General features: G+C 46.5%; 1 long non-coding RNA gene across 1 annotated transcript; it reads left to right on the forward strand.

The window, feature by feature from the left end:
- Positions 1-20,513: 20,513 nt before the first annotated feature.
- On the forward strand, positions 20,514-55,608 carry LOC133045672 (uncharacterized). The gene is made up of 12 exons (XR_009690307.1): positions 20,514-21,539; positions 22,058-22,288; positions 26,078-26,187; positions 27,197-28,702; positions 30,236-30,480; positions 37,580-37,835; positions 38,594-38,792; positions 43,988-44,083; positions 49,956-50,183; positions 50,330-50,708; positions 52,251-52,331; positions 54,208-55,608. It is a non-coding gene; the product is annotated as an uncharacterized LOC133045672 (long non-coding RNA).
- Positions 55,609-111,394: the final 55,786 nt, after the last annotated feature.

Genomic DNA, 111,394 nt, shown 5'->3' on the forward strand with positions numbered 1-111,394 from the left:
ACCCATGGACTGCAGCCCACTAGGCTCCTCCGTCTATGGGATTTTCCAGGCAAGAGTACTGGAGTGGGTTGCCATTGCCTGCCCCGGAGGGACCTCCATACTGTTCTCCATAGTGATGTTACCAGTTTACATTCCCATGAACAGTATAGGAGGGCTCCCTTTTCTCTATGCCTTCTCTAGCATTTGTTATTTGCAGATTTTTTAATGACTGATGTGAGGTGGTACCTCATTGTAGTAAAACATATTCAATTTTTTGTTGAAAAACTTTTAAGTATGCTTGGGTTAACAAGTATGTGACTTGACCATTTCAACTGTAAATTTTATGAAATCTCAGTGTAGATCAAGTATTTTCAATCAGAATTTAGCATCTGAATTGAGAAATACTTTAAGGGTAAAATTACACACCAGAATTCAAGGATTTAGTATCAAAAAAACTGTATAAAAATCCCATTAATTTCTATATTAGTTACATGTTGAAATGGTATTTTTGGATACAGTGGGTTAAGTTTAAATTATTAAAATTAAGTTTACCTGTTTCTTGTAACATTTTAAAAACGTGACTACTAGAAAATGTGAACTGACATGTGTGGATCACATTCATGGCTTGCGTTATGTTTCTGTTAGGTAGCACTGCCAAAGATGAAGGGAGATATGCTCCTTACCTTTCATCTAAGGGGAATTCCTGGGAGTGGCTCATGGCTTCTCCATCAGAGAGTTGCTCACGCAATGCTTCTCCTGTTCCCAGTGCATGAGCAGGTGAAGGTGTGGGGAATTTGTGGGGTGTCCTGGGACCCCACTCAGGCTGCTGGAGGAGAATGTTTATTTGAATAGCCTGTGGTTCCACCTTTCCCTGGCCTGCATCAGTCCGCAGGCTGGGCCTTGCCAAGAAATGGCACACGTTCTCATTACTTTTCTAGCCTGGACCAGGAGGCAAATGGATGTCTCTTTAAGACATGGGGCTCCAAGAGCCCAGAGCCCGGGCTCACTGTCACAGCTCACATTCAGGTTCACCTGTAACCATGACAACGCCATTGATGCAAGTTGCCATGGAGCGTAATTTAACCTGGATCAGATTTTAAAAAAAGAATGGAAAAACAAACACTCAGCTTTGTCTCAGGGGACTATCAGAAATGGGCTCACCGGTGATTCCTTCTTAACTACCCTTCTCATTTAATTACTTTTGCTTTTCATGTCCCTGGGGAAGTGTTTCTGCCAGGAGCGATTTCCTGGGCAGGCTGGGAGTGTTTGCAGGGAATGGTTGGCATTATGGAGTCCAATGGCTCGATGACCTTAAGCTGGTCCTGGGTAGGGAGATTTTCACCACATCCCCTCAAGTCCATCGTGTTTCTGCATGTTAGCTTTAGCAGGGGAAATATCAGACTTGTCGTTACATTTCAGAGCTGGAAGGTGCCTGGATGGGAACATAAGATGAGCAGAGTAAGGGATCTATCTGAACCCACTTGAGTTGGGGTGTTAAGCTGATTCAACCCAAATCAGGGAGACCTAAAAAAGCAGAGGGTGGGGAGCAAGAAAGAGATGCACCCAAAGAAATAATGGAGAAGCATTGTGATCTTAAATTTAAATAGAAAATATCAGGAACTCATTATTTCCTTTGTTTCTTTTGAAGAAGAAGGATGTGTTTCCCTAGCCTTGTTTGCTGTTAAGGTTGATGTGTGCGCTCAGCCCTGTCTGACTCTTTGCGACCCCATGGACTGTATCCCACCAGGCTCCTCTTGTCCATGGGCCTTCATGCCTGAGCTGTTGTTTCCAGATACTATTTCACACTTTAAGGAGTCCAGGCTCCTTGAGAAGGTTGATTCCACACCTGAGGCAGAAACTGTCCCAGATGTCCTGGGGCATGTGGTTATGCTGGAAAAGGAAGAAGCCATCAAATACCAATGGAATTACATCAAAGGCATCCAGGGGTCAACTCGAAGGTCTCCCACTGGCTGAAAATGGAACAGTCTTAAATAAGAAATCAATGCGATAGGCTGAAATTACAGTGGACTGGATTAAAATTCATCCATTTATAATGATACATAAAAGAAAAAACTTTACTGGTCAGCCTTTGAACGTTGCTAGGGATCGCCACAAAGAAAGGGGAAGAATCAAAACCTTTGTCCTGTCTCTCCTGCATGGACTGTTCCTCAGGGTAACCAAATAGTACTGATGAAAGTTCTTTTTAGAGAATTCCAGCTAATGGATGCAGGTGGAAGGATGCACTTAGTTAAAGTGATGTACTTAGGTACCAATCATTAACAGATGCTGAAACCATTGGGTGAAATGTTGGCAAGGAACTTTCTAAGATACAGATCGAGTTGCTAACACCTGAATCCACTGATTTTAGCATTAGTAAAAATGGAACAACCAGACATATGAGCCAGAAAGAAATCTTTGTCCCTGCAGGCTGGAGAAACCCTTCCCCTGACTAGAGGCAGCAGGTGGCTGAGCCCGAGATAGCTCCTCCAGTCCCTCAGACAGCATCAGTGGGAGCCCCCTGCCCCCCCCCCCGCCCCCTGCCAATGTCACCAGATATACCGAACTGGCCAAATTGTACCACAGAGGGGTCTGAATATGAAATGGTCATTGGACCCACAGCCCACAAAGTAGGCCAAGGTCTAGTGTTATTATAAGACAACAGAGAGAGAGAGGTTTAGATACACAGACATGGAGGGGAGAAGTCTAAGTGAAGACAGAGGCAGCGACTGGAGTGATGTGTCCACAAGCCAAGGATTGCCAGCAACCACCAGAAGCTGGGAGGGAGGCACGGACTCACTCTCAGAGCCTTCAGAAGGAATGAACCCTATTGATACTTTGAATTTGGAATTCCAGCTTCCAGAACTTTGAATTGCTGTTGTTTTAAGGCACCTGGTTTGAGGCACATTTTTACGGTAGCCCAAAGGAACAGAATAAAAGATGAATGGTCCAGTAATCATGCCTGCCTAAGCCTGTTGTCCTACTTCTCATGCCAACTTGCCCACAGAAGTGATGAGAGGAGGCTGAATGACCATTGCTACAGAAGGAGACTACATAAATCCCCAAGGGATGGAGTGATGGCTGGTAGCAAAGACTGAAAAAGCAGGATATGCCCCTGGGCCCAGGTGTACAGGAGAATTCCAGGAGCTGTGCTGAATCTGAGAAGGGGCCTCTCAGCCTTGGAAAGTGACAGGGACATAGTGGGATTCTGTGGACCACGTGTTCTCAAGGCAGCACCTGCCCACTCACCCACTCATCTGCAAACCACATGCCAGGCAGAGGCAGAGGCACTGGTGCTGAAAAGGTGGGCAGGACAGCCTCCCTGCCCTCAGGACACTCACAGTCCAGTGGAGGAGAGAGCCAGGACCCAGTGTGTTACAGGGAACAGAAGGCAGGGAGCCCCCGAGGAGAAAGGTGAGCATGTGCAGCGGGTTGTAGATGAGCAGGACCCTGGCCCTGTTAGGAAGTGCAGGCAAGGGATACGAGCAAAGATTTTAATGTTTGTAACGCTGCCCCCAGGGTCTGTTTGTTGGAGCCCCAGAGCACAAGGTGTGGGAGGACAGAGCTCTGGGGGTTTATCTGTGAAGTCCCCTCCAGCTTCCAGAAACAACACACTGAGTCGACAGCTGAGGACAAGCCCTGAGGCGCCCTCCTTGAAGCCAGGGGGCACACTGCCTTCCAGGACTGACACAGGCAAGAGGCCTGGAATCCACGTGACCCTACGGGCGGCAAGGACCTGGGACCCTATAGCGATAGGGGACCATCTGGTATCAGAGGACACAGCAGTTTGGGAGACGCGCCAGCTCACATCGTGGCAAGAAGCAGTCAGTTGTGGTAGTCGCAGTCCTACTTCTTTTTCCTCTGGAAATCTTTGTCTGTGTCAATGTCCTTCTTCACCTGAATTCCGTCATTTACTGCCTGCTGCCCTCTCCTGGCATCCCATGGAACTACAACCACTGAAACAGTTTATTCTTTGGACTGCAAGGAGATCAAACCCATCAATCCTAAAGGCAATCAATCCTGAATATTCCTTGGAAGGACTGATGCTGAAGCTGAAGCTCCAATACTTTGGCCACCTGATTCGAAGAGCTGACTCACTGGAAAATACCATGATGCTGGGAAAGATTGAAGGCAGGAGGAGAAGGAGATGATAGAGGATGAGATGGTTGGATGGCATTGCCAACTCAGTGGACATGAATTTGAGCAAACTCTGGGAGATGTCCCTCCCATAGGACAGGGAAGCCTGGCATGCTGCTGTCCATGGGGTCACAAAGAGTCAGACACAACTGAGCGAATGAAAAACAAAAAGACTTGTTCTTCAGAGGATGAGTTGTCTGGGACAGGCTTTTAGTGGGAGGGTATCAGAGCCTGAATGGGTAATTTTGTTCAGATAAGGAAACTGAGGCCCACGGGGGTGGGGCAAGACTTAGGCCATGTTAGCGGACTTGAGCTTCCTTGTCTACAGTCACAGATGATCTCCAGGGCCCATCGTCACCTGCGTATCTGGGAAATGGGCTGCTCCTGAGAAGGCACCCTTAGGGTCTAACTACAGAAACTTGTCCACAGTCAGCCATGTGATTTTGGCTATCACTATTGTAGCTGTTTATCATCCCAGATTCGCTGGATTCTAAGGAGTCTAGGCCGCGGAAGACTGAGACGACAACTGGAGACCTGGTTTCTTACCTCTCAGGACAAGAGTCTAGCCTCAAATGCTTTTAGAGTCAAGAGATAACAGAGAGAATGAATGGGACAGAAGCTGCTGAAGGATGTGTCACTGCTCAGCTCCACATCTTTTAGGAAACCATGCTGACATCCTGAAGGGTGAGATCGGAAGGTCCTTCTCCTTCTCTGAGTGGCCAGAGGTCTCCTCCACTCTCAGTCATGAACCCTGCCTTTCTCCTTTGAAATCCAGCCTCACGGGCAAGTCTCTGACCCTCAGGCCATGCCTGGCTTGTCTTGGAGGTAAAATGAAATCTTCATAGTCTACAGAATGCTGAGGGTGAAATGCAACCTCTGGCCCACCTTCCCTCTAACACCAAAGAGTTAGAGCTGCATCAGGCCAGTTAAGGCTACTTCCTTCTGAAAGGGTGGTTCTAAATTGTGGGCAATAGCAGCCTCAAGATGACAGGACTTGGCAGGAGTAAAAGGGAAAAAAGAAGAGCTTTCTGTCTTTAAATGCTCGTGTGGGGGCCTTGGGTATCACCCACCCAAGATGGGTAGTGAACACCCACACAAGGAGTTTTAAAACTGTGACTATACATCGTTGACCCCATAAAAGGCTGTAGTTAGGTGTGTCTCCCAGGCTGAGACAAAGCAGGGATCCAGGAATAGGTTCACAAGCAGAACGTGGGTGATGTGAGGCGGGAGATCAGTGATTCCCGCAGAGCCTGAGCTCAGCCTGCCCCTGCCTGGCCTCCTGATGCTCATGTACACACGCATCCTGCTGAAATAGCAGGTAAACACTCGATCAACAGGTTTTACCGAGCATTGGTCTGTGCCGCGTGGTGTTCTGGGTGCCAGGGAATCAAGAGGAGCAAGATGATTCACATGTCCACCTCTCTTGAAGAAAAGAGGAAGACAGTATACCACTAGGGAGTGGTCCACGCCAGGAAGAAAAAGAAACAGGGGGTTTTGAGGGTGACAGGAGTCAGGGAGGGCCCATGAAGAGGTGACATCAGAGCACGAGGCAGAGGAAGGCACTTCCTCCCCTAAGCACGTGTTCTCTAGTCCCGTCTCCTGGGACAGAAGGAAGCTATGCTTCAGGCTCAGCTGTGGGCCCAGCATGGCCCTGGTTGGCACTCAGTGGGCACTGGGTGGTGGATGGCTGTCGCTGGGGGGTGGTGCCTGGCGGACTTCTTCCAGGCTGGCGGCCTGTGCAGCGCGGCTGCAGAGCCTAAAGGACTGGCTGGCCCTTGCTCTGAGAGGGCAACGGAGGCAGGCCGTAAGCTGGGGAGCTGTGGCTTCTGAGTGTGCACACGGAGCTTGTACCCCCAGATCAGCCTTCCAGCCACTGAAAGATGGAATCAGAATTGTCCTCAGACTTCCAGACAAACCGTTCTTTTAAAAAGGAGATCTGAAACTTCCCTAGTGGTCCAGTGGTTAAGACTGCACTTTTATTGCAGGGAGCGAGGGTTCGATCGCTGGTCCAGGAACTAAGATCCTGCATGTCGCAGGGTGCTGCCTAGAAATAAAAAGAAAAAGAAATAAAAAGGGGATTCGGAGTTAGACACTCGGTGTCTCCGCATGGCTTCAGATGGCACTTGGCCTTTTGTGTCAAACTTAGAGCAGGGATTTTCTCTTCCCAACGGTAACCACCTGAAACGTGTTGGGAGCTCAGCTTAGGCTTGTCAGACAGGCAGTCAGGCAGACATTGGCTCAAGCCTTGTGCTGTGTGCTCTTGGGTTCCTCACAGACCTTCTCTGAGCTCAGACCTGAAGGATGAGTATCCCAGGCTGAGGGAACAGCCAGTGCAAAGCTCTAGGGTAGAAATGAGCTCACTTGTTCAGGGAGCACTTGTGAGAAGGGGTAATAAAGGTGCTTCTCTCCTAGGGCTGCTCTGCAAGCCGATGCAACCAGCTAGGTCTCTGCTTCATCCAGCATCACCCATAAACTCCAAACATGACTCATTGCATCTGAAAGAAAAGAATCTGATGCCACTTGGAGCAAGCCTGCCACTTCTCAGGTGAGAGAGACACGAGGGCCCCCCACCCCAAGAAATTGCCCCTCCTAGGTAAGGGCCCCCACCAGACTCAGCATCTCCACTCTGTTTTAATCCTCACTGAAAGTGGCCTTGTATGTGCAAGGAGGATACTTTTTTAAAAAAAAAATATTATGTATTTATTTATTTTTGGCTGTGCTGGGTCTTCTTTGCTGTGTAGATTTTTCTCTAGTTGCAGTGAGCCGGGGCTCCTCTTCGTTGTAGTGTGCGGGCTTCTCACTTCGGCGGCTTCTCTTGTGGAGCACAAACTCTGGAGCGCGTGGGCTTCCGTAGTTGTGGCCCATGGGCTCAGCAGTTGTGGTTTCTGGGCTCTAGAGCACAGGCTCAATAGTCGTGACACGGGGATTCAGTTGCTCTACGGCATGTGGGATCTTCCCGGACCAGGGGTCGAACCTGTGTCTCCTCCATTGACAGGTGGATTCTTTACCACTGGCCACCAGGCAAGTCTGGTGGGGTATTTTTAAAGATACTTTAAGTATTGCTTTTACAACAGCAAAGAAAGTAAAAGTCACCTTGGAGTCCATATTCCAGAAATAAACTTCCTTATTCTGGGGTGTATTCTATGAAGGTCTTTATTATCATAAATATTTTTACATAGCTGAGAAATCACTGTATAGCATTTTTTTCCTCTTCCTCCCAATTTGTTGATTTTCTTAGCCTGCCATTCCCCATGAAAGGTGCAACATATGGTAAAGGAATTTTCCTCCACCGGAGGTTTTGGAACTTGTTCGGAATGATTCTGTGGCCATTGTTTTGGCTGAAATATGTGCTTAAAAAAAAAAAATGAAACCTGCTACTTAGAATCAGGAGTCATAGAACTGAACATAGTCCAGGAAATGCAGATTGACTCTTGCTACAACAAAACCCCTTTTCCACAAAGGAACACCCCTGGGGGAGAACCCTGAAGTCCACAGTAATTACACCTCAGTACCTCCCCCTCTCCTTTTTGCTTATTTGCATATTTCCAGTTTTTTATTTTTTACAATGAACATGTACTGCTTGTGTAACAAAAACATTGACAAAATTCAGTAAGATAAAGGAAAAAAGGACACATAAAGGCATTTTATGTGTAACACAACCTAAAGTGCCGGAGGAGGGCAATAGACGTCCCACCAAGAAGAGGTCTAGTGATGAAGTAAGTTGGAAAACGTCGAGTTAAACAAAGCTAATTGGATTTCTTCCCTATAATACTTCTCAGAGTCTTTAAAACACTGGTGGGTAGTTTGACCCTGAAGAGAGGGCTGTTCCCAGCAGTGTAACCGACAGTATCGGATCTCTGAACCCCTCTCATGAGGAGTATCCCTGCCCACTGGCTGTCTGTGGGACGCATTCTGGAAAACCCTTTTCCAAAGCACTGGCTGTCTGCAGAGTGGGGAGATGCCCCGTTCCCTCTGGGCCACATTCTCACGAGGCCTGCACAGCTGACTGTGAGGAAGTTTGCAGCTGTGACAGCTCTCAGACCAGGTGCTCTGCTGCCATCTCGCCAGCTGCTTAAGAAGGGTGGCCAGCTCCATTATGGATTTTATTATCAGTCAAGAGATCTAGAAAGGAGAAAGACATCCAGAGGCATCTGTTTGGTAGGATCACTGAGCCGTCAGCAGAGACTATAGGCTCTGAATAAGCAAAAGACAAATGCCCTTGAATTCCAAGGGCATAAAATATCCCTGCAAATGGGGCAGTCCAAAGGACAATCAAAGGAGCAGAGGGGAGTGGGTGCAGCGGTCAGGTCGGAGGCTGCCCGTATCCACTGGGGCCTCACCATGGCTGGGGCTGCCCTCCAGCTGCCAGGAACTGCATCTGTCCTTGGAAAGGCCAGAAGTACCTAAGAATTGATGGACAGCAGCCTGCAGCCCATGAGGAGCTTGCCTGCGTCGCCAGGGGGATGACTGAGGTGCCCAGTCTACGCTGGCTCCCAGAAGCCCCCAGTGGGCTGACTCTCCAGTTGCTCACAGTGGCCTCTGGTTTGATAACAAACCCTGTATTAGCTGCCTTCCCTTCCCTGCCTCACTTTACCTCAGAAACAAAGTTAAGTCCTGCAGAAATTTCTTTGCTGGTTAAGATTACTAGTAAGAAGTCCTGCTCTTCTGAATTTCCATTAATTCTCCAAGCCAAGATTTGCTGCACTCCAGCGAGTGAAGAACAGTTCCATCTCATTTCTGACAGAGGGCAGCATTTCGTTTTCTACCGCAGGGAGGTGTATTCCTGGAGCTTGCAAATGACGCCAGCTCAAAATAAAGAAAAACAAATTGAAATGAGGATTTTAATCACTGTGAAGGGAATGAAAGGCTGTGTCAGCGTTTCCATGGTAAGTGCCGTCTTTCAGGGATTTAGCATCCCAGCTGTAAAAACACGCTTTATGCTAGGTTTTGGCAAGAGCCAGGCTTCAGTCACTGAAAATCTATACATTATTAAAGATTTCACTTTCAATCAAGTGGGAAACGTGACTCCGTGAAAATGGCGCAGAATTCCCCTCTGCCCCTGGGGCTGCCAGCCGTGCCCACTGCACCTCCTGCCAAGTCCGCTCGGCCCCAGCTTGGAGGGGTGGTGGGGGCATAGCCCCTGGCCCCCTCCAGACTCTGCCTTGCCTCCTGGAGACGCGTGCACTGAGGAAGATGCCTGTTTTTTGTGGAGGCAAAGTGGTGGTCCTTGTGGGGCCCTGTCTCTGGGGCTGCAGGTGGCTCTCCTTTGAGCACTGGCCCTCTTGCCCTCCGTCCCACATCCCCGGTCCCAGGGCCATCGATGGGAGAGAGGGGCGGCAGCACCACCTCACAGCCTGTCGGTCTCTCGGCCCCTGATGGCATCGTAAGTGGCAGAATCACAGACTGAGTTTACTGGAAACCTTAGACTTGTTCTGATTGTAGCTCGCAGCCTGAGCTCCAAGGATGCGAGGGGAATGAAGATCACAGATGTCAGCCAAAGAGGAGGCACTCTGGGTGAAACCAGGTGTGGTCTGAACCTTGGTCACATCACATCCAAGTCACCTCTGCTTGGCTTCAAACAGGACCAGGTTTGTTTTCGTGTGTGTGTGTGTGTGTCTTTTTAAAAATTTCATCTTAATTGGAGGATAGTTACTTTACAATACTGCGACAGCTTTTACCATACACTGGTATGAGTCGGCCATAGGCATACGTGTGTCCCTTCCCTCCCGAGTCCCCCTTCCACCTCTCTCCCTACCCCATCCCTCTGGACTGTCACACAGCACCGGCTTTGAGTGTCCTGCATCATACATCAAACTCCCACTGGCTATCTGTTTTACATATGGCAATGTACATGTTTCAATGCTATTCTCTCAAATCATCCCACCGTCTCCTTCTCCCGCTGAGTCCAAAAGTCTCTTCTTTATGTCTGTATCTCCTTTGCTGCTGTCCACAGGATCGTCAGTACCATCTTTGTAGATACCATATATATGCATTAATATACTCTTTCTCTTTCTGACTTACTCCACTGTGTATGATAGGCTCTAGGTTCGTCCACCTGATTAGAACGGACACAAATGCATTTCTTTTTATAGCTGAGTAATATTCCACTGTGTATATGTACTGCAGCTTCCTTATCCATTCATCTGCCGATGGACATCTAGGTTTCTCCCATGTCCTAGCTGTTGTGAATACCGCTGCAATGAACACTGGGGTACATGTCTTTTTCAATTTCATTTTTCTCAGGGTATATGCCCAGTCGTGGGGTTTCTGGGTCACATGATAGTTTTAGTCCTAGTTTTTAAAGGAATCTCCATACTCTTCTCCATAGTGGCTGTATCAGTCTGCATTCCCACCAGTGATCAGGACCAGATCTAATGACACTTTGGTGTGCCCTTTATTTGAAACAGGCTGATGTGGGTGGAGAGAAAGCTTTTGCAATACAGGAGAAAAGGTACCAGCAGAAGGACAACTTTTTATGTTCTGAAATGAATCCTCAGCAAATGTACCAGCCTGTATCAGGTCTCAGGGATTAGCAGGTGACCCTTCCCCTGGCACAGGGGTAGGTGCAGTTATTCCCACTTAAAAGATGAACAGATTGACATTCAGAGGTTGAGAAACTTGTCTTCATGGAGGCGTCATGTAGAGCAGGTGGCAGGGTGAAGCCTCGGAGCCAGATCTTCCTGACTCCGGTCAGGTCTGAGAACATCTCCCTCAACACAGTTCAGGGGCAGCACTTTCAGATTCCACCAGCCCGTCTCCTCGTTCTGCCCGGGGTGGTGGGCAGCCTGGCACAGAGCAAGCATGGATGGCAGCCAAGCAGAACCCTGCTGCTGGGAGAGATGACAGCTACAGAGGGCAGGCTTGGGAGCCTGGCTAAACTCAAAAGGGGCTGACTTGTTTTTTTAAAGGTTTATTTACTTGTGACTGTGCTGGCTCGGCATTGCTGCACATGGGCTTTCTCTAGTTGTGATAAATGGGAGCTACTTTCTAGTTGCAGTGCACGAGCTTCTCATTGAGGTGACTTCTCTTGTGAAGCACAGGCTCTAGGCACATGGGCTTTAGTAGTTGCAGCTCATGGGCTCAGCTGCTCCGCGGCATGTGGGATCTTCTCAGAGCAGGGATCGAACCCGTGTCTCCTGCATTGGCAGGTGGATTCTCAACCATTGTACCATTAAGGAAGCCCCAGACTTATTCCTAGTGCAGACATTTCTTGAGGGCTTACTCTCTTCCAGGCACAGTTGGAAGGGCTGGCTCTGTGTTATATGTTTCATCTCATCTACAACCACTCCAGCAGCTGCCTGAGCTATGTACTAGTATTATCTCCATTCTACAGATGAGGAAAACGAGGAACAGAGAGACTGAGTAGTTTGCCTAAGGTCACATGGAAGGAGATGAAGGAGATGAAGATGGGATTTCAGCCCAGGCAGCTTGACCCTCAAGACCAAACCAGGGAACACTTGCCTGGGGAAGGTGAGTTTGCCCCAGGCTCAGAGTGCTTTCTGGTAGCCTAGTCAGAAATGTCTGGGACAGGACTTCAGGCCAGCGGGCCCTCCTCTCATCATCCTGCTGACCAGGCAGATTCTGCAAGAGACGAGGTGGCTGCCGCGGGGCGTCCTCTCTTCCTCCAGGGGCAGAGCCAGCTGAAGGTGCAGCATCTTGGTTGTACCAAGATGTTTTGGTTTTGCATTTCTGAGCTGGTCTAAGACAGTTTTCCACTGGCACTTAGCTATATTGGTTTATAAGACACTCGATGCAGTAGAACCTTCTAAAGAGTCCAGGCCTACACCAGGGGTAGGGAGAGAGGAATGGTCAGGGACTATAATAGGAACAAAGGAAGAGCAAAAGTCAGGAATAAAAGTGTGACTTCACTATTGACTTTACAAAAACGGAAGGGTTTTTAAGGGACTGATGTGAATAATCATATGCCATCCAGTTAGATGGCAAAGATGAAGTGAGTAAATTCTTAGACACAAAGCATGAAGACATACTCAGGAAGAAATGGACATTATGAACAGACTTATAAGTAGAGAGATTGAATTAGTGTTTTTAAAACGTCCCTCAAAGAAAAATTCAGGCCCATATGGATTCACTGGTAAATTATACAAATCTCTTAACCAAGCATTTTAGACATGGTTTCTTAGACATGACTCAAAAAGCATAGTTCATAAAAGTGGAGGTAGATCAGTTAGACTTTGTTAATATAAAAACTTTTTTTTGTTGTTGTTTCAAGTGATACTACTAAAATGGAAGACAATCTACAGAATGGGAGAAAATAGTTTCCAATCATATATCTGATAAGTGACTTGTATCCTGAATATAATCAAAGGTATGTTCTTTCCAGTAGTCACGTATGGATGTGAGAGTTGGACAATGAAGAAGGCTGAATGCCAAAGAATTGATGCTTTTGAACTGTGTTGTTGGATAAGACTTTTGAGAGTCTCTTGAAAAGCAAGGAGATAAACCAGTCAATCTTAAAAGAAATCAACCCTGAATACTCTTTAGGACTGGTGCTGAAGCTGAAGCTCCAATACTTTGGCCACATGACGCAAAGAGCCAACTCATTGGAAAAGACCTTGATGCTGGGAAAAAATGAGGGCAGGAGGAGTAGAGCGTGACAGAGGATGAGATGATTGGATGGCATCACTGCTTCAGTGGGCATGAACTTGGGCAAACTCCAGGAGATTAGTGAGGGACAGGGAAGTCTGGTGTGTTGCAGTCCATGGGGTCATGAAGAGTCGCACATGACTTGATGATGAACAACAACAATCCTGAATATATAAGAACTCTTACAACACAGTCATCAAAGGACAATCTAATTTTAAACTGAGTAAAGGATCTGAGTAGATGTTTCTACAGAGAAGATATACAAATGACCATCAAGCACATGAAAAGATGCTCAGCATCTTAGTGGTCATGAGTCATTAGAGAAATATCAATCATAATAATGTACCAATTCACATCCACTAGGAATGGCTATAACCAAAGCCACAGAAAATAGCAAGAGTTGGTGAAGACATGGAGAAATCAAAATGCACATATCTTGCAGGTGAGAATGCAAAGTGGAAGGTTCCCTTTGTACAGCAGTTTGGCAGTTCTTCAGAAAGTTAAATATGCTGTCTCTTATGGCTAGTCATTCCCCTTCTAGGAGAACTGAAAATGATTTCACATGAAAACTTGCACATGAATGTTCATAGTCATATTATTCGTGAGAGCTGAAAAGGGGGAAGAAAACCCGAATATCCATCAACTGATGAATGGACAAACAAAATGTGAAATATCCCTACAATGGAGTATTATTCATCAACAAAAAACCAAAATACTGATTGATACTGCAACAGGGATGTGACTTGAAAAACAGTTTAGTAAATAAAAGAAGCCAGACACAAAAGGCCATCTATTGCGTTGATATGGTCCCATTTGTAAGAAATGTCTAGAACAGGCAAATCCATGGGGCAGCAAGTAGATAAGTGGTTGCCTAGAGTTAGGAGAAGAGGAAGGATGGACATGGGTTTTCTTTTGGGGGTGATGAAAATGTTCTGATGTTAGATTGTAGTGCTGCTTGCTCAATTCTGTGACTATATATTAAAACCAACAGAATGGTACAGTTAAAGTGGATGAATTTTAGAGTATGTGAAAGTCAATAAAGCTGTTAAAAATTGTTAAAAAAAAACACGTTAAAACTGTTAAAAATTACAGGGAACTAGTTAAAAACATAGTAAAAGTATATAAAGAATAACTCTACAGCTGCTTAAATTAACAGTGTGCTTTATATACTCCAATATAAAAGGTTATCCAAACTATAGTAAGTGAGGGGTAAAGCAGATTATAATTCATTATTAGTTCAGCTCAGTCACTCAGTCATGTCTGACTCTTTGCGACCCCATGGACTGCAGGCAGCATGCCAGGCCTCCCTGTCCATCACCAACTCCCGGACCTTGCTCAAACTCATGTCCATTGAGTCAGTGATGCCATCCAACCACCTCATCCTCTGTCGTCCCCTTCTCCTCCCACCTTCAATCTTTCCCAGCATCAGGGTCTTTTCTAGTGAGTTAGTTCTTCGCATCAGGTAGCCAAAGTATTGAAGCTTCAGCTTCAGCATCAGTCCTTCCAGTGAATATTCAGGACTGATTTCCTTTAAGATAGACTGGTTGGATCTCCTTGCAGTCCAAGGGACTCTTTGAGTCTTTTCCAACACCACAGTTCAAAAGCATCCATTCTCTGGCACTCTGCTTTCTTTATAGTCCAACTCTCACATCCATACATGACTACTGGAAAAACCATAGCCTTGGCTAGATGGATTTTGTTGGCAAAGTAATATCTCTGCTTTTTAATATGTTGTCCAGATTGGTCATAGCTTCTCTTCCAAGGAGCAAGCATGATCTCAATATTATAGAAATAAATGAAGTGTGTGTGTGTGTGTGTGTGTGTATGTATGTGTGTGTGTGTGTGTACAGAAAATAAAATTTGGAAAGATATATTTTGAGAAAGTAATTTTCACTGAGTACTGCATAATAAGCTATTCTTCTTCAAATTTGTATTTAATCTTTGAAAAAGTAATACGATCACATGACATAAAAGTCAAAAGCTCTGAAAGACTAGTGAAAAATCTCCTCCAAGTCACCCAGTTCCCCTCCTAGAGAGCAACTCATGTTGGCTGAGCATCCCTTGGGAGAATTTGACACAAGTGGAGGGTGCTCTCATTGTGTCCAGCACCTTAATTTTCTCCTGTAACTATGAATCTTGTCCATACTGAGATGTAACAAAAGTCCCCAATCTTTTTTTAATGGCTAAACAGCTCTTCATTCTCTAGATGTATCATTTGAAAGATGGTTTTTTGTTCATGCACTTCCTCATTCTTTTTTTTTTTTTTTTTTGCATTTAGCAGATATTTGACTTATAATCAGAAAGACATCAAGCTATTTCTCCAAAAGAAGTACCTGTGGTGAGGATTCAGATCTAAGAAGAGTGAGCCCCCAGAAGGGTGGGCAGGTTGCATGAGGAGCCCCGGAAACCCTGGACATGAAAGCAGGTCAGTGAGAGAGAGGGGCATGCCCTGTACCATTGAATGGGGACCTAGGAGAGATGCTCTAACCCAGAAAGGAGTCCAGGCAGCATTTAAGAATAAAATGCCTCATCCTTTTTTCCCTCTTAATCTCTCCAACCCAGACTTCTCAGGTACCGCTTGTGGTAAAGAATCTGCTTGCCCATGCAGGAGACATAAGAAATGTGGGTTTGATCCATGGGTGGGGAAGATCCCCTGGAGGAGGGCAAAGCAACCCACTCCAGTATTCTTGCCTGGGAAATCCCATGGACGGAGGAGCCTGGTGGGCTGTAGTCCGTGGGGCTGCAGAGAGTTGGACATGACTGAGCGACCGAGCAGCAATCTCCCCACATGTGAGGAGAATTTGAGATTTACTGGGGAGGTGGAGCCCAAATTCATTTCCCAAGGGCTGCTCCCGACTTGATGCTCACTCACAATCTTTCCTGCTCTCCAGTCCAGCGGGGACTAACGAGGACTTGCCACCCTGCCAGCAGGGATGGGTGCCCTGGGAGCCTTCTGGGAACCTCACCGTTTAGTCCTTCTAGAGCCCCTCAGGGCATTTAACCTACACTCTGCAGAAGTTCTAGAAACTACTTGCTTTTGATTTTCGCTCCCCAGCCCACGCCTACCCCTGACCTTGCTGTGACCTTGAACACGTTGCTGAAGTCTTTCTGCGCCTTCCGCTGCTTGCTGTCTGGCCAGCAGGAAGTCCAGGGCCACATGCAGCCACCATCGCTGGCATCCTGTTAGTGAGGGACGGCAGCGTGTGTTGGCTGCACACAGCCCTTTGGGGGGCAGAGGGAAGGGCCAGTTGTCTGGGAGCAGGGGACGGGGCAGGAAGGGCCCCTTTGGCGAGTGAACCCTTCTCCTTGAGGGACTCTCCCTTACCCTAGGTCCTTCTTGCCCTCTCTTTATTTGACCTCTGGAAGGCATTCATGCTGGCTCCACCTGCCTCCACCCAGGCGCTTTCCAGCTTGGTGGCCACCAGCCCTTCTGTGCGTGGGGCCAGGAAAGAGGGAGAAAGGGAGAGATTCTTACAGTGACGACCCTCAGTGCAGAGGCCAGCTCCCAGTCAAGTCCATGCCCTGTGCCTTGTTTATTTGCTGCTTACTGAGTCAAAACAAAAACAAAAGCCCAGCAGGCTTCATGGTTGCCCTACAGCTTTCCTGTTATTTCTTCAGATGAACTCTCCCCTGCCCTGCCCCTCCATTCCACCCCACCATTGGCCTCGATTCCAATCTGCCAGACTCCTGCCTCCATGACCTCTCAGGGTGCTGACCCTGGCTGACCTCCGCTCTGGGGCTGCCCTGGTTCTACAGGTGCACACTTCTTTCTTTGCCACTGAACTGGTTTCTTCCTGACACCCCACAACCCCGACCCGGGCCTTTGCACCCCTGGGCCAGTGACTCCAGAGGTTTCTCGCAAGATCCGCCTCCAGCCCTCCATCTGGACTGGGCGCAAACACTCGGTTCCTGGAATCCTGACCTGGACTGGCGTGTGGCCAAGGTTGGGGCTCAGCCTGCCTCCCTGGAGCAGGTTTGCTGGGGATTTCTGATTAATAAGTTGTCAAATAGAAAAGGAGTCATAGGACCCAACGTCCCAGCTGAGGAAGAAATTACATTTCTGGAAGTTGGCCCAGAATAAGGACCAGATATTTTCTTCCGCAGGAGCTTACACTTGACCATGCTCAGAGGAGGAATTGTCTCATAGAGATTTCAGTCTGGAGCTAGAGGCAAGGACTCAGGACCCATCCTGCCAATGAAAACAACCCGACAGATGCACTGGGATTTTCACTGGAGTTGTCTATAAGGGCTTTCTAAACAGCAGTCAATCTTCACAGACCCCTTCACAGGGAGGCAGGTAGGAAGGAGGCTTCTCTCTTTGGAGATGGAGGTACCAAGCTGGGAGGTGATTTATCTGAGAGCGTGAAATGCCAGTGACCAACAAGAGAATGTGTTTTCAAGCATCCAATTGAACCCACAATTCTTTGATGCTAACAGACTACTTATTTGAAACAAGGTTGACTAACAGCATTTATCAAGCACCTTTTATTGGCTGGACTCTGGTGAAGATGTTTTTTGCCATTCATCCTCACAGTGTTCTTAAATGCCAGTACCATGATCATGCCCATTTTACATATGAGGAAACTGAGGTTCAGAGAAGTTCCCTATCTCACTCAGGTTACACATCTGGCAAGTGAAGGAACTGTGATTATAACCTAGCTCTCTCTCTGCTGAAGGTGGTGCCTTTTTCTCTCTTTTACCCTTCAGTCTAGCAAGCGGTTTTAACTACATATCAACAACCTCAAAAAATGTTCCTACTCTGATGCAGCTCGCCCACTTCTGACAACCATTCTCATGAAATAATTCTAAGCGCAAAATAAGTGTCTTAGGGTTCAACATGGCTAAGCACACACTGGTGTGTACCCCACTTCTTCCCTAAATCCCACTGAAATGGCGGAAGAAATTCAGAAATAAAAAGCGTGCTCGGGGTTGTGGGCAGTCAGGAGGAGGGGGATCAATGTCCAGAAGGTTAAGGAATTTCCGGGGAACATAAGACAAGTCTAAGAACAGATTGGTGAGGAAATGAAGACAAAGCTGTAATGGTTCAGAGCTAAATGCATAATTGTTTTCAGAGTGACTGCTCCTAGCAGAATTCCAGAGCAGAGGCAATGTGGCCAGGTGAAAGCATGAGCTAGAGGTGGACTGGAGAGCGGTGAGTGGTTCCTCTCCACCGTCCACTGTCTGCTCCCTGCACACAGTCACCCGAGGCCGGCCCCTGTATCAGCCACTGCTTCCCGGCCAGAGGAATGGGATTCTCACAGGGCTAAGGACCTGCCCACCCCAGCCACCAACAGCATTCAGCCCAGAAGCTCATCTACTATATTAACAGCTATGTAAGAATTGCCAGATTTTTCAGAAAAGCCAGAGCCTGAGATTGCTGCAGAGAGGCGTGGAGGTCCTCCTGGAGAAGGAAGCCGGGGCCATAAGCAATGGCATCTGTTTCTTTTTCTCTAACACGTTTTTGCAGAATCCTTTAGCTCCGTCTTCCAGCTTGTTAATTTAGTTCTCAGTTGTCTGTTTAGCATGTTTTTTTGAGTTTTTAAAACTTTGTCAGTCATTGTTTTAATTCTCAAGAACTCTTACTGGATCTTTTTCATAGAGGTTTTATTATTTTTTCATTGGAATGTAGCCGCTTTACAATGTTGTGTTAGTTTCTGATGTACAGTGAAGTGAGTCAGCTACACACACGCCTGGTGCTTAGTCCTTCAGTCGTGTCCAACTCTCTGCGACCCCAGGGACTGCAGCCCGCCAGACTCCTCTGTCCATGGGGATTCTCCAGGCAAGTATACTGGAGTGGGTTGCCATGCCCTCCTCCAGGGGATCTTCCCGACCCAGGGACCAAACCCAGGTCTCCTGCAGTGCAGGTGGATTCTTTACCGTCTGAGCCACCAGGGAAGCCCGTGTGTATGCATATAAGCCCTCTTTTCTGGATTTCCTTCCCACATAGGTCATCACAGAGAATTGAGTCGAGTTCCCCGTGCTATGCAGTAGGTTCTCATTGGTTATCTGTTTTATGCATAGTATCAATAATGTATACATGTCAATCCCAATCTCCCAATTCATCCCACCCCCACCCCTTCCCCCTTTGGTATCCACATATTTGTTCTCTATGGCTGTGTCTCTATTTCTGCTTTGCCCAAAGTTTCATCTAGAGGTTTTATTTTTAAGCAGATGTGATATTTTCTCCTCTCTGGGTTATTCATTTTGATTCCTTAGAGTTTTCGTGTGTTTGGGGTATGCTTTTTTTCTTGGAGTCTGTTCTATTTTTGTGCCTCTCTCAGACTCTGACTTTTCTTCTTTTTTTTAATAATGAAATTTTAAAAATAATTTTATTTATTTGTTTATGACTGTGCTGGGTCTTCCTTGCTGCACGGTCTTCTCTCCAGGTGCGGAGAGCGGGGGCTGCTCTTCACTGCGCTGCACGTTGCGGTGGCCTCCCTGTTGTGGGGGGCTCTGGCTTCAGTAGTTGCGGCACATGGGCTCAATAGTTGCCGATCCCAGGCTCTGAAGTGCAGGCTCAGTACTTGTGGCACACGGGCTGAGTTGCCCCACAGCCTGTGGGATCTTCCCGGATCAAGGATTGAACCTGTGTCTCCTGCACTGGCAGGAGGATCCTTTACCACCGAGCCACCAGCGAAGCCCCTGACTCTTCTGGTTATTTGATATCTGGTTGTCTTTTTTAAAAGGTTGTCATAGGTCTTTCTGTATTTGAGGACTAGTCTCCCCGACATGGTCCCCACCAGCCACGTGCACCCCACCGAATGGGTGCAAAGTGGTCAGTCTGCGTTGAGAAGCACTGTAAGTATCAAACACACGCAGGGTTTAAAATGTCTTGTTGGGGTTCTCTGGTGGCTCATTGGTGAGGAGTCCAGCTACCGGTGCAGGAGATGTGTGTTCAATCCCTGGTCCAGGAGAGCCCCACATGCCGTGGAGCAGCTAGGCCGGTGAGCACAACTCCTGAGCCCGCGCTCTGCAACGACAGAGGCCACCGCAGTGAGAAGCCCATGCCCCACAGCCAGAGAGCAGCTCCCGCTCGCCACAACTAGAGAAAAGTCCGCACGGCAGCACAGGCCCAGCACAGCCAAAAATACATGAATAAATAATTTTTAAAATGTCTTTTTATTTACCTGGATTAAAATAGCTCATTCATAACTTTATATTAAATAAACATTGAACTGATAATATTTTGGATATGTTGGGTTAAATAGAGGATATTGAAATTAATCTCACTTGTTTCTTTTCATTTTTTTTTTTTTCTTAAATGTAGCTACCAGAAAATGTAGCATTTTATCTAGGGCTCATATTCTGTTTCTACTGGATGGTGCTGAGTCAGTAGAGAGAAAACAGCCCTTTGGTTGCAGAGAACAAGGACCCAGATCTGGAGACTTTGAAGCAAACGGGAGCTCTTTTTTGGATTTCCTTCCCATATAGGAAGGAAAATCTTCTTTGTGTGAGAAAGGAGAAGGGAAAGTAACGCACTAGGATGAGGACAGGCAAGTGCAGCCTGGGGACAGAGGGAAAGAAGAGAGGATGGGAGGGAGGCCCAAGAACAGGCAGGAGCCGGAGACCAGGGAGACAGATGGCCGAGGAGGGGCAACCCAAGCCCCTGGGGCAGGGTCAGCAGTAAGTTTTCCAGCAGTGAAGTGAGGCTGATAAATTTTAAATGGGTATTTTTTAAAAATTAGAAACAATCTTTATTTTATATTGGAGTATATAGTTGGTTAACAATCTTGTGTTGATTTCGGCTGTATAGCAAAGTGATTCAGTTACACATGTACATGTGTCTTTTCTTTTTTTCACATTCTTGTCCCATCTAGCTTACTACAGAGTGTTGAGCAGAGTTCCCTGTGCTATACAGTAGGTCCTTGTTGGTTATTAAATGGATTCTTGATCTGTCCCCGCACCCCAGGGACAGACTGTGGATAGGGGTGTCCCCACTCGGACAGCAGGGCTGGGTGAGGACATGAAGTGTGCAGGCAATGGCCTGAAAGCCCGAGGTTAGGAGGGAAGGTGAGGGGCAAGGGTGCCGGCCAAGGGGTCAGGCAAGTGCCAGGACGCTGTGACAGGCACCCAGAAATCCTTGGAAGGATCCCCAGGAGCAGGGGTCCCCAACCTCTGGGCTGTGGACTGGCACCTCCTGTCAGATCAGTGGCAGCATTAGATGATTATTAGAAATAAAGTGCACAATAAATGTAATACACTTGAGTCATCTCAAAACCACCCCTTCCCGGGTCCATGGAAAAATTGTCTTCCTTGAAACTGGTCTCCACTGCCAAAAGGGTTGGGGGCCTCTGCCTAGGAGCACTGGACTGCTGGCAGGGAGGTGCAAAGCTGAAGATTCTCATTTAGTTTGAAGGGAAGGGCCACCCCAGCTGGTTGGCCAACACTGGGGACCCCTCACCATGTGACATGGGGCATTTGTAATACCTTCCAGGGTGCCGGGCAGCTGGCAGCAGAAAAGTTTGTTAGCAGTACTGACTGGGAAGGTGAGGAGGTGGGACCAAGCTATGCTAGAAGCTACCTCAATGAATAGCGTGGAAAGATCTCCGGTCTTGGGCTTGACGCCTGCAGAAGTAGGGCTCCCCGTGGTCCCCAGCCTTGGCGAATGGCACACTCCCATTGCTCCCCCCACCCCCAGAAGACTACACTTTTGTCATCCTTGTCACTAATGCTTCCTCACCTCTCCAGATTGATTTTTCCTTTTGTTTCCTCTGGAGCCCCTGACGAACACCAGAATGTACCATACGTTCACATCTGTGCACTTAAGGGAGAAAGCAGAGTGGAGATAGGCATTTGGACTTACAGAAAGGAATCCTGGAAAGGTACGCGAGAAGCTAGTGAGATCAGCGAGTGCAGTGGGAGGAATCAGGGAACCGGGATGGGGCGGAGCAAGATTCCCCATTGCATCTGTTATTTTGATTTTGAACCCATGTGGATTATTACCTGTCAGAGAAAATTAAGCTGGAAAGAATCTTCTCCACCCCAGCTTAGATTATTTGGGGGAATTGTGGACTGAAATAAAAACACACAGCATAAGAGCTATGAGTGTCAGTTGTATTTGGGGACTTAACAAGGACTGTAGCCCAGGACACAGCTTCTCAGGTTGCTCTGAGAAATTCTTCCGAGGGGGTGAGCAGAAAGGACAGCATATATGTGATTTTGGAGAAGGATACTAGCAACCAAATACACATCTCAGTAGAAGGCGACTGCACCTCACGAGAAACAGACATCTTAGTTAATGAACTTGGTGTGTTTCCAAGTATGGGAGGACATGAGAACTTGGGTTCATAAAATTTTCTCCTGAAAACATCTATAACTAACTGAAGGCTTGTTCTGCCAGTTTCCCAGAGCCTAGAGCGCCTCATTCCTGATCTCCACCCTGAACTCCTCTCAGGGTGTGTTGAAGGTCAGTGATGGCAGGGGCGGTTGACTCAACCCCCACACAGCTGGATGGCGGGCCACCTGCTTTGGTTGGTGGAATTGGCTCAATCCCGTCTAGGCCTTTCACCGAGGATGCTCCTGATCTTGAGCGAGAGGAACTACAGCACCGCACCCCCTCTGCCACAGCCAGGTACCACCTGCCTCTCTCCCTCCTCCTGTCCTTCCAGGGCTCTGGCTTCAGCCACCAGTGTCCTTCCACCAGGAGAGATCACAGAACCAAATCACACAAGTGGAAGACGGTGGGGACCAGCCCCCCAAGCCAGCACCGTCCAGAGACAGCTTCCACCTTGCTTGCTCCAGCTTTGACAGGTGCTGTTCAGTCTGTGGTTTTTGCCACTGGAAGTCTCCAAAAGGCCCGGCAAGACCCATTCCTCTGGCTCACTTGCCATGTGAAACACCCCAGGCATGTGGCCAGAGCTTGGAAAATGTCCCCCCACACCCTTCTCTAAGTCTGACCCCAGGGCCTCACCCCCAGGTGAGGGTGACAGAGAGCCCAGAACCACACCCAGGGAGGACCTCAACCGCACGTAGAGAGCTTTGACCTTTGCTATTTCCCATCGGCTTTGTGGACTCATCAGAGGGACCAGCTGGGGAACAAAACTGCATTCACCGGAACTTGGCACCGGTTCCCTCATTAATCCGCCGAGTCACAGTTATGGGGCAGGGAGGGGCCGAGTGCTCTGACAGCCTTTCAGCCGCAACAGTGGGTAATGACCCGCCAGTGTTGTGCGTGAGTCACGAGCAGAGTGAGGTCTGGACTCTGGTGCAGCATCTCCTCGCCCTCACCGGGCACCCAGGTCTAGAGGACGCCCTTCCCTCCCTTCACGTGACTCCTGACTTCCTCTGGGGAGGCAGGTGTAATGGACACACAGATCGGCCCAGCAGCTACATAAGCAGTGTGACCTCAAGTTCAAAGCCGAAGGTCTTCCTTCTGCCGCAGGACCACGACCCCCCAGATGGTTACCTTTGTCCCCCTTTAGGGGATGGGCACATCTCCTAGCAGCTCTGGCAAAAGTGAGCACCTGGTCCAGACGCTTGGGAAATACTGGGTGAGGGCAGCCTGTGCGTCTCTGAAGCAATGTCCCTGGGCCTTGCTCAGATGTCCCCCTCTCCATTCAGGTAGCAGCCAAGGTTAGTTCATCAGTCAGCTAAGCCCTGGGCAGAGGCTGGCATGGGTCTGTTTTACTTGGGTGGCAGGGAATCACAGACCGCCTCTGGAGAGGCAGGGCCTGTCCATCTCAGAGGCAGATCCAAGGGCAGGAGGGATCCTCAGCTGAGGCCAGGCTGTGGAGAGAGCTGGGGGGTGGCGGGGGGAGCCCCTCCACAAGGACTGAGGAGACACGGGGCCCCAGACTCATGCTGAGCTTCAGGGGAAAGCCTTGTCCCCTTGTTCCATCAGCTGCCCCATTTACCTTGTGCCAGACTCAGGGCAAAACCGTCTTCACGTGAATTCAGTTTCCACATGGACATCTAACGCTCAGCGAGGTGAACTGCCCAGAAACAGTTGAGCTGGAATTTGAGCCCTTATCTGCTTGGAGCCTAACTGTCCCCACTTTCCAGAACATTCCCCCACATTTAGCCACAGATCTGAGCAGGTTTTGGGGAGAGAGGGAGAGAGGAGGAATGAAGGGGGCCAGCTCAGAGGCAGAGAGGAAATGGCGAGGTCCAGGCTCGGCGGGAAATCCTGGTCACATCTACAAACGCCGTTAGCACAGAAACGGAACCATTTTAATGTCAAGGCCCAATGCACCCCGCCCCGCTCCTGATGGCCAGGGTAGAATACATTTTCAGTTGGCCTTTAAATTACATGTTCTTTCAGCAGCTGGAACCTGCTGAAAGACCTGGGAAGCCTGGGAAGACCCAGAGGTCTTCCTAAATTAAGCCTTTGAAATAAAAATAATGATAATTTCAGGTAACAAAGCCAATATGCTTCTAGAAGTATATTGTAACTAGAAGTCTCTTGACCTCTGAGACCCATACTGTTCTTGCTCACCTGGCCCCTGTTTTTAGTGGACTTGCTGGAAGGAGCTCCAGAGAAGAGGGTAATGTCCTCATAAAGTTTGGGCCGGCAAATGAAGAGGAGGGAGGCAACCTGAGCAGAAGCTGATGGCCACACATCTGGCAGTGCCTGCCAAGTCCCTGGACAGTCAGCTTCATCGGGCTCTTCTGCATTCCCTGTGGGCTTCCTCTGCTAGGGGGTCACAGAGCATTCTGGAGCTGTGTCCACTTGGCAGTGTAGGACTCGCCTCCCTGCTCCAAAGTTCCCTAGGGAAACTTCCCATGCAAAACAAGCCGAAAATGCCTGCCAATCGCTGGGACAGTCTCTTCCAGCTCTGCCTTGCTGGGTGACCTTGAGCAGGTTACTTAACTTCCCTCCTGTTTTCTTATCTGGGAGAGGAATAGGACACCAACATAACCTACCCCCTAGGGTCGTGATGGGAGTACAGTGTTGTCAGCAGAGTTTACAGATAAGGACTTAGACAGGACAAACACCTTTGCCCAAGGTCATGGAGTGTAGCGGCCAGGGCTTGAAGACACCTGGGCCTGCTCCAGGCACGGTTAGGAGTCAGGCCACACCTCCTCCCAGAAGCCCTTCAGGCCTGAATTTCTATCCCTGACCTCTGCTTAGGTTGTTTGGGATTGAAACCGGGGCCACACTTAGTCATGTTCCCAACTCCCATGTGGGTGGGTGGACCTTTACTGTTGTTCATCAGCAGTTGGTGGGCCCAGTAGGGAGTTTGGCCGGAGAAGTTATACCGAGGAAACTGAAATGTGAGAACAAGATTAGAAACGGGGTTGGGATGCTTGGGCCCGGGCAGGAAGGGACACATGCCCCCAGGAACACCTGTGTTCTCCCTGGCCTTTGAGTCGCCTCCTGGGGGGACAGGCTCCAGACATGGCGATGGGGGAGGCAGGCATGCGGGGCCCACATGTGGGTGACTGAGCCCGGCCAGTCCTCAGGGATGTAAGCTCATTTAATCTCCACAGCAACCCTAGGAGATGCTGATCAGTGTGCATTTTACAGACCGGGAAGCTGAAGTCCATTAAATAAGGTGCTCAGAACCGAGGAAGATTTAGCCCCGGTCTGCCGGGCCCAGAGGCTCTGGGTGACAGCTGTCCTCGGCTAGCAGTGACCTGCACTTGCCCAGCCTGGGTTCCTTCCCGTGGCGAAAGTCTCATAACGCTTTGACCCAGAGGCTCAGGGAAACTGAGGCAGAGCTGGGCTTCCAGGAGGCGAGGGATTGAAGAGGAAGGAAAGAGGGAGACAGAAAAGGAAGAGGAACAGAAAGAAGTGATCGAAACAGGGAATTCAAAGCCCTCTTTCTACAGCCCACTGAGGCAACGCATGAGAGGCAGCTGGAAGCAATAGCAAACAACATTGCAACTTGCTACCTGCTCGCAAAACAAGAAGACAGACCTGTTCACCAGCCACAGGAACGGCTGCTTTCCTTTATCCTTTCTCCGGGGGCTCAGAGATGGATAAGCTCAGGGGAGAAACATGAGCAGTTGGTAGGAGATGGTAGGAGACTTGGGCTGGGGGAGAGCAGGCAGCCCAGAGCAGAGCTGGGTCAGATTCATTCAGACCCAGGGGGACCTGCAGACACTGGCTGATGGGATAAGGCCACGACACACACAGACAGGATGCGGGGTTGGGATCATCCTCCCCAGGTCTCCATCCTGGGTCCTCCTCTCTGCACCCCAAAGCTGGGACCCTCGCACCCCACCCCTTCAGGGCCCCTGCACTCCCTGCTGGCTCGCATTCTAGCTTTGACCTTGATTAGATCAACAAAAGACACTGGGATTGCCTTGACCAGCTCCCACATCCCTTTCAGGTAGAGTAGGAAGGTAGGTAGGAGTTTTGTTGCGGTCCTCGGCAAGTTTACTTTTTGTTTCTGTGTGACTTTATATCTGCCCAAAGGGTCTAGAAGCCTCACAGGGCTCCCTGGAGGACTGGTCAGGCCCTAGCAGGACCTCACTGATACCTCATTGTCCCAGATGGAGACCAGGAAGAGCCGGCCTGAGAGCGAGGTCAGTCGGGGCCGTGTGGGTTGAGGGGTTGCTGCTCACGTCCATGGGCTGAACTTGGGGGCAGATCCGCTTTTTGCTGGGCAGAAGTCAGGCTTCTCAAGATGTTCCGTGGCTGGGAACTCCTGGGTCAGATCTAGGTGGAGCCTCTGGGTGGTGGTGTGGGGAGGGGGGCGGGGCTGGTCAATGCTGATGGGCAGAGAAACCCCGATCACCAGGGAGTTCCTCCTAACTCAGCCCAGAACAGAAGGAAAAGCAAGTCCAGCCACCAGAGGAGTAAGATAAGGGCGAGCAGTACAACGGGGTGGGGAGAACGTTCTGGCTCTATTGCCCCTGGGAAGCCAGGAGGGGATGTTTAAGGAAACTGCAAATAGATCCCCCCATGCCTCTGTGGACCCCTCCCACCTGCTCCAGCCAGGACCAGGGATAGAACAGGGGAGGGAGGGAGGCGGGACCTTCAGCCCAGATGCTCTGGGAAGGGACCCTGGGGCCGAAGTGTGGCAATTCCTCCCTGTGAAATAAGGACGGTTGAAGACCCAGATGCAGGGTCAATCACTGTCAAAGTTCATGATTCTAGAACGGGCCAATATGGGGAGCCTCAGCCCCTGGCAGCTTGGGGGCCCTGCCTGGCCTTCTGCTCCCAGTGGGCCAGTCACTCTCTCCTGGGTGCCTGGGTCATATCCCAGAGGGAGTCCACGTGATTGGCTTGGCTCAGATGACCTTTCCACTTCATGGGTCAGCCACCAGCAATGGGCGAGGCTCCCCTGGGACACCCTTCACCCAGCCATCCCTGGGGATGGTTGGCAGGCATCCCAGCTGACGAGGCTGGCCACACCCTAGGAGCTTGCCAAGGCTCAGGCTCGGTCCTGACCACCATTGTCTAAGCAAATTGGGGACCAATGTGGGGCTCAGCGACCTCACCATGTCCCCTGGTGGTCCCCCATCCAAGAATCTTTGACCATGTTGGGAGCACTTTGTTGGTTCTGATATTTTTCCTGTTTGTCCTCAGTAGAGGTGTATGCAGGTCAGGAAGCAACAGTTACAACTGGACATGGAACAACAGACTGGTTCCAAATAGGAAAAGGAGTACGTCAAGGCTGTATATTGTCACCCTGCTTATTTAACTTATATGCAGAGTACATCATGAGAAATGCTGGGCTGGAGGAAGCACAAGCTGGAATCAAGATTGCTGGGAGAAATATCAATAACTTCAGATATGCAAATGACACCACCCTTATGGCAGAAAGTGAAGAAGAACTAAAGACTCTATTGATGAAAGTGAAAGAGGAGAGTGAAAAAGTTGGCTTAAAGCTCAACATTCAGAAAACAAAGATCACGGCATCTGGTCCCATCACTTCATGGCAAATAGATGGGGAAACAGTGGAAACAGTGGCTGACTTTATTTTTCTGGGCTCCAAAATCACTGCAGATGGTGATTGCAGCCATGAAATAAAAGGATGCTTACTCCTTGGAAGGAAAGTTATGACCAACCTAGATAGCATATCTAAAAGCAGAGACATTACTTTGCCAACAAAGGTCCGTCTAGTCAAGGCTATGATTTTTCCAGTAGTCATGTATGGATGTGAGAGTTGGACTATAAAGAAAGCTGAGTGCCAGAGAATTGATGCTTTTGAACTGTGGTGTTGGAGAAGACTCTTAATCCCTTGGACTGCAAGGAGATCCAACCAGTCCATCCTAAAGGAAATCATCCCTGAATATTCATTGGAAGGACTGATGTTGAAGCTGAAACTACAGTACTTTAGCTACCTGATGGGAAGAGCTGACTCATTTGAAAAGACCCTGATTCTGGGAAAGATTGAAGGCAAGAGAAGGGGACGACAGAGGATGAGATGGTTGGATGGACATGAGTTTGAGTAAACTCCAGGAGTTGGTGATGGACAGGGAGGCCTGGCGTGCTGCAGTCCATGGGGTCGCAAAGAGTCGGACACGACTGAGCAACTGAACTGACTGAACTGAGGTCATAAAGTGGGTTCCCTTGTGGCCTAGATGGTAAAGAATCCACCTGCAGTGCAGGAGACACAGGCTCAATCCCTGGGTCGGGAAGATCCCCTGAAGAAGGGAATGGCAACCCACTCTAGTATTCTTGCCTGGAGAATCCAATGGACAGAGGAACCTGGTGGGCTACACTCCATAAGGTCACAAAGAGTAGGACACTCCTGAGCAACTAACACACACACACACACACGCACACAAACACATGATAAAAATGCCCCTAAGAAACTTCACGTGAACAAAACTGCATTCTAAGACTTTGGGAAAAAAGAAAAAGGACCTGAGATTTGTAATAGGCATGCCATTTGTGTGCAGTAGGATGGTCCATAGTAGAGATCTTCCAAAGAGCTGTGTGTCATTGTTCTAGCTTCGATCAGCCGCCTGGATGACAAAAGTGATGCAAACCACAGCTCGCCACGCAAACCAGGAAGCTCGCGGGCCATTAGGCTGGGAGGATTGAGAGAGTGAATGTGTGTGAAGCCCTGAGAACAGGTCCCAGCATACTGTGAGTAACCGTGTCCTCCTGTTCTACAGTTCGGGGGTGAAAGGGGCTCTCCTGGTGTTTTTCTATTCCACCACCTCTCTCTGTTGTCACAGCCCATTCTGCCCATCCTGCGTGGGCAGGTGCCATCATTCTGAGCCCTGGTCCTCCCCGCCTTCCACCCTGAGCTGAGTTCACTCTCCTTGCTCACAGCCTCCTTTGCCAAGCAGCAGAGACTCAAGCCTGCCATCCTCCTGCCCCAGGGTGCAGACAGGGACGCTGCTCCCCCATCATGAACTGCACGACACGGGGCCCGTTGCCTGACTTGTGCCTCAGTTTCCTCCTCTGTGAATGGAGGTGAAGTATCACCTCCCAGGGCTGATGTGAGGTGTGGTGCCAGGCATCTGAGTGTCCTATCATCCTCTGCTACTTTTATTATGAGTAGTAGTATCGTCACAGAAATTTTCTTAGCTTCTCCAGGGACCAGCTCCTCACCGTTGTTGCTTCCTACGTGACTGACGTGACCTGGCCCATATTCATTCATCTGAGTCCTCAAATGTTTACCGAGTGCTGACTGTGTGCCACTCCCTGGGCATATAGGGATGTGAGAGATGTTCAATGATCCTTTTTTTTTAAATTGAAGTGTAGTTGATTTACAATATTATATTGGGTTCAGGTATGCAGTATAATGACTCAGTATTTTTACAGGTTATACTCCATTAAGTGATTGCAAGATAATGGCTATAATTCCCATCAATATACCCTTCTTGCTTATCTATTTTATACATTGTAGTTCATATCCCTTAATCCCATATCCTTAACTTGCCTCTCCTTCTTCCCTGTCAAGTGGTTTTTTAAAATCTGTTTCTTTGGGATCTTACTGTCTCTACTTGGTCATATTGATGCTGGAATAACGTCTACCCCTTAGCAGGCACTTACCCTGTAATTATATGCACGTTTCTCAGTCAGACCCTTACACTATCCCGGGCCTGACTCCCTTATTTCCAGCTAAGGACTCTGAGGTGCGGGGAGGTCAGGTGACTTGCCCACACTACTGAGCTTTGAATAGGGGCTGCTTTACCCCTAAGCTCTTTACCACACCCTGGGGGGACTTCTTTTGTAGAGCCCACCTCCCTGTTCTCGGGGGCCGACTTCCCTGGGCACACTGAGACCCTGCCTCAATTCTAGCCCTGAGAAACTGAACACCCTTCATTAGCATTTGGCCTCAGCCACCAGAAAACCGTTCCTGTGATCGGGAGCATCAGCAGTCCTCTCCTGCCATGTGCCTGTGTGTATTCAGGTTGTCTTCAGAGGTGCTGCATGGAAACTATTAGCCCGTGAGCTCAACAACTATTCAGAAGTGGCCTTCAAAGAGGCACACACATTCCATGAGTTGTTGAGTGTGAAAATGGCAAATGAGGGTCCAGGTTCCAGGCACGGACTTGGGGACAAAGCAAATGCCATGTATATCCTTGAGCCCACAGATAGCTGGGAGTGGGTCATCTGGGAGGCGCTCATGAGAAACGAAACCAGAAGATGTTGTTTTTCTGACTTTAGATCATTTCGGGCACAGAGGAAGAGCATGGGCAGCTGGCCCAGGACCCACCGTGTCACCTGAACCAACCAGGAGAGGTCCCTGCTCACCCTTGAAGATGCACTTGCCTTTGTCATGTACAGAAGGCCCAGACCTACTGTCCTTCCCCATGGGTTCTTTCAGCTCGCTGGTCCACACACAGTGAGCTGAGGGCCTTGGTACCCAGCATGGTGCAAGGGCCTGTGGGGGACATGTCCACAGTCTTCAGGTAAACTAGCTCTTTGGCCTACTCTTTCTGTCCTTTGTGTGTTGGATTGTCACAGTGGCATCTAATGCAGCATTTTGCAAAATGTAACCCACTGTATTAAAAACATGCCTTCCCTTTAATCCAGCAATTCCAATTTCAGGAATGTAGCTTTAGAATCAAGCATGTAAACCGATTTGGCTATAAGAAGGTTCAGACAATGTTTCTTTTTTAAATTTTTTGTTTGTTTTTGATAGTAGCAAAGGACTGGGAACAATAGGAGGTTGGTGACCAAACGACAGGTATACCACACAGTGGGGTGATATTTGGTTATTAAGATGATTTTGTAAAAGTATATTTACTGAAGGCAGAGTCCAGATATGTTATTAAGTGAAAGGAGCAGTTGTAAACTATACCATGATCATATGGCATGATCTTCTGTGTGTGTGTATGTGTGTGTGTGTGCGCCCACATCTCTCTCTGAATAGCAGTGTCTGCACATGACCTGGTGTCTGGTGTTTCATTGTCCTGACAAGAGCTGTGCAGGGCCCCCTGGTGATTCGCTGGAAAAGTGAATCACCACTTCCAAGGGTCTAAAGGGACCCTTTTGTCTTTCAGAAGGTGTGTGTTGGTGGGGGACGGAGTGGGTGGGGTAGCTTATTTCCCCAAGATGCTTCCATCCCAGTGGAGGCAGTGGTATGACACCCCTGGACTCCCTCCATTCCTCCTGCCCCCATCCTTGTCACCCTCCCGGGAGCGAAGGGCTTGGAGCGTGAGTTTGGAAGGAGAAGAAGCTGGGCAGAAATCACCGAAACCCTCTTGGGTCTGTTCTCGCATGTCATAAATCTCACAGAACAGGCCATTTGGTCCAGTTCTGCCATGGGGGTGAGTGAGATCCCTCACTCTGGGATTCAGCGTTTGGAAGGACGTGTAGCCAATACAGTCGTGTCTCTCCAACTTCAGTTCTCTCTGTGTCAGTGACCTTCTGGTCCCCTCTGCCCTACTATATACCTTTGTTTATGACTCATTTGGTTCAGGGCTCAAGTGAGGATGTGAGAAAGGGGATGTGATTCGCTGGCGCCCCTCAAACCCCTTAACATTCTGGGCCCTCTTTTTAAAATAAGCAACACTTCACTGTCAGGGAGTGGGCGCAAAGAAAAGGTCTCAGGCTCTCCCTTTTCTTTCTCTCTCTTTTCCTTCTTTCTGCTTTACATAAGCTTTTTTAAATATATGCATATGGTTAAGTTATGAAAGAAAATATCTTTGTGGGTCCAATCCAAATGATTTGGTATGAGTGCTACCTGAGTCTTTAAGGTTTACTGAAGATGTTCTGTCTATATAAGCCCCTGATGCCTATAACAATATACTGAAGGATTTTCTTAAAGAGAATGGGAATTCAGGGATAAACAAATCAAATCCTAGAACAGCTGTGTAAATGTAAATATATAAGACTTTTCGTGTATATGGCTCCATTTGACTAGTAGAAAGAACTTAAGGTTGATGATTGTGTACACAAGTCATCTTCTCTCAGAAATGGACAGAGAGCAGTTCTTTAGAATGGTTCTCGGGGGAAATGAGAAGTTTTGAAAAGCAGTTTTGGATCAAAGGCACTTTCAACGTATACTTATGAGTTAGTGCCTATCCAAGCTTCTGTGGGTACCTCAATTCCAGCTTCTCCAAAGTCAGGCAGCAGCTTTGTCCTAAGCTTATACTTAGGTTTGTCCAAGCTTCACAAAGCTTGATAATCTCATACATTTCCTCTTTCTAAAGCCAAACAGATATTTTTGGTGACTGTGTAGAAAATAGGTGCCTACAACCTGCTGGGCTCTGTCACCCATTGTATCATCCTATTGCAATAAATGACTATCACTAAGAACCTTCTGTTATTTCTCACTTGAATTCCAGCATCAAGACAAAAACATAAGTGAGCGAAAACTTTTCTTATGCTGTTATCAGTAGGCGAAAACTTATTCATCTAAATCCTTCTTTGTCCCTTGTGACAGTCTTTATTTTAAAATTTGTTTTGTCTGATATAAAAGCCATTCATTCACTCCAGCTTTCTTTTGATTTCCATTTGCCTGCAATACCTTTTATCATCCCCTCACTATCAGTCTGTATGTGTCCCTCGATCTGAAGTGGGTCTCTTGTAGACAGCATGTCCATGGGTCTTGCTTTTGTTTCTATTAAGCCAGTCTGTATCTTTTGGTTGGAGCATTTAATCCATTTACATTTAGGATAATTATTGATATGTCTGTTCTTATTGGCACATTTTGTTAATTGTTTTGGATTTGTTTTTGTAGGTGTTTTTTCTCCCTGTCATCTCTTGTTCTCTTGTGATTTAATGACTCACCTTAGCGTTGTGTTTGGATCCCGTTTTCTTTTGTCTGTTATAGATATTTGTTTTTTGCTACCATGAGGTTTTGATATGGCAGTCTGTACATAAACAAGATTGTTTTAAATTGATGATCTCTTCATTTCAAATGCATTTCAGTATCCTGCATTTGTACTCTCATTATCTCACAATTGCTCGTTTTGATATCATATTTGTGTGCAGGTCATTTCCTACCTCTGCTGTATGCTTGCCTTTTTCTGGTGATTTTTCATTTGTAATTTTTTTTTGTAATTTTTTCATTTGTAATTTTCTTGTTTCTAGTCGTGGCCTTTTCTTTTGCACCTAGAGAATTTCCTTTGCTGTGTATTGTAAAGCTGGTCTCGTGGTGCTGAATTCTCTCAGCTTTTGTCTATAAAAGTTTTGATTTTTCCATCAAATCTGAATGAGAGCCTTGCTGGGTAGAGCATCCTTGGTTGTAGGTTATTCCCTTTCATCACTTTAAATATATTGTGCCACTCCCTTCTGGCCTGCAGAGTTTCTGCTGAGAAATCAGCTAATACATTATGGAAGTTGCCTTGTATATTATTTGTTTCCTTTCCTTTGTTCCTTTTAATATTTTTTAAAAATATTTTTTATTTTAAATTTAAAATATTAAAATTTTTAATATTTTTTAATATTTAAAAATTTTTAATGTTTTTTCTTCCTCTCTAATTTTTGTCAGTGTGATTACTGTGTGTCTTGGCGCATTCCTGGAGTTTATCCTGCCTGGGACTCTCTGTGCTTCCTGGACTTGGGTGACTGTTTTCTTTCCTGTGTTAGGGAAGTTTTCAGCTGTTGTTGTCTCCTCAAATATTTTCTCAAGTCCATTCTCTCCTCTCCTTCTGGGACCCCTCCATCTGGCTACTTAACATGTTAAAACCAACTTTGATACGTCTCCCTACCCCGGGGCCTCCCGCAGTCTTCCCCAGCTCTCCATTCTCTAAATGATGCCTCTGGGTGACCTTGGAATCACCTTCAACCTTCCTCCTCCATCTCATGTTTCAGTTCCATCTTCAAATACATTAAGACACCATCTCACCTCACCACCTCTGACACCCTCCTGGTCCAAACAACTGGCATCTCTATTGCAGTAGCCTCGTCCCTGGTCCCTGCTCCTACCTTTCCCCACCTGTATTAACCTCAAGGTTAACTCAGATGGTGTAACTCCAACCCCCCGGTAGTGACACTCCAGTCCCCCAGTAGGGTACCATTGGAGAACAGCCTGATCCTTACTCTGGCTGTCAAGGCGCTGCACTGTCAGGCTGTGTGACCTCCCCGTCTCACCTCCTACTCCCCATCTACACTGTCACTCTCTTCCAGCCACACCAACCTCCCTACTGTTCCTAGGACGTGCCTGGCTCGCTCCCACCCCAGGGCTTTTGCACGTGCCGTTCCCTCTGCTGGAACACCCTGCCATGGGGTCTCCAGATGGCTTAGTTCTTTGTCTCCTCCAGCCTGTGGCTTTCAGGCTCTCCCTGAGCACCCTCATTTAAAATTTCTGCCTGCCCAACACTCCCAGGTGGCGCTAGTGGTAAAGAACCCACCTGCCAATGCAGAAGACATAAGAGATGTGGGTTCGATCCCTGGGTCAGGAAGATCCCCTGGAGGAGGGCATGGCAACCCACTCCAGTACTCTTGCCTGGAGAATCCCATGGACAGAGGAGCCCGATGGGTTACAGTCTGTGAGGTCACAAAGAGTTGGACACAACTGAATTGACTTAGTACGCGACACTCCCAAAGCCCTTTCCCCTGTTGCGATATGTTCATGTCTTTTATCTCCACACGCTGTACTACTTTTCTTATTTGTTTATTGTCTGTCTGCCCCAATTAGAATGTCAGCTGGACAAGGGCAGAGATGTTTGTTCTCTCACTGCTGTTTCCCCAGCACCTGGAAGAGTGCCTAGCACATTGTAAGCATTCAGTTGATATGTGTTGAGTGAGTGAATGAATCTAAAAGGTGGGTGACTAAGATAGGCTTCTTTTATGAGAAAAATAAAAGAAGTATGATCTACTGTGCAGCAAAATGTTATGGAGAAGTTCACACCAACACACAGAAAAAAAAATTAGGCTGTGTTGATACTAGAACACTATAGTGATTTTCTCTGAATGAGGGGCTGCAAATAAGTCTCTCTCTTTCCCACTGTTGTTTTTAATAATCTACAATTATTGTTTGTGTAATGAAGTAAAAGTAGAAGAATAGTTTTTTGAAAAGTGGTGCTTGCTATAAATTATAAGACGCTCAGGGGCAAGGATTGTGTGCAGGCACATGGGCATTTCTGTGTTCTTCAAATAGAGACTTTCCATAGGCTGAGACTCTCTACCTCTGGCAGGACAGCTAGTTCCCTATTCATCAGGTGCTCTTTATACACAACAACTGTTGCCCCAGAGTGTTTGGACTAGTGCATCAGTCAAGCTGACGTTACCAAGAAAGGAAGAGACACAATGACTCAGACAACCAGTGGCCGCCTTGCTTGGGTCCCTGGCTAGCATGGCCCCATGAGTAACCAATCATAAGCTTCATTGGGCTCTGTCGCTGAGAAAGCATTTTCACACTCATCATGTTACTTGATCTTTTTTTTTAAATTAATTTATTTTTGGTGGCACTGGGTCTTCGTTGCTCTGTGTGAGCTTTCTCTATTTGCGGAGTGTGTGCTCAATCACTTCAGTCGTGTCCGACTCTTTGCTTCCGCACGGACTGTAGCCTGTCAGGCTCCTCTGTCCATGGGATTCTCCAGGCAAGGATACTGGGGTGGGTTGCCATGCCCTCCTACAGGGGATCTTCCTGACCCAGGGATCGAACTCAGGTCTCCAGCATCTCCTGCATCACAGGTGGACTCTTTACCGCTGAGCCACCAGGGAAGCAGGGGCTATTATCTAGTTGTGGTGTACAGGCTTCTCCGTGTGGTGGCTTCTCTTGTGTGGAGAAGGGGCAGAGGTTTAGTAGTTTCAGCTTAAAGGCTCTAGGGTGCACGGGCTTCAGTAGTTGTGGTGCACAAACTTAGCTGCCTTGCGGCATGTGGAATCTTCTTGGGCCAGGGATCAAACCCTTGTCCCCTGCATTGCAAGGCAGATTCTTAACCACTGGACCATGAGGGAAGTCCATTAGTTGATCTTTGTAACAGCTTTGTATGTTATCTGTCATTTCCTTCCCCCAGGCAGCTTAGGGAGTTTAAGTATTTGTCCAAGATCTCATAGGTGGCTTCTCCCACAAATAGCCTGGAAGTAACAGATAGGAGTTGGTCAGCAGACTTGTCTAAAAGGTGTAGCACTGGGGATGAGCTGATTACAGCTAGACCCTGGATATGCTTAGAGGAAACTGAAGTGGAGAAGTGCAGTAGGATTTGTTTTGGAAAGGAGATACAATGACTGTTATCCTAGCAGCATGGGTGTGTTTCTTGGGTGTGGGGACTACCTTTGTTTGGGAAAAAAAGACCTTAATACATGCTTGGGGTAAATGTGAGGTCTTGATATTGAAACCACTCAGCTGTACAAAAAAAAAAACCACCCAAAATGTGGGAGGCATTTTTTTACCACTAGGAGAGTGTGGGAGGGCATAATGGAGAGAGGAAGAAGGAGCAGGGGAAAGGGCAAGATGGAGAGAGGCGGGAGGGAGCGGGGAAGTGTCCATGTCCGGGGCCAGAGGCTGCGTGAAGATCAGAGATGCTCTTCTGTTGGATTTTGAAGTTGTGCTGCTGTGATAGAAATCTGTTCTCCCCTTCTAGCCCTTTCACTTCTGTAATATTTGACACATTCTGCTCAGCTCACAGATATTCTGTGTGAGAGAGAACCTTGATATCCTTGATGAGAGTTGTGGCACGAAATAGCACAGAGTACCGACCGCACACATGAGCAAAAGGCAGGCCAGGGCAGGGCATGGGAAGACAGAAGGAGCCGTGACCACAGCAGCTCCTGAGGATGTGCAGAGATCATGGCAAAGGCCCTCGGCTTCTGAAGGTCATGGATCTGATGACTCAAGCCAGCGTTACCCAGATCTCCACCAGGTGGGGAGAGGTAGCCAATAATCATAGTTACATCCAAAAAGAAAATACTAGGGTTGACATTTAGTAAAAATTTATTTTCCCCTCTAATCAAGTTCCTTTGCTTAGTCAAAAAGCAAGAATTAACAAGTGCAAAGAGCAGACTTGTTCCCTGCCCCATTTCCCACCTTTCTTGGGATTAAGGCTTAATGGACACTTTTCTTTAATAGACAGTGTCACGTCATTAGTCCTACAGAAGGTCTATTTACCAGGGCGGATTTTCAGATTCCAAAGAACCTGAAGAATGCCGCACAACTAAGTAGCATTCGGGTTTATCCATCAGTCCCCTGTGAGTTTGTTCAACATGGGTCAGTTTCCCTGTTTGTTCCCATAGATTTGTAACTGCCAGCACTAGACATAAGCTGGGATTTTCTGTTGTAAACCTCTTGCTCTGCCTAGGGCTGGGCTCAGGCGCAAGGCTGCGCATGGCTCTGACCGTATCAGAAGGAACACAGGGCCATGCTTTTAGATGAAGCATTCCCATGAGGCAAGCCCAGAGACATCCTCCCCATCCTTTCTCATTTCACCCTGTCCTCATCATTCCTCTCCAAGGCGTCTGCAAGAAGGGTCTGTGCCCAGCTCAGCCAGGATCTGTTTTCCAAGAGGTACCCTGGGACCACAGTGGGGACACGCAGTCACAGTTGTCATCCGACGGCACCCTACAACGACTGTGATAAGAAGCCACTGTTTCCAAGTCTCGTTCCCCATCCTGTAGGGCAGGAGCCTGAGGCATCTCAGCATAGGGCTGCTTTGGAGATGAAGACACAAGGCAAGCTGACCCACCACCTTGGCCAGTGACACCTGCTTTGCTTCCGCCATAATCAGCGCATCAGAAGAGCAGTCTCAGGCAGGTGCCCAGAACTGGGGAGGAATTTACCTCAAAGAGCAGTGCCCTCTGACCAGCCAATACTGTATCTCCCTCCACTCATCTTCAGAGGTGCCTTTCTCAGCGCAAATCCATGAGCTGGCAGGTGAGTTTGACCATCTGTCACTAGGGATTTTGATTCCCTTCCATCAGTCCCCCAAAGCCTTATTCAGTGATTTCAATCTTAAAAAGCATTTGAATGTCCATCCATGCGTTAATTCATCCGGCACTGAATTGCCTGATATTATGAGGCACATGGTGAAGCCAGTGGGCTGGGGTCAGAGGAGAAGACTGTGCTGCCCGCCAGAGGCTTTGGGGCTGCTAGAGGGCAGAGGATGTTGGACGAGCCCGTGTGAGGAGACAGGAGGGGCTCTGACAGTCGCAGCCGAGAGTCTCTGTGTCTGAGGACAGGATGTCCTCCACTCCATGTGCGCCTCCTCCCTCTGTCCCTTTCCACTTCTGTCTGTCCCCAGCTCCCTTCTTATTTCCTTTTCCCTTCCCCTCTGTCACCCAGGGACAACCTGTCCCCTTGCTCCAATCTTCCCTCCATTCACATACAAAATTTTGTCCCTCCTCCGATTCTCTTTTCTCACCCCACCCCCATCTTTCCTACACATCAGCCAGTCTCTGCAAACCAATGGAAATTCTCCCCAATCAGAGGCAAGGAGGAAGCATCCATCCCCCAAAATACAAGGAACAGAACCAGCGTGGAGAACTGGAATCATGTCAGACATCTCCCAGGGGAGAGAAAAAGGCCACAGATGATAACAAAAATGTTGCTCGCTGCCATGACAACCACAGCCATTCAGCCACAGTACCAAGGGTGTGGAGGCAACAAAATCAATTGCATGTTTATTTCCCCAGCACAACCAGGCTGTCTAAGCAGGAGGAAGCCAAGAAGGAGATGCCTTCACTCCTCTGCCCATCACCTGCCAGAGAACCAGGATACTTGGTGGCAGCTGGCTTACCTTTCCCCAAACAGCCATCTGTTGTGACATCACTGTCAGCTGAGCCTGACTCGTCATTTGTATCAACCGGCTTCCAGAGTGTGCCGTGTGCCCAGGTGAGGAGGCTCAATCCCGGGCTGGCGTCAGTGGCCCCCATCTTGGGGCACATGGCCAGCATGGATGGGTGGCTGCAGGGCCCAGAAGGCTCAGTGCAAACAAGATTATGTCTGTGGTCGGGAAGGTGGGAGGTGGAGCCCCACCTAACAAAACAGGAAGCAGCATCCTTATTAAGAGTAAAACCTAAACCCAACAATGAGAAACAGAGTAATCAATAGGGGCCCTGTCCCTGGCCTCAGCCCACATCACACAACTGAAGATTTAAAGGGCCAGTTAAGAAAAGGGCATGAGGGGATGACGCCAGTGAAGGTGTTCGTCGCTCAGTTGTGTCTGACTTGTTGCGACCCCTATGGACTGTAGCCCGCCAGTCTCCTCTGTCCGTGGGATCCTCCAGGCAAGAATACTGGAGTGGGTTGCCATTCCCTTCTCCAGGGGATCTTCCTGACCCAGGGATGGAACCTGGGTCTCCCGCATTGTGGGCAGATTCTTTACTGTCTGAGCCACCCGAGGAGCCCCTTTCTGTCCCAAGTCTTTAATAAATATGGACACGAACATCCTTAAGCTGTATTGTGAGCTGGGCTGGCCACAGAGGCAGAGGCAGACTGCTTCTCGGGGGTGGTGACTGCCCTTTCCAGAGAAGCTGCCACCTGCTCTGAGGGCATTGGCAGGTGCCGGCAGCACCCAAGGGCCCTGGGCCTCTGATCTCCAGTTGCTTCTGCACTGTTAGGAGGACAGAGGAGGCTGAAGCCACCTGGGCACTCTCTCCCCATCCTCTATTCCTCTCCATCACCCTAGGGATCATGTGGCTTTCAAGGGTCTCTGCACTGAAATAATATTGCCAAGTGCCAGACGTCTCAAATTGTGTGAGGTATTAGCAGAAGTACAACAATATTGCCTGCCGTTAGGAAACTCCTTTAAGAGAATTCATGTGTGCTGGACATTGCAGAAGGTGGAACAAGGAGGTTGAGATGGATTACACTGCTGCTGCCCATCCTATTAAATATGTCATGGGTTCAGAGCCACATGGGCGTTTGTGAATCCCGTTCCTCTGTTGGCTAAATGGAGCTCGATCTGTGTGTGGATCAAAGAAAAGCTACTTATCCCTACTGGATATCTCCTTCTAATTCACCAGCATTGTTCAGGAGGGAAAGGTGAAACAAAGGCTGAATTCATTCACAGACAGGAGCTTCAGAGCCCACACATCAAGGAGATAGCTCAAAACTTCAAAAAACAGCTCTGACCTAAGTTTTCCAACATTTTATATTTTCAAAAATCATAGGGAAAGGATGAACTATCCAAAAAGAACAAATTTCACTTCAATTTTTGTTTAAATGCCTCAAAGCAAAAAAAAAAAAAAAAATTCCAGAGTTCTGTCTTTCTTCCCACTGCTGTCAGCTAGGCTGGGAGCCTCTTGTGTTCTCATCTTTTCCCACCTTGTGGTGAGGGTCTACCTCCCAAACAGGTGAGGGCTGAGACTAATCAATATGACAGTTGCTCACTGCTTCAGCATAAGAGAAGTTGAACGTTTATATCCAAACATCTTAAATTTACCACACCACCACATGGGTCCAAAAACAAACAAAACAAAAATTGGCTTTAAAACAAATGCCATTAGAAGACAGTTTCTTTAAAATTTATACATACACCTACCATATGTCCTATCTCTAGGTACTTATCCAAGAAAAAAGAAAACACATGTCCATACAAAGACTCTTACATAAATGTTTATGACAGTTTTATGTGTGATAGCCACAATTGAAACAATCCAAATGCCCATCAATAATGAATAAATGAACATGGTATAAATGAATAGCCAAACAGATTGTGGTATATCCATACATTCGAATATTACTTGGCAATGAACAAGGAGAAACTAGTGATATAAACAACAGATGCATGAGTCAAAATAATTATGCTGATTGAATGAAGCCAGACAAAAAGAAATTTATATAAAACTTTAGAAAATGAAAACTATTGTAACTAAAAGCAGATCAGTGGTTGCCTGGGAGGAAAGGTCCAGGGAACCAGAAGGACAGATCATAAAACAAGTGATGGATGTGTTTGTTGTCTTCAATGTGGTGATGATTTCATGTGTCAAGACTTGCCCATTTTAATACTTTAAATGTATTTAATAGATTGTACCAATTATGCTTCAGTAAAGTCATTTAAAAAGTTAAAGACTGATATGCCATATCAGTCACAGGGAGTAGATATATATCCTTGCCTTAAATAACTAGATAACCAGAAAAAGTATATGAAACAACATTGATAAAAGTATATGAAACGGACAACATTGGACGACAGTCAAGGCAAGACTGTGAAGGGAAGCTGGCAAGGTGCCTCCTGCAATGGCACCAGCTCATTGTCTAGAGAGAACTCAAATGAAGCTGATGGGCTTGTGGACTTGAGCAGAGTTCAGAGTTGTTGGAGACCAAGGACGTTCACATTTTCAGGGCAGAGTGCCAAAGAGAAGGGAGTTCTACACACGGAGAAAAACTCTGTTGTCTCGTTAGAAACCTCATCTTTGATCTCTGATCATTGACTGCATGTGAAAAAATTCCTTGAGGCAAGAAAAAGAAGCATCTAAAAGGAGCAGATGAACCAATTTCTGGAGTTTTTACAGGGCTGCAAATCGTTGGCATTCTCACCAGCCGAAGTGCAGACCCTGTATCACATGGGTTGTGTCCTCAGAGGGTATTGCCTTAATCACAGTGCTAAATTAGTCCTCGACTAAATGTTGTTCTGGACAAAGTTGAAACGCAAGCCCTGAAAAGATTAAACTGTTTCCAGGTAACTGTGAGCAAGAGCAAAGTCCAATACTCTCTCCAGGAATCAAACAAAATCTGATACCTAATACTGTAAAATGTCCATTACCTAACATCCAATAGAAAATCACCAGGCGTGCCAAACAGCAGGAAAATATGACTTGTAACTGGGAGGAAAAAAATAGAAATATGCCCAGAAATGGCAGAGATGATGAAACTGGCAGGCAAAGATGTTAAAATCGCTATGATAAATCTTATAAATATATTCTAGGATGTTAAAGGAAACCATGAACTCAATTATGAGAGAAATAGAAGATATAAAAGAAACTCAAGTGGAACATCTGGAGGTGGAAAACACAATAGCTGAAAAACAAATTGTGAACAAAAATCATCGTCTCATTGTTAGCGGAACTCACTTTGAGCCTGTCAAGTGATCATTGAATCATCTCTTCCTTGGAGACGCTTCCTTGGCTGGGACAAACTTAGTATTCTGTGTTCTCCCAGTGCTTCAACCTCGTCTTCCAAGTACTTACCATGGTTGTAATAGTTCCATTATCCATGAGACGACACACTGCATGTCTGTAAGGTCCATGAGAGCAGGAGCATGTTTTTGTTTACGTCTATGCCAGTGCCTGGAGCATTGCCAGACCCCAAGAAAAGCACTCAGTAAATATATTTTGAATGAATGAATGAACTGCTGTCATCAGCTTTGCAGTGGATTCAAATTCAGCAGCTCTTATCTAAAAGCATCACCTCTGACTGTTCATCAGCATAGTGACCCTGATTGACCATAAGCTAACAATTCTCACATGGCTCCAAGAAATGTTCTGCCTGCAGGCATGCTTTATTATGAACAAGTGATTCACTGAGTGACCTGAAGTGAGTTGCTTAATGTCTCTGACCTTTGGTTTCCTCAGCTATTGCATGAGGTTGTTGAAACAGAACCTGGTTTCTAAGAACCCCCAGCTCTGATGTTCCAGGACGCAGTTATGATCCAGTCTCCAAAAACGCTCCTCCTCCCCGCAGGGTCCTCAACCTCCTTGTCCCTATGCCCCTGAATGTGCTCTCTCTGCCTTGCATCATGGCTTCTGTGTAGCCGCCATGCAGAGAATCGTGTGTGATTTCTGAAGCCAAGTGTCATGAAGGGCACTGTGGCCTCTGCTTTGGCCTCTTGGATCTCCACCCACCACGTCAGAAGAACACTCAATCAGCCCTTGGGGAGAGGTCCTCATGGAGAGAAGCTAAGGCCTCCCGCCAATGGGCAGGTGAGCAAAGCTTCCTGGGGCCAGACCCTCCAGCTCCAGTCAGACATTCACTTGACTGCAGCCCAGGCCACATGTGACCTTCACTTAGTGGGAGATCATAGCTGGATCCACCCAGCCAGACTACTCTTGAATTCCTGACCCACAGGACCCATCAGTCAGTTCAGCTCAGTAGCTCAGTCATGTCCAATTCTTTGCAACCTCACGGACTGCAGCACGCCAGGCTTCCCTGTCCATCACCAACTCCTGGAGCTTACTCAAACTCATGTCCATTGAGTCGGTGAGAGGTACTAATTGTTCACACTGGTTTTTGTTGTTGTTGTTTTTTTGAGGGGATAAATATTTGCCATTTATCTGACCAAAGATTTATCTTGGATATGTAACTCGTGGCCATAAATTGATAAAGATACCAACAATCCACCAGAAAAAAATGGGCAAAAGATTTGACCAAGCACTTCCCAAAAAATGATAACCACCCTGGAGCAGCAAATGACAACCCACTCCAGTTTTCTTGCCTGGGAAATCCCATGAACAGAGGATCCTGGGGGACTGCAGTCCATGGAGTCACAAAGAGTCAGACACAACTGAGTGACTAAACAAGAGCAACATGGACTTGTGAGTTTCTGTTATGTAAGTACTGCAAGAAGCTAAATAATTAAAAGCATTATTTGTGATTTAAAAAAAAAACATAACCAAATGGGAATAAGTATATGAAATGGTGCCCCAACTTCACCACCCATGAGACAAAGGCAAGGCAAAACCACAATGGCTAAAGTCAAAACCCTGACAATGTGTACTGTTTTAATTACCTAAAATTTTAATTACCCTAAGTTTTAGGGTAATTTATTACGCAGCAGTAGGGAGCTAGTACACTGGTAGTGGAAGCTGGCCCTCCTTCACTCTTTCATTACCCCTGCTGTGGAGAAAAACGCTAACTCAGTCTCCAAAACAGACATCTTTCCCAATTTGGAGACCAAGTTGGGGGCTTGGAATCTTGATCAAAAATCTCCAGGAATACACAAGCCCCTCTTTCCTTTACTGGCCCCAGCAGGTCTAACACCACCCCGTCTCTACTACATTCTCCCCACTCTTTTCTTTCTTTTTTTCACCAGCAATTTTTCACTCAGTTTCAACTGTTTCACTCCCATTCTGCTTCTGATTTTCTAGGTGACCTTGGGATACAGGTCCTGCTCTCCTGAATGAGTTTTCCAAGTTCCATAATCAGCTTTGAATATCCTCAGAGTCCCTGTGGGCGCATGGCAGGTATTGAACAAATATTATTTACTGCCTTGGTCTAGGTCCTCTGGAAAGCTGACCCTTAGCAAGGATTAAGGTTCTAATGATTCGATTAGAAGGTACAAGTCTAGGGGGATGGAGGCGAGGGAAACAAAGAAATGGGACAAAAAGCTGTGCGATGCCATGTAACACGTTACTGTGGTGGTTTTGTTTCACTGTGAGTTCCCCCTGAGCTTCTAGGGGACACCAGGTTTACTCATCCCAGAGCTTGTCCAAAGAGGCGGCAAAAAGGAATCATGCTCCAGGGTCATTTATGGGAGAATGGAAGGTGGAGGAATGTATCTGCCCTGCTTCTGCTTCTACCTCTCAGGTTAACATTCACCCCCAAGGGGAGTTAGCTCCCTAGCATTCTCCAGCCCCTGATGACTGCCCAGGAAGCCAGACTCTATGCCTGTGGTGAGGAATTTAATCTGCGTTCAAAGGTGGAGGGTATCCAGGGGCAAGTGGGGCATCGGGTGAGAGAGGGAACAGTCACTGAGGAACCTGTGAAGATGTACAGGACGTGTGTCGCATACAGTTACCTTCTTGGCCCCGTTTCTGGTTCCTTAGATACTAGCTTGTCAGCACAGCTGTAGGAAGGCCTGGCTTCTTGTTCTGACTGCATCGGTTCCTCCAGTGTGTGATGTGGGTGGAGATAGAGTGAGGCTGCGTATTAATGGGAGCTGACCCTTGCAGGCTTCAAGACAGATGGACACACTCAACTCCCGGCGCTCTAAAATGCAGGACTTTCTACAGCCAGCTGGAGGGAAGATCTTATCTCTCAGCTGAGTGGGGTCTCTAAAACAGTAACACCCACTGGCATAGAAAATGCAATTAAAAAAAAAAAGAAAATGCAATTTAATGGAGTAGAACTGGAGTTTTTAAGCAGTCACTGGGCTGTTTTAGACAAAATTCAAAGGCCCTAAGGCAATTTTTTTTTTTTTTTTTGCTAGAAAGACAGGTGTTTCCGCCAAAGAGTTCTTTAGACTTCTTAGAAGCAACCCCAGGAAACATGTTGCAAGCAGTAGGTGGAGGCCTCCATGAACCCTCAGAATCCCAGTGTGCTAAGAGGGCAGTCCAGCTCTCATTAACAGATGAGGATGGATGGTTGGGTGATAGATGAATGGATGAATGGATGGGTGGGTGATGGATGAATGGATGGATGGATGGGTGGGTGGGTGGGTGAATGAACTGATGAGGTTACTGTTCAGTTTTGTAAAAACCCAAGAGGTGTTGTCCAGGCATTTAACACCCTTAAATGCCCATTTCCTAGAGGCAAACAAGGAAGTCATAGCTGTGGGTTTTTACCCTCTGAGTCTCTCCAACATGCATTTTTCCTGTCCCTGACACAGCCACCCTCTCCAATCCCCCAGCCTTCTGGCTTGTTATCAGCTCCATGCTGTCTCTTTGCATTAGAGTGACAAGAAGCAGCACAAAGCCGCCGACAGGAGTCTGGAGCTGTAATTTGCACTGACATTCACTGGTGTTATCCACTTAGTGCCTGGTAAGCCAAACAGGAGATTTGTCTGATTTTGATCCCAGGAAGAGAAATGACAGCGCTGCCCCGCTCCTGCCACTCAGAGCCGAGCGCCAGGCCAGTCCTCGGCCTGAGTCCTGGCTGACAACACCCACCTTCATGATGCTACATCGTTTTCCTTTCCTCTGGCTGCAGCTGCCTTTCAGACCTGACATCTGGCAAAACACTGGATGTGGAGCTGTGGCTGGGGGGTGGGGGGAGGCTATGCCATCCTCTCAGCTGCTGACAGTACTGACTACAGGTGGCCACGGGGCCTCAGAGGACCCTCTGGGGGATCTCAGTGCCTCCGGGAAGTCAGGCCCCAGTTGAAAATACCCCAACAGCCCTTCTTCTGCCTCCCCCTCCACCCTTAAACTCTCCTGGCTCTAAGAGAAATGAGGCTGCATGAGAGGTTTGTGAGAAGAACATCAAGGAGTCAGCCTGCAATGCAGCCCTCTACATAATTTACAAAATGAAGATGCAGGGCCCCTCGTTCAAAAAAGTAGGAAGAGTGTCATTGGAGGTCCTAAAACACAAAGCCTTTTACCTTTCTTTGGTGGTCTCTCTCTGATCTGTCATCGTGATTTTATTTGTGATGTAATGCTGCCCCAAGTATACATGCACACGTATTATTTATTAACATTAGCATGATCTTTATCGTTCATCTTTAGATTACACCGTGACGGTTCTAAATGCACACAGAACTCTGATGCGGCACCTCCAAGGTGACGTAGTTAGTATTTCATAAATGCACATGCATCTCTAGTTCATCTCTTCCAGAACAATGGAAATGCTGCATCAGACTCTTATTTCCTTGTTTCACTTCTCCATACACAGACGTTTTACCAGTGCTCTCTGCCCTCATCTTGCTGATGAGCAAGGAAAGACTCAAGGGAAAAGAAACTGTGGTTGCCCTTTCTTTCTACGTCCTCATTTTCAGTGTAAACAGTCAATACAGGGAAGTAGCATGACAATGTGGCTGGGTTCCTCGGCCTTTCTTAGGACACAATCGTCTTCTTTCTGCCTTTAAGGCAAGTTGAAGAGTGCTTACAGCGGTGAGGTGCGGTCCAAAGCCTATGTGTGCTTGAACCCACTGGGTCCTCTTGACAACTCCACATGACAGGGAAGGTACTTCTATTTTTCAGAAAAGAACTGGAGGCACTGGGAGGTTAAATGACTTGCCCAGGGTCTCAGAACCTGCCCCTGGCAGAGCTGGGATGCTGGCCTAAGCAGTCTAGCCCTGGAGTCCTCGCCCTGCCCACTAGGCTCACCTGCTGCTCAGGACAAATCAGGAGAAGACCTGGGGGAGTTGAACCCCTCTCCTTCCCGCTGTGTCCTCATTTGGGTCTATGTATCAGGGCTGGGGTGGGCAGAGCGTCTGTCCATTCCAGTGGGAATCCATAACATCACCTTCTTCAAAAGTTACCTTTGCTTGAGCCCAGATCAAGAGGCTTAACTGACATTTTATTTACTTATTTTTTTTAACTGACATTTTAAAGATGATGAGGAGAGTGAAGTTCAGCCTTAGAGTCTGCTGGGGCCAAATGAATTGGGGGAGGGCAGCTGGGATTCTGAAGAAACCCCTTCCTCGCAGCTGCTGTTGGGCTTGGGGGTGGGAGAGTTTGCACGGGAACCAGGCGGCAAAGCCCCAGCTTGGTTTTCCTTGTCCCTTAGTGAAAGGTACGCATGTGCGCGCACACACACACACACACACACACACACACGTGACCCAGCTCTGCCTCCAAGGCACGTTCTTAGACACCGTGTCCCTTCGCCACTCCCACGTCTCCTTTTTCCCAATGTGACTCAGACGTGGTTCCCACCCGCCACCTGGAAAGGCGTTGCCTGCAGGTTCACTGGGTCAAAGGAAAAGCCAGAGCCCCGGGCTGCAGACGTCAGCGGGGAGCAAGGACGCCGGGAGGAGGGAAGTGACAGCTCCCCGTGGGGCCTGTGTCAGTAGGGGAGGGCAGGGAGGGCGGGCGTCGTGGAGCAGAACCAAGGGTCGGGGATCTCACACAGGAGGGATGAGCAGGTTCTGATGAGCACTTGGCCCAAGGTCCCCAGAAGCTGGAGGGAGCCCTGCGATGCCCAGTGGTTTTACAGTGCCCTAAACAGTTCACCAGCGTCCAGCCATCTAATCCTGTTCAGTCATCTTTGTGACGTCGTTATAGCAAAGCTAGTTACCTTTGCCCCAAGTAGCGTGTGCCCTCAGGCTAGCCATCCAAACAGGGTTATGCCAGGTGAGAGCTGAGCCTCCCCGCTGTTAGCATGCAGGTTCTGGGACAGAAAGCCCCAGTCCCTCCTGCCATGAAGACATCTGTATCTGGTGCATTGATACAGTTTGAGAGTCCTGCAGACACAAACTTCAACGTCCCATCACTTAGGAACTAAAGACAAGAAGTGCAGTCATCCCTCAGGATCCATGGGCAGTTGGTTCCAGGGCCCACTGGGACATCAAACTCTGGATGCCCAAGTCCCTTCTATACAGTGACATAGAACGAAGGTCCTCGGTACCTGAGGCTTCTGTGGCCCCTGAATCTGGGGAGGGGGAACCTGATGTCCAGAGGACCAATGGTACAGCGTAACTGGATACCGACTCCTACAGATTGGAGCCTGGACTTGGAGAAAGGACATCAGTGCAGGAAAGCTCTGGCTTAAAGTGATGTTTTCATGATTCTCACAGCAGTTTCCACTGTGGGTTTTTTTCCCCCAGAAGGCAGAAGGCATTCTCTGCTTTTCTCCATCCTTGCTGTGGTCCAGTGCCTTGAGGGGAATCTTACTGCCCAGCGACAGAGCGGGGCAGAGACAGCCCTCTTTCCTCTCCTGTGTCCTTTTTTGAGTTGTGACACTCTATTCCTCTCTGGACGTATTGTTTGGAGACCATCAGGCACGTTATCTGATGCCTGACGCAAATGTCATACAACGTTGTTAATGTCACAGGACTGACGAAAGATGACGAGGAAGAGGGCCCCAGCAGATGGACGGGTGTTATGTTTCATCCCCACACAGGCCGTTCCTAACAGCCGGTTTTCTGTTGTCTCAAACAAGAATTCCCCCAAGGGCTATTGTAGGGTCCTTACTCACTTCTCAGGAAATTTGTTTTTTCTTGGTTCTCTTTTACCTTCCTCAAAAAATGCTTATAGACCCAGAACTGAGGGACAATAATTGTTGCTTCCTTTCAATAGAAAGGTCAGGGTCCTTTGTTACAAAGCCCACACAGGTTTTGTGGCCCAGATAAGGCTGATCTCCTCTGAAGAGCAGCGGAAAGTTAATTCACCCCACCCCCACCCCCTGCCGGCTGTCACGTTTGGTCAGTTTGAGTGAGAAAAGGGGGCTTGTGGGTTTGAGCCTATGAAAACACACAATAGTGGGCTCTCACTTTTCTTTTTATAGACAGACAAAAGAGACCCCAAAATGTCAGTGCTGGACCTTAAAGAGAAGTTCCGTTTAAAAAAAAAAAAGCTATTTTCTCCTTTTGTTATCTTCTGTCAACTGTTTCTTCTTAGTTATCAGTTATTATTGTCTCCAGCAAAGAATCTGGTACTATGATGATACAGTTATGCTTATAAAAGATAGGGGAGGGACTTCCCTGGTGGTTCGGTGGTTAAGAATCCACCTCCCGATGCAGGGGATGTGGGTTTGATCCCTGGTCAGGGAGCTGGGATCCCACAGGCCGTGGAGCGGCTGTGTGCCACAGCTAGTGAGCCCAAATGCTGCAGCTGCTGAAGCCTGCACATACTCTGGAGCCCATGCTCCACAAGGGAAACCTGCTGACCACAATGAGGACCCAGAGTAGTGCTCCCCCCACACCCAACAAAAATGGGGGACCTGCTCTCATCTTGGCTTGCAGATTTCCAGGTTTCTTCTGGCTTTAACACAGGAGAGTTGGGTGTTGAATGCCCAGCAGTTGGAGGCTGAGCCCTGGCTGGCTGACCCCCATCCCTGAATTCATCTCCACCAGCCACTGATGAGGTCGAAAGCATCACTTGGCCGTATGGCCACCACGGACCATCCCTTTCAGGTTGTTGTGGGTTGTCATGGAAACAAAGACGTCTTAATGTTAAGAATAATTTGCTCCTTAATGGAAACAGTCTCTCTCTAAAGGAAGGTTAACTTGGGAACCATCAGAGTCATCCCCAGTTGCTGGCCCCAGCACACCCCTGTCCTACTTTCATCTGCTTGCCCGGAGGTCTTAATTTTGATGATGTATGAGGTGTCAGCCAGAAGGTCTTGTGCTCTGCTGCGAAGCACTATAAAAAGGCAGATGTATGACTGTGTCATCCACAAATACCCTAGAAAGTTAAGTGTTAAACCAATGTTAATAATAAATGTTTCCCTCCGAAGTAGGTTACGGCAGCATCACCGGAGCTGTTTAAAATGTAACAAACCAATAAACTCCCAGGGAGCTGAAGGATGCCTACCCCTGCCGTGGTTCCTGCAGTGCAGCCAGGAAAGTTGTTAAATGCCAGCCCATCTGGTCTGCTTGGAACCCTTGGATGGAAAGAGGACCCCTTCAAACATCTGAACTTGATCTCTACAAACGAGAAGTCTTGGGACCAGAAAGCCCCCAGGGTATGCAGAAATGACTCTCTCAATGTCTCTTTGAGGAAACAGGGCCCCTGACCCATCACACTGACTCAGCCTGCCCACCCCCACCATTTTGCTCATGGGCTCTCTTGATGTAAATGGAAGAAGACGAAAAACATTCTCTTTTCTAGGTCCTCCTGGAAGAGGGCATGGCAACCCACTCCAGTATTCTTGCCTGGAGAATCCCCAAGGACAGAGGAGCCTGGCAGGCTGCAGTCCATAGGATCGCAAAGAGTTGCATATGACTGAAGTAACTTAGCACACACCCACGCTCTAGGTCCTGCCTGACCTCCCATCTCTGGGGGCTGCATTGATCATTTAGCAAGCACTGGTCTTGACTTCCTCCTCCTGCAGGGGTTTGCCTGAAGAGAGCCCCCAGATGGGGAGCCTGTAAGAAGAACTGCATGCTTATGTGAATACTTGGAAGCTTACTTGGCCAGGTCCCATAGTTGTGCTGTCTTTGCTCAAGAAAATTCCAAGCTGAAATTCTATATTCCAGCCCCTGTGGAGGTAAAGTCCTCACCTGTTCCTCATCTTCTCTTGCTCCTCATCCAGCAGTAAGATTGGTGGTTGTCATGTCTCTTGCTATTTTCTCCTAGAAGGTTCTTCCTGGTCCAAGAAAAAAAGCACCATTGAGAAGATGAGAGCCAAAATGCTCCAGTGGCAAGCTGGGTTCCCCGGAAGCAGACCCCGAGGGGAGATTCTAGTGAAAGTGACTCATCAGGAAGTGTCCCGTAGGGTGGGAAGACAAGACTGGGAACGGGAGGAGGACAGACACGGGCATGAATGTCAGGCCACATCCCTGGAAGGGTAACGCTGGCACAGTCCCTCAGGGACGCTGTAGGTGACACCTAAGTGTCCCCATCAGGGATGAGGGAATTGGAGAGTTTATAGCCCTCCGTCATCAGTTAAAGGGCTGCAGGGGCAGGACATGCAGGGAACATGCTGCAGAGATGCGGGTTTTGCTGGGAGCAGAAGCCCCAGGAGAGAACTTGTGCTCAGACAGGCTAAACAGGGACTTCCCTGGTGGTCCAGTGGCTAGGACTCCGCGCTCCCAGTGCGTGGCGTCCAGTTCGATCCCTGGTCAAGGAATGAGATCCCACATGCCACACCAAAGATAGAAGATCCTGCGGGCCACAACTAAGACCCGGCTCAGCCAAATAAATAAAATCAACAAATATTTTTGAAAAGAAATCAGGTTGTTTAAAGGGGGGAAAAGTTACATAAAAAAGAAGGAATGCTAAACAGTCTGAGGTGTTGACATAGGACAGACAGCTGCTGCCACATGCCCTACACACAGAAAATTAAAGCAAATAAAGGAACTTAAGGTTTACTTCTCGGTTAACCGACTTGTTCGCCACTCATTCAGACATTCAGCAAACATTTATTGAGCACCTGCTGTGTTTGTCATTGTGCCAAAGGCAGGGGGTTTTTTAAAAAGAAGGTAGCACCAATTTTGTGCTTGAAGGGCTAGGAGTGTGTGTGGGTTGCGGAATATGTACCTAACGTCCACCACCCAGCTCAGGTTCAGATCGCACTAGTCCTAACTTCTGGTCTGTTCCACCTGGAAGAAGCTCTCTGTCGAATGATGTAATCCAGGGGCTTCAGGGCTGTGCTGCTTAATGTGAACACAGCACCTGGCCATCCCTGGATGAAAAGCACAATAGGAGTGCGAGGTATTATTAGTGTTAAAAGTGGCATTTAGCAACACTAAAATAAATAAGCTGACACCAGAGTTTCGTTCTGCATTTAGGGAAATGTTCTGGGTCTCCAAGGCCCTTTATCTAAGAATCAAAGGCTCCCACTAGTTATAAAACATGACTGCCCTGGTTTGTTTTAGGACCTGAGCATTTTTCTGGCTTCCTCACATTGGTAAGTGCCCTGCTGATTCCAAGCAGTGTGGCTGTGTGGGCAGCATTTCAGCTACAGCTCAGGTGGGGTGACTTGAGGTCATGTCCATCTATTGCCCATGACCCACCAGTCATGGTCAGGAGGGAGGGACAAGGGATGGGAGCAAGTGGAGACTAAGAGCAAAACCTTTTTCATTTGTAGGGTGAAACAGGAAAAGTGAGAGCAATCACGTCCCTCCATTCCTAGGACCAAAGACTCAACGATCAAAACAGACCCTGCCAGGTAAAATATAGAGCAAATGGATAAATGATGAATACTTTAAAAAAATAGCTTATTTATTTATTTCACTGTGCTGCCTTTCCTGTGAGATCTTAGTTCCCCAACCAGGGATCCAACTCATGCTCCTTGTAGTGGAAGCTCGAAGTCTTAACCACTGGACTACCAGGGAAGTCCCTGATGAATACTGTTTAAAGTACAAGAATGTCCCGAATATCTCCTGGGATATATCTATATTAAAATATTGTTTGTTACTCATCTAAGATGCAGATGAAACTGGGCATCTTGTATTTTTCTTCCCCAGTGTTCGCCAGAAGGAATATACTCCTTTAATTCCTTATCCAGGTGAGAAATGGAAGACCAGAGATGTCTGGAGTCCATTTCAGGCCTGTGGGAGGTTTCAGATCTCTCCAATTGAGCCATTTATCTAAAGTCATCTAACATCGATTTTTAAGATCCTCCCTCAACTGTCCCTAGGGCTGGGGATGTGGACCCAAAATTGTTCTTTAACTCAGACCTTCAGTTACCTAATGCCAAGCAGAAAGGCCTACCTGGAGAGCACAACAGACAAATGCATTTGTGGGCAGGAAATCTGAAGCAGACAAATGACCAGGAGAAGAAAATGGCAACCCCACTCCTGTATTTTTGCTTGGGAAATCCCATGGGCACAGGAGCCTGGTGGGCTACACTCCACGGGGTCGCAAAGAGTCAGATACGACTTAGCGACTAAACAAGGACCTCTTAGCAGGGCTTCCAATTCCAGAATTCAGGCGGAATTCCTTAGATATTTAAAATCTGTGATAGGGTTACCTTAAGCTTACGAAGAAATTAAAACAATGCTTTTTTTTTTTTAACTACAAGAATGAAAAGCTCATCTAAAATTAAATGCCACATGCGGGGACTTCCCTGGCAGTATGGTGGTTAAGATTACGTGCTTCCAATGCAGGCCATGCAGGTCCCATCCCTGGTAAGATCCTGCATGCCATGTGGCCTGGTCAAAAATAAATATATTAAAAAATGGTTTCCTCAGGGGGTATGCCCAGTAGTGGGATTGTTGGGTCATATGGTAGTTTTATTCCTAATTTTTTGAGGAACCTCCGTACTGTTCTCCATAGTGACTGTATCGATTTATATTCCCACTAACAGTGCAAGAGGGTTCCCTTTTCTCCACACCCTCTCCAGCATTTATTGTTTGTAGATTTTTTGATGATGGCCATTCTGACTGGTGTGAAGTGATACCTCATTGTAGTTTTGATTTGCATTTCTCTAATACCAAGCAGTGTTGAGTATCTTTTCATGAGTTTATTAGCCATCTGTATGTCTTCTTTGGAGAAATGTCTAATTAGGTCTTCTGCCCACTTTTTGATTGGGTTGTTTGTTGTTCTGGTATTGAGCTGCATGAACTGCTTGTATATTTTGGAGATTAATCCTTTGTCAGTTGTTTCATTAGCTAGTATTTTCTCCCATTCTGAGGGTTTTCTTTGCACCTTATTTATAGTTTCCTTCACTGTGCAAAAGCTCTTAAGTTTATTTAGGTCCCATTTGTTTATTTTTGTTTTTATTTCCATTATTCCAGGAGGTGGGTCCTAGAGGATCTTTCTGGGGACAGAGTGTTGAAGAGTGTCCTGCCTATGTTTTCCTCTAAGAGCTTTATAGTTTCTGGTCTTACGTTAGGGTCTTTAATCAATTTTGAATTTATTTTTGTGTACGGAAAAATAAATGCCACATTCAGATTTAAAGCCATGGAGAAGCTAGACCATCCCCAAGCCTCGGGTTTGTCAGCACCTTTTTGCTGGCATAGCCCTTTCCCAGTCATTACCTCTCTGAGCCTTGACACCCTTATGAGGGCAGACAGCACAGTTGTCATCCCACCCTTTGGCAGGTCAGGACAATCCAGCCGGAAGGGCCTGTCCAGAGCGATGGGGATGGTGACAGAAACCTCACTTGTGGCCTCGATTCTTCCCACCGGAACCAGCTGTTAAGCAGTGGGCCTGGAGCCAGATTCTGGCTTTGAGAACCCAGGTCTGGAACGCCAGTCCTTGCCTTCCACAGTCTACCTGATGGAGACCAAAGATTCATTCCTTAAAATCTTATTGAACAAGGATGACGTGCTGGGAGGTACTGGTGACACAGCTGGGAAAGGTAGACAAGGTTTGCGTCTCCCTCCAGGGGGCTTCCCTTCTGGAGGTGGCATCAGATGGCAACAAGTGCTCGAGACCAAAGGACCAGGTGGAGGCGGGGCTGCTTTAGGGACGGTGAACAGGAAGCTCATTCTGGAGAGGGGGTGCCTGACCAGCCCGCCTCCTATCCCCTGTGGGCCCCCAGCTTTGCAGCAACCGCTGAGCTCCAAGATGGGAATGAGCTTGCTGTCCAAGGGCCAGCAGGTCAGAGTGTACCAACAAGGTGGAGAGAAGGGAGATGCAGTCCAAGTGCCCAGCAGGCTCAGTCCGTGGTCAAGAGCCTGGATTTTATTTGAATGATGACAGGGAAGCTGCTGGAAAGTCAGTCTTAGCCCAGGTTCTCACCTTCTCCCGTAAAGGTCATCAGACAGAGAGGATAGGGGCTGAGGCAGAGTGGAGAGTGCAGAGACCCACAGGTTACAGCCAGGTGGCCCCTTCCGGAAGAGGGTGTGTGAGGCGCCTGGCTGCTGCTGTCTGCTGTCCAAAGGTTGGCGCCTGAAGTTTGGGGTTTTCCCAGGATGTATGCTTCTATTTCCTGAATCTCATGTGCTTCTCCAGAAAGCCAGGAGGGGTCCTGATGAGGTGTCAGATCCTGTAGCAGTCATTTTTAGGTCCCGATGACCTTTTAATGCGGGCCAGGATGGTCCCGTGCGCCTATGCAGAAGGCCAAGAAAAGACAGTTCAAACTGTCCTGGGGATGAACAGACCCGAGCCCTGGCCCAGAGACTGACTTGGGAGAAAGTCAGTCGGGCACCTTGACCATGAGCTGGATGAAAACATTTTGACCAGTGGTTCTCAGAGTGTGGCCTGCGCATCAGCATCATGTGGGAACTTGTTAGAAACGCTAAACAGAGACTCAGCTTTCTATATCTGAACATGTACTCTAGATGATTCTCATACTCAATAAAGCTTCAACGCCACTCTGTTAGAAAAAAGCTGGGTGGATGGTTAAAAAAAAAAACACTTTGCTTTGGCTGAGACTTGGTTCAAATTAGAGCAAAAACAGAAAACTTCATGGCAGGGGGATGTGGGATGTAGTCTGTGCCTCAAACTCAACCAAACACAGAAACTAATATATCCAGGTTATAACTTTTCAACCCAACAAAACCACGTCATGAAACTTTACTAATAAAGAGTAATCTTGGGCTACTTCTCTCAACCAGGTTCCAAGGCCTGAATTTATTCTTGGTGTACTCTGGAGACTCCTGGAGCCTGCATGCATTCCTTCATTCATTCCCACACTCTTAGCTGCTGAAGATACAAAGATTAAAAAAAAAAAAAAACGATAACCCTTCCTCCACCCTCAGATAGTCTGTTTCAAGGAGAGGCGTATGATTTGTGAATGACAAATTACAGGGCAGGGTAATCAGTATTGCTACTACCAGGGTGCTCTGGGCTGAAGTGGGACTCCCCACCTAGGGCAGGGAGGAGGAGGTCTCGGCCAGGCCCGGAGGAACAGAAACACTGGAGAGGGCCAGGGGTTAACCCAGCTCAGTCAGTCTAGTGTCTGAGTCAGATCATGACGCAGGGAGATGGCAAAGCCGGAGTTCACAGTCGTAACTTCCCCCTGAGAACAGAATTATCTGCAGAGCCCAGATACACCCTGTGACCACAAGTGTGTGCTGGAGGGGGCAGGGTGTTGACTGGAGGAACCACGGTACCACTGGCAGCTCCAGCCCCCAAATTACCGACCAGCGGCTACATTTCCAGCTCTTTTTTCTGATGAGTGTTCCTGTGAGCACTGGCCTGTTCCAAAACCTGGCAACCTGTTCTCAGTCCTATCTCCCCAGTAGACACCTGCACACCTCACTTCTATCCCAGCATTTTGTCCTTTTGGAAGTGCTTTCAATTGACTGTACTGATCTAGAAAGAACTAGGAATAAACCCCCATCCACGCAATCAACAGCCTCAATCTTTAGCGTGGTCTTAGCAGTACTAGTCAGACACACAGCGTGGTGATCCCCCTTTTGGTCATTTGTTCATTCAAAACTATTGTGCCAGGCTCTGATCCAGAGGGCTCCTGTTACTGATGGTTAATAATTATGGGGTAAGTTTTTAAAGATTTTCTTTGATGTGGACCACTTTTAAAGTCCTTATTGGATTTATTACAATATTGCTTCTGCTTTATGTTTTGAATTTTTGGCCAAGAGGTATATGTGATCTTAGCTCTCCGATCAGGGTTTGCACCCACACTGCCTGTGTTGGAAGGTGAGGTCTTAACCACTGGACAGCCATGGAAATTCCTTCTATAACTTTTAGTCTCACTAGGAAGGAAAAATGCAACAATGAACTACTATTTCTCACCAATCAAATGAATACTTTGTTTTAAAGAAAATGCTTGGTACTAGTGAGGAGGCCGTGAGAAGGGGCACCCTGCAACATTAGTAATAGAAATGGGACATCCTATCTGAAAAGCAGCTTGACGATATGTATCAAAAACTATTTAGATGGGTTAAATAGGTTAAAACCTATTAACCCAGAAATTCATCTGGAAGTTAAGGAGATTATCAGGAATGTAGACAGATTTATACCAGCCACCATTCATTAAGCACATACCATGCATGCACCAACAAAGATTTCACCAAAACATTGTTTTCCATGGCAAAAAATTAGAAATAGGCTACATTCACAGTAATAGAGAATGTTTAAACAAATTAGAATAAGTCATAGAACATAAACTGTTCATTAAAAACTGTCTTCAAAGAATTTTAAATGCCATAGGAAATATTCTTATATATGCAGTATGCTTCTAACTTATAAAAATATATAGCTAGTATAAATGCATTTAAAATAACAAATAAAATACTGCTGGATAGAATGGAAACTTTTTTTTTTTTTGGCTGAGCTGTGTGGCCTGTGGACTCAGCTCCTCAACCAGAGATCGAACCCGTGCCGCCTGCACTGGAAGCACACAGTCCTAACCACTGTACTGCTAAGAACTCCCCAAACTTTAATTTTCTTAACGCTTTCAGCGTTTCTGTATTGTTTTCCTGCCATTGGCGTGTATCCCTTTAATAACGAAACGGTGACGAAGCACACATGCGCGGGTACGCAGGCGCATGTGCGCGTGCGCGCGCTCACGTGCCTTCCATGCCCGTGTGAGGAGCACCGTGTAATGTTCTTCCTGAAGACGGCTGCCTCCTGGTCCGGTCCTGGTGAGTCACCCAACTCGTCTGGGTTTTTAATTTTCTCTTTGCAAAATGACTGTGATAATCCCGGCCTCTCTCCGCCAAACAAGATAGTTGTATGTGGCTACTCTCTCCTGCCTGTAAAACCCCAGGTGAGTGCTAATTACTGTTATTACTAACACACCAGTGCGTTTTGGGAGAGGTGAGTTCTAGTGACGGTGGCATCTCCGCAACGAAAGAAAAAAAGACTCAAATAAGCTAGGAATGGTCTCCTGGGACATGAAGCCTTCATTTCCCATAAAGTCTCTCCTTGCCAGAAACCTTGCTCCTGTGTTTCCCTATGAAGGTACTATTGCTGGTACCAAACGACTTGAAAGCTCCGTAGCAGGGGGCGTTTGTCTGTCTCTCATACGTGCCAGCTGGGGTTTGGCTGATCTTGACTGGGATCAGTTGAGTTGGGTTGAGGTTGCCTTTTTTTTTTTTAAATTTTAAAAATTATTTATTTCACTGTGCCAGGTGTTGTGGCCTGTGGGATTTTTTTTTTTAAGTTGTAGCACGCGGGGTCTTTAACCACAGTGTACGATTTCTTAGTTGTGGCATGTGTGATGTAGTTGGACCACCAGGGAAGTCCCTAGACTGTCTTTCGGATCCAGGTCTGTTCTATAAGCCTGTGCCTGTCGTCTTCCCGGGACCAGCAACCTAGCTGGGGCATGTTCTTTTCCTGGTGATGGGAGAGGCATAAGAGGACATGCCCAGTCACACAAGCACGTTTCAAACTGCTGTACGGTCGGTCACCTCTGCTCCTTCACCCTGGCTGAATCTAAAACCATGGGGCAGGGAAGCTCCCCTCCCCATCCCCTGGAGATTCTGGGGGATCTGCAGAGTTAAAGAGCAAAGAGTGTGGATGCCGCAGAGGGTGAGGAGTTGAGACTAATGATTCAACCTAGGACGAGGAGGGTGGGGAAGGTAAAACGAGCCACAGAGTTGTCTGTTCTGTTCAAACTGAAGGCAAGGAGGGAAAGAGATGGGAAGTCCTGGCTGTGACCTGTTGGAGGCAGCCGGGAAACGCCTACTCTGCATCCCTTGTTGATACAGCCAGCATTCATTGGGAGTTTGCCTTGGAACGTGGTGAGGCTCTGCGCTGGGACAAGATGCAGGTGACATTGAAGGCAGGACTCTCTTCCCTCTATTATTTTCCTATAAAAGGTTTCTTTCCACACCTGCAGCCCATTGCTGGGTTTTAAATGCACTTCTGTTTGCAGTTTTCCTGTCTTGGGTTGCTGTGGTTTTAAAAGGTGGCATGTACTTAAAAAACTTTTTTTTTATTGAAGTATAGTTGGTTTACAATATTGTGTTAATTACTGCTATACAGAAAAGTGACTCAGTTATACATATATACACATTGTTTTTCATATTCTTTTCTGTTAACGGTTTATCACAGGATATTGAATACAGTTTGCCATGCTATACAGTAAGACTTGTTTATCCATCCTGTGTATTATCATTTGCATCTGCTAACACCAAACTCCAAGGCCATCCCTCTTCCCACCTTGATAACCACTATTCTATCCTCTATGTCCGTGATTCTGTCTTGTTTCATAGATAGGTTCATTTGTGTCATTTTTAGATTTTACATAAGAGTAATATCATATGGTATTTGTCTTTCTGACTTAACTTTGCCTAGTATGATAATCTCTAGTTGCATCCATGTTGCTGCAAAGGCATTATTTCATTCCTTTTTATGGTTGAGTAATATTCCATTGTATGTACGTACCACATCTTCTTTATCCATTCATGTGCCAGTGGATATTTAGGTTGCTTCCTTGTCTTGGCTATTGTGAAGAGTGAACATACGGGTGCATGAATCTTTTTGAATTATAGTTTTGTCTGGACATATGCCCAGGAGTGGGATTGCTAGATCATATGGTCATTCTATTTTTAGTTTTCTGAGAAGGTGGCATGTATTTTTATCATCTCAGGACTGTATCTCAAGCACTTCCCTCATGTGTAAATGTGTTTCTGATCAGAATTCTCCCTGGCAAAATCAAATGGCAGTGTTCCCAGTCTGGACTGTCAGGATCCTTCTGATGGTGTGGTCTGTCATCTAGGAAGGAGGGCCACCTGCCAAGACAATACCTGAGGAAGGTGGGGAGTGGGGGAGAAACAGCGAGAGTGGAAAGATCAGAGACAGAGCCAAGGCTTGGCAGCTGGGAGGCAGCTGGCCTCACATGGGGTGTGGACTATGGCTCTGGGCTCATGGGAGTCTGGAGGAAGTGTTGGCTGAAAGGAAGCAAATAGAACCTTCCAGAGCCCTACAGGACCAAGTCTCCAACTGCTCCCTTCCTGCTCCTCTGTGCCAGGATCTGAGTCTTAAGACGGATGAGCAGGGCCTGGCTGGAGGGACCACATGCACCCTGTGACCGTGGAAGATGGAAACTAGCATAGACCAAGGGCTTTACCCCAGCAAGAGAGTCTCGGGTACGATGACTGTCTTTACTTGGAACCCGATGATTTGGCAAACTACCAATCAGAGTCCTCCTTTTCCTTCTGAAACACAGATACATAAGAGAAAAAGTACCTAGTGTGGATTTCTGCCAAACAGGGGCACAGGTCCCCGTTAGGTTGGCACCTGCCTGGCAGGAGCTCCCTGGAACTATTAAAAGTCGAGGATTGGGCCCCAGTCTAATGATGAGAGAACCCGTCAGACACATCTCCAGACACCTGATGAGCACTGCTCAAAACCATCAAGGACATCGAAAACAAGGAGTGTTGGAGAGAATGACTGCCACAGCCAAGAGGAGGCTAAGGAGGCCTGAGGACTGCAGGAACCTGGGTGGGATCCCGAACCAGAACAAGACCTTAGGAAAAAAATTCAGGACATCCAGATAAACTGTGGACTTCTGTTAAGAATAGTGATCAGTTCTAGTTCATTAATCGTCACAAGTAGACCATCTTAAGGTAAGAGGTCTGTAACAGGAGAGGCTGGATAAGGGATGTTTTGGAACCCTCTGTGCTTTCTTAATTTTTCTGTAAATCTTAAACTGTATGTTAAAAAAAAAAAAACTATTAAAAAGTAAGTTGGGACTTTGAAAGCAGACTTGGAAGCCAGCTTTCCAGGGATCCAGTCCCAGCTCCGACTCACCTTGGGCAAGTCGCAGGACCTTTTCTGCCACACCTCGGTTTCCTCCTCAGGAAACAGGACTCCTCACAGGACCTCTGATTGTCCTGGGGACTGAATGAGTTAAAACTTGTCAAACTCTGGAAGAATGTGCCTGGCACCAAACAAGTGCCACACGTGCTCATTTAGTACATAAATAAAACTATTATAGGTGTGGATTTACCTCAAATGGCCTGTAAAACAGAAGGAGGTGTACAGTAGCTTGAGTTTTAATTTTCCTTAAAAAAAAAAATGCTCAGGGCTCAGTTTGGGCTCCACTGTCCCAGAAATTCCGTGACCCTGCCCCCTCCCTCTGGCTTGGCCTGAATTTGGTTCTTCCTGTTCTTTCTCCCAAGGGGTTCTCATTCTCTGCCAGGTTCAGACAGGATGACTCAGCCAGGAAACCTCCCGTCAAAAGGCACATTAGCACAGGCAGATCCCCTGCCTGCTTGCCTGTCTTGGCTCTTCTTCCCTGGGAGGGTGCTCTGGCATCCAGGTTCCAGCACTGGCCCGGAGACACCTCCAGCCCCACCCTCGTCCCCCAGACACACAACCGCAAGCCCTCTAGCCGACTTTCCTGCCTGCGCTGATGCCCTTCCAGCTCGTAGGGCTCGGTAAAGAGGGGACATCCCCACCCAACAGGATGCCTGGGAAACGTGTGTGTTCCTTACGGCTCAGGAAGAGGTCTCTCTCTAAAGAACAATCCTGAACTTTGTCCAACGCGTTGAGAGCTTGCTGCGAGTCATCTTCCTGTGAGCATCTGGAAAAAAAGCCTTGTGTCCAAGCAGAATTGGAAGCACACATCTGCTGTTTCCTTTAGTCAAGACCTTGAATTCCTGGAGCTGTTTCCTGCCCCCACTGATGGCCACGGTCCCTCTCCAGGGCTGCCAGGTACAACCGAAGCCAAGCTCTGCAGTGTGGCAGAAAATAAAAACCTGAAGCTTCGAAATGAGGCCGAATCTCCCAGTCCTTGTCCCTGGTGGGCTCCCCTCCTTTTTTCTTTTTTCTAAAGAGGCTTATTTCTTGTTCAGAGACACAGGTGAAGGGGGTCATTGACATGCCCCTCTGTTTACACGTAAGGAAGCCAAGTCCTGGAGACAAAAAAGATTTCAGACACGTTTCCCATTTGGAGAAGGGGTTGCAAATCCTTGTCCACGTTCTAGCTGGAGTTAACTTGTTTTCTTTGCTTTTCTTTGCCAGCACTTGGCAGTGACCTACATAGACCACATGCCTAATAATAACTTGAGCTTTATTAGCACCCAGCATTCAAGGGCCTCTGGGAATTTGGCAAAAGGCAGTATTTAGTAAATCATCTGCTTGTTGCAAACAGACTTTGTACTTCTGGAGCAGCCTTTGAAGAGGAGAGGCTGCTGGCTGGGAGTTATCGGTGCAGCGGTCACTTGTCTGACTATTTTCCTCTTCATCTTTTTATCTGGAAATCTCCAAGACCATGGCTCACTTGTAAAGGGTTGATATTTCAGACAGGTAACCACTAGTCTGTCTCAGGTATCGACCTAGCAGAGTGGCTTTTGGCCAAGGGTACCCACCCAAAGTTCTACCCCCCACTCCTGCCTCTGACTGGCCAGGCATTGCCCCTGAAGCTACGGGATTAGGGGAAGGTCCAGAGAATTCCAGGGAAGGGTTCTAGGTTATGGGACAATGACTGTTCCAAGTGACAGGAAAATAATTCAGTATTTAACCAGCTGACTGTCAACCCTATATGCTCACATATTTCAGTTCCTAGGAAGTACAGATCCATGCCATGTGGCTTAACATAGACTTGTTCCTAAGTGTACATGATGGCAGATCAAGAAGTAGAAGTGTTTGGATTCAAGAGCCTTGAGGATTTCGTTTGACTGTGTCTTAGCTCCTCTTTGGTCCACTGAAGTGATGGCCAGGTGTAAGAAGAAGAGTGGGTGCAAGTCATAAATGATAACACAAGATAATCAAAGTGAGGGAAGCCCAAGAGGGTCCCTAAGTCCAAAGGATGGTGTAAAATTAGACATGAGAGACAGGGCAGGACAGGGCATATGCTGGAAAGATCCTAGGACCAGAGGGTCAGGAGGATTAGAGTGTCCTGAAGCAAGAGGGTCTAAAACACTTGCCTGAAAAGTATCATCACTTGGCTGCCAAGGAAGCTTAGCCATGGTTAAAAATGTCAGGAGGGTGGAGCTACTCGATTCTCAGCAGTTCTTAGAACTGCCTCGTGAAAAGATTTTCCCCAAGTGTTTCCTCTGCAACACACCCAGCAAGCTGTTTCTAGAAAAGTTGTCCCAGATGCCAAAGCTGGTACTTAAGAAGGACCATTGTTTGAAGGGCTGCTTCCCACTGGCAAAAAGCGTGATTGGATGGGGGAGGGGGTTATTTCCATCACAGAGTCCGAATTCCCTAGGACTTTGGCCATCTCAGAGCGGGATAGCTTTATAAATTTGTACCAATACCATAATTCTAACATAGCCATTTTCAAAGTGGTCTTGAAGCCACTGGAGTTGCAAGAAGTCTGATGGATGCAGATTGCTTTCCAAACATATGAGTCCTTCCACTCTTCTCAGTGAATGCCACACAATCCTCCAACCGTCATTTAGGGAGAACTAATCCCTTCTTACCGGTAACTTATTAAGTGAGTCATTAAGGATGACTGAATTTGTGAACCAAAATTAGCATGTGTCCAGAATACTTTTATTCAGCATTCCACCCCAAATCCTGTCATGCATGCAACATGTGGCAACTTGCAAAGCTCCTGCTGGGCCTGCAGAAGTGTTGACAACCAAATGCCCACACTGCGGAGGAAGCCAGTTTTGTTTTCTCTCTTATCAGTTTGCTGCTACTGTGTTATCTGTGTGGTTGGTTTTTAGGTAGCCTGATCTTTATGATGTTTGGTATTCTATATTCACCACCTCAGTATCTTGGCCCTGTAATTTTCTGGTAAGTAGATTGGAAGATACACTGTGGCTCAGATGTTTACATAATGCTGTACCCTCCCCCAAAAGCAAGGTGCTTGTACATTGACACTTTGTTATCTTAAACACTGTTACTACACACACACACAGTGAAAGAAAGTGAAGTTGCTCAGTCATGTCCGACTCTTTGCGACCCCGTGGACTGTAGCCTACCAGGCTCCTCGGTCCATGGGATTTTCCAGGCAAGAATACTGGAGTGGGTTGCCATTTCCTTCTCCAGGGGATCTTCCTGACCCAGGGATTGAACCCAGGTCTCCCGCACTGTAGGCAGACGCTTTACCATCTGAACCACCGGGGGAGCTATTGCTGTTCTCAGGGAAGATCTTTCAAATGTAATTTTTTTTTTTTTTAATAGGTTATAAGTTCCTACCATTCAAAAGTCAAAATAATATCTAAAAGTATAATGGAGAAGTTCTGCTCTCTCTGCTACAGTCTGCTTGGATCCTCCACTCTGGAAGTCATCACTTCACTCGTTCCTTGCATTATCTTTCTAGTATTTGTTTGGGCAACTAGGCAGTTTTCATATTTCCCTTTTAAGGGGAGGTTTTAAATATTTCACTAGTGCACAAAGCTCCCTTTTGACCCCACATGAGGAGGTAAAGTTAGATAGATTCAGATAGATGCCGTAGATAAATTCAGAAGTGACTCCAGAAGACTGAGATTGCCTCTGAAGTCTATCTTCCTAGGGCCATGAGCAGGACTGTCATCTTTTTACATACCTGGCTCTTGGAAAATGATGAGAGAGAAATTTCTCTTGAGTCCCTGGTGCTGTTTTCCCATCTGCATCCCCCCGTTTCAACAATCCCACAAAAGTCTCTGACCAAGGTGCACATTTTGTCCTCTTCCTGACCCCTGCCTCCCTCAAACACACCTGGACGGGAAGGGTTCCCTGCCTCTACCCACGCAAGTAGACTCAGCCAGGCAGTGAGTGGGGGTCCGAGGCAGGGTCGTGTGCAGAGAGTTCCTTTCTCCTCTCCTACAACGTCCTTTTCTAGTGGGACATCATGGAGATAATTCTGGTGGTGAAAGGAGGAACTTGAGTGGAGATGTAGGGGCCAGAGGAGCTGGAGGTGCTCGGGCGTGGGTAGAGGCAGGGAACCCTTCCCTTCCGAACACGTGGACACAGCCCGGGTGGTGCTCTGCACAAGGGCAGGTTGGGGGCGGTGGTAGCAGGAAAGAGTCAGGAAATCCAATGCCTTCCTGCCTGAGGACGCCCAAGTTTATTCCACGCTCTGTACCTGACTGTGGAAGCCTCAGGAAATACCATGGCAGTGGGAGCGTCAGGGGAAAGGTCTTGAAATACGAGTGAGTCAGAAAGTGAGGCCATCCAGTTCCCAATGGAAAGTAGATGGACCGTTCAAAACAGGGTAACTTGGGGAGGAATTATTCACAAAGGTGTGGGAGGCTGGGGACGCAGTTGGCGCTGCACCCCGGGGGCCAAAAGAAGGAAGGAGATTAGGGACAGTTACCAGAGTCTGGAGTGTCTTGTTAGTCTCCTGGGTCTTGAAAGGAGCAGTGAACTTGGGGAGAGGTGACCCTGTAGGCAGGGGACCAGGGGAAGAAGTTCCCCCCAATAACACTCTCCTTGCCTCTGCCAGGCCTCTCAGGTAGTGGGACCCTGCCCTAGGAGAGCATGCGGGGCCCGCAGATGAGGCTCCAGGCAGAGAGGCCCCTGGGGACAGGGAGGGGGCAACGGGAAGCAGAAGGGAACCCACCGAGCCTGCATTCACTGTGGCTTGCAGTGGCAGGAGACCAGACAAGATGGCTTTTCTTTGTGCTTTTCTCCATTTTCCTAACAGTCTCAAAATGAACCCACATGACTCTGGATTGGAGAAACTGTGATTTTTAATTTTAAAAGACTAAACCACAAACCACATCAACAGTAATAACAGCAGCAAGGAATGTGTCCCCAAGGAGACCCCCACCCCCCAGCTCCGGGCAGTACCAGTGCTTTCGTTAGTGGGAACAGGAGAGGGACGCCTTGCCAACACTTCTGGCCCACTCCGCACCCTTTCCCATGGGACTCTGACCTCAAGCAGAGCACACACAACCATCACTCCCAACCAAAGAGTTGCTGGGTCCTGAAGAAAGTGCTGCCAAGCCCTCTTGTTACTCAGAAGCAAACTTTGTATGTGTGCATGGTGGGGAGGAGTCGGGGACGGGGAGGCAGTGGGGCGTCATAGGGGAAGATGCTTCGATTTCCAGGGTCATGGATTCAGGTCCTGTCCCAGCTGCTTCATCACGGGGGAGCCTTGAGCATTTTTACACGCTCCGAGTCTTGTATCCAAGCGACTGATGAGGGTGATGGTGATGATTCTTCCCTGTAAGTCATTGTGAGTGTTCGTGACCTTGTAAAGTTAGAGTCTCTAGATATTCCTCGTAATGAAGGAGAGCAGTGCACAGAGGTCATCACCACCGCACAAGGCAAGAACAAGGACATCCGCAGCCTCTAGGAGGCCCGAGGCCTGTGGCACAGCTCATGCGTGGACAGAAAGAACACAGCCTGTGGTGAATTGACGAGAAACACACCCAGCACCAGAGCCTGCTGGGAGCGCTTTCTCTAGTTCCCATCACACAGCCCTCCTCCCTCTAGTCTTTTCCCATTTCTCTGCCTCCTCCACCCCTCAGCTCCCTGGGATCCCTGTGCCCAGGATGTGGCTAGGAGCCTCTCAGGGGGGTCTCTCCCTGCCTGCAAGGTGGATGTAGACCCACAGGTTTCAGACTTTCAGAGGCTTCAGAGGACAGCACCTATGACAGCCACCTTTCTCTTGCCACCCTGCCTACCTCTGGCATGTCATTTCAGCATGTGATTGTTCCCAAAGGCCCCTGCCCCACAAGGGAGGGACAGGACAGGTGAGGCCAGTAAAAACCCCACCTCACCAGGAGAGAAAAATCAGTGCAGAAGAGGGCATGAAAAGAAGGCAAAATGAGGAAATGGGAAATTTGTGGTAAAGACTAGAAGTGTGATCTCACTGTTTCATGTGGTTCTTGTGCAGTCCCTCACTCGTGTCTGACTCTTTGCGACTCCATGGACTGCAGCACTCCAGACTTCCCTGTCCTTCACCATCTCCTGAGGTTTACTCATGTCCATTGAGTCGGTGATGCCATTTAACCATCTCATCCTCTGTCATCCCCTTCTCCTCCTGCCTTCAATTTTTTCCAGCAATAGGGCCTTCTCTAATGAGTCGGCTCTTTGGACCAGGTGGCCAAAATGTTGGAGCTTCAGCTTCAGCATCAGTTCTTCAAATGAGTATTCAGGACTGATTTCCTTTAGGATGGACTGGTTGGATCTCCTTGCAGTCCAAGGGACTCTAAAGAGTCTTCTCTAACACCACAGTTCAAAAGCATCAATTCTTCTATGCTCAGCTTTCTTTATGGTCCAACTCTCACTTCCATACATGACTACTAGAAAAAACATAGCTTTGACTAGACGGACCTTTGTCGGCAAAGTAATGTCTTTGCTTTTTAATATGCTTTCTAGGTTTGTCATAACTTCTTTTCCAAGGAGCAAGCATCTTTTAATTTCAGGGCTGCAGTCACCATCTGCAGTAATTTTGGAGCCCAAGAAAATAAAGTCTGTCACTGTTTCCATGGTTTTCCTGTCTATTTGCCATGAAGTGATGGGACTGGATGCCATGATCTTTGTTTTTTGAATGTTGAGTACTAAGCCAGCTTCTTCACTCTCCTCTTTCTCTTTCAAGAGGCTCTTTAGTTCGTCTTTGCTTTCTGCCATAAGGGTGGTGTCATCTGCGTATCTGAGGTTATTGATATTTCTCCCAGCAATTTTGATGCCAGCCTGTGCTTCATCCAGCCCAGCACATCTTGTGATGTACTCTGCATAGAAGTTAAATAAGCAGGGTGATAATATACAGCCAGGATGTACTCCTTTTCCAATTTGGAACCAGCCTGTTGTTCCATGTCTGGTTCTAACTGTTGCTTCTTGACCTGCGTACTGGTTTCTGAGGAGGCAAATAAGGTGGTCTGGTATTCCCATCTCTTGAAGAATTTTCCACAGTTTGTTGTGATCCACACGGTCAAAGGCTTTAGCATAGTCAGTGAAGTGGAAGTAAATGTTTTTCTGGAACTCTATTGCTTTTTGTATGATCCAATGGATGTTGGCAACTTGATCTCTGGTTCCTCTGCCTTTTCTAAATCCAGCTTGAACATCCAGAAGTTCTTGGTTCATGTACTGTTGAAGCCTAGCTTGGAGAATTTTGAGCGTTACTTTGCTAGCATGTGAAATGAGTGCAGTTGTGCGGTAGTTTGAACATTCTTTGACGTTGCCTTTCTTTGGGATTGGAATGAAAACTGACCTTTTCCATCCTGTGGCCACTGCTGAGTTTTCCAAATTTGCTGGCATATTGAGTGCATCACTTTAACAGCATCATCTGTTAGGATTTGAAAGATCTCAGCTGGAATTCCATCACCTCCATTAGCTTTGTTTGTAGTGGTGCTTCTGAAGGCCCACTTGACCTCGCACTCCAAGATGCTGTCTCTAGGTGAGTGATCACAGCATTGTGGTTATCTGGGTCATTAAGATATTTTTTGTATTGTTCTTCTGTGTATTCTTGCCATCTCTTCTTAATATCTTCTGCTTCTGTTAGGTCCAGACCTTTATTGTGCCCATTTTTGCATGAAATATTCCCTTGGTAGCTCTCATTTTCTTGAAGAGATCTCTAGTCTTTCCCATTCTATGGTTTTCCTCTATTTCTTTGCATTGTTCATTTAGGAAGGCTTTTTTATCTCTCCTTGCTATTCTTTGGAACTCTGCATTCAGATCGGTATACCTTTCCTTTTCTCCTTTGCCTTTCACTTTTCTTCTTTTTTCAGCTATTTCTAAGACTCTTTTGTAGTCATTCCCAATCTGTTTGATGTTTGGCACCATGGGTGTGAGGCACTTGCACCCAGATCTGGAAGGGTTTAGGGCTGGAGAGAAATGCAGTGACAACCCCCTCCCCAGACCCTCACCAGCTCTGCTACCTCTGACCGTGACCCAGAGGACAGAGGGAGCACCCAACCACACCTTGACCTCCTGGTGCTAAAAGCCCTGACCTCGTCTTCCTCTCCAATTTAAACCATGAGATCTGACATACAACTGCTGGTCTTTGTCCTCAGTATTGGGGAAGGATAGGTGGGCACAGGGAGTCCAGAAAGAGACGAAAGGTTATCACAACGGAGCACTTGTTTATCCTGCAACATGTGGAGAGGGGGGTTGCTGTGGTGGCTAAAAGTGCAGTCTGGAATTGGAATGAGAAGGTCCAAATCCCATGTCCTCTGCTTGTTGTCAAGGTGATCCACTTCCTTGACTGCCTGAGCCTCTGATCTATCACGACAAGTGGGATGACCAGATCAAATGTGCTCCTTACGAAGTGCACGCGTGTAGGCTAAGCTGCTTCAATTGTGTCCAACTCTGCAACTCCAAGGACTGTAACCCACCAGGCTCCTCTGTCCATGGTATTCTCCAGGCAAGAATACCGGAGTGGGTTGCCAGGCCCTCAAGGAGTTGCCATATCAAATATATGGCATCAACTTGGACACATTTTTGCCTTCAAAAAAAAAAAAGGAATTGATCCTGAAATTATTCTAGCCCCTGGATGTCTTACTGGTTTACAGGGAATAAAGGGGACTGAAGAACAAATTAAGGAGCACTACAGAGCAGCAAGCATCCCAGTCCAAAATGTGGGACATCCTACAAGATAAATGATCCATTATCTCCAACAAACCAAATGCAAGGAGATGAAACTTTTAAAAGGAACGGGAACTGTTACAGAACAGAAGGGACCATGAAAAGAAATGTGTGAGACTTGTTAAATCCCGATTTTGAAAAAAAAAAAAAAAAAACAACAAAAAAACCCAACACCCTAAATAGACATCTTTAAGAGAACTAACCTGATGTGAAGGAATAACTGTTAATTTTGTGGATAGTGGCCTGGCAGTTATATTTCTAAAATGTCCTCACTAACTGCAGGTGCACACTGAAGTATTTATGGTGATATGAAAGGCTGCCTGGGATTCAGAGGGCTGATGGTTTGGAGTAGCAGGGTTAAAATTGTTGGAGCTGAGTGATGAGTGTCTGAGTTTTCATTTTACTCTTCTGTCTATATTGTACATTTTTGAAACTTTTCATCACAAAACATTTTTAAAATAGTTGTCAGGTCTTAGTTGTGACATGTGGGATCTTTTCCTCCCACCAGGGATTGAACCCAGGCCCCCTGCATTGGGAGGGCAGAGTCTTAGTCACTAGACCACCAGGGAAGTCCCTCATCATAAAACATTTTAATAGAGGCACAGATATGTGACTACCATGGCGTTAGGTTGGATCAGACACCTTTGATGCTGCTGCTGCTAAGTCGCTTCAGTTATGTCCAACTCTGTGCGACCCTATAGACAGCAGCCCACCAGGCTCCCCCATCCCTGGGATTCTCCAGGCAAGAACACTGGAGTGGGTTGCCATTTCCTTCTCCAGTGCATGAAAGTGAAAAGTGAAAGTGAAGTCGCTCAGTTGTCTCCGACTCAGTGACCCCATGGACTGCAGCCCACCAGGCTCCTCTGTCCATGGGATTTTCCAGGCAAGAGTACTGGAGTGGGGTGCCATTGCCTTCTCTGACACCTTTGATGGGGCCTCGTCATCTATTGGGCTTACCTGTGCTTATTCCCAGAAGGGTGTGGGTTGCGGGGGGGTGGGGGTTGGGTGGGGGTTCTATCCAGCTTTGACTTGCTTCACTTCCAGACTGAGGCAAGTGTCTTTCTGACCTGTGGCCTGAGATCCCAGCCAGAGCCCACTCAGGACACCCCACATTGGACCATGAGAAGCCCAAAAGTGCAGGGGAGTCAGTACCCCATAGGCAGTAAGGCTGGTTGCCTTGTTTCAAAGGTACGTAAACTGTGGTTGAGCGAAGTGAAGGGAGCCCTTCGTGATAGCTGGTGGGGGGCAGAGATGGATGAGCGATTCTGTCCTGAGGCCTTCCATCGTACCCGGTGGAGAGATCTGCCCACAGGAGGCCCTCGATAAGGATGTTGTTCGTGAGTAAATAAATGCCGGCATCAAAAGAGTAGAGACCATAACAACATCACACCGTGAATAATGGAGTTTCTGAAAATAGATTTGTTTTGCTTTATATGACTGATTTTAATGTTTTAAAGTCAAAATATACTTGATTTACAATATGGTGTTAGTTTCAGGTATGCAGCGAAGTAATTAAGTTTTATGTGTGTGTGTGAGTATGTGTGTATACACACATTCTTTTTCAGCTTCTTTTCCATTATAGGTTGTTAACAAGGTGTTGTCTTTAATTCTCTGTGCTATACAATAGGTCCTTATTTGTTTTATATATAGTAGTGTTACCTGTTAATCCCATGCCCCTAATTTATCCCCTCCCCTTTCCCCTTTGGTAACCATAAGTGTGTTTTCTGTGTAGCTGTATTATTTTCTGTGACTGATTTTGAAATCCCAAAATACCGTTTGAGAAAATAAGGAGCTGCGCAGGAAGACAGTCCTTCACCCCGCAGCAGCACACTTGTGCAGAAGTGGTCAGACCCCGAGCTTGCTGTCGCGTCGATCTGCCTTCGCCATGGTGGGGCCCAGCGTCCACGCACACAGGTGCGCGTAGGGACAGGTGCATGTGCTCCATGTGTTTTCAGATAAAAATAACTCGTGAGCTTGGAAGAACAATCTGCTTTAATTCTGGAAATTTGAAAAAACACATGTAACCAAGAATAGATTCTCAGTTTTGAAGATAATTGGCATTTCCCCCCAACCACAGATATTTTAAATATTAACATAAGTGAGATAACATGCAGAAGCCACGCCTCAGGTCTCCATCCTGTGATCTTTGGAATCCTTTTTCTCTCCTCTCCCCCTTTCTACTGTCTCCTGGGACTTTCCCGGGAACCCTGATTGAATATGTAGGATTGCCAAGTTTTAAAAAATAAGCTACTTGGTTGTCAGGTTAGGCTACACAAAAGGTATCCATATCGCGTGTGTTTGTGTGTGTGTGTGTGTGTGTGTGTGTGTGTGTGTGTGTGTGTAAAATACTTTTTTATAAGAAGCCTGGCAAGAAGAAAGCTAGTTGAGAGATGAAGGTTCCCGCTGCGTGGGTAACCTGTTTAGCCAGGACCAGATGGTTTGGAGGGCGGGTAATGAGATCCAAAGTCCTCTCTATCTAGGTCAGCATTGAATCCAGCCCTGCTCACAAATCACAGAGATTTGTGTGGCCAGATGTGTGTTCAGGCGCTGATGGAAAAGAGAGGATGTTCTGAGACAGACACATCTGAATGTGGGTCGGATTTGGCTCCTTTGGGGGCAGCTTTTCGTCCTGAGTTCTCAGATGGAGCTGTCATGGAAGGAGAGCTTTCCATGTAGGATGGATGTGCAACTCTGGTATTTTCCCAAAAGATTGCACCATGTCACTGACTTTCCAGGACTTTAAAGAACAACAGTGTCTAGTGTAAACTAGAACACAGGGACTCCTTTCATATGTGGGAGATGAGTGTAAATTATTCAAACTTTTCTACAGATAAATTTGACCATGTATATAAAAAACCCTAATAGTTTACAAAGCATTTGCCCAGCATTTCACTTCTAGGAATTTATTCTAAGGAAATAATCAAGGTCAAGTCCTAAGATCTTGTTAGTAATAATAGTAACAGTGATTATTTTCCCCCAAAATAGAATAGTGACCTAATCTTACTGCCCAACAATAGGGGATTTTTAGAAAACAATGGTGCAATGAAACATTTTCAGCTACTAAGAACACTGTTGTAGATATATATTTACTGATATGGAAAGGTGTATTTGGCATATTGCTAAGAGGTAAATATCTGGTTATAAAATAATCTAACCCCACATTTGCTTTTCAAAAGATTTTCCCACACACACACATGTACACACAAACCTACAAGTTTATGTGCTTAGAAAAATATATGAGAAGTTAGTTATCTCCGGGTAATAGAGTAACAGGCAACTTTTCTTTCCTTCTTTTTAAGTTCCTCTCTTTTCTAAATTGATTTATGATTAACAAGCATTTGCTTTTAGGTCTTTTATTATAAAGTACTTTAAAACAGGAATTAAGAGCTTTTCAGAAGGATTCTGTGTAGGGCTGAGAAGGACGGTAGTGGACGGCTGTGATCCGGGGAGGAAGAGGTCCACCGAGGGAACGGGTCACCAGACTCTGTCCTCTTCATGGGAGACGTGTTTCTAGGGGAGTCAGCCCCAAGCTTGCATGGAATGACCTTGCGTGGAGTTGAGAAGTCTCTGCGGTCCTCCCTCAGCAATGTGTGGACTCCTGTATGCTTTAGCCCAGCCACGCTGCACACACCGGCCAGTTCGTACACAGAACAAAACCCAGGCCACCATCCCTTTCTTAAAAGGTACTCTTCTGGGCTCATCCCTCATCTTCAGTGATTTAAACCTTATATTTCCCAGTCCCTCAAGAGAGTTCTTTGAAAACATGAGAGGAACCCAAATAACCAACAAGAGAAGACAGAGGCAGCCAAAGGTGGTTTCTTTCCTTTTTAAAAAAAAAATTTTAATTTTTGGGGGGCTGTGTGGCATGTGGGGTCTTAGTTCCCCAACCAGGGATCCAGCCCCTGCCTCCTGCAGTGGGAGTGCAGAGGCCTAACCCCTGGACCACCAGGGAAGTCTTAGCGGTTTCCTTTTAGTTTTGGGGTGTTCCTTCCTTAGCACACATGTCTTGGCTGTAGGGGGGCCCAGCTCCTGGTTGACGGTCCTTTTTCCCTCTGGGGTCTTCAGTCAGTGCCCTCCCACCCTTCTCCCACATATGTGTCCTCGACAAAAGCGAGTGCAGCCGTAAATTGGGGGTGAGTGAGTCAGCCCCAGAGTGCTAGCAGCTTGAAAAGCAAGCAAACTGGAAGCCCATCCTAGCGTTTCTAGCCTCCAGGCTCAGAGCAGGGCTGGGGTGATGTGCCCAGTTCGCCACGTGGTGGGCTCCTGGAGTCCTGCATGGCAGGGCTGGGAGTTAGAAGACTTAAATGTTCGGAGGTGACCGTGCCTGGAGCTGAGAGACCCAGAGAGACCCACACAACCGTTCCCAGACCCTCTACCTGCCCCTCTTGGTGCTATAGACAACGGGCTGACTCTGAAAGATTTAGAGGCCAATGGCATAGTTTATGGGGCTGCTTTGGATAAATGACACAAACTCTTGGAATCCTGCCTTTGTAAAGTGAAAATAACAAACCCAGGAAGTTGTGCTGATTAAACTGACTGACCAGAGGGCCGAGAAGAGTCTCATATAGAAGGTCTGTGGTCCTTGTGCTCAAAGAGCAGTCCTGAGTTCTACTTTCAGAGGTAACTTCCTGGGGGCAGTGACTGCTCATCATTGACCCCAGTGTCAGCCCTCCCTTTCCTACCTGGATTAAAGATCCATTTCCCAGCTTCTCTTGCAGCAAGGCGTGATCATGAGAACATGCTCTGACCAGTGGGATGTACATGGAGGGATTACATGCAATTTATGTTACTAGGAGGAGACTTCTTCATACCTTCAGCTGTCTCCTGGGCCAGAATCTAGACCTGATTAAGGCTGATGCTTAGTTAAATGATCATATTGACCCATGAGCTGAGGATGACAGTAAGATAGAAGGAGCATGAGTCCCTGACAACCTCACAGAACCATCACACCAGCCCCAGACTCCCTGCTTCTGGATTTGTTTACAAGGAGGAAAGGAAACTTCTGAGCTATTTAAGCCACTATTGTTTTGTATTTTCACTCATTTGCAGACTGGCCTAATTCTAACTTAAATATCACTCATGCTGTTTTTAAGATTGTTGGTTTTTTTTTTCCTTCTTTTTTTCGTCCCACCTGTGAAAATGTTGCTTAGCAGCCTGCCACCCTGACAACAGCCGTTCACATCTGTGACATGTCCTCGTAGATGCCTCCCAGCTCAAAGAGTGTCTTCAGCCACACTGTCCCCCACCAACCTGATCTGCGTCCCTTTTGTCTGTGGCAAGTCACTGTCCATCCTGAAGAGTTTCCCAGCTGATTTAAGGACCAGGCCTTTTCTGTGGGCGCCCACCATAAGGGGACCCTGGAGTCACCTAACCTCTTTGAACAGCAAAGGAAATTATAAGAGAGGAAGTGAATGCATATCTGGGGAGTGGGTGGAGGCCATAGTATTTGAAAAGCCTTAAACTGCAACATTTCAGAGACATTTTAAAAGATCCAGAGAGATCTGCCTGTGAACTTTTAGGAATGATTTTTTTTTTAAAAAACAAGATTTATTTTAGTCTCCCATTTCCTGTTTCTCTCTGTTTATTTTTTGTTAAGGGACCTTGATATGATGAAGGAAGCTTGTTCTGAACTAATTTTCTAAAGATTTTTATCTCTGACAGTGTTTTGTACAAAAAAAAAAAAAGGTTGTTGACTATGAAATTTCTTTGACATGTCTTATTTCCTTGCTGGAAAGAATTGCAAAGGTTTTTGGCTGCTTTTTTTTTTTTTTTTTTTTGGTCATTGCTGGTTTGTTGAGTTTGTGTGTGTGGTAAAATATACATAACATTTGCCATCTTAGCCATATTGAAGTGTACTGTTTACTGGCATTGAGTATATTCATGCTGTTGTACAGTTACCACCACCATCCATCTTCCAAATTTTTTCATTTTCCAAAACTGAAACTCTGTACTCACAAAATAATAGCTTCCCACTCCTCCCTCCCCTCAACTCCTGTTCTACTTTTCTGTTTCTGCGGATTTGACTACTTTAGGATCCTCAACTAAGTGGAATCAGAGAGTATTTGTCCTTTTGTGTCTGGCTTATTTCTCTTGGCATAATGTCTTCAAGGGTCCATCCACGATGTGGCATGTGTCAGAATTTCATTCCTTTGTAAGGCTGAATAACCCTTATGTATGTACCACGTTATCCATCATCTGTCATGAACAGTTGGATTGCTTCCACCTTTTGGTTATTGTGACAGTGCCGCTGTGAACATGGGTTTACAGCTATCTGTTTGAGACTGTGTTTTCAGTTCTTTTGGTTGCATACCCAGGAGTGGAAATGATGACTCTTACGGTAATTCTATGTTTAATTTTTTTGAGGAGCCATCTCTCCAGTTAGGGGTTGCTTCAGAGTTAAAGTCGGAAAGTGTAGTTTTTTTCCATAGTGGATAAAACAGTGAGCCTAAACTGGACCACGCACCAGGATTATCTGGAAACTCTTAAATATAAAGTCACGAGTTCCCCACCCTCCAGGACTGTTAAGTCAGGTTATGTAAGGGAAGAGCCTGGAACCTTGAATTTAAAAGGTTTTCCATGACTCTCATCTATGGAGCAGCCTTTGGGGCCAGTAGTAGTAGTCATGTTAGTTGCTCAGTCGTATCCGACTCTTTGTGATCCCATGGATTGTAGCCTGCCAGTCTTCTCTGTTCATGGGCTTCTGCAGGCCAGAATACTGGAGTGGGTTGTCATTCCCTTCTCCAGAGGATCTTCCCAACCCAGGGATCAAACCCAGGTCTCCGGCATTGCAGGCAGATTTTTTACCAGCTGAGCTACAGGAATGTCTTGGAGACAGTAAGACAGGATAAAGGTTCCAGCTTCTCAGATACCATTCGCTACACACACCCAAAGGGAGCTGAGCTTTGTTAAGATACCAGGGCCCTCTCTGCCTGTATCTCCATGTGTGGTAGGAGTTTCTCGTGCGAAAGTGAAGGAGTCAGGAGAGCCATTCGTGTGGCCGCCCGAGGAAGCAGACTTGGAGCTCTCATGGATGGGGATTCCCAGCTGCTTACTGGCCTGATTGTCCTTGTTAATCTCGGGCAGGGGGAGGGTGTGTGTGCAGAGGAGCTTCCTCAGGGCGTGTGTTCATGCGCATTTCCGGAGACAAGACCTGATCAGCCTATTTTTCACTATCGAGTGTCACAGGCTCCTATTTGACAGTGCCTGGAGTCAAGCCTCCTCGTAGGTGGTTGGGCTTCCTTCCGCCCAGCCTGCCCGGAGCCTTTAGAAGGGATTCCTGGTTCAGTGGTGTGGCCAGGTGGCAGGGTCACTTGGCACACAGCCTGGCAACTCTGCGCAGGAGGGAACATCTGTTTGGCTTCTTTCCCAGCAGCCTGTGCTTACAGGAAGGCTCCTAAAGGTCTGTGGATCCTCCAGGACAGGCATCAGAAATTTTTTTTTTTTAATTAGAATTTTCTTTTTAGTTTTGTTGTTTGTAATAAAGTCATTCATAGGGAGCTTAGAAAGTTTAGAAACTAGAGGAAGATGAAATGAAGGAGGAAAGAGAAAAACCACTCTTCATCACTCCCCAGAGTCTACCATTTTTAGTGAATTTCCGTCTTGTCTTTTTTTCCCCTTACATGGTTTCTTTACTTGCTCACTTTCCCCATATTGCTATAAACTCATGAACACATTTTACTGGGTGCATGGATCTACCATTGTTTACTTAATTCCTTCACTCCTGTTTCATATTTTTTGTTGTTTTTCAGTTTTTTCTTTCTATTGAAAATAGTACTCCAATGAACATCTTTAGACATATAGCCTCTTGCAGATCATTTCCTTGGGGCAGAGTCCAGGAAATGGGATTAAGTTAAAGTCATAGATGCATTAAGGCCTTTGTTATGTATCACATTTGTGAAAGGATTGGTACCAAATTGCACAACCATTAGCAGAGTTAAAAAATGGGTACCATGACCTAGGCTCTGGCCCAGTGGTTTACAGCTACGGGTGATTGGGCCCCCAAGGACTTCTGTCAGTGTCTGGAGGCATGTTCAGCTCTCACAGTGGGACAGACACTGCTGGTGTCTGTTGAGTAAAGGCCAGGAGTGCTGCTCAATATCCTACAACCTACGTTACGGCCACACACAGCGAAGAATCATCTCTTCCACAGTGTCACAGGCACCAAGGTTGAGGAACTCTACTGTAACTGTCAACTGGATCACAGCCCTTTTCAGACAGGAAAAATACAGAATCTTACCAGTCCAGGTTCAGGCGCCACGGTCAGCTGCTGTGGCTTCTGTCAGTGTCGGATGACGTTGATGTTGAAAACTGGTTTGACTCTAGTTCAGTGTCGTTTTCGAGGACTTGGCAACCTGCTCCAGAATCAGATTTCACCTTGACCTGCCCAGGGCACTACTCGAAGTTCTCCTTCCTCCAGGGCCCTGAGAATTCTTACTGGTCACTTGCCAGTGGTTCAGTCCAGACCACTGCCACCCATCGGAGATGTTCTAATACAATTGTCCTTCAAGAGGGGCGCTATATACTCTGTTTTTGCTAAGTATTTTGGGCTCCTGTGCAAATTTACTTAACATATCAGTTCAGTTCAGTTGCTCAGTCGTGTCTGACTCTTTGTGATACCCTGGACTGCAGCAGCCAGGCTTCCCTGTCCATCACAAGTCCCAGAGCTTGCTGAAACTCATGTCCATTGAGTCAGTGATGCCATCCAACCATCTCATCCTCTGTCGTCCCCTTCTCCTCCTTCCTTCAGTCTTTCCCAGCATCAGGGTCTTTTCTAGTGAGTCAGTTCTTCACATCAGGTGGCCAAAGTGTTGGAGCTTCAGCTTCAGCATCAGTCCTTCCAATGAGTACTCAGGACTGATTTCCTTTAGGATTGACTGCTTTGGTCTCCTTTCAGTCCAAGGGACTCTCAAGAGTCTTCTCCAACACCACAGTTCAAAAGCATCAATTCTTTGACGCTCAGCTTTCTTTATGGTATAACTCTCACATTCATACATGACGACTGGAAAAACCATAGCTTTGATTAGACAGACCTTTGTTTGTCAAGTAATGTCTCTGCTTTTTAATTTGCTGTCTAGGTTGGTCATAACTTTTTTTCCATGGAGTAAGCATCTTTTAATTTCATGACTGCAGTCACCATCTGCAGTGATTTTGGAGCCCAAGAAAATAAAAGTCTGTCACTGTTTCCATTGTTTGCCCATTTGTTTGCCATGGAGTGATGGGACCAGATGCCATGATCTTTGTTTTTTGAATGTTAAGTTTTAAACCAGATTTTCCACTGTCCTCTTTCACCTACATTAAGAGGCTCTTTAGTTCCACTTTGCTTTCTGCCATCAGGGTGGTGTCATCTGCATATCTGAGGTTATTGATATTTCTCCCAGCAATCTTGATTCCGGCTTGTGCTTCATCCAGCACAGCATTTTGCATGATGTAGTCTGTATTGAAGTTAAATAAGCAGGGTGACAATACACATCGACTTACATGTCACCTCATTCCAAATCCACGGTACGCTCTGTGCAATATGCCAAAACCCTCAGACTTTGAGGACAGAATCTCAAAGTCACCTGTGTAGCGTGTGGTAGGGCCAGCTAGCTCTTCCCAGTGTCTGTCCTCCCTTTCCTCTGCTGGTAATAGAATCCCCAACTTTGAGTTGGTCAGTGGCTTCTCAGAATCGATACATTTCCTACACTTTCATAGCCGCCCAATGGCTTATGACTGGAAATGCTGAGTGTGACTTCTGGTGGTGCCGTTTCACAGAGGCAGTGTGCCCCTTTTCACTGACAGAAGAAATGTGGATGTGCTGGCTTGACCTAGAGTACCATCCTAGACCAGGAGGTGGAAGTCGAGTTTGGAGGATGGCAGAGCAATAATACAGAAGTAGTCTGGGTCTGATGATCATGGTGGTGCTCTTAACCACCAGGCTTCACTTCTCAGAGAGTAGCCTCATCTTTAAGCCACTGTTTCGTGTCTGTTACAGCTGAGGTGTCTGTTAATCCTCACTGACATAATTGATGTAATCCAACCTCTCTCATTTCAAAGATATAAATGGAAGCCTGAATGGATTACATCAGGCTCACTTCATGGTGCCTTTTCTGTTAGCTGTCTGGGAGTTTGCTAAATAAGATCTTTTAAATATATGAATCATTCAAGAGAAATGGTATGTTTTGGGATACCTTGTGAGGTTGATAACACAAAAGAAGACCAAAGAATTGTGAGGAAAGCAAAGGTTTTAGCATAAGAGATGAGAGTCAGAGCATACTTGGGAAAGGGGAAAAACAAAACATCCTTTATTTTTCAGGGTTAGATCCTCTGAATCTGGGAGTAGCTACTCGAACGACACCCTTGGTGAGGTAGTGATCCTGTTTTCGCAGTTGGCGTTTCTGAATGCAGAGACTGTTTATAGAGCAGCATAATTAGTAGATACTTCATGGAAGTGATTGCTGCTGGTTCAATTATTCTTTAATAGATTGGCTAGATCAAGGGGCTGCTCGGGAAGGAGAATCAATCTTTCTTTTCCCCTTATCATGGTAAGTGAGCGCTCATCATTTATTATGCGTATCCCCTTGGTTTCATTTCACTCACAAAGGAAGTGTATGTCCTTTCTTAAAATATACAGATTTCTTTCCCCTGGGGTCTAGCAAGTAAAGGAAAAGATAATCTGCATCCCGTTGAGTTAGAAGAAAGCTGTGTCTGCACATCACCTAAGCAACCAGTTACTCAGGGCAATTCCGCCAAAACACCCATTGATTCTGTGAAAAATCCATCAGCCTGGTTGCGAGACATCCCACAGCCTTCTGTTTGCCCTTCCTGGGTTGAGTAACTGAATTTCTCATTTTCCACTGCCTATATTGGCTTCCTAAAGACCCTGCTGCAGATAGAGCTTTGATTTCATAGAGGAAGTCATCTATCTTTAAAACTCCCATCTTTAAAATTCACTAGGACCTCACTCACCATTATCAGAAAATTCTCTGCAATGAAATTCAATTGCCCAGTTCAGCATAGAGGGTCAGATGAAACCCAGTCCCTTGGACGAGAAGAAACAATTTTAAAAGATGATCATTACTTGGCTTTTTCCATTTTCTTCTTCCCAGTGCCCAGAAGATGGTTTTTCTTGGCTCTGGGACTAAATCGAGTGAACACCTGGTCCAGATTTACTTGGATCTTTCTTCTCTAGGCAACTGATTCCTGCTGGAAAATATGCATATACCACGTAGGCTCATACCAAAGACAAGAGAAAGCTTCCATTTATGCTGTCTCTTTGATTTAATTTCTGCCTCCTGAAGGTGAAGTCAGCCCAGGCAAGCCTCATCCGCTGCTTCAGCGGCAAAGAAAAGAGGTTGGCTTGGCTGACTGCATGATTACCACAGCGTAGCAGAACCTTGGCAGCAGCCTTTTAAGCAGGGTGCTGTGTTTCTGAAGACTGTTTGCATCACAAAAGAGAAATTCTGAGATGTACCAAGATTCAACCTACAAAATGCATGGGTGACCAGCCCTGCAAACACCCTCTTTTCTATGCCAAGTTACTCTTCTAATCTGCGTGTGACTGGCCTACTTTAATTCAGCCTCCTTCTCTCACACCCCTTGGTCTAGCCGGTTACATAAGCTGCCACGCCTTGATTCTGTCTGTTGTTTTCAACTCTCACTTCAACCTATGGTGTGCTGGAGTCATCTCCCGATGGCTCACGAAAGTGTGCATTGCTCTTCCCATGTCATGTTCAATAACATGACATTTGTAGCTTGAAGTCAGGCATGGTAAGGTAATTGTGTCACAGAAACCAGGAAATCCTACAAATAGGGCTCCCCACTGCCCCCAGGAACCAGTTGTTAAACATTCTCTACCATCCAACTGGATTTAGTCCTTTTAAGTCCTTTGAAATAAGGATCGATTTTATTTTGACAAATGTTTAGTTCTATCTTCAGTCCTAGAATAACAGAAAAAGAGTATCAATCCTGGACAAAATGGTTATATGTGCCTTATGTATGTCTGGTTAGAACTGGACATGGGACAATAGACTGATTCCAAATCGGGAAAGGAGTATGTCAAGGCTGTATATTGTCACCCTGCTTATTTAACTTATATGCAGAGTACATCATGAGAAATGTGGACTAGATGAAGCACAAGCTGGAATCAAGATTGCTGGGAGAAATATCAATAACCTCAGATGTGCAGGTGACACCACCCTTATGACAGAAAGCAAAGAAGAACTAAAGAGCCTCTTGATGAAGGTGAAAGAGGAGAGTGAAAAAGTTGGCTTAAAACTCAACATTCAGAAAACTAATATCATGGCATCCGGTCCCATCACTTCATGGCAAATAGATGGGGAAACAGTGACAGACTTTATTTTGGGGGGCTCCAAGATCACTGCAGATGGTGACTGCAGCCATGAAATTAAAAGATGCTTGCTTCTTGGAAGAAAAGTTATGACCAACCTAGACAGCATATTAAAAAACAGAGACATTGCTTTGCCAAAGAAGGTCTGTCTAGTCAAAGCTATGGTTTTTCCAGTAGTCATGTATGGATGTGAGAGTTGGACCATAAAGAAAGTTGAGCACTGAAGAATTGATGCTTTTGAACTGTGGTGTTGGAGAAGACTCTTGGGAGTCCCTTGGACTGCAAGGAGATCCTACCAGTCAATCCTGAAGGAAATCAGTCCTGAATATTCATTGGAAGGACTGATGCTGAAGCCGAAACTCCAATACTTTGGCCGCGTGATGTGAAGAACTAACTCATTGGAAAAGACCCTGATGCTGGGAAAGATGAAGGTGGGAAGAGAAGGGGACGACAGAGGATGAGATGGCTGGATGGCATCACTGACTCAATGGACATGAGTTCGAATCAACTCCGGGAGTTGGTGATGGACAGGGAGGCCTGGCATGCCGCAGTCCATGGGGTCGCAAAGAGTCAGACATGATTGAGCGACTGAACTGAACTGATGTATGCCTGCACAGTTTTCTTCAGAACAGGCTCCTCCAAATTGGTCCCCTTCCTTTCCTTCATGACTCTGATCTACCTCTAAGCCAGCCTCAGCAAGGCTGGACCATGGAACTTCCCTGACCATTCTTCCAAGTCAGAACTTTAAAAAAAAAAAAAATTACTGGAGTATAGTTGATTTACAATGTTGTATTAGTTTCAGGTGTATGGCAAAGTGAGTCAGTTATACATATACGTATATTCACTCTTTTTTAGATTCTTTTCCCATGTAGGTCCTTACTGAGTATTAAGTAGAGTTCCCTGTGCTATACAGTAGGTACTTGTTGGCTGTGTTGCCTTATATATAGTAGTGTGTATATGTTCATCCCAAGCTCCTGATTTACCCCTTCTTCCCAGTATTTCCCCTTGGTAACTGTAAGTTTATTTTTGAGATCTGTAATAAGTTTATTTTTGATATCTCTTAGTCTGTTCCTATTTTATAAATAAGTTCATTTGTGTCATTTTAGAAAATTAGATTCCACCTGTAAGTGATATCCTATGATGTTTGTCTTTGTCTGACTTAGTTCACTTAGTATGATCACCTCTAGGTCTGTCCAGGTTGCCACAGATGGCATTATTTCATTCTTTTTTTATGGCTGAGTAATAGTCCATCACATATATATATGTACCACATCTTTATTCATCTGTTGATGGACTAGGTTTCTTCCATGTCTTAGCTATTATAAATATTTAAAACTCTTTAAAAAATCCACATTTCTGTATTCACAGATGAAAGCAACTATGGACTTGTGTAGTACTATAGTACTTAGTTATTGAAAAAATTCCACATATAAATGGATTCATGCAGTTCATACCATGTTGTTCAAGGGTCAGCTATACTTAGGTATAAACCTTAAAAATATATACAAGATCTCTATATGAGGAAAACTACAAAATTCTGATGAAAAAATCAAAGAACTAAACAAATGGAGAGAGATTACATATCCATGGATACGAAGACTCAGTATTGCCAAAGACATCAGTTTTTCTAACATTGGTCTGTAGATTACAGCAATCCCAGTCAAAATTTCATTCAGCAAGTTGTTTTGTGGATGTCAACAAACTAATTCTAAAATTCACACAGAGGGGCAAAAAAACCTAACACAGTATTGAAGAACAGCAAAATCAGAGGACTGTCAATACCTGACTCTAAGCCTTACTGTAGAGCTCCAGTAGTCAAGATAGTGTAGTATTCACAGAAGAATAGACAGGTAGACCAGTAGAACAAAGAGCCCAGAAATAGACCCCCATAAATACAGTCAAGTGATCTTTGGCCAAGGACTAAAGGTAATAGGATGGAGGAATGATAGTCCTTTTAACAAACAGAACTGGAACAACTGGACATCCACATGCAAAAAATAAAGCTAGACACAGAGCTTACACCCTTCACAAAAATTAACTCGGAATGGTTCACAGTCCTAAATAAAAAGGCAAAACTATAAAACTCTTAGAAAATAACATAGGAGAAACTCTAAAATGACCAAGGGTATGGCAGTGACTTTTTAGATAAAACACCAAAGACATGATCTAGGAAATAAATAGTTAATAAGCTGGATTTCATTAAAATTGCAACACTATGCTCTGCAAAAGACAGTGTCAAGAGAATGAGAGCAAACCACGGAATAGGAGAAGATATCTGCCAAAGACGTGTCTGATGAGGGACCTCTATCCAAAAGAAACAATTCTTAGACTCAGCAATAAGAAAGCAAACATTTAGAAAATGATTTTTAAAAATAAGCAAATGACCTGAATGAACATTGCATCAAAGAAGATGGCAAGTGAGCATATGAAAAGATGCTCAGCATCATATGTCATTAGGTAATTGCATATTAAACCATCAATGAGATACCATTGCTTACTATTAGAATGGCCCAAACCCAGAACACTGACAATACCAAATGTTGTCAAGGATGTGGAGCCACAGGAACTCTCAGCTATTGTTGGTGGAGTTGCAAAATCATAACAGCCGCTTTGGGTGACAGCTCAGCGGTTTCTTTCCAAACTGAACATATCCTTAGCATACAATCCAGCAGTCATGCTCAGCAGTCATTTACTCAAGTTGATTGAAAACTTGTGCCCACATAGAAACCTGCACATGCATGTTTATAGTAGCTTTATTCATTATTGCCTAAATTTGGAAGCAACCAAGATGCTTTTTTAGTAGGAAAATGAGTAAATAAACTGGCACATTCCAATAATGGGATATGATTCAAAGCTAAGAAGAATGAGCTATCAAGCCGTGAAAAGACAGAGAAGCTTAAATGCTTATCACTAAATGATTGAAGTCCATCTAAAAAGATCGTATACCTATACGATTGCAACTATATGACATTCTGGAAGAGGTAAAACTATGGAGACAGTAAAAAGGTCAGTGGTTTCCAAGAGTTAGCAGGTTATGAAGAGGCTCCCTGGCAGATCCGATGGTAAAGAATCTGCCTGCAATGCAGGAGACCCGGGTTCAAGCCCTGGGTTCGGAAGATCCCCTGTAGAAAGGAATGGCAACCCACTCCAGTATTCTTACCTGGAAAATTCCATGGAGAGACCATGGGGTTGCAAAGGGTTGGACATGACTGAGCAACTTATACTTAGGTGAAGGGGTAGAGCACAGAGGATTTTTAGAGCAGTGGTACGATACTATCATGATGGGTACATGTCATTATGCATTTGTCAAAACCTGTAGGATATACAACACCAAGAGCAAACTCCAGTATAAACTATGGACTTTGGGTGATGACGGTGTGTCACTATAGGTTCATCGCCTGTCACACAGGTACTATCCTAGGGGGGGACGTTGGTCATGAGGAGGCCATGCATGTATGGGGGCAGGCGGTCTATGGGAAATCTTTGTATCTTCCTCTCAATTTTTCTGTGAATCTCAAGCTGCTCTACAAAATAGTCTCTTTTAAAAATTGGATTATGGTTATATAGGAAATTGTTTCTGTAGTTTAAAGAAGTATTTAGAGATGAAATGTCATAACGTCTGTAATTTTTCTTTAAAAATACTTCAGAAGAAAATGAAACAAATGTGGGAAAATGTTAGCAACTGTTAAATCTGAAGGATGGCTATGTGGAAGGCTATGATTCTCTGCTCCTATCTATATGTTTGAAATTTTTCATCACAGTCAATTCAAAAGCACTTCTGCTCATGGAATCTATAAATTTGGTCAATCTCAAGTAGAACCGCTCATCTGAGTCCCCTGAAATCCGGGCCTGTATGACTCAAGGTTGTCAACCTAGCAGGTTGTTTCAATCACAGTAAAAGCCTGCGACGGAGCATACTGTAGAGTTGGCCCTGGGTTGAAAAAATCCCCTGGAGGGGGAAATGGCAACCCACTCCAGTATTCTTGCCTGGAGAATCCCCACGGACAAAGGAGCTTGGTGGGCTACAGTCCATGTCCATGGGGTTGCAAAGAGTCGGACGTGGCTGAGAGACTGAGCCCTGCGTGTCTGTGTTCCCACGGGCTTAGCTCAGGCTCTTGCATCTGCAGTGGGCAGGATGAGGAGTGACTGACCAGCAGGCATTTAGGCTTTTCCCAGTTCAGCTGGAGGGAGTTCAGTGCAGTACACATTTCATTATCTTAGCTTGTTGCTTTTTGTGATTGTACAGACTGACTGAAAATAACTGCTTTTCACTAACCCCCCTAAGCATGACCCTGCTCATGTAATCAGAATAATATTTTAAAATGCACAGAAATATATTTTCTTGTAGTGACACCTCCCTCTTTGATGTAACAGGGAATCGTTTGCTTTTAGAGATCTTTCCTTTCATTCTGTCTGGTTATATGGAGATCTTCTGTGTTCTTTCAGGAGGTTCTTAACCTAGCGTCTTTTGTCTGGCTTCAGGACTCTCCACAAAACATGTCTTAGTCTCCTTGCCTTCTCAGCCCTCCCTGCCCAACCTTGTTCTGTACTTGCCCCTTAGACTATGCGGCTCCATCAACCCTGGATTGCACTGGGTGTTTCTCGCCCTTGGTGTGGGACCTCAAAGGAACCGAAACCCCAACTCTCATCCTCATCCCCTTGGCCAGATCTCTTGATTCTGGGCTTCCAAGTTCCCTCCTGCTGAGGCTTGAGGACTTGAAGAGAACCACAGAGCTGAGACAGGACAGTCTGTGGTCTTGGACAGCCCATGGAATCTTGGTTTCATCTCATAATGAGATTTATAAAACCCTTTTTTTTTAATCTGCCTCACAGGGCTGTTATGAGGGATCAAAAGAAGGAAAGTCTACCCAAGTCTAAGCTTTGGGTTAGAGCCCAGTACAAATGTTTCCTATTACCTGTTTCTATATAATTTGTTTTTTAATGTTAATGTAGTATCTTTAGTGACTCTCCACATGGCCAATGTTGTTATTAATATTTATTTACTCATCTGGAATAAAAAGGGCTTAATGCAATATTTTCTACCTTTCTAGGTTGTGAATAAGGAAAAAGGGGGTCAGTGTCCTCAGCAACAGCCCACAAAATGCCCCTGTAAAGAGGATGCCTGGGCCTACCCAGCTGTGCATCTCTAAAACAGATTCCTGCTCTAGTCACTGGCTACAGATCTGGCTCTTGTTCGATTGGGAACTACTGACGTTGAGTTTCCACCAGCTTTGATTTTCCATCAACCTTCATTTCTTCCTCCCTCCCTCCCTGGCTTCCCAAGCTTCTGTGCTATTCAGACCTTTGGCACACAGGACTGCTGACATGCCTTTTGTACGGCAAGTGGTTGTGTTCTACTTTTAGAAGTAAACAGAATCAAATGTTATTTTTTTTAATAAATTTTTTTAAAATTTATTTTTCATATTCTTTTCCATTGTGGTTTATCACAGGATATTGAATGGAGCTCTCTGTTCTATACGGTAGGACTTTGTTGTTTATCCATTCTATGTATAATTGCATCTGCTAATCCCAGATCTCCATCCATCCCTCCCTTCCCCTCATTCTCCGTCGACAGCCACAAGTCTGTTCTCTGTGTCTGTGACTCTGTTTCATAGATAAGTTCATTTATGTCATATTTTAGTTTCCACATGAAAGTGATATCATGTGGCATTTGTCCTTCTCTTTTTGATTTGTTTCACTTAATATGATTGTCTCTAGGTCCATCCCTGTTGCTGCAAGTGGCATTCTTTCACTCTTTGTGATGGACGAGTAGTGTTCCGTTGTGTCACACTGTACCACATCTTCATCCACTCCTCCGTTGGGGGACATTTAGCTTGTCTCCATTTCGTGGCTACTGTAAATAGTGCTAGTGTAAATAGTGTGAACATAGGAGTTCATGTCTCTTTTTTTAAAAAAATATTTATGTATTTGGCTGTGCTGGATCTTAGTTTTGGCATGTGGGTTTAGTTGCAGCATGGGGGATCTAGTTCCATGATCAGGGGTTGAATCCAGGGCCCCTGGATTGGGAGCATGGAGTCTTAGCCACTGGACCACCAGCAAAGTCCTTATAACTTATTTATTTACGGTTTCCTTTGGATATGTGCCCAGGAATGGGATTTCTGGATCATATAGCAACTCTATTTTTAGTCTTTTTGAGGAACCTCTATACTGTTTTCCATAGTGGTTGCACCAGTTTACATTTCTACCAGCAATTGTAAGAGGGTTCCCTTTTTTCCACACACTCTTCAGCATTTGTTATTTGTGTAGTCCTGTTTTAGAGTTGAGCAGAGTGAGATCTGGAGAGCTTGAAAGGGTTCCCCCAAGGTCCTACCATTGGTAAAGGACAGAATTCTTTCTCAGCCCACATGTATCCACATCTTATGCAGTTTCTGTACATCCAGCAGGTTCTTAACCCAGCATCTTTTTTTTTTTGCTTAATTTTTTAAAAAATCTTTTTTAACGTTTATTTTCAATTGGAGGAAAACTGCTTTACAATGTTGTGTTGGTTTCTTCCATACAATATCACAAATCAGCCATAATTATACATGTATCACCTCTCTCATGAGCCTCCCTCACCTCCCCAATCCCACCCATGTAGGTCATCACAGAGCGCCAGGCTGGGGTCCCTGTGTTACATAGTGACTTCTTACCAGTTATGTATTTTACACACGGTGGTATATACATGCTGATGCTTTCTTCATTCATCCCACTCTCTCCTACCCCTCTGTGTCCACAAATCCTTTCTCTATATGAGTCTCCATTTCTCCCTGCACAGAAGTTATCAATACATACCAGTTTTCTAATTCCATGTATATATGTGTTAATATATGATGATTTGTTTTTCTCTTTCTCACTCACTTCACTCTGTGTAACAGGCTCTAGGTTCATCCACCTCACTAGAACAGACTCAGATTTGTTCTTTTTTTATGGCTGAGTAATATTCCATTGTGTATATGTATGACATCTTGATTCATTCATCTGCTGATGGATATCTAGGTTGCTTCCATGTCCTAGCTATTGTAAATAGTGCTACTGTGAACATCGTCTTTTTCAGTTATGGCTTTCTCAGGATATATGCCCAGTCGTGATATTGCTGGGCCATTTAGTAGTTTTATTGCTAGTTTTTTTCCTCTATACTGTTCTCCATACTGGCTGTTATTAATTTGCATTCCCACCATCATTGCAAGAGGGTTCTCTTTTCTCCACACCCTCTCCAGCATTTATTGTTTGTAGATTTTTTTTGATAATGGCCATCCTGACTGGTGTGATGTAATACCTTGTTATAGTTTTGATTTGTATTTCTCTAACAAATAGTGATGGTAGGCACCTTTTCACGTGTTTATTGGTCATCTGAACTTACCATCTTTTGTCTGACTTCAGGAGATCACCTACAAAAACTTACATGTACATACATTTTTCTAGATAGAGAGTCCACAGCTACCAAAGGGTCTTCAAGAGATGCAATACTTAAAAATTAAGAACACGCTATCCATTTTGCCTGGCATAGAGCCAGTGTTCAACATTTGTGTGCTGGATTGAACTGAGGCCAAGTGGGGGGTGGGGAGGTGGGTCTCAGAAGGATAGCACTCTGTTTATCCTGAAGAGCACCCTGTGGGGAATGAGCCCCCTGTTGTAACAGCTGCGGTCTTGGCTGTGGTGACTCAGAGGATGCACATAGAGGTTGGGGAGCAGGCCAGGAAAATTTCATGATGGCTAGATAGCCTGTGAACAGTTCATACCATGAACAGTATGAAAAGGCAAAAAGATATGACACTGAAGGATGAACTCGCCAGGTTGGTAGGTGTCCAATATGCTACTAGAGAAGAGGAGAGAAATAGTTCAGAAAGAATGAAGAGGCTGAGCCAAAGCAAAAACACCACCCAGTTGTGGATGTGACTGGTGATGGAAGTAAAGTCTGATGCTGTAAAGAGCAATATTGCATAGGAACCTGGAATGTTAGGTCCATGAATCAAGGTAAATTGGAAGTGGTCAAACAGGAGATGGCAAGAGTGAACATCGACATTTTAGGAATCAGTGAACTAAAATGGACTGGAATGGGTGAATTTAATTCAGATGACCATTATATCTACTACTGTGGGCAAGAATCCCTTAGAAGAAATGGAGTAGACATCATCGTCAACAAAAGAGTTTGAAATGCAGTAGAACTTGGGTAAAATATCAAAAACGACAGAATGATCTCTGTTTGTTTCCAAGGCAAACCTTTCAGTATCACAGTAATCCAAGTCTATGCCCCAACCCCTAATGCTGAAGAAGCTGAAGTTGAACAGTTCTTTGAAGACTTCCAAGGCCTTCTAGAACTAACACCAAAAAAAAGATGTCCTTTTCATCATAGGGAATGGAGTGCAAAAGATACCTAGAGTAACAGGCAAGTTTGGCCTTAGAGTACAAAATGAAGCAGGGCAAAGGCCAACAGAGTTTTACCAAGAGAACACACTGGTCAGAGCAAGCACTCTCTTCCAACAACACAAGAGACACTCTACATGTGGACATCACCAGATGGTCAATACCAAAACCAGATTGATTGCATTCTTTGCAGGCGAAGATGGAGAAACTCTCTATAGTCAGCAAAAACAAGGCCAGGATCTGACTGGCTCAGATCATGAACTCCTTATTGCAAAATTCAGACTCAAATTGAAGAAAATAGGGAAAACCACCAGACCACTTAGGTATGACATAAATCAAATCCCTTAATATTATACAGTGGAAGTGACAAATAGATTCAAGGGATTAGATCCGATAGATGGAGTGCCTGAAGAACTATGGACAGAGGTCCGTAACATTGTACAGGAGGTTGTGATCAATTCATCCCCAAGTAAAAGAAATGCCAAAAGGCAAAATGGTTGTCCAAGGAGGCCTTTCAAATAGCTGAGAAAAGAAGAGAAGCAAAAGGCAAAGGAGAAAAGGAAAGATACATCCATCTGAATGCAGAGTTCCTAAGAATAGCAAGGAGAGATAAGAAAGCCTTCCTCAGTGATCAATGCAAAGAAATAGAGGAAAACAGTAGACTGGGAAAGACTAGAGGTCTCTTCAAGAAAATTAGAGATACCATGGGAGCATTTCATGCAAAGATGGGCACAATAAAAGACAGAAATGGTATGGACCTAACAGAAGCAGAAGATATTAAGAAGAGGTGGCATGAATACACAGAAGAGCTATACTAAAAAGATCAAGACCCAGATAACCATGATGGTGTGATCACTCACCTAGAGCCAGAATCTTGGAATGGGAGGTCAAGTGGGCCTTTGGAAGCATCACTACGAACAAATCTAGTGGAGATGATGGAATTCTAGCTGAGCTATTTCAAATCCTGAAAGACGATGCTGTTAAATTGCTGCACTCAATAAACCAGCAATTTTGGAAAACTCAGCAGTGGCCCTAGGATGGAAAAGGTCAGTTTTCATTCCAATCCCAAAGAAGGACAGTGCTAAAGATTGTTCAAACTACTCCACAATTGGACTCATCTCACACACTAGCAAAGTAATGCTAAATTCTCCAAGCCAGGCTTCAACAGTACATGAACTGAGAACTTTCATATATTCAAGCTGGATTTAGAAAAGGCAGAGGAACCAGAGACCAAATTGCCAACATCCACTGGATCATAGAAAAAGCAAGAGAGTTCCAAAAAAACATCTACTTCTGCTTCATTGACTACTCTAAAGCCTTTGAATGTGTAGATCACTACAAACTGTGGAAAATTCTTAAAGAGATGGGAACACCAGACCACCTTACCTGCCTCCTGAGAAATCTGTGTACAGGTCAAGAAGCAACAATTAGAACCAGATAAGGAACAACAGACTTGTTCCAAATTGGGAAAGGAGTACGTCAAGGCTGTATATTGTCATGTTGCTTATTTAACTTTTATGCAGACTACATCATGTGAAATGCCAGGCTGGATGAGGCACAAGCTGGAATCAAGATTGCTGGGAGAAATATCAATAACCTCAGATATGCAGATAACACCACCCTTATGGCAGAAAGTGAAGAACTAAAGAGCTTCTTGAAAGTGAAAGAGGAGAGTGAAAAAGTTAGCTTAAAACTCAGCATTCAAAAAACTAATACCATGGCATCTGGTCCCATCACTTCATGGCAAATAGATGGGGAAACAGTGACAGACTTTATTTTTTGGGGCTCCAAAATCACTGCAGATGGTGACTGCAGCCTTGAAATGGAAAGACACTTACTCCTTGGAAGAAAAGTATTACCAACCTAGACAGCATATCAAAGAGCAGAGACATTGCTTTGCCAACAAAAGTTCACCTAGTCGAAGCTATGGTTTTTCCAGTAGTCATGTATGGATGTGAGAGTTGGACCATAAAGAAAGCTGAGTGCTGAAGAATTGATGCTTTTGAACTGTGGTGTTGGAGAAGACTCTTGAGAGTCCCTTGGACTGCAAGATCAAACCAGTCAATTCTAAAGGAAATCAGTCCTGAATATTCATTGGAAGGATTGATGTTGAAGCTGAAACTCCAATACTTTGACCACCTGATGTGAAGAACTGACTTCCTTAGAAAAGACCCTGATGGTAGGAAAAATTGAAGGCAGGAGCAGAAGGGGATGACAGAGGATGAGATGGCTGGATGGCATCACCAACTTGATGGACATGAGTTTAAACAAGCTCTGAGACTTGGTGATGGACAGGGAAGCCTGGCGTGCTGCAGTCCATGGGGTTGCAAAGAGTCAGACACGACTCAGCGACTGAACTGAACTGAACTGAGATAACCTGTAACCCAGGGCCAACGCAGCTCACCTGAAGAAGGCTGATCCCTGATGAAGTCTATGGAGAGAGACGTGTTGAAAGAGAAATGTCCTGCATCTTCTCTGGGTGAACGGATCCTCTAGAACTTTCCTAGAAGCGAAGAAATGAAACCTTCTTGAGGAGACTGCCTTCGTCAGCCAGCCCAAGGCTCATTACAGAGTGAGACAAAGTGAAGAGTTGAGCTTCCCAACCTTAAGCAGAGAAGAAGAATGAATAAGAGGCTCTGGCAAAGGAACTGCAACAAATGTGGAGATCAAGGAGCATCACTGTCAAGCCACTTGTCATCCTGGCAACTGGACCAGCCTCCAGCACTCTCATTTGGCATCTTAAAGAACTAGACATGCATGGATCACGGTTTGGCATCCATTCAGAAACATGAAATAAAATCAGGCCATTTTTAGTTTAACAACAGAATATTACAGAACACACGCTATTAGAATGCACAAAATCTGACTAACATGGGCAGTGAGAGACAAGCGTGAACACCACCCTCTCCACCGCCCAAGTCAGGCCTCCGTTATGGGATGTTTTTGGTCTTTTGTGTTTCACAGGATGTGTTTAGAGGAGAGATTTCCGTGGCCACTGAAACACAGAGAAACTCGGTGCCCAAAAAAAGAATGAGGGGAAATAAGAGCCTGCGTGTGTGTCCCGTGGTAAACAATGAGGCCGGAAGCATCCATCTGGAACGCAGTCAAAAAACACAACTGCCTGCTCAAATGCTGGGGGACCAATGCTCTGAAAATGGAGCAAGTCCTTACCCAGACTTTGGTGGAGAACAGTATAAAAGAGTCGGGGTGCGGGAGTGAGTTGAATGAGGAAAAGTTGGGAGCAAGAATCCTTAGCAGCCAAACTGTGTGTGCGTGTGTGTGTGTGTGTGTGTGTGTGTGTGTGTGTGTGTGCAGAAACAGAGCGGGGAGGGAAGCTGAAATCCTGTTGTTGGAAATGGCTCTGAGTTTAAAATTCCACCCACAACCCATCTCAGCTCCTTTCAGTAGAGTCCTGGCTCTAGACTTGGGTTATGGCAGCTTCTTGCGGGGACCCTGAGTATACAAGCATGAGAAGAAATACAGGATATGTTTCAAGAGCTTTTAATGCTTCTTAACCAGGTTATGGTGGAGAGGAGAGGTCCCTGCAGCAAGCTGGCCTTACTTTAATTCACCTAGTGGAGGATTATTGAAGCATTTATCATACAATCAGGGTCAAGAATGAATCTGGCATCATTTAAGGCGAGTGCCCCAAACACAAAGCCGATTCAGTTGGCATGATTTCTGGTCTTGAGAACAGCAAGTCTGGCAGTGATTAACCAGGCCAGAGGAAACAGCAGAGCCCACTGTGTGGCCATCCGCTGCACAGACCAGGACAAGGAACTGTGGGAAGCCAGCAGCGAGCAGCAGGTGGGGCCCACCGGACACAGCGCTCGGCTGTGGGTGATGGCTGGTGCCTGGAGCGTCTCAGGAAGTTTTATGAATGTTAATGTGACTCTGTGATGGAGAGTAAGTGGTGCCTGTTCTGTAAACACGAGGTATGCCGGGAGCCGGGCCTCCTGGAGGAGACTCACGCAGTGTCCTGGGGGGAGTTGACTCTAGATTCTAATGCTGCTGAATGAAAAAAGAAAAAAGCAAAGGAAAGAAAAGAAGTACACAGACAGTATCGTCAACCCAGCTGATGAACAGAAATGAGATTTCAAAGAACACCTTGATGCTTCTCACAGATGCTTCCATTCAGAACCAAAAATTTGTTCAGAGCCTTAAAGCTGTCAAGCTGTGGCAAGAAAGGGTGGCCACGAAGCCCCCCAGCCCCCACACGTCAGGGCATTCTTCAACCATGAGCCTCCAGTGAGCTGGTCTCCCATTGCGTGGGAGTCTGGGTTTCAAGCATGGTAACATGTTGGCTTGCTGGTGGCTGCTCTGAAGCCTGAGCCAAAAGATACATATGTACGCATGGCATCTTTTTTTTTTTTTTTTTTTTTAAATGCCTATTTGGCTGCGCTGGGACTTAGTTGCAGCTCTCAGGATCTTGATCCTTGTTTCCTCACGCAGGATCTTTAGTTGTGGCTTGTGAGCTCTTAGTTGCAGCATGTGGGGTCTAGTTCCCTAACCAGGGATAGAACTCAGGCCCCCTGCTTTGGGAGCATGGAGTCTTAGCCACTGGACCACCAGGGAAGTGCCCACATGTGGCATCCTCGTGATTGCTTTGCTCCCCCCTTAGGCTGCTCCCTGTAGATGCCTTGGGGTTAAGACCGGCAGGCTTGTCTCCAGGCACATACCAATGGGAGTACTAGGAAACAACCAAAATCTATTCTGGACAGGAGAGCACAAAGTGGGTGGATGGAAAAAGGGAAACCTCACAGGCAAGAGGTGACATAACGTAAGAGGGACCCAAATAACACTGGTTTAGACAAGATGGAAGTTACTTCTGTCTCCTGTAACAACCTGGACATAAGCTGACAAGGCCACTAGAATGGTTTATGATGGAGCAAAGACCCATCAACTGGAAAGACCCAGTTTCTTTCCATCTTGTTCTCTATTCTCCCTAGGGTGTTGGTCTCATCTGAATGGTCCAAGATGCCTCATGACCACTGTGTGCACACATTCCAGCAGCAAAGAAGAAGGGGAGGGTACTCCTCTACCCAACAAGGGATCATTCTGGATGCTCTGCACATCTCATTGGTCAGGAGGTAGGCATGTGACCTCACCTAGCTGCAGGGGAGACTGGGGAATTTTTTTCTCCCCTGGGTAGCTGTGCACCCAGCTAATCACTGTATTTCTATGGCAGCAGGAGGGAGGCAGTCTACAGGAGCTGGATGTGATAGTTCAGTCTCAGAAGTCTCCCAGCTCCACCCTCCTTCTCAGGTCACACTTCTGTTCCTCTCTCTGACCCCCACACCTCCTCGCTGTGTCCCACACAGCACTTCCAGACTTTGTCACAGCTTCTTTCACCAGATTCCATGGCCCCACTCAGAATTCTCTGCTTATTCTCCTCTTTTCACAGTCTCTTCTGCCGTCAGATCAGAAAAACTTTAACATAAGGAAAGGAAAACTGCATTTTGGCTGTATCTCCTTGTATTATGTTGACCACATTCCACCATTATCTCCCTAATATAATGGGAGCTTCCTGTAAATAAAAAATGCCTCTAACAAGTATGCTGCTATAGGTGCTCAAAAACACTAAGTACATTATCTCAAACACACTATCAAGATTCACTCTGTTCTGGAGGGTGGTGACATGCATGTATACACATGTAGGAGGATAGATACGCCAATGGACAACTACTGGATCATGACAGCAGGACTTTGACCCACATTAGAAGCCCCAGGTACCAGATCACAACCTCCAAAGCAAATGGCCCAGAACACAGTAGGACTTGGTCAGTATATGCCTGCTTCCGTATTTTTTGCCACTACCCCTTCCCACCACCCTTACACTTGCTTCCAATTCATTTCCAACCAGGGAAAGTCAGATATCATATATGCTTCCCTGGGACTTCCCTGGTGGTCCAGTGATTAAGACTCGGTGCTTCTAATGCAGAGGGCATGGGTTTGATCCCTGGTTAAGAGAGCTAAGATCCTGAGAAGCACTGCCAAAAAATAAATAGTAATAATATAATTTTTAAAAAATAAATACTTTAAAAAAGAACATACTCTCCTAACCGATAATGTAGGATGATTCACTTCTTGTTATTCACGTCCTTAACTGCCATGCTAGTAAACCTCCAATCAGAGCCTTCCCTTTTCTCACTATAAAGCTTTTCTCACTGTAAATGCAAATTAAACCCAGACAATTAGAGAACAAAGAACTCCTCTCCCCCCCCCCCAGTTTTGTGGGGAGGAAGAATTTCATTCAGTGTAGTTCTAGGAACAGAATGGAACGTCCCCCACTCAGCATTTTGGCTGAGTTTCTGACTTAAGTTTTAAGGCACTAAATACTCAAAGAAATCAAATATTAAAAATTAAACAGGTTTATATTTAGGATTAGAGTCGAGGCACTGCTCAAAGTCAAAGGATCCACAGTGCTATTTGCGACAGTAACACCGGGCTACCCTTCCAGGTTCTGAAGTTGGATTTCAAACGTAAAGACTAAGCCCGTCAGTTTATACTCTGGCAGGAGTGCAGTCTGGCAGATTGTACCATGTATCGGTGACCTGACACCAAGCAGTGGATCCCTGGGGCTCCAAGCACCAAAAGTTCACAGGCATCACCAGGGCCATAAAGAGTTGAAGGATGCAGGGGAAGATGGCTCCTCATGGGCCGTGGGCATGAGAGTCAATTAGATGAAGTTAATCAGTTGCAAAGTAGAAGACAGGACATTAAATGTGAATGCTGGGAACAAACTAATTGTACACAAGTCCTGGGTACAGCGCGGGCTGCTCACCTTCTAGGCGGAACATTACCTGCCAGGTGTCGGTGAGCCCTTCCAGGCTTCCTGAATTCATCCATGGCCGCTCTGGGGCTGTAAACTTCTCCTGTTTACAACCGCAGCCTTATTGTGGCAGCAGATGTGATATCAGTGTCACCCAGCCATCCCCTCCTGATGGACAGTATCTTGGTCAGCTCCCCACACCTCCCCGACTCTGGACACCCTTAGACTCTTATCGTAGAGGCCCTTTCCCTTCCTCTCCATCAGCCACAAATGCTCACATTTCTCACTATCTTTCCCATTTCTCTCGTCCTCTACTAGTCAGGCCTTTGTGTGGCTCAGCTGGACTGTCACCCTAGTCCCTGCAGGCGGCTCTGTGCCCTGGCCTCTCTCTTATCCTGTTTTTTTTTTTTTTAATATTTATTTATTGGGCTGCACCAGTTCTTAGTTGCGGCATGTGGGGTCTTCAGTCCTCCCGACAGCATGTGACATGGGGTTCCCTGACCAGGGGTGGAACCTGGGCCCCCTGCAATGGGAGCTCCTAGTCTTCACCACTGGGCCACCAGGTAAGTCCCCTGAATAAATTATTAGAGAATAAACACCTAGATAATCAGCAGCCAGTTCGACAGACAGGTCACAATGCTGTCTCCCCTCCTAGGAAGAATAACTGCTGGTACTAAATCTGAGTCTCTCATCACCACAGTCAGTTTGCCTTTTTAAAAACTTTATGAAATGCAGTCCTACAGTAGGCCATCCCCAGCAGCCTGGCTCCTTCCTCATTGTTGAGTGCACAAGATTCTACCATGTGGCCTGTTGCCACAATTTAGGCCTATGCATCTTTCCTCCTGACTCCTCCCACCTGGAATATCTGTCCCCTACTGGTCCAATCATCCTCTGTATCCACTCACCAAATTATCATCCATTCTTAGGATTCAATACAAAAGCCCCTTCCTTCTCCAAGAAACTCCCCCACGTAACCCCATAAACAGCTATCATTCCTGCCTGGAACTCCTCCGACAGTTTGACCTCCTCTTCCAGCTCTTGCACCTACATTGCCTCACACCATAGTTTCTCATGCTGCTGTTTCAACCTGCTGTAGAGTATGGCCCCCCAAACCAAACAGCTGCATCATTTTACTTTCATGGGACCCATAGAATGCTTAGCATTCAGCCAGAAACATGGTAGGTGTTCAGTGAACTCAATCACCAGGTGGATCTACTAACCACACTCTGCATGCATGAAACAGAAGTATCGTGGACTCATCGTTGGGCCGCAGCCTGGGAGTGCCTGGAAGCTGTCCTTATCGTGTGATTGTTTTGCCTGGTGCTGTAGATAAACGAGCTTCAGGAACTCAGCGTGAGGCTGCGGTTTGTTCTGGGAGCTGCTTTGAGGACTAGATCCGCCCTTAAACTGTTTCCACTGTGTCTGCCTCTAGAGAAGTGACGTGAGAATATCATCTGGCTCTTTGAGCTTCCTTCTTATTTGGATTTGGAGTAAACAGTAGTTTCCTTTCTGGCTCTCCAGGATTAAACAAGTTGGTATATTCCTTCAGTTTAAAGGAAAACAGCAACATCTCTGACATCGCATTTGAGACATGGAAAAGGGAGATGATCTTGGTGCAACTTTAATGACCCGTGGTGGAGAAAGGAGTGGCTTGGGAGCTTTAGCAAACCCACCTGTTTGCTCTGAAAAGGGGTGTGAGGTGGACCCAGGGGAGAGGTAGACGCTGAACAGGCGCCCAAACCCCCATTTGGTCCCGTGGCAATGTCCATGAGGACCGGGTCTCTCTCCCGAGGCTGGAGCAAAGCCCTCCAGGGGCCCTGTTGCCTAGTAGGGACGCTCTGCTTGGGTCTTAGGTCCTATTATTTGCCCTCCATGGAGTCCGGAAGCCGGAAAAACATCTTTAAGCTAGTGGGAGGAGGAGGAACAACTTACCTCCCTCAAAAAGCTGAGCAATTGGCAGCAACATAAATGAACCTAGAGATGATCGTACTAAGTGAAGTGAGTCAGAGACAAATACAAATATCACAAAGAGAAATATCAGTGATACAGAGTCTAAAACTGATACAAATGAACCGATTTACAAAACAGAAATAGACTCACAGACAGACAGGCTAATGGTTGCCAAAGGGAACAGGAGGAGGGAGGCATAAGTTAGGAGTTTGGGATTAAAATATGCACACTACTATATATAAAATAATCAGCATGGACCTACCATATAGCACAGGAAACTACGCTCAATATCTTTCTTTTTTCTTTTAAATATTTATTTGGCTGTGCTGGGTCTTAGTTGTGGCTGCAGGATTTTAAGCTGTGACCTGAGAACTCTTAGTTGCAGCCTGTGGGATCTTGGTTCTCTGAGCAGGGATCAAACCCCATCCCCCTGCATTGGAGGTGCACAGTCTTAGCCACTGGACCACTGGGGAAGTCCCTGTAGTCAATATCTTATAATAACCTATAATGGAAAAGAGTCTAAAATACATACATACTTATCTGAATCACTCTGCTGTACATCTGAAACTAACACAACATTGTAAAACAACTGTATTTCAAAAAAAAAAAAAAAAATTCAAAAGCCAAGAGAAAGAAACAAACAAAAAACCCAGTTATTATGACCAAACTACTAACAGCAGTTGCTGGTGGGAGATAGGGTTGTGGTGGGGAACGGAAGAGGGTGAGTTTCTGTATGGCATCTTTCTGAATTGCTTCAGTTACTTCAGAGCAATGAAAATATTTGAACAAGGAAACCCAGGAGCAGTGTCCAGGTATAACATTGGTTGCCTAGCGAGCATGAGGACACCCCCAGGCTCCCCAACAGCCCTGTTCAGTGTAACATGCCCATCATAGCCAAGCACCCACTGCCTTCACCCCACCAGTGGCCCACCCCCTTGCTGCATGTTCCCACCAACCCCTACCCTCTTTGCAAGAAACCCTTGGCTTTCCAGGCCTGAGAGACAGTGCTCTTCTACCAAAACCCACCCACAGCATATTCTACTTCATCAGCTGAGGGACCAGCCTCAGTAGACTGTCCCATTTGATAGATGACTTCATGAAAAAGAATTAGGTTGGTGCAAATGTAATTTCAGTTTCAGACTGTGAAGTTTAAATCATCATAACTAGGCTCACACACATCTTTATTAATCAAAATAGGAACTATTACAATCAACACATTTTTGCCAATGAGAAATAGTTTATTCCTGTAACGTAAAAATCTGTGCTTTGGGATTAGATGAACTTTTGGAAAGCATTTTCTGCATCCTACTGGTTGGAGAAGCTTTTTTCCTGCAGGAAGTTGTTGAGATGCTTGAAGAAGTGGTAGTTGGTTGTCAGGAGGTCAGGTGAATATAGTGGATGAAGCAAAATTTTGTAGCCCAGTTGTTTCAACTTTTGAAGGGTTAGTTGTGTACATGCAGCCAGACATGGTCATGGAAAAGAATTGGGCCCCTTCTTTTGACCAATGCCGGGTGCAGGCATTGCAGTTTTGGTTTATCTGATTGATTTTCTCAGCATATGTCTCAAATATAATGGTTTCACTGGGGTTCAGAATGCTGTAGTGGATCAGACTGGCAGAGGACCACCAAACAGTGACCTTGACCTTTTTTGGGTGCAAGTTTGGCTTTGGGAAGTGCTTTGAAGTGTCATCTTGGTCCAGCCACTGAGCTGGTAGTTGCCAGTTGTATACAATCCACTTTTCATCAGACTTCATAATCCCGTCAAGAAATGTTTCATTGTTGTTGTGCAGAATAAGAAAAGATGATGCTTCAGAACTATGATTTTTTTGATTTGTGGGCAGCTCACAAGTGTCCACTTCTTGAACTTTTTCACCTTTCCAGTTTGCTTCAAATTCCAAGTGACAGTAAAACGGTGAATACTGAGTCATCTGGCAACTTCTCATGTTGTAAGAGGATCAGCTTCGATGATGCTCCCGGTTGTTGTCAGTTTCAGATGGCCGGGCACTGTGCTTCTCCTCTTCAAGGCGCTCGTCACCTTTGCAAAACTTCTTGAACCACCACTGCACTGTACATTCATTAGCAGTTCCTGGGCCAAATGCATTGTTGATGTTGCGAGTTGTCTCTGCTGCCCTACAACCCATTTTGACCTAAAATAAGAAGATTGTTTAAATTTGCTTCTTGTCTAACGTCATTTCCACAGTCTTTAAATAAATATAAAATAAACAGCAGGTTTATCAGGGCTTCCCTGATAGCTCAGTTGGTAAAGAATCTGCCTGCAACACAGGAGACCCTGGTTCAATTCCTGAATCAGGAAGATCTGCTGGAGAAGGAATAGGCTACCCACTCCAGTATTCTGGCCTGGAGAATTCCATAGACTGTGTAGTGGGTGGGGTCGCAAAGAGTCAGACACAACTGAGCAACTTTCACACACACATAACATAACCACATTTATTGAGAATGTATTCTAATATCAAACAGCAAAATTCAACAATGTAAAAATCAGTTACCTGTGCACCAGCCTAATAGTAATGACTGGGCTAGTGCCCACATTTCTTGTACCATGGAACAGCTTTTAAGAGTTAATGCCTGCTCCACCATTTTTTCTAATGGTCCCACTCCTCAGAATATGTTCCAGACAGAGTGGAGTGGATACTGCTGGTTCCTCACCCAGGTGCCTCCACGGTGCCAGAGCCCTGTCCTCACACCTGGAGGGGTGTCTGACCTCTGACCTCTTCCCCAGAGCTGACTTGCTGGATAGTAATGCGCCCTCCTCCACCACCCAGGACAGCCCTGCAGCCCGTGACTGCCTGGAGTTCCTTTGCCGTCACGGGGATCAGGGGATGGACTCTGTGATGCAGCTCGTGCTCCAGAGCGCCCCGTGGGATCAGGCGGAAACCAAGTCCGGCAAGACCCTGTCTTTGCTCAGCCTCTTCCCCGCCCCATCCTGTGCCCCTTGCTCCTGTTCTCAGGTCTGCCGTCAGGGAATCATGGTCACCAGAATCCCACCTCAGGCTCTGCTTTGGGGAAACCTGATCTGAGACACAGGGAGAAGTTTTGTGCATGGAAAAGATTTATTACAGAGTTGTAAACATGATAGAGGAAAGCAGATGCTAATTAGAGAGATAGTCTTAAGAGGGTGGCACTGGGTTTGGAGGCTGTTTATTTTCACCAGGAGCTGCTTTGTTCTCTTGTTCATTATCATATGCTTGCATCACTGTGATTAAACTATTTTAAATTTAAAACAAAAAAATAAACATCCATCCCCACCTCCAAAGGAAGCTATGGTCGGTCGTGCATTTGACGGTCGTCTGGATCTCATTTTGGAAGGTTGAGTCAGAAAATTCGAAAGTGTGTTTAGTCCTTGAATGAAATCCATATGCCAGGTGAATTTCTTTCTGTAGGTAGATAAAATTTTGTATCATTTTCTACTGCGATTTGACTGTTTTGTAACAGTAAATCCCAAATCAGAATAGAGTGGAAAAAAAAAAGGGATCCAACTGTTTGTTACTAAACTATGGGATACTGAGTGATTATAGAACCAACCAATGAGGATGGCACCCTATGTGCTTTTTTAAATTAAATGACAAGGAAGGAGAATTTGAGAAATAGGATAGTCAGCCAAGCAGAAAGGCACTGGCCCTATGGGGACAGATCTAAAAGGAAGGCAGCTCCTGCCTGTGGATGGAGTAAAGCGTTGTTTGGGAGGAAGGCAAAGTCCTCACTGTGCAGTGGGCAGGGACGGGGAGCTTGGGGACCCAGGCATTGCTCTGTGACCAAGTTGGCCTCCGTGCACTATGGAATAGGGATGCCGGCAATGGAGACCTGGAGAAAGGGATGTGGTCCACAGGGACCGGTTCAGAAGCCATTCAGGCAGTAGCTCTTTGGTGCCTACCCCGTGCTGGGGGCTATAAGGGGCGTGGGGGACCCAGTGGAGAGAGATACAAAGAAATAAAGTACATCGGTCAAGCATCTTTGATGACCTGCAACAGAAACAGATTTTGTCTCACAGCAGCAAAGGTGAATTTACGGAAAGGAGCATGAGCCACGGAGTCATAAGGTTATAGAATTATCGTGGAAATTGGAAGGAAAAAAGGGCAGCTCAAGCTGGAGGGGCTAAGAAGAAAGGAACTATAGGAACGGTCGCAGAGCAGAAGGACATGGTCAGTGCTGTTAGGACAAGTAAAAACCCCTGGCACATCTTCCATCTGGTGTGTTCCAGAAGAAGGCAGGACAGTGGCCAAGCATGGGTCACACATCTGTCCCTGGCCAGGGTGGGAGTGAGCAGAGGAGGAATCAGCCCCTCTCATCTGTGGGAGGTGGGGCTCCACTGGAGTTACTCTTCTTTTTTGATGTATTTATTTTTATTTATTTGACTGCACTGGGTCTTAGTTGCAGCATGCGGAATCTAGTTCTCCTACCAGGATGGAAACCCGGCCCCCTGCATTGCAGGGTGGTCCAGTGTGGAGTCTCAGCCACTGAACTAGCAGGGGAGTCCCGGAGTTTTCCTCTTCTGACAAGGCCACATACTGTGGTGGATTTCCCACAAGGGAACTTGAGGTGCTCCTCAGAGAGGAAGGTGAGATCTCAGCTGTTAGGTGAAGAAGGGTCAGTCCAAGTCAGCCCAGGGAGTGGGCAGTGGAGAAATGCCATGGTCAGGGGACACTACCCAAGGCTGGGTGCTATTCAGCCTGGAGCAGTTTTGGAAATGCTAAGAACCATAGCTCCCCATTTTCTGTGGTTCCTTATTCTTAAAGGGGTAATTTAAGCACCCCTCTAAGAGGTGCAGCCTCAGGGTAATAATGCCGTGGAATGGGGGAAATCAGCATGTCCCTGGGCTGGATGCAGGGGGTGAGGAAGGGTGCTCTGTGCTAACAGCTCTGGACAGTGAAGGATGTCTTCCTGCAGCGAGTAGGAAGGATCGTAGGCCTAGAGGCAGGATGGGAGCCAGAAAGCCGCTGCTGTGATCCAGCAGAGGCAAGACTGGGGCTAAACAGGTGGGGAAATGCATAGGCAAGAAAGGCTTTACCGTGAAGCCAAAGGGATCCCCAAGGACAGCCTCTGCGTGTATGCTACATGGTAAACCACCTGGGTTGCCCATTGACATTTTTGCCTCAACTGAGACACCCAGAGTTGGCGAGGTCACTTGTATGAAGTGGATTTTAAGGACAGAAGGGGCTAGGTTTAAGACCTCCCTCTACTGCTTTCTTGCTGTGTGGTCCTGCAGGCCTCCCTTCACCGCTCCAAGTTTCACTAAGGCAGATTTCTTCACCTGCCTGTGCTGGACATCATCTGTGGCTTGAATACTCAACATATGTTCCCCTTGGTTTAGTAAGACCTCTGATTTTTGTTTGAGGATCTGTCCTGTCTTCATTCTCCAGGAGTGGAGCCTGTTCTCAGTCCCCCACCTGACAATAATGATTGGTTAAAGGACAGACACACATCCAAAGCCAGTCGAATCAGAGTGAATCTTGGGAACTTTTGCAGAAGCCACCGGAAGAGTGTTAACTCTTTTCCACTGAATGAAACCCTGAAGTTAGTCATTCTTAGCCACAACACAGAGCTCACAAATGGAGCCACAAATGGATGGCAGAGCTGTGAGACCAATAGAAGACAAACTATAATGACCCTCTTTTAGCACCTAGATTGAGCTTGACCTAAAGCTAGAGATACTCCTGGATTTTTACTACATGTAAATTGCTAGTCATGTTGCCTGTTTCACCCCACAGGAAAACAGAAACGATAAGCTCTGCGGATGTTCTCAGGTCACTGCCTTGACTCTAGGGCTGGAGTTTGGTTGGTGATGTCATTCAGGTGAGCTTGGTCCTCTACAGCAGTTGCCCCCTGGACATGTTCAGCCTGTCTCAGGCACACCCATGCTGGCCCACCATGAGGAAACAAGCAGGCCTAGCTGGGCTGCAGGGGGCGCTGCGTGGGAGGGTGCTGGGCCCACGGGTGTGCATTGCCATCTCCATACCAGCATCCCCCTGCACTGTGACTGCTTCTCAAAGAGGCGTTTCTACCCAGGAGGTGCTGTGGACACTTGTGGTGCTACCTGGGAGGGAATGGGAGGTGCCAGGGTGGGAGTCTCATCGCAGAGGCGTTCGGGGGGACGGGGGATTGTAGCTAGATCTCCTTGTGTGGGTTAGTAAGAAAGGCTGTGGACTTGAGGTGGGCTTGGGGTGCTTGTGCCCACCCCTCCCCAGAGGAGCTCATGGCCCCCACAGGATCCCCGTCATCTTGGCAGTCATAGCTCTAAGTACCTGGCACTTAATTTGGTGGTGGCAGGTTCTTTAGGACTTTGGTCCACCTCAGGTTCTCAGCAGCACCCAGCCCACAGGCACTGGGGGCTGGGCAGAATACGAGTAGCTATGTGAGCTTGGCCAATCGGCTTAACTTCCCATGCCTTGATTTCCCAATCTGTCAAGTATGGATAATAACAGCACTGGCTTTGTGAGTTGTGAGGATTAAATGAATTAATACCTCTGGGGCTTTAGGACAGGACCTGGCTTGTCTTGTGGGCTTGCGGGTCATGTGAGAGAAGCATTTTTAATGAGCCTGTTTTTGAACTGACTGGCAAGGCCAGGCCCTGGACCAGGTCTTCTGATTCCAGATCTGCCTGTGACTCAGCCAGGAACATGAGGGTGATATTCACACACTCGAGTGACGTTCAGGCGGGTGCATCCACACCCTCGGAACGCAGAAGCCTCCAGCCGAGTCTTGGTCAGGTGCCCTGACTGAGTCAGTGGTACATGGGGGGCACATGGTCATTAATTACACTCACAGCTAGGCTATGTCCGTATTCACACACCCACCTTGGCAACTGCAAACAGCAGTTTGGTATTCTGACTGATCTCACGCGTTCTGTTATGCTCCCATTTTTTCTTTTTTGGTCAGCTCCCTGCCTGGCACGCGAAATTTTAGTTCCCCAAGCAGGAATTGAACTGTTGCCTCCTGCAGTGGAAGCTCGGAGTCCTCACCCCTGGCCTGCCAGGGAGGTCTCGTGTTATGCTCCTGTCTGATCCATCCCCAGGTGGCCACAGGGAGGGCTCCGTGAAATACGACAATGGCGTTGACTTGCTTAAAATTCCCATGTGCTTCCCACAGCCCGGAGCAGCGCTGTTCATGAGAATGTTCTGTGATGATGGCTGTGTTGTGCGTCTGCACTGTCCAGTGTGGTAACCCCTAACCACCTGTGGCGATTGAGCACTTGAAATGTGGGGAGTGTGTCTGAGGAAATAAATTCTTAATTGCATTCTATTTCAACCAGTTGAAACAAATTGCCACACATGGTTAGTGGCTGCATATTAGATGGCATCAGCCTGGAGAATGAAATCCAAAGCCTCAGGCGTGTCCCAGCGCTATCTGAGCAGCCTTCATTTTTTGCCAAAATTCATTCAAACTGGGGATTCCAGCAATAGCGAATGACTTACAGCTCCCTAAACCTTGTGCCCACTTCACACCTCCTAGCCTTGGCATCTGCTGTTCTCCCTGCCTGGAATGTTCTTCATCTCCTGCCCAGACATGCCTTTAAACTGCCTGTGAGTCGCACAACCCTCCTTCAAGATATCGCTCCCATGTGACTCCTTCCATCAAGCTTTATCAGCCACCGCTGCCTTCCCCACGCAGAACTGAACACCCCTTCCTTTATGCATCTGGCAAAGACATGCTCTGAGGCCCTTCCACCACGTACACCGCTGTGTTTCCTGATTGTGAGTAGGCAGTCATATTCACCTCCGGGTCTCCAGTGCCCGGTGCAGGGTTTGGCTCAGATCAAGCAGTCATTAGATGGTGGCTGAGGAAGTAAAATTATTGTAGTAGACATGGGTCAGAGTTCAGGCCATCTTGCATCCAACTTTCTGTCCTAATTTACCCCAGTCACTTCTGGGGACTGCTTTTGAGAGTTGGAAATCAAAGCAGAAGATCGTTTTTTCAATTGAAGTATGGGTGATTTACAATATTGTGTTAGTTTCAGGCATACAGCGAAGTGATTCAGTTATATATATATGTATAAATATATAAAAATTTTTTTTCAGATTATTTTCCATTATAGATTATTATAAGATATTGAATATTGTTCTCTGTATTATACAGTGACATCCTTGTTGCTTGTCTATTTTCTACTAGTAGTATGGATCTATTAATCCCAAACTCCTCATTTATTCTCTCCCCACTGCCTTTCCCCTTTGGTAACCATAGATTTGTTTTCTATGTCTGTGCGTCTACTTTGTTTTGTAAATGGGTTCATTTAAATTATTTTTTAGATTCCACATGTAAGAAGTGATATCATATATTTGACTTTCTCCATCTGACTTATTTTATTTAGTATGCTCATCTCTATCTCCGTCCCTGTGGCTGCAAGTGGCAAAATTTTGTTCTTTTTTATGGCTAATATTCCATTGTATATATGAACCACATCTTCTTTATCCATTGATCTGTCTTTGGACACAGATTGCTTCCATAACTTGGCTATTGTAAATAGTGCGACAATGAACAGTGAGGTGTATGTGTCTTTTAGAATTAGGGTTTTCATCTTTTCTGAATACAGGCCCAGGAGTGGATTGTTGGGTCATATGGAAAGTCTAGTTTTCTAAGGAACCTCCACACTGTTTTCCATAGCAGCTGCACCAACTTACATTTCAAAGGGGAGGATCTTTTCACTGCCCAGGTCAGTCTTTCTAGAGACTAACGAGAGCATGAGAAATACAGTGAGGCCAGGGCAGGCAGAGGTCACACTCATCATAGCAGCAGCGCACGGATCACACCCTTTCTGTTGTCCAGCCTGCCGGAGCTCCAAGATTGATTCTCCAGCCTCCCGCCAAGCGTGTGAGCCCCTGATGGCCTCCCAAAAGTTCGCTGGGAGAATTGGCTGGCTTTTGGTCATTGGCCACCAAGAGGCCCTCAGTAGCAGCAGTCATGTGAAGAAGCTTCCAGGCCTGCAGAGCCCTGCAGGAGGAGAGGGCGTGTCATTCTGTGATAGACTCAATGGGTGACAGGACTGAGCGGTCAAAATGCATGTAGCTGAGACTGAAGCCAGAGCAGAAGACCATGCCACCCCAAGGCAGCCGAGGAGGACCTGCCCAGCAGTGGACGGAGTATAACTGACCGTGCTCGGAGCTTGGCATCTGCCGGTAGGGCAGAGCACCATCCACTCCAACCAGAGGGCCTGGGGTGTCTGGGCAGTGATAGGCTGGGTCACCCCATGGAGTGAGGGAGAAGAGACTCCAAGTGATGCTGAATGGTTCTGTTGATGAGAATTGGGAAAGTGAGGGCCACCAGGGATTTTTGGGGTGTTCCTAGCAAGTCTTGTTAGTGGAAATTCTTTTCTCTTTAAGTAAATAGCCTTTCAGTTACATTGTGAACTGAGAACTTCACTCATCCATTCCATAAAGTAAGAAGGACCTCGTCCTCTCCACAGCGGACCACGTGAGCACCTTTTCCCACCTCAGGGCCTTTGCTCAAGCTGTGTCGTCTGCCTGGATTTATCTTTCTGCCTTCTCTGAACAGCTGCCCATCATTCACACCTAGTTTAAATTTTACTTCCCTATGGAAATCCTCCATGACACCAGCTGAGGTCTCATGAACCCTGGTACCTCACGTGACACCACTTACCAGACTTACATTGTGTAGTTGCTGGTGGGGCCATTTGAAGAACAACCTTTCTTCTCGCTCAGTGGCAGACTCCTGGAGGGCAAGAAGGCCATGTCCTGTTCACAGATGCGGCCTTAGCACTGCATGGTGCTGTGTCCAGCCCTCAGGGAATATTTGTTGAATGAGAGGGGACGTGAAGAGGAAGGAAGGAGGGGAGGGAGGAAAGGAAGAAAGGCCCTCTGGGTGCCCACAATATGATATTTGTCCCTCATGGTGCTCTGTGCCCTCAAAAAGGAAATAATAAGTAGCCTCTCTAGACCATGCACGTGGGGCCAAGCAGGGTAAAGACTGTGTCCTCCATATAACCTCATACCTGATCCTTTGTAGGGGGGACTCCCCAGGGTTCTGGACAAAAACAGCTCAGACTCCCTGCTGCTATGTCCAAATGTTCATGTCCCCTCAGATTTCCAATGTTGAACTCATAATGTCCAATGGGATGATACTGGTAGGTGGCACCTTAGTGAGGTGATTAGGCAATGAGGGTGGAGCCCTCATGAGAGGGATCAGTGCCCTTAATCAGAGAGGATCAGGGAGCTTTCTAGCCCCTTCCTCTGTGTGATGATACAATGACAAGTCTGCCACCCGGAAGACAGCCCTCACCTGACCTCGCCGGCACCCTGATCTTGGTTATGGAGAGATGTCAAAATAGCCACAGCCCCATGATCCATCACACCTTCATGTTTAGTCTATGTTGGAGATGATTTCACACAAAGTGTGGAACTGAACGCTATGTTTTGGCATCAGAACTGCTGCGCCAGAGGTGTTAGAGCTCACTTCCTAGTGCAAGCACAGCTCACATTGGCCGTACCTTCTAAGCATTCTTCATGAGTTCGCTCATTTGATCCTCACATCAACCACCCTTTGAGCCAGGTGTTATTATTCCAGAATACCAGTGCCAGCCTGAGGCCTGGACCATACTTGGATGGCGAGAAGGCAGCCCATCCGGGACTCAGAGTCAGTGTGTGTCGCTTCCCCTCTTGGCTGTTCAGGGGTGAGCACGGGACATACAGACAGGCTCTAAAGTCACTGAATCAGACTGTGCTGGTGGTAGTTTAGTTGCTAAGTTGTGTCTGCGACCCCGTGAGCTGTAGCCCACCAGGCTCCTCTGTCCATGAGATTCCCCAGGCAAGAATGCTGGAGTCAGTTGCCATTTCCTTCTCAGGGAAATCTTCTTGACCCAGGTGTCGAACCCCAGTCTCCTGCATTTTGGGCAGTCTCTTGCACTGCAGGGCGGATTCTTTACCAACTGCGCCACCAGATCAGCCCTAACCAGACTGAGGCTTCTTTAAAGGCTTTCTTCAAACCTACACATACATAATTGACCTATCTTAAGAGTTCAAAGCCAGTGGTACTTGCAGTGCAGGTGATTCTACAATATGATCAAAATACAGACCAGGAGCTTCACCTCGAGGCTTTCCAAAAGGCTTAATAGGAGTTGTGCAGCAGAGACAGTAATTGTGGGAAGTCATCATCATAAGTGGTATTAAAAACAAGTGAAATCGAGTTTGGGATTAACAGATACACATTCTGTTCAGTTCAGTCGCTCAGTCGTGTCCGACTCTTTGTGACCCCATGAATTGCATCACACCAGGCCTCCCTGTCCATCACCAACTCCTGGAGTTTACTCAAACCCATGTCCATCGAGTCGGTGACGCCATCCAGCCATCTCATCCTCTGTCGTCCCCTTCCCCTCCTGCCCCCAATCCCTCCCAGCATCAGGGTCTTTTCCAGTGAGTCAACTCTTCTCATGAGGTGGCCAAAGTATTGGAGTTTCAGCTTCAGCATCAATCCTTCCAATGAACACCCACATTAGTATGTATAAAATAGATAGACAGTGTCCTACTGTATAGCACAAGGCACTGTATTCAATATCTTATAGTAAGTGTATAGCACAGGGCACTATATTCAACATCCTATAATAAGTGTATATAGCACAGGGAACTATATTCAGTATCTTGTAGCTGAAAAGAATCTGCATCACTTTGCTGTAGACTGGAAAATAACACCACATTGTACATCAACTATTAATAAAAAAAGAAAAAGAAGGAAAAAGCACATAAACTTTTTGGTTTTGGCCTCATGGATGAGAATGATGTGCCCAGGCTTCAGCATTTCAGCCTGCATCCTGCAAAACTTCCCTGACATGGAAATCAGAGACATTGACCTCAGCACCTTCTCTGAGTGGAGCTCTCCCATGGTCCTCTAGGGTTACTATATATTGAATTTTAAAACAGTCCCAGTCTTCAGCCCATCAGGAATGAAACTGCAGTCGTTTTTTTTCTCTCTCTCTCTTTTGACACTTTTTACAGAGAGAAAATGTGTGACTTTTCTTGATGAGCAGACAGCCAAAGGTGTTTAGGAAAGGTCTGTCATTTTTTTTCTGGTGGCAAGACACCCTCAACTAAATTCATTAGCAGCTCTTCTGTTTGGGGTTTTAAAATATTCTCTGACCTATATAAATTCCTTGTTATGTCCTCTACTAATACAGGAACATTAACTGATGTTTGCTATGCCTTTCAGAGCAAAGAAGAAGCAAAGTGTAATCAAAAAAGGACTTGGGGGCTATTTCACTGTCAAAGACATGAAAATCCATGCTCTACCCATGCTTCTGCTCCTCCTAAGAAAGTTTGTTTTGTTTTTCGTTTGTGCCAGGTTTTAGTAGTGCCATGCGGATCTAGTTCCCCAACCAGGGATTGAACCCGTCCCCCCTGCACTGGGAGTGTGGAGTCTTTACGACTGGCCCGCCAGGAAAGTCCCGAGAAAGGTTTTTCATGTTTATAATTTTGTGAATAATAGATACTGCTTTTTAGACACGAGTCAGGTTTTTAGGTCTACACATGTATGTTGCTTAATTGTGTTCTGTATTTTCCAAACTTCTAGAAACTATTAGAGGAACA

Source organism: Dama dama, chromosome 24, assembly GCF_033118175.1.
Source record: "Dama dama isolate Ldn47 chromosome 24, ASM3311817v1, whole genome shotgun sequence".
In the NCBI taxonomy this organism is placed as follows: Eukaryota; Metazoa; Chordata; class Mammalia; order Artiodactyla; family Cervidae; genus Dama; species Dama dama.